The sequence below is a fragment of the Podarcis muralis genome, chromosome 1 (assembly GCF_964188315.1).
Source record: "Podarcis muralis chromosome 1, rPodMur119.hap1.1, whole genome shotgun sequence".
In the NCBI taxonomy this organism is placed as follows: domain Eukaryota; kingdom Metazoa; phylum Chordata; class Lepidosauria; order Squamata; family Lacertidae; genus Podarcis; species Podarcis muralis.
Window position 1 is genome coordinate 55,953,522 of NC_135655.1, and position 121,896 is coordinate 56,075,417.

The 121,896-nt window shown below is 43.6% G+C and overlaps 2 protein-coding genes and 1 long non-coding RNA gene across 11 annotated transcripts; 1 reads left to right on the top strand and 2 right to left on the bottom strand.

The window, feature by feature from the left end:
- Positions 1 to 10,696: 10,696 nt before the first annotated feature.
- On the bottom strand, positions 10,697 to 88,337 carry PRR5L (proline rich 5 like). Of its 9 annotated transcripts, XM_028727837.2 has the most exons (10): positions 68,788 to 68,808; positions 64,508 to 64,593; positions 58,021 to 58,292; positions 55,382 to 55,462; positions 50,704 to 50,752; positions 40,858 to 40,915; positions 36,315 to 36,406; positions 30,927 to 31,067; positions 28,929 to 29,055; positions 10,697 to 13,211 (listed from the first exon to the last, which is right to left on the bottom strand). In XM_028727837.2, exons 3-10 carry the CDS (start codon positions 58,188 to 58,190, stop codon positions 12,829 to 12,831), a joined length of 1,101 nt encoding a protein of 366 aa, XP_028583670.2. In that variant the 5' UTR covers positions 58,191 to 58,292; positions 64,508 to 64,593; positions 68,788 to 68,808; the 3' UTR covers positions 10,697 to 12,828. The 9 variants fall into 9 exon arrangements, with proteins under 9 accessions (XP_028583670.2, XP_077785203.1, XP_077785199.1 ...); XM_077929077.1 differs by lacking the exons at positions 64,508 to 64,593; positions 68,788 to 68,808 and adding an exon at positions 88,208 to 88,337; XM_077929073.1 differs by lacking the exons at positions 64,508 to 64,593; positions 68,788 to 68,808 and adding an exon at positions 82,146 to 82,259.
- A 9,626-nt stretch (positions 88,338 to 97,963) lies between these two features.
- Positions 97,964 to 109,127, bottom strand: LOC114596368 (uncharacterized). The gene is made up of 4 exons (XR_003706512.2): positions 108,219 to 109,127; positions 102,303 to 102,569; positions 98,671 to 98,773; positions 97,964 to 98,143 (listed from the first exon to the last, which is right to left on the bottom strand). It is a non-coding gene; the product is annotated as an uncharacterized LOC114596368 (long non-coding RNA).
- Positions 109,128 to 109,204: 77 nt separating this feature from the next.
- COMMD9 (COMM domain containing 9) lies at positions 109,205 to 119,556 on the top strand. Its single transcript, XM_028727875.2, has 6 exons — positions 109,205 to 109,310; positions 110,819 to 110,944; positions 111,482 to 111,621; positions 112,360 to 112,394; positions 117,496 to 117,599; positions 118,623 to 119,556. The coding sequence occupies exons 1-6, from the start codon at positions 109,245 to 109,247 to the stop codon at positions 118,761 to 118,763; spliced, it is 612 nt and encodes a 203-aa protein (XP_028583708.2). The 5' UTR covers positions 109,205 to 109,244; the 3' UTR covers positions 118,764 to 119,556.
- Positions 119,557 to 121,896: the final 2,340 nt, after the last annotated feature.

Sequence of the window (121,896 nt, forward strand, 5' to 3'; positions counted from 1 at the left end):
TTGTGCGCAATGGTAGTTTTACAAAAGGAGGAGGAGGCATGGACGTGAAAGTGAAAATGAGTGCAAAGCAGTGGTGCAAAATACAACAGGGAAGGGGCTTCAGAAGTGGGGCTGGGAAGGTAAAAAGTGAACTTAGTTGTTGCTTGAGATAGGAAGGAGAAGCTCGAGGGGGTTAATGTGTAGGGAGTTGGCATGAAAAGCAAGCAGGAGTGCAGCCCTATTAATAATATTATAAATGTGCAATGTCCCTTATCTTCCTCTCTTACTTATCTTCCATATCCAAGTTCTACCAGAGAGAAATTTCTATTGATTAGTAATGCTTTTCCCCTTACCTTTACAATTTATTCTTATGTTAAACTTTGCCAATTATTTACAGTGTTTTTCAAGGGAAGTGCCACAAGATGGCATTATCGGCTTATAGAATTGCTGTTTCTCTGTCTACTCCATTCTTGAGGCACCTTAAAAAACAGTGTGTGTGTGTGTGTGTGTGTGTGTGTGTGTGTGTGTGTGTGAGAGAGAGAGAGAGAGAGAGAGAGAGAGAGAGAGAGAGGTGTCTTCAATAAATATCCTCTGGATGGCTTACAAGCAAAATATTATTTAAAATGATATATAATAATTAAAATCAACAGCATTAGGACTAAACTATTGTTCCTGAAAGATGTCAAGGATCTGTTTCTGGGAGACCACAGAGGTACAGAGCAGACTGCAACTGCTTTTCAAAAATGACTTAATGGAGAACATACCTGCTAAGTCTTTCAGATCTGAAAAAGGCATGGATGGTACCTATGATTTGTGTCTAGAATTTAGTTTGTCATCGGCATTCTCAGATTGCCCCTAGGGCTTTCAAGAAAGCCGTTTGGATGGTGGAGCCCAGTATAACTTGTTCCTGAAATGTCAGAAAGTAATAGTATACTACATTACTCACAAAAGCTACAGCTTCTAAGCAAACTCCAAGGTCAATATCAGAGTGGTTATCAGAAGCACTATAATGTATTTCAGTGGCTAAGCCTCAAGGTTATGAAGGCATAGGTGACAATTGTTTGTGGAAAGGATAAATGCACTCTTACTTGTACAGTATTCAACTAATTTTTACTCAGGGTGGACCCATTGAAATGAATGCATATGACCAAGTTAGGTCCATTAATTTCAATGCACCTACTCTTGAGTAAAACATGGTTGACTACCACATATAGAAAACATAGAGGGCTTCATATAATTTTTCTGAACTGAAGACAGTATCTTAAAAATAACCCTTTTAAATCTGTTTGTGGGAGGGGGTGGTTATTGGTTTGTTTTTGTTCTTGCTTTTATTATATATTTAGTGTTGTTTATCTTGTATTTTTATGTTGTGAACCGTCCTGAGATCTGTGGATGAAGGGCGGCATACAAATTTAATAAATGAAAATAAATACAAAAGCAGTTCTTGTGCTAGATTCAGATTACAGAACTTGGTTTATCTGATAAAATGAAAGGTGTGTCTCTGAGATAATCAAGGCATTATCAACGGGAAAACTGTCTGTGCAGCCATGGGACTTTCCAACTTCTTCAAAATACTGAATAGAATTAACCATGGAGACAAAATTGCCACCATTTAAAATAAAACAGGAACTCCTTGTTCAGGAAACTCCTATGTAGCACCATAACTGAAGCTACAATTATGGTTTTACAAAGTGATTATTGCTGTCTGAACATTTTTCTGTTTGAACATTAACCTTCTCTTCCCCCTTCGGAATCTCATGCTAGCAAGTAATTGCTGCTATTGACTGGAGTTACTTGGGTTCAGAAATATCAATACAGTTGTCTCAAGGAAGTGCTTGGAAAGAATAACTCTTCCTCTTTGCTTTTTTCTTAACAAGAGACACCTGAGTTTTCCATCTTTTCTGTACTTTATGTCCTCCAGTTCACTCCTAATGTTTGTTCCTGATTTATTGCCTTCGATTGAAGCATCGCACTCTCTCATTCTCGCAGGTTTTATTGCAGACAATCTCCAGTAAAAGCAGAACAGGAACAGTGCTGTGGATAGGGGGGCTGATTCTACAATATTACTACACAGAGCATGCAGAAAAAATTCTGTGGTTTCCTAGACTGTCCAAAAACACAGTGATGGCTGGTAGACATTGCACCTGATGGGGTGATTAATTAGTGGTGTTATGAAGGGGGAGTTCTTGGAACAGGGCAAGGGGGGGTCACATTGCTATCCACTGAGGTGACACTAACAAGGAAAGAGCAACAGCAACAAATAAAAGGAATAATGACTAACATGGATATAGCGACATACTTTTAGAAGGGCTTGAACAGGTTTATGACTCCTCCAACTTCAGCTTTTAAAATGCTCATTTGCTGATCCTCCTCAAGAGCAACATTAGCTGTTATGGTAGAATAATGCATTACATCAGCAAGGAGAAGTTATTATTATTATTAATTGAATTTATATACTACCCTATACCCGGTGGTCTGAAGGTGGTTTACAGAATAAAATCACAAAATGCCTAATAGAAATAACACCAACAACCCAATAGCCCCCCCCCCCCAAAAAAAATAAAAAATAAAGGGGCATAGTATGTGAATCAGATCAACCAAAGGCCTGGTTGAAAAGCAGTGTTTTTGCCTGGCGGCTAAAGGTGTATAATGAAGGTGCCAGGCAAACTTTCCTGGGGAGAGCATTCCACAGATAAGGAGCCACTACAGAGAAGGCCCGTTCTCGCGTTGCCACCTTTCGAGGAGGAGGCACATAAGGAAGGGCCTCAGAATATGAACTCAGGGTCCAGGTAGGTCCATATGGAAAGAAGCGGTCCTTGGGGTATTGCGGTCCTAAGGCTTTATAGGTCAAAAACAGCACTTTGAATTGGGCCTGGAAACTACCATATTTTCCCATGCATAAGACTAGGTTTTCTTACCAAAAAAATAGGTTTAAACTTGGGGCTTGTCTTATACACAGGTAGTGCTGAGGGGTGTTTTCTTAATTTGGAGTCCCCAAAAATAGGGGGCATCTTATACATGGGGAGCGTCTTATACACAGAAAAATACGGTAATTGGTAGCCAGTGCAGTTGGACCAGGATCGGTGTAATATTCTCAAAGCGTCTTGCTCCGGTGAGCAACCTGGCCGCTGAATTCTGCACCAGCTGAAGTTTCTGAACCGTCTTCAGAGGCAGCCCTATGTATAGCGCATTGCAGTAATCTAACCTAAAGTTCCCAACCACTGGGTTTTATTAATAAACGCAGGACAGCAAGAGTGGGAGATGAAAATAAAATTTTGCTTTGGTGAGCTACTGGTTGTAATCCAAAAGGGATCAGAATCAGACTGAGAATATAATACATTTAAATCAAAACACAGAAATGATGAAAATATACAAACTCTGCAATAACTGAAATATAAGAGTCAAAAGAATATATGAATAAAATATGAGAGAGTGGGTTACTAAGTCCTAAATCACATCCTTCTAAAAATTGGAATGGTGAAGTTTGAGCCTCTCAAACAAATAAGCAGAAGATAATATCAAAATTAAATTAATTTTTGGGGGGGAAATAAAACCCCATAAAACCTGCATCTATTCAAAACTATTCATGAACCAAGCATCCAGATCCAAAAAGGAAGCTCAGAGTAAATGGCAAACAGAAGCTACAACCACAGACCAGCATGCTGGCACTGAGCAAAGTAACTGTGTTTGAATCCCATCTCCCAAGTGTAAGCTGATCTCTCTTTTTTTCCTCGTAGCCACTACAGATACGACTTTGCACACTGACTTCAGTTGCAGCTTCCAATACCCCTAGGATGTGAGGAGGAAAACTTTTACCATGTAATGTAAGGTCTGGGCACATACAGATCAAGGTTGTGCAGCTGTTAGGATGGGAACATTCATTTCACCGGTGTCTCTGCCACATATTTCCTGCGTAAACATATAAAAGTTAAAGCTGAAGTTCCTGTCTTTTAAATAAAGCTACAAGTATCAGGGGAATAGTAACTGTAAATCTTAGGCAGGAAAACTCCAAGCTGCCTGTTTGGAAAGCCTTGTTTCCCTAGCTACTTTGCAAGAATTTATAGTCAACGGATCATAAGAGAAGTCAAAGTTGGCTTCTTCCAGTTAATTTCCTTGGGTGTCTAACATTACACCATTCTCTCCATGTGGGCTGCTGTTGTTTTCTCTCTTAAAATTGATTCTTACATGCTGGCAGTATGCTAGCTCCTGGTTTCCATTAGAAACTATCCGTGCAAAAGATTAATTGATCGGTTTTTAAATAATGGATATGAGATCCTGGAGGCATGAGAAGTTTTCTCTTCCTTCAAATTGCGATATGTTTGCTTTGCCCAAAATGGTACCTGTACTGCTGCCACTGAAAGGACCCTCCCTTTGGTCCATCTAAGCATATATTGGGGGGTGTTGGAGCATGCAGAAGGACAATAATCATAATAGGAGGACAGGTTTGTACAGGACTAAGTGGTCCTTCAGATACCCTAGTCCTAAACCCTGGAAGTCAGGGCTGTACAGAGAATCAGGTGCTTCCTATACCTAACCTTCATTGTAGTATAGGTTGTAGCATTATAAACCAGTTTAGTTTACTAGTACTCTTAAAATAATAATAAATGCAATAAAGCTTGCCTATACCAGTTAAAGCAGCCTTTCTCAACTTTGGGTCCCTAGATCTCACTGGACTACAATTCCCATCATCCCTGCTAGGTAGGAATGATGGGAGTTGTAGTCCAACAACAACTGAGACCAGAGGTTGAGAAAGGCTGAGTTAAAGAATAATAAACCAATCTCTGCTAATTATACTTGGCACTTGATTGTCTCCATATACATTATGAATGAAGCGTAAGTTACAGTGTAGCTTTTGCAACTGGAACTTGGGTTTCTGTTAGAGCAAATGTGGTCCAACAGCTACTTGAGCTGCATTATAAGCCAGATATTTGTAACAGAATTTGTAAGGTCAGAAATAGTTCTCAACTGCTTTGTTTTTCTGCTTCTTCAATAGCAAGCTCCTGAGTCATAGTCCCTATTCCATTGGAAAAAAAGTAAACACATTCAGCAAGTTCCTCTTGAGGTTCAAAATGAAGTCTGCTTCCTTCTAGATGCAGTGCTGTGGACTTGTGCTGACTAATTTAATCTCAAATGTAAGCTTCCTATTTTCCCTTAACTGAAAAGCAATACTCCAATATTTCATCCTGCCTGACTGCTGCTGTGAATTTAGCAGACTAAAGCCTAAAAGTAGAGGCTCTTTTTGGTTATTTGGTAATAACCGGTTACTTTCCAATTCAAAGTCATTGTTTGGCAATATATACTGTCTATATTGTGTACCAAGTTTACCTTTACCTTACCAAATATAGAGTGGTGCATGAGGTTTTGTCCACTCCAATCCATCCATCCAATTGCACTAAAAGATAGCATGTGCAGAAGAATTATTCGAATAGCTCAAATCTGTGGGTATAAGATCAGATCAAGGAACATAGCCTGCTATATAGCCCCAAATTACTGTTTCTCTTGCCAAAGCTGTCCTTAAATGTTGTTGACTCCTTTCACTTCAGTTGTAGAAGAGGAGGAAGAAAAGTTATTTGATGTTAAAGAGGAACTTTGTTCATAAAAGATTTGGTACTTCCCCTGACTCATATGCCAAACACAGTTTCCCACATACAAAGGGAAACAGTTTGCAAATGACATGCCCCCAGTGGGTTGGATCCACCGCCTGCAGAATAAGGTCTTTCCCACAGTGGTGTAACTGACTGTCTCTCTCTCTCTCTCTCTCTCTCTCTCTCTCTCTTCACAAGTAGAGAATTTTACCTCTCAGAGAGAAACAGGGATTGCCTAACAAATTGGATCCTCCTAATTGAGGGTCCACATTGCACATGGGCCCAAGGTGCCCCCCACCACTATCCTGGGGGGTGGGATTGAGCCCAGCCCATGCGATGGCCCCATGATCACACCATTGGCCAATCAGAGATTGGTGGTGTGGTTGTGGAGGCATATAAAAGGCGGCAACACATTTCTGGGAATTCACCTGGCTTTGTGACGCCGAAGAACCACCCGCCCTGTATTTTAGATGTCTGCTTTGGCCTTGCTCTGGACTTCGGTTGGCCGCCTGTTTTGGAACAGGGGCTGGGTAGGAATTTTTTTCCATTTGGCAAATTGGCACTGGCCATTTGGTTTTCTCCTACCCCCTTAGCAATCGTCACAACTTTTGTAAGGTTTGGCAGTTAGGCATTGGCTTATTGTGATATGGGGGAGGGGAGGTGCAGCCATCACCTGCCCCTCCAGGTACAAGGGTATTCCATTAGAGGAATCTGTGGGTCTGGATCTTGTCCAAAGTCCACTTGAGGGGCTAGGGCCATGCCAGGACTCAGCGGGAACCCCGGGGTGAGCTTCAGTTGGTTGCCATCTAAGAAGCGCCCTCGTTTGGTTGTTTACCCTTCCAGACTTCCTGCAAGGTGGGTAGGAGTCAGATATAGTTATTGCCAATGCCTAAGCCAATACCACTCACACTGCTGTAATCAATAAAGTTGTGGCCTAAACTTTTGCCCATTAACCTTAAACTAAAATTCTGTGTCAGTGTGTATTTATTTATCCTTGAGGGTGCACCAGGGTCTTGACGCGCAACTCTCAGTGCCCTTAACTGCATCTCCCAGAATTCTTCAGAGGGAATAATGGCTGTTTAAAATGGTATCCTAGTGCTTTCAACATATGGTGTGAATGTAGCTTAAGATTGCAACCACTGCCCATGCCCCAGTCTCCAAAAATTGAACCTATATGCATACTACATAGAAGTGGTGTGTGTGTGTGAGAGAGAGAGAGAGAGAGAGAGAGAGAGAGAGAGAGAGCTTTCACCCCCCAGCTTCCATTTGTTCAATTCTACACGGATGAACATATAAACAGGGCTAAAAGTTAAAATGTTAGGGAAACAACGGAGACGGCATATTATTAGACCTTCTGTTAAATCAGCTGTGGGGAACTGTTGGTCCTCCAGATGTTTCTGAGCCACCACTCACGTTATCCTTGGCCATTGCTCATGCTTGTTGGGTCCAATGGGAATTGTAGTTCAGTAACATCTGAAGGACCAAATGTTCAACACACCTATGTTAAATATTCCAAGGCAAACAGCTTGAAGAACACATCTGATCCCTTGCTGTTGTGAGAGTAGAGCAAATCTTCATCAGTGCCTCAGCTCAAACTTCACTCTTATTTGCTCTGATAAAGGGCATGCATCTAGTGCTATTTTTCTAGAAAAAGAGGTACCATGTAAAGCCTCAGTCGTTCTCTTAGAATGGCAATGGCACCCACCTGAGAGGTGCCAGAACTGAGTTCCGGTGAGTTCCAGCTGAGGATTAAAGCCCTGGGCATGACGATATTTTAGTAGTAGTCAGCATATTACTAGACACTTTGTTTAAACTGAGTTTATCAATAGACATGAAGCTAGGTCCTTACTGTAACGCTAGGGGGCAGTGTTACTCTATTAAATCTAGAGCAGCTGTGCCTGCAAATTTGCAGCAGTTTTGGGTGATGCTGATCTGGCAGCTTGAAAGAAAGGTTTTTTAAATATATATATATATGTATGTTCAGTAAGTTAACTGCAACCCTGTTTAACTAAACGTGCTCTCGCTGAAAACCATGAAATTCCCCCCTGCAGCACTTGGCAAAGAGGTGGTAAGTAGTTAGAATTTTAATGTTTTCCTTTCGCATTAAGACTGTATGTTTTAACTTAATGGTAGATAGTAAATAGAAAGCTAGCTAGTGAGGAGATATGTAAGCATTACAGCCCGAGATCTTTAAACACACTCTGAGAGCGCTGCAGGAAATCCTTCAGTAACACCACCTCTTCACCTTGTTAACAGTCACTTAAACTAGAGCAGATGGTGGTTTGTTTGTACATCTACATATATATGAAAAGAAGTGGTTAAAACCTAGCAGCATGGGAACAGAAATGGCACAGAAGTTGTGAAGGCAGCAGCTGCCTGATGCAACCCAGATTCTGCTCCTAGCACATCTGAGGCAAGGACTTGGCAGCAAGCCTCAGTCCCCTTCAGAGTAAGCAAGCCCCTCTCATCTTCCAATGTATGTATCTCAATTTGAGATGGGAAAATAATGCAAAGCGGGTTCTGAACTTTGCTACTGGAGAAAATCTAGTGTGGCGAAGTCCTCTGGTTCTCAAGTATTTCGTTCCCTTTTACCACCACCACTCCCCCAGCTGGCTTTAAAGCAAGGGCTGGAAACTTACAGCCTGGGTGCTAGGTCCACCCCAGGGCCTTGACCCCTTTGCTGAATTCTATCCTTTCCCCTTGAAAAGTTGTGAAGATGGAGATCAAGCCATACTGGGGACTGCCAGGCAGCTGAAGAGTGTGCATGGGGAACAAGGGGGCTGGAGTCTGACTCTGGAGAGGGTAGCAGTGGTTTGTGGGAAGCTGTACCAGCCAGGAGGCAAGAATGAGAGGCAGGGGAAACTTCAGAGTGGAGCACAGGATGGGTAAGGAGAAGAGGAGAAAGAGGCAGGTCAGACAAGTGAAGGACTGTGTCCCTCTCCTCCAACACTGTCTCCCAGAACCAGGAGGGAATTGAAAAGGGATGCACATAGAAACTTTCCACACAGGCACAGGAGCTTCAGCAGGAGTTTGCCTGGACCTATGTCAACTATTTGGATGATCACAGCTTATTTGACATTTAACTTTTGGTTCCTTGCAATGGGCTTGGTCTTCTGAGTCTCTGTTCAGAGGATCAAACAGTGTGATCATCTACTAAGAAGCTTGCATTGGCCCAGTTTTAGAGATGCCTTGAAGCAAATCTAGGGATGTTCTGGCCCAGCACACAGTGAAGATATCCCACAGGTAGTCTCTATTGTTAGCCAATTATGCAAGTGGTTTGCTGTTCTGGAAATTTCAACAACACCATCCCAAAGTGCAAAAAAAAGCAGGGTGGGGGTGATTGGCATGGCATACCATCCAACATTTCTCCAATGAAAATAGGGACATCCTAAGGAAAAGTGAGACATTCTAGGATCAAATCAGAAACTGGGATAGCTTCTGTAAACCCAGGACTGACCCTGGGAAATAGGGACACTGAGAGGGTCTGGTATGAACAGGCGTAAGATATTTTAATGCTGAACTGAGATGAGCAAGCTAATGAAATCTTCTATAACAATGTACCAGATGTCTCTGTGTTACAAAAACACAGACTAACAGTATCTTATATAAATTTAGAATTTGGATGCAAGCAACGAGTATAAAACAATGTGATTCCTTTTTCCCCCTTTCGCCCCCAAAGAAAACTCCATAAAATTTTCACAAGCCCTCTGTCTGTAAGATCAAGGTGATTCGTTTATTAGGGGTGTCCAAATCTGATTTCTCTTTCTTTATTCAGACCAGGGTGAATGAAAACCCAAAGGAGGGAGGCAGCAGCTCCTTTTCAAATGATGACTCCACATGCTTCCCCCTGCTGCGAGGCACCTGCTGCTAGCAATGACAGAGCATTATTAGGGAGGGATTTATGAGCTGTGCCCAGATTAAAAATTAATATAGAAACTGGCCTCATTCAATTTTGGGAGGCGGCATTTGTTTTCAAGAAAATAATTCATACTGCTCAGGAGGGAGAGAGGGGAATTTTCACTAAAAAGAACGGCATGCAGTGGGAGGCCCCCTTTATAGAAATCTCTTGGAGCTCCATGGCAGTGTCTTGAGAAAATACTGACCATGGATTAAGCTGAAGCCATAGGGGCTGCCACAAGTGGACAGGCAAGTGGGTGTCCTGGTTATTGCTACATGGGTCTAAAGGACAGTTGCAAATATGGTTGACAGTATTCCAGGTGTGATTCCAATGCACCTTCTGCTTGCTGTGTTGTTGCTGGGCACCTGTCTTGCTGGGAATGTCTCTAGGGGTGAAGTCAAACTGCTCTGTTAGCAGCACCAAAGTGACCTCCCCAGGGTTCAAGCCTGGGCAGTGCATATGGAGGTCCTGGGCTGCCCAGATGACAAGACCTTGCTGATGTGATGCTTTATAGCAGGCCAGTCTGTTTGTCTGGTCAGCCCAATACTGTCTACTGGTTGCAGCTCTCCAGAGGGAGTCTTTCCCATCGTCAACTACATACCTGATCTTTTAACTAGAGATGCTAGGGATTGAAGCTCAGTGTTCTCAGCATGCAAAACATGTGCCCTGCTACTGATCTGTGCCACATTTTCCTGGAAGGCAGCAAAGATTTTCGTTCTGGAAGAAGGTAGATGCAAGGTTTTAGCAGAGGAAAAACTGTGGCTATGTGTGGTCCCACAACAGATCCACTAATATGTTTGTAATTATACATTAGGCTTGCTCTTGGTAAACACAAAACTTGCTGAGAAGATGGTGCATGAAGTTTGGCTCTGCTAGACTATTGCTTAGTCAGCCTTTCAGCTGACTTCCTTCACTGCCATGTTTACTGTACTTTGAGGCTTAATAGACCCACAAGCACACACCCTTGATTGGGAGAATTGGTGGTTGGATGGAAGAAGAAAGAAATGAATGTCTGTGGGAACTATACCTATGAGCAACAGAGAAAGAATGTACACTTGTGTGCACACATGGAGATAGGAAGGCCAAGTGGATGTAATATAACGGGGATTTCAGCAAATTAAGGCAAGCAGAAGACAATGCAGTGGATAGGCATGAGAAAACACAGACATCTCTGCAGTAGGCTTCATTAAAGCTGTTTCTTGTGAATATGTAAAAATAAGGCAGGCAACAAAGATTCCAATTAAATAAAAGGATTTCTATTTGAGGACTCAACACCAGTTCCTACCACATTTCCAAACATTAACTTTTTCCTTCTTTGTGAGCTTCCATTAGATATTCAGAGTAAAGCTCTCTTACCAAGTTAATCCTTGCCATGGACTTGAGTGGTAACCATCACTGTGGCTTGGCACAATTCCACAGGGGCAAGCATACTTGGGAAATTATACATGCCTTTTAACATATACATTCAAATCAAAACCAGAAATGGACACATAGTGGAAGAATAAAGGAGAAATGTTATCCTTCATTCCAAATTAGTTACTTGGAACATTTTATAGAGTGAAGGCTGTAAGCCTATACACTTGCAGTTGAGAATCAGACTTTAAGACTAGGATTTACCTAGCTTTTGTTTATATCTCATTGGGAGCCCTTATTAGGGCCTGGCCACCCACAACCCCATTCATTTTATTAAGCTGACCCTTTTACAGCTTAAAAGTTAGTTCATCATTGTGGATCTCTGAAGCCAAATAATCCAAGAGGCATTGTCTCTTGTCTGCACCTATTGGTCTAATGTGACCATCCCTGGCCCTGCTCCTTAATTTTATCAAGACTGAATTTAATTCCTTGGGTTGCATTCTACTTCCATAAAGAGGTAACTGTTGCAGAACAACTTTCACACACGATTATGATGCTTGATTATTATTATTTTTAAGTAAAAATCTGGCTATTTCAGTTGCTAACAGGTTCTTGGAATCACCCTCATGGGGAGAAGGAGAACCTGAGGAACATCACCCCTACCCACCCCCATGATAACTTGGATTACCAAAGGTATTTGGTAACAGAACTGTGTTGTGACTGAAGCATCAGGTTTCTAGAAACTGGAACCCTGGACTCCAGAAAGACACCACTACACAGCTTCCAGAAAGCAAGTCTGTCCTAGTACTGAGCTTTGTGTCAGATGTATGAACATAAGTATAGAAGGCATTACACATTCTCCATACCAGTCAACAAATGACCCTGTTTTACAAGAGGAGGAGTGTTGCCCCCAAATGAGGTTAGATCCCCATCAGCCTAAAGTTTCCCATATGTAATGGAATCCCATTGATTAGTAAGAAAGCTGGGTTTCTTTCATTCTTGGTGTTCATGGAAACAATGGGAAGGGTGGACAGTTCTCAGTTCTACATGTTAATACATGCATAGCACCATTGCCACTCCATAGTGGTCCCACTTAAAGTAACCAACATAACTAAATTACCGTAGATTCATTAATTTCAGCGGGTCTCCTCTGAGTAAAACTTAGTTAAATACCACCCACAAGTTCCTTAGCATGAGATCCTTTAAAACGGCCTCTTCTCCAATTGTGTCTCCTGGAATCTAAAAATTTAGAGAGTCTTTCCCAGCCTAGTTCCTTCCAGATGTCACTGGACTCCAACTCCCATCACCAGACCATTGACTATGCTGGCTGGAGCTGATGGGAATTGGAGTCCAACAACTGGAAGGAATTAGACTGTGGAAGTTGAGCTTAGATTTTTCTTTGGAATATACTTAAGGGATCCCTGAGAAGAGCAATGCTGAAAAGAAAACCTAAAAATCCTCAACATTCAGAAATGGCTTGTGCAACCTGGTCACCAGCTTTTGCTGCAGAATGAGGCAATGTTCGTTCAGTATATTATAGAGTTCTAACTCTGGAAATTGGGTGCAGTTTCACCCATCCTGATGGTTCAAGACTTGAACCAGCATGCTTCATAGCTGGCCTCCTGCATGTGCCATAGAGTGCCGCTAGGGGAAAGTGTGTGCCTAATATTATTGATCATTCTCCCCTGATTTCATAGGACACCACACATAAGATGCGACAAAAGAGTGAAAGACCAACTCAGGAGGAAAAAAGGTCTGAAAAATCCAGAGAAAAGGGAAGGGATGTTGGAATGCTTGAATGTAGCAGCTTTGTACCTTGAAAACAATATATATAAGCCACATAAAATTAGAACCTGGCCTGGAAAATATTATTTCCAAAAAGTCTTCTAATATTAAGATAGGACATGGCATGTTGATCTCAGTTCTGGAGTTTGACTCCTCCACTGTTCTCAGCAAATGACAAAACAATGTTTTGCCTAACACACTTGGTCCTTCGTCCCTCCAAATGGCATTTCAGCAGACAGATGTGCAGTTCAGTTCTGTGGGTTCTTTCATGGATGCTGTCCCCAGCCCTTCCGGTCCATCTACTATCGTGGGCTCACTGGAACATTGCCTGTGGTTTAAGCTGGGCTGCAGGAGGAGGCATGTGTCGCCACTGTCTGGTTCCTCCACCACCATCCCAGAGTGCATAATGGAAGCCATGGCCAACAGCTGGATATCAGAGTGAGCGTTGGCAACAGTGTGGCGACGGATGTTCCCACACTTCTCCAGATATGCCTCGCCCTCCTGCTCAGTCAGAGGCGTCAAGGCAGTCTCGCTGACTTGTCGGTCTGCCACAGCGTGAGAAGAGAAGCTCAGCCCATTGGGTTTGGCACGAGGTCTATGATACCTTCTCTCTGGAAAATAAGAAGGAAGGCATGCAGATTAATTGTGGACTGCATACAAATCCAAGAGCAACCGACAGTGCAATTTTTCAGAAAACTTCCCTAGTTTTCTTCCAATGTGGGCCGTGACATATCTTTGACAAAGGAATGTAAGAAAGTGCATCATTCTGCCTAGGCAGGAATAGTCATGTATGGACATGTGAATGTATATATACACCAAGAGAGAGAATAAAAAAAACTATTTAATCCTTCCTTCAATATTGTTATCCAGCAGAGGAATGGGGAAGGGATTATGATTGTTGTTGTTTTATGTACATATATAATTATTTCTCCAGCATTGGTAATTTGTTTACAAACATTTGCATCAAGTGACTCCAGAGGTTGTATTTATTTGCATAACATTAGTTTCTAATCTTTCACCAAATTAATTGGGTTGAATTTCGCAACAGGGAAGCAGGGTTTTTTTTTTTATTCCTGTATTTTCTAACCATGCAATCCTATCTTTGCATTTACAAGAATCTGAAAAATGACAGCCTTCATCTGCACTGCTGTTTGTGCCTTGGGTTCAGGATCACATCCACACACCCACCCATATGCAGCATCCCTGTTTTCAGACATTCATACCAAATGTGCAAATGTCAGGAATGGAGATAGAAAGCATGGTCCCAGTTCCCCCTACGTGTGGCGAATAAGGACCATGATCTGTGAATAAGGAGCACGGCAGTAAAAGTAGCTTATTTCATTGGGACTCCAATTCTCTTCTAGTTGTAGGCCTGCCTTCCCTGTCAACAACAAAACTGCTATTCCAAGAGCCCCAGTGTTGTATTCAACTTTGAGTCAAAGTAGACTTACTGAAATTGATAGATCTAAGTTAGCTGTGACCACTAATTTCAATGGATTAACATTAGTTGACTGCAACCCTATAAGGACTGCTTCTTTACCCACCTGCTATGAAATGCTGCCATGAAATGGAGGGGAAGGGAGATTAATAACAAGGTACAGATAACGGTGATCAGCCAAATGATTCACGAAAGCATGGTAAGATGCTTGTGAGATGGGCTAGAAGGATGAAAGTGTCCTCTTGGAAGGAATCCAGTCTGAGACCTTATGTGCAAGATGTCTTTTTTGTTTATCCACTGGCCTACTAGGGGATGACCGATAGTTGGCTGGTCACACTACACAGGTGAGCACTGCCAACAATCACAACCGAAAGGTGTCAGCTAGGGAGAAACTGAGGGCTGCAGCCAACACTCCTCCCTTTATTCCCCAAAACTGTTCCATAGAGTTAGGGAAACCCTCATAACAGATTAGGGGGCACACAAGGAGAGGAAGTCCATTACAACACACACACACACACACACACACACACACACACACACACACTTAGAGAAGAGGTATCTGGTTAAGGCTTTGTTTGTATATCTCTTGAAATGTTACGCCAACCCTTGGGTGTATTAGAGTGATATATTGCACAATGTTTTTAAAGCCACATAATCCACCTTCGCTTTGAATGTTAACACTGCAAAATAAGCAAACAGCCTCTAAGCTTAAAACGACCAGCATTAGTAGCCCTAGGGATTTACATAAAGCTAGTATAAATTTACTCAATTCAGTAATCTTCATTGCATCAACTTCATGCGTATGGCTAAGTTATCTAATGAAGCCTCGAGGGACTAAGTCCTCTCGGGACCAGGTCAAGCATTTGCTCTCTCCTCCGCTCCCTTGCCAGATTCAATCTGCAGAAGATGGCAAAAGTTGCCATAAAGCTAAGATGGAAAACACTGGTTTTTTGGATGCCAGCATTTTTAATGCTGGAATTTGCAATGCTTATAAAAGAACATTATTATTGTTGTTGTTGTTGTTGTTGTTGTTGTTGTTGTTGTTGTTGATTATAATGGCAAGAGGTTGAATCCGGAGCTGCCATACTACAAAGAGAGGAGCCTTTTATTTTTGCTGATTTCCCCTTCATCTCCCCACAACTGTTCCAGAGCAGATCTTCAGGGGGTACAGGGAGAAAAGGGGAATCAGCAAAAGAAAGAAAGAAAGAAAGAAAGAAAGAAAGAAAGAAAGAAAGAAAGAAAGAAAGAAAGAAAGAAAGAAAGAAAGAAAGAAAGTCACCTCTTCCCTTCTTCCTTCAGTGTTCTATAAGCAGAGTAACACTGACAGGAACTCTGGCTCCAAGCCAAAATAATTATTGCAAAATTTTATTACTGCAATAAGTTGCAATAAATAGTTGAAGAATATAAAGCTCTTTATATTAAAGTCTTCTGGCACATTCCCAGCAAGCATGAATGGGAGGCAATCAGCACACAGAGAGAAAATCACAGCCAACTATTCTTCATGCTGTGCCACAGACACTTCAGAAATTGTTCTCTGGAGAAAAACAAAAGTGAACTTGATTTGTACAAGACACCACATTTTAAGGACAGGCAGACCTGGAGTTTGAGGACTTCAGATAGTATCCTTAAATGATAAAATTATCATGGATCTTTAATATTTTTGTTCAATGTTATTTGTACCAAAATTAAGCTTTCTGAAGCTCAGTTCAATTCCAATATGCCATTATTCTCTCAACTATCACCCTAATTTCAAATATAAAAGGTTGTTAAAGAGTATTGAATAAACTAGCCTGCATTCCCCTTCCACCACCACCCCCCAAAAAATCTTCCAAATTACCATCTCTAAATTTTGATAGCAAGTATTTGATTGACAACAATAAACATGGTTTATGAAGCTAAAAACAAGGATTGGGACCAAGTACTCCTCCCTCATCTGTCCCCTTGCATGCTGCCTTCACTTGTCTGTTGCATCCAAACTGGGAAACTCTACCTTAATGTCAGTTAAACCAATAAGCCAGGATCAGAGCCTGACTTATTCTCTTTTATCAGCAGCAACTGAACCACAATATATGCCTTGGTGTTACTTCCTAGCTTCATAAACCATAGCTGAAAAAAATGGGGAAGTTTGTCCCAGCCAGACCAGTATCTGCATGGCAAAGTGCACCTACGCATTTAGTAATATCCATACTAACTTAATGCACATGGGAAACATTTCCTTCAATCCATTTCCTGGTGGTTATTTGAAAAATTGAAATTAAAGTTTAGTTTCTGAAATTTGAACATGAAAACATGTCAAATTAGGACTTCAAAGTCTGAATTGTACTATTTAAAGAGAGGTCAGATTTCCTAAAAATACCATTTCAACTTGTAGCGCTAAGAACACAAATAAGAAGAGTCTTGCTGCATCCAACCAAAACACCTTTCTAGTCCAGCATCCTTTCTGCCAACCTAGTTGCTCAGATGCCTATGGGAAGACCACAAGCAGGGCATGAGCATAATAGCACTCTCCCACTAGTATCCCCAAGAACTGGTATTCAGAGGCATACTACTCACCTGGCAGGCTGCAGGACAGGGGGGAAAGAAAGGTGTGCAGGGCCACTCAGTCAACACAGCTGAGAGAGCAGCAAGTTTTGACACCTGCTCTGTTGGAGCCCTTCCACTGCAGCTGGTCATTAGGAAAATTTGTAACTAAGATCTTCACCTACCTACCTCCCAATCCGTTTTCCTTTTGTGTTGTGTCTTTTTCATAGATTATAAGCCTGAGAATATGGGCTGGCCTTTTGAGCGATCTGAGACTTTGTTGGCTGACGATGGGAGAGACTTCATCAGGCAAGGCCTCCTTCCACCTGCCTTGCTCCACCCTCTAGTCTCTGCTTCTCAATTTGTATTGTATTATTTTATGTACTGTGGCTTGCCATTGTTTTATTGATTATAGTTTAGAAATTATTTATTATAACTGTTGAGTGGATTTCGGCTTAACTTTTATATGTTGATATTATTATTTTATACAATTCTAATGATTGTTGAATGTTACTTTTTTGATGTAGGTTGCTTATTTTATAGCTTTGTTTTATTACCACATTTTTGTATTGCATTAGATTGTTATAAGATGTACATTTTTTGTTTCTTCAGCTTGTAAACCGCCTTGAGTATTGTAAGATAGAAATACGGTATACAAATTAAAAATGATGATGATGATGATGAATTAAAAATATTTAAATAAAGTATTGTCTCCCGTACTGGAGGTAATATAGCCATGAAGGGTGTATTCTTCATGCAGTCATTACCTTTTATTCCCCATGAATTTGTCTAAATTATCTTAAGTAAGTGCTCTCATGGTTGTGCAATGTTTTCTTTCCCTGTAACCAATGACTACCTGTGCAAAACATTACATCAGCTGGGTTTTGCACTAAAATAGACTCCCAGCCACAGTTCTTTCCAGCAAAATTCTTATTGATTCTTTTCATTGTTAACGTAATGTGTTTCACATACACAGTTTGATGAAGTAATAAGCTGCACGAAGATCAACACAGATTACATGGCACAGTATCTAATAGTAATGTGGCAGAAGAATGCATAGCTTTTGAATAGGACTACTCACATGTTTAGGTAGGGCAAAACCCAGCATGCCTTGCTCAGACTTTCACCCATGTCGTAGGCCTCATTCTCCTTCCTCTCAACTGCAGCACCCCTAAATCTGCTGAGGATGGTCCCCCAACCACCAAAAGTAGATACTGGAGTTACATGGGAGGAGAGGAAGGGGAAGTCCTGCTGTGCAAGCAGAAGTCCTTTCCACTCATGCATGGACACCATTGGATTGAAGCCTAAGTCTTTCAGGGAACTCATGAACAAGTTGTTCCCCTATCATCTCTTAACTTTATTACATACAACTTTTAATATACAGGCGGCCAAGCTTGTTACTTTTAACCCTCCCTGGCTCCTTCCCTGTGGAACGCCATCCCTTCAGATGTCAAGGAGATCAATAACTACATATCTTTTGGAATACATCTGAAGGCAGCCCTGTATTGGGAAGTTTTTAATGTTTGATGTTTTCCTATGTTTTATATATGCTGTTAGCTGCCCAGAGTGGCTAGGGAAACTCAGCCAGATGGGCGGGGTATAAATAATAAAGTTGTTGTTAACCCTTAAAAGCTCTAACACAGCTCCTGGGTGTCTCATGGGAGGGTCATTTGAAAGGCAGTACCTCATCTTTGAAATTCTCTACCTACACACTGATGAAGTCTCTTCATTAAATGGACTCTCCTTCCTTGGCGGTTTTTAAGCAGAGGTTGGGTGGCCATCTGCCACGGATGTTTTAGTTGAGATTCCTGCATTGCAGGGGGTTCAACTTGATGACCCTCTGGACCCCTTCCAACTCTACTATTCTATGATTTTATGAAATGATATTTAACAGCTGGAATAAAGCTATCCTATTTTAACAAGACTATGAAATTACTGTTCAGTCCTTTTTACCGTTTTACAGCGCAATCCTAACTAAAACTATTCAGAAGTAAGTCCTACTAAATTCAATGGGGCTTACTCCCTGATAAGTGCGGCTAGGATCGCAGCCTTAGTACGGAATTCAACATCCCACTGTGGTGAATGTCCCATCCGTGCGACTTGAAATGCAGCAAGGGGATGTGAACTTGCTGAGTTTTAAGCTGCTACTGTGTACACAGCCTTCACTTTCTCAGTGCTTCCAACTGTATTTCCCACTGGGCGGAGGACAGAAAGCAGAGAGACTCCAGCCTCCCTCCCTGTTCTGGGCTGGCAGCAGGAGAAAAGGCAGGTGTTAAGTACTGGCCAGAGCTGTGACTACTGGATAAGGGGATTCGGGAGCTCATGGCAGAGCATGGGGGTGGTAGCAACTACTGTATTTTTCTGTCTATAAGACACCCCCATGTATAAGATGCCCCCTATTTTGGGGGACTCAGATTTAAGAAAATGTGGGGAGATGTATCCATGTATAAGACACCCCCTAATTTTTGACATTATTTTTAAGGGAAAAGACCTAGTCTTATACACTGAAAAATACGGTACTTTGAGTTTTTTCCCTGCTGTCATTTGTAATTGCTGGTCCCAATTCAAACTGAACCTGGCAGAACTTGGCCTTTTCTCCATGAAGGGTTATGAAGTGAGACACTAGCAATACTTTGCTTTCCAGCATCAATAACTGATGCTGTGGAATCATAAGAAGTCTACTGCACTTTGGCTTTGCACACACACACAAAAAGGTTAGAGCATTCACTCCCACGCAGAGGCTCTCCCGCTGGTACAGTAAAAGCTGCGCACAGCGAGGCTGATAGCCGCATTGTCTGGAATGCAGTCTATCTTTCTGAGCAGCAAAGGGAAGATATTCCTCCAGTTGTCACTGTGTCGTGCATCTCTTTCCCCTCCCAGCCTTTCAGCTGGAAATGAATATCTGCTTCATTGTCCGCACTAAGAAATCGTTCTAGGGTGCCACTGGAGCAGCAGATTTCTGCATTGCATCATGGCAAAGGCCGCATTTCAGCAATTACTTATCACCAGCTGAAATAATGGGGCAGAGGGCCGGGGTGGAAACATGACGGCAAAAAGCAACTGCCTGGAGATATGAGCAAAGTACGCCTCTGCCATGCTAAACTAGCAACCTGCCCTGCTGATGCCAAAGCATGAATGTATTCCTAGCAAGTGGATTGGAGCCAAGAGAGCTGCCAGAATTCAACACACACACACACACACACACACACACACAGACAGACACACACACACACTGGGACATAACTAGTCCAGGGAATGCCCTACTGATGGTAAAAAAATTCAAAATCAGTGAGGCACAGATGGGGAACCTGTAGCCTTCCAGATGTTGCTGTACAGGAACAAAGGAAGCTGCCTGGTACTGAATCAGACCATTGGGACCATCTACACAGACTGACAGTGCCCCTCCAAGATTTCAGATCTGTATCTCTCCCAGCTTTAGCTGGAGATACCATTGATTGAACCTGGAACAGCAGGTGCTCCACCACTGAGCTTCAACTCCCATCGTGTCTGACCATTGGCCATGCTGGCTGGGGCTGCTGGATACTGGAGGGCAACAACATCTGGAGGGCACCAGAGGTTCCCCACCATTGCTATGGAGTGTTGAACAACTGGGAAAGACAGGTCCCCCCCCCCCTGCAATACAGTAGAAGCATAATAAAAAATTCCTTCCAGTCGCACCTTAGAGACCAACTAAGTTTGTTATTGGTATGAGCTTTCGTGTGCATGCACACTTCTTCAGATACACTGAAACAAAAGTCACCAGACCCTTATATATAGTGAGAGGGTGGGGAGGGGTATTACTCAGAAGGGTGGTGGGAATGGGTGATTGGCTGATAGCTGTGGTAAACCTGCTGACGACTGTTAATGACAGTAGAAGCATGTTATGTCTCATGAAAGCAGGCGAAAGCAAAGGAGATTTTTTTATTCCAAAGCAGCCATGTGGGTATGTTTGGTATGTACTTCTGATCCAGACTGGGAGCCCATGCTGGTTTTTCTTAGAAATCCTCTCCCCATTGCACTTTCTCTTCAAAGGTACAGTTTGTTATAATCACCTTCAGGAACAAATAGCAACTATGAAGGGAAGGAGGAGTGATTTTCAACAGACGCAGACCTGGGCCTAGATCGCATCCCTGCACAGCAGTTTCTCCTTCAAAATAAAAGTCGTCCTGAGCACACTTTTCTAAAATGGTGAATAATCTAATGCACAGTTTGACTCTTAGCACTACAGAGCATTTGGACCCTCTGCAGACTAGCTCATGGAATCAAGCAATTTGTTGCTGTGGAACTTGTTGCAGTTGCTATTTATTAATTGCCTTCCACATAGATACCTCAAGGTAATGTAAAAAGAAAACAAAAAAACAAAATGAAATGAATTGAAAACAGTTAAACACACAAAATACCAACAGAATTTGTCGTGGGTGATTTAGCTGAGATTCCTGCACTGCAGGAATTCTATGACTGTGAATTTTAAGAAACAAAAAAACAGTATGTACACCCATGGCAGAAACCTATTTATCCAGCTGGCGAAGCTTGTCTGAACAAAAATGTATTCAGTTGCTTCTAGAAATTGCAGATAGTTTCTTGACAGGAATGGCTGCTTCAAAGAACACGGGCGGCCACACTGATAGCCCAGCTCAGTTACTATGAGGCAGACTTCCAATATCTTTGGAAACTTACAGGAGAAGCTTTCTTGCAGTCCACAGTGACCTAGGACTCAGCTACATTAAGAAACAGTGATTTGAACATGCTAGAAACACACGTTTCCTGCACCAGAGAGCAGGAAATTTTAAAACACGATTTTCCATACAGATTTTTTTTTCTTTTGTTATAATGATCTAATTTCTGACTTATTTACAGGGTTCTTCCCCTCCTGTGTCTAGATCCACACTTAATCTCTCTAGTACGCTGGTCCTGATCTATATAAGGCCTTATATGTTAATACTAAAACGTTGAACTTGGCCTAGCAAGGTACTATATGCTGGTGGCAGTTTGGCCTCACAAACATCCTAGCCTTCACATTATGCACAAGTTGCAGCCTCCAGACAAGCCTCAAGGTTAGCATCACATAGAATGTGTTGCAGTAATACATCCTTAAAGTTACCCATGCATGGACCACTGTGGTAAAGCCAAAATACAGGAAGCTTATGAAAAAACATGGTTGGAGAAACTCTATGGACTTTGATGGAGAAGCTTCCAGCTTACAAAACTCAGGTCTCTCCATGCTGTTCAAGTTTTCTAGGCCAAAGCTCATTTAAATTTCTGGATTCGTCTTTTTCAAATCAGATGAGATGACGAGGCATCCGAATAGATGCTTTCTGCTAGCCAGCATATGATTCCACTTTTCAAAATTAGATTTTGCAATGGTTTCCTCCTGTATCTCATTTTTGGGCGGTCTCAACTCATTGCCTCCAACAGTGCCTTCCAACTTAGAGCAACAGCGATAAAAAGCAGCTGAAAGTGTATCTTGAAGGTGATGCATTCCAAAATCCAATAATGGCGAAATGGAAGCAACTGAGCGAGCAAAAAAGCAAAACACTGCAGGCTTTGTTCCACAGCCCTGTACTAGTACGACAAGCCACTCATAATCTTCTTCTGCTACGGCCAGACAACTCAGCAAATTGCTGCAGGCTGACTAAAGCAACAAGGAGAGAGAGATCAACAGGTTCAGCTAAGCAGATAAGGGATGCGACTAAAAATAGAAAGCAGGGTAGAACTTGGAACCACAGTTTTGGCAGATGGGAGAATTAGCATGGAGTCATGCTAAGACCAGTAACTTCCTGTTTGGCTAGTGCCAGAATTAGTACACTAACTTTATCTGAGTTAGTTGCTTATGCTATTGCATAGGACTAATGTCACCTGAGGGACGCAGGTGGCGCTGTGGGTAAAAGCCTCAGCGCCTAGGGCTTGCCGATCGAAAGGTCGGCAGTTCGAATCCCCGCGGCGGGGTGCGCTCCCGTTGCTCGGTCGCAGCGCCTGCCAACCTAGCAGTTTGAAAGCACCCCCGGGTGCAAGTAGATAAATAGGGACCGCTTACTAGCGGGAAGGTAAACGGCGTTTCCGTGTGCGGCTCTGGCTCGCCAGAGCAGCGATGTCACGCTGGCCACGTGACCCGGAAGTGTCTCCAGACAGCGCTGGCCCCCGGCCTCTTGAGTGAGATGGGTGCACAACCCTAGAGTCTGCCAAGACTTGCCCGTACGGGCAGGGGTACCTTTACCTTTTAATGTCACCTGAGGAACATCCAGTTCCCAGGCCCAGCTCAGGATATTTTGCAGCCTGAGGCAAATGATAAGATGGTGTCTACACAGCTTTCACAACCAGAAACCAACTGGAATGCCAGTCGCACCTTCCTTACAATAGCATTCTTCCCTGTACCTCAGGCAGTAGGTCAGATTTGAGAGGGGGGACAGGACAGGCCCCTCTTAGATGAGGAGGAACTCAGAAGGAACAGGCAGGAACTGTTGCTGCACCCTAGCCATCTGCCTCTTGAGGTGGTTGCCTCATTTTGCCTATTGCCAGGCTGAGGGACCCCTGGTCCCTCAGATGGTGTTGGGACTCCAACTCCCATGGCCAACAACATTTGGAGGGCCACAGGTTTCTTCTTAGGCCACTTAGATACAAAGTATGAAGGAAACTACACGTCCACATCAGGCACCATGAGAAACAGACAGCAGACAACCAGTATGTAATACAATGCAGCGGTGCTTCTGCACAGTAGGCTAAGATGCAAATGAGTTTCTGAGAGAATTAAGTTAAAGCCGAGGTTAGTAAGATGGTGCTGCAAGCAAAAGGCCTACAAACTAGAAGAATGAAGCAGAGGTGGAAAACAATATGAGGGGAGGAAGCTGATTCAGCTTTTTTGTTTCCACTTTCAGCTGCCACCTCATTTCCACAAATCACTTCTCACTGAAGTAATCATCTCACACACAAGCCCACGAATCCAGGCAAGATCACAGGAAGAGCGGTGGAAGCATCAAACATTATATAACCAAGATAAAAAAAGCAAAAAGAGGCTGTAAAAGTGAGAAAATGAAAATACTTTGTGCAAAGAAGAGATCATGAATAACTCACTCATAAAACAGTTGAAAAACCATAAAAGGGAATGGGAGACAGAAAAGCTTTTGAGTGGAAGGAAGGGGAAATTAAGAAAATATCCACTCATCGTAAAAGTTGGAAGCCAGCAATCATGCAGGGAAAGGAAAGCGGGTGGGGAGCAAAATGAATTTGGTGTTGGAGCTGGGGAACAGACTAAGAAATGCTACCCCTACTCAGAGTCGACCCACTGAAGTTAATGGGCCTGGCTAACTAACATGGGTTCATAAATTTCCCTGGGTCTCCTCTGGATAGCACTTAGTTGAATACCATCCTCTCTTGCCAAAAGCTTAACAAAAAGTCAGCTCTGAATATGCTCAACCAAAGAGGAACAAGAAGAGATTTCCAGAGTCCAGACATAGAACACTACCCAAGATTTCCACAGCGTGACCCTTTAAGAGGGGTTGGCACAAATTTAGTGAAAAAACCTTGGTCTTCAGCACCAGTTTCCTTTGTTCCTCCAAGCATTTAGGCTCATGCAAATGCAGTTTATTTGACAGCCGCTGTCTCAGTCAGAACAGCCTGAGCGTCGGGGATTGAAGTGTTCAGAAATTTATACAACACCACCAGTTTTCTGAGACTTTCATTCAAAATGCAATGGGTTATTCTGCACTCACAAAAAAGTGGAGTGGAATTCCCCCCCCCCCTTCATAACGGCCAATAGGTGGAGATATTGCTTAACTCTGCTGTCTGGGATGCTGAAGTCAATGGCTTTGAGGGCCTAATGATGTCTCTCAGGAGTCCCTCCAGCATCCCCTGGGAAAAGAAACACGGGGAGGTGTCATCCTCATACTCAATTGTTAGCAGGGAGTTAAGGAAATACTGGAAACAATGAAGTCACATCACACATTGCTTTGAGGAAACTGTTACCAGGGAGATGGGGGAGGAAGGAAGATGCTGGTCAGCGGAAATCATTTAAGTGTCTAATTAGTCTCTTAAAATGCCAGTGAAATTGGGAGTTGAGGCCTTTGTCTAGCTCTGTTGTCACTTTGTCTCTAGATTAAGCTCTTGCGGTCCCTTTTATTGCAGCATGGCAACATAAGGAAAGCAGTCCTCAACCCATCAGATCTTTTCCACCCACATACTTTAATTGCAATAGAAAAGCACAAAACTCATGCTGGCTCATTTAGCCTTATCATCATTATTATTAATTTTTAGTCACTTTTTTTCGCAAGAAGTGTCTCAAAGCAACGTACAGATTGATCATTGTGGGGGAGGGGAAGGAAGTATAATGCATTCACTGTGATCTAATGTTTGATTAGTTTCTTAGTGAACGAAGGCGTTTAGCATCATGGATTTGAAACGCTGTTCCTGTTGAAATCTGACAGGTGCTTATGATTCTGAAATGCCATTGCCTGCTGAAATTGTTCATTTCACCAAGTGTTGTTGAATTAATTTGATTCCATGTTAGACAGTTGCTCTGCATTTTATATGTTAAAATTTTAAGATGTTTTAAAAGTTTTATTGTACACCACCATGATGTTTATATGAATTGGTGGTTTATACATATTCTTATAAATAAATACTGTGGCCAATAGTGTTTGTTTTACAGCCCATTAAAATAAAAATTAGTAAGTCTTATATCCATTTATTATAGTATTCCTCAATCCTGGTTGAAACCTGATCCCAATCCCACAAACCTGACATGGGAAACAGGTGCTATGCATATTTACCCACATGCACAGTGAATAGCACACACGTAACTTCTAAACAGAAAGCAAATGTGATGGGTTTGAATCTACAGTCCTTTCAAGGCCACTGAGTTCATAAAACTGCTTTATGACACCAATCCCTTGTTTTATTGGCAGACAGAAAGATAGCAGAGAAGTTTCCCAAGAGTCACATGGCTAACTTTCAGGCAAAACAATTTCAGCACCGTGCAAGTCTGCATGCACTTTGTATCATTTTCCTTCTGGAGAAGGGTCATGATTTTATTACTTGTGAATAGCAAACTGTGCTGTGATTATGTTTGCACTGGGAGAAGTACATCTCGTTTCCTCAAGGCATGTATTTGTTGTGTAAAACCTAAGCAGCTGTAATCAGATATGGTCTTACCGCCCTCTTTCTTTTTTATAGAGTCAGGCAGCAAACTCCAGAAGGTGTGCGTTTCGTACAAAGAGACACTCTAGACCACAGCTTTCTGAACTTTTCATGTTGGTTACACACTTTTTAGACACAATCATTTTGTGACACAGTAATTCAGTTTTGCTAGCAAACCAGAGATTAAACTAGCCCCTTATAAGAGCATTTGCACAAGACACCAAGACATTGCAGCTCACACACCAACGTGTCATGACACACAGTTTGGAAAGCTCTCCTCTAGAGGGATCAGCCTATGTCTCTCAGGCCTGTTGTTCTTAACAAATATTTATTAAGGAAGAACCAAATGGTAACAATGATGAATCAAAGACTGTTTATTCAGAAGTAAGTCCATTTAAACCAAAGGCAGTCAACGTGATGCCTTCCTGATATTGTTGGACTATAGCTCTCATCAGTTCCCAAACAGTATAATCAATGATAAAGAATGATGGGAATTGTAGTTCAGCAAGTTCTGGAGAGCACCATGTTGGCTTTAAACTAAGTGGGCTTTCCTTTCAGATAAAAGACTGGACCATGCAGCTATATCCAGAGTGGAACTTCCACCCTAACCGATTTTGGCAAAACCCAGAAGTGGGAGAGGGTGGCTCAAGGAAGGAATATCAGTTGCCATGGGCAAAGGAGGATGCAACATAGCTCTAATTTGAACTAATAGGAATCAACATAGGAATCACACTCATGAGTCCTATACAAAAGTTGGATGCATTAGACTAATGACTGAATACTCAGGGCAATGCTATGTTCAAAAAGAGCCTCAGCTTCAGGATCTGTCCTTCCAGTGAGCACTATGGGCTGATTTCCTTAAGAATTGATAGGTTTCTTGCAGTCCAGGGGACTCTCAAGAGTCTTCTCCAGCACCATAATTTCAAAAGCATCAGTTCTTCGGCGATTAGCCTTCTTTATGGTCCAGCTCTCACTTCCATACATCACTGCTGGGAAAACCATAGCTTTAACTATACGGACCTTTATCAGCAAGGTGATGTCTCTGCTTTTTAAGATGCTGTCTAAGTTTGTTATTGCTTTTCTCCCAAGAAGCAGGCATCTTTTAATTTTGTGACTGCTGTCCCCATCTGCAGTGATCATGGAACCCAAGAAAGTTTAGTCAAAACTCTCCACTATGACCTGTCTGTCTTGGGTGGCCCCGCATGGCATAGCTCATAGCTTCTCTGTGTTATTCAAGCCCCTTTGCCATGACAAGGCAGTGTTCCATGAAGGAGAACCCCAAGAGTGGACAACTTTAAACGGTGATTAGATGAATTCATAGATGATAAGGTTACCAATGTCTACTGGTCATGATGGACTATATCATTACCTTCAGGATCAGATGCAGCATGCCTCTATATGCCAGGTTGCTGGGAAACAACAGCAGGAGAGTGCTGTTGTGTTTATGTTGCCCTTGTGGGCTTCCTGGTGTCATCAGGTTGGTCAAGATGCTCAACTAGATAGGCATTTGGGCCAGTCTACAAGCTCTTGTTCTCAGCATGCATAGGATGTCAAAGAAGCTTTGCCATGTGGGTTATATACAATCACCCATTCCAAGCTGCTCACACTTTGAGACCAACAGAGGCTCTGACTACATGCCCACCACTACCAATCGAGGTTGGTGGCTATTTTTGGATAGGCAACTGCATTGCATTATGCATATATAGAAGCCACCTTTAGAGGGTTTTGACTTTTAAAAGGGCAGCATTTATTTAAACAAACAAATAAAATGCCAGCTATTTATATACAGTGTGCTTAAGTTGCCTAAGAACTCTCCAAATCTATGATTCTTTTACATAGCAATCCTGATTTGCAACAGAGATGGGAAACCTGTGGCTTTCCAAGATGTTGCTGGACTACAACTCCCATCAGTCCCAGTCAGCATGGTCAATGGCCAGGGATAACAGGATCTGTAGGCCAGAAAAATCTGAAGGACTACCCAGATATGAAGAGTTGCAAGTTCCCAACCCCTGGTTTAAATGTAGGGCTGAAAAGACAAGCGAGGAAACAATGATTGTCAGAAGGAAGGGGAAATATGGATTAGAACTGGAGGAGTTGAGAGGCAAAGAGTCGTGTCCACTGAACTACACAACACACACTATATTACATCCAAAGACAAGGATGTGGCCCCACAGCTGCAGGAATCACAACATAAAGGGAACACATGTTTTTTGACAAGATACCAGTTTCAAACATTCCTTGTCCAGTGGTGGCCAGAACTGGGAAAGCCAGAAATTATAGAGATCAGGGGCAGCCCTCCAGATGCTATGGACTGCAACTCAGCCCCAGTCAGCATGGCCAATGGTCAGGGATGATGGCAACTATTGGGGGGGGGGGGACACACTGGCTAGCGGTGGTATTAGACAGTATTGTACTAGGGGGAGTGCTGATCTGACTTTATTGCCATTTCCTTGCCTACAACATAGCCCTGGGAGCTGGGAAGAGCAGCACAAAGTAGTTGTGATTCAATAACACAATTCCAATAGAGTTGACGTTGTCACACTAACAACCTGGTGATCAGGCAGAACATTGGCAACGGGTGTCTGATGATGCTGTGGAACAAAGGGCACGTGGATCCACAAAGAACTACAACAATGGGTGTTTGGCAAGTTCCCTTGCAGGATAGAGGAAGGGAAAGAAACTAAACTAGAAACCTGTATTATGAGGCAAGAAGCTTTTCAGCTACCATTTTTAAAAAATCAGATTTTAAGCACCTGCAGAACCAGGTTGTGAATACTGAACTCTCATTATCACTTTGTAAGACTCAGGAAGGAAAAAAAATGAAGGCTGTTTCCATACAAACTAATTATGTTTAAGGCTTCATTGATTGGTATCTACTCAGGGATGATTTAAGCTTTTATTCTCCCATCTCTGTCTTGCACAAAGCTGCATATTAATTAGACCATGCTGGCTGCTGACAGACAATAGTTGTTGTTTTCTTAAAGAGAGTTGCAAGTGGTATGTGAGAGGCAGCACTCTTGATGTACAGTTCTTTTGTCACACTGTGTTGTCTCTGGTCAAACGTGTTCTGCAACAATGCACAGGCAGTACTAACACGAGAACACACACTTTGGGTACCAATTTTCTTTTTGCACAGCCCTCAAGCAAACTATTGACCAACACAGATGCAGGTTACATTGGTTTAAGAAGGGATCTTGAGGGGAAAGAAATTCAAATGGCGTTGCAATGCAATGCATCTTACCCAGAGCACACGTACTACCAGGGAAGCAGTGTTCTTCGCACAAACCGAGGTATGGGGAGACCACGAGTTTAACAAGCTCCTCCAACTGCATGAAGGCCTTACTGGGACCTGTAGGTTCATGTACTCCCTGTGACAAAAAAGCATCCAACAGATATGCATATGAACATATATATTTCTTTCACAATACTTTCAGAAGAAATATAATTGTGCGCACAGGAAGAAGTTGTGGAAATGAAGAAAAAGGGAGCCTGTTACATAATTATTTCTCCTGCATGGAGCTTGCAACAAAATGCAGGTTGCTTTCAGCATTCCAGCCAACCCTCTTCGGGATACTATAAAGTTTCCATAAGTGGCTCAAAGAAGCCATTCGATTCCCCTCATATCCTGGTTTTCTGTTTCTCTATTCCAATGGACAGTCAGCTTTCTGCAGCTCCTGAATATGCTCAGTCATCATTCGGCTTGGGTATCGTTGTGAAGGAGGGTTAGGGTTAGAAATATTTGTAATTCTGCAAACCTCAGGGTTCCTCCAACATTGCAGTCACACCCCACTTGTTTCTCAGTGACCCCATTTTGGCTCCCATACTGTTAGCGCTCAGTTCACTGTTGGTGATGTCTGGCCACCTGATATATGTTACAATGCAGTACTGTTGAGGATTTGAAAAACTTAAGACAACCATTCAGAGCAGTTCAAAAATACTTAATGCTTTGCAGATGTACACACACCTCTTTCTATAACTCTGCAGATTCAGGCTACGGTAAGCTATCCGAGGTAAAAAGGACCCCCTGCTGAGAATGCCCAGGTCAACCGAACCTGGTACGCAAATGTAACTTAACAGAACACCCTAGAAGATGGATAGGATCCAGTGGGTCAGTGGGGTTGAATAGGACTTGCCCCAAGGGAAGACCTGTTCTGCTAAAATAAATAAATAAAAGCCCTCTAAAGCTGAACAAGTAGAGTGGTGCAAGCTTTTCAAGCAGCTGCACCAAAATGGATTTAAGTGCTTGCTACAGAGGCAACAAAATGGATGGTGTAAGCCTGGGAAATAAGAGAGTGAATAAATGTTGAACAATCCTCCTATGAAGTTAGAACAGGAACATGATTAAGCTATCCAGAGTAAAGAAAGTGAGAAAATGCAAAAAACAAACAATAAGAAATCCTATGGTACTTAATGAAAACAACTGTAAGGTTTGAGAGTAAAATCCTTCATCATCAGATGCATAAAAAGTACGAGAGATTGATTCCGCCCCCCCCCCCCCCCGCCCATGAGACAGGGAAATGAGGAGGAAGATAGTTGATAAAACAGATGGTATAGTCTTATTTGGTTCAGATGAAAGACAAAATCTGCTTATTGGTATCCCTTTACCAAATGGTTTTGTAGCTAGTAACTTACAGCACAATCTTAATTGTGTTTGCTTAAAGGTAGGTCCTAGGGACGTGGGTGGTGATGTGGGTTAAACCACAGAGCCTAGGACTTGCCAATCAGAAGGTCAGCGGTTTGAATCCCTGCAACGGGGTGAGCTCCCGTTGCTTGGTTCCTGGTCCTGCCAACCTAGCAGTTCGAAAGCACATCAAAGTGCAAGTAGATAAATAGGTACCACTCTGGCGGGAAGGTAAACGGCATTTCCATGTGCTGCTCTGGTTCGCCAGAAGCGGCTTAGTCATGCTGGCCACATGACCCGGAAGCTGTATGCCGGCTCCCTTGGCCAGTAAAGCGAGATGAGTGCTGCAACCCCAGAGTCGGCCATGACTGGACCTAATGGTCAGGGGTCCCTTTACCTTTACCTAAAGATAGGTCCTATTTAATTGAATGGGGCTTACTATCAGGTAAGTGGGGTTAGGACAGCAGCCTTAGTCTATGCCATTCATAGCAATTGCTCAATTGCACTTTTCTGCTCTGCACATGTTCTCCTCTTTCTTCATAGTATACAGAAACCTCTCCAGGCCAGCTACTCACTAGTCAAGGCACATATAATAAGAAGAAACACATTGCTCCCCACCTGTAAAATCAGCAGCATCTGGACAATGGAAGGTGGAAGCTTGGTTTGGACCCGAGGAAGAATCTCATCCAAATTCACTCTTAGTAAGACCAAATCTCGGAAGCCGAGCAACGCAATCTGGCGAATAGTCAATTCTTGGCCCTGTACACACATTCAGAAAACAGTGGGGGAATTAGTGGCTGTTGGTGCTGGGGTACATTTAACTCCATCCGACACCAATTTCAGAGCAGCTGTAAATAATGCCGGGGGTTAATTTTATGCTTTCACGTAAGAACTGGGGAATGAAGGGGGACAGAGAACATAATGCACCATATGACTGGTCACATGAAGTTATAAACCTAGCCACTACAGGCATGTGGATGGAGAGGTATTTACAGTGGCTGGTTAAAGAATCTGGGGAAAGGAAGACTTCCTACACAAGCAGGTAAATTATTCTACAAGTGGTAGCTTTCTTAGTGTTTGATTGTTTACTGGCATTTATGAATTGCTGGATATTTTAAAAATATCTAAATTTTGTGCAGTATAAAAACAAACAATAACATTAAAACAATGTTTAGTAGTGCACTAAAACAGTATAAAAACAATAAAATAGAAAATAAGGAGGTTCAAAGCAACTCCCAATGCTTCATTGCAGCGATGAATCTATCTCCCCCCCCCCCCCCCCCGCCACAACCCAGTTAAACTGTGCCCTATATTCTCCATGGGAATAGTTATATAGGTAATTGCTCCGCAACCACTGAAGCAAATCTCTGGCTGGAGGGAATCCACGTTTGTTAATCATCAATTCATAACGTGGTTAATGATGCAGCTAACATCTTCATCAAAATGCAAAATAGGAACAAAAGCCAATGGCTCCAAAGAAATGCTTTGCCCCCTTTGGGTATCAGAGCAGGTATTTATGGGCATACAAGATAAAGCTGTAGAAAGTATGAGATTTCTGCAGGGTCGCAGCATTAGCTTTGTAAGTGTAAACAAGCTAAATCAAGCACATAGTTTATCTTGCAAACTTAACCTGCTGTGAAAATGTACTTATTCACATATTAAATCAATGACAGGGATGGAAGTTTAAGTGTTACCTCTGCAAATCGGTGTCTTCAATCCATTGCTGAGATAACAGGAATGAAGGGATATGTGACCATTTGCAGAACAGAATGGGGAAGTCATAAGTGGTTTGCACAAACATGCACACACATCAATTATTACCTGCAATGCACCAATTGTCCAAGACCATTTCTACTGCTTCTGTGTTGGAAGTCTAGCTGGAAGTGGGACCTGGGGGATAATGTGTCTGAACAAAGGGGAACTTTCTAGGAAGGATCAGTGTTTGGAAAAGGATTAAGCCATCTCCCTAGAGCCTCTTTCCCTCATAGAGTCTATTTCCTCATATCATTCAGTGTTACAAACACTTGGCATTCTCTCTAGTCCATTTTCAGGAACCAACTTGGCGAAACAATTATTTCCAAGTAAACATTGTGAAGTTAGACTTGTGAAGAGCTTTGTAAGGCTTTCAAGTTGTGCCATGAACTATGTTTGCTTTAAAAGCACATATAACTCAGAATGGCCTTTAACACACATACACAATAATGGGGGGAAAGTCCAGAGACTTCAATTGTATTCCTTCCACCTCCCAAAAAAGTTCAGAGTTCAAAAAGCTTAACTCCGGACTTTACATGAATTTACAGAAACCAAGTTTAAAATTAATAATGAATTCTATTTTATAGATTACATAAATATTCTAATCTTGAACCAAATTTAATGTTTCGCTGGCCATGTTGTTTTAAGGAAATCAAAACCTTTATTGAATGATTTGTGGGAAAGGAGATTCTGATGAAAGATCTCATTTATAGCAAAGTGTTGGTGCAAAGGTTTTACAGGATTCTACACTATCATTCCTTTACGAAGGAAAGATGGGAGAGAGGGGAAGTGGTATGACATAACTTGAGAAAAATCACTATGAAGCTTTCACATATTTAAACTTTATATAAGTCAAGTAATTGACAAGTTGCTCCATAACTACATGGTATTACTAAGTGATAACAAAAAGGTATAAAAGGTAAAGGACCCCTGGACAGTTATGTCCAGTCAAAGGCGACTCTGGGGTTGCAGCACTCATCTTGCTTTCAGGCCGAGGGAGCCGGCATTTGTCCACAGACAGCTTTCTGGGTCAAGTGGCCAGCATTACTAAACTGATTCTGGCACAACAGAACACCGTGATGGAAGCCAGAGAGCACGGAAACGCCATTTACCTTCCTGCCGCAGCCGTGCCTATTTATCTACTTGTACTGGCGTGCTTTCGAACTGCTAGGTTGGCAGGAGCTGGGACAGAGCAATGGGAGCTCACACCATCAAGGGATTCAAACCGCCAACCTTCTGATTGGCAAGCCCAAGAGGCTCAGTGGTTTTAGACCACAGCACCACCTGTGTCCCTTTACCTAAGTGGTAATATTGTCAGGTGGATTCAGAGCTGGTTGGAAAATTATTTTCAGACGTGTTCTTATAAATGAATCCTCTTCAGACTGGAGGGATGTTTCAAGGGGGCTGATAGTATCTAGCTCCCACTTAAGGTGGTACCTCCCCCCCCCCCAACACTGGGGTTTCTGAAGAACCATATTGCTATGAATAGGAAGTAAGAACTGCCTTGTTAGGTGACACCATTCAGCTCTCAGACTTTCAAAAAGTTTGGCTTGGCAGACTCTGTAATAAAACATTTTTATGGTAGAACAGTGTTCTTCAACCTTGGGGTCCCCAGATGGTGCTGGAGTACAACTGCCAGCATCACCAGCCAGTGTAGCCAATGTTGAGGGATGGTGGGAGCTGATCAAGGGTCTGGAAACCAAGCCTTATAAAGAATGGTTGAGGGAGCTGGATATGTTTAGCCTGCTAAAGAGAAGACGGAGAGGAGATGTGATAGCCACCTTCAAATATCTAAAGGGCCATCCCATGGAAGATGGAGCAAGCTTGCGTCCTCCTGCTCTGGAGAGTAAGACTTGAACCAATGGCTTCACATTACAAGAAAGGGGATTCCAACTAAACATCAGGAAGAACTTTCTGACAATAAGAGCTGTTCAACAGTGGAACAGACTCCCTTGGAAGGTGATGGACTCCCCCTCCTAGGAGGTTTTTAAGCAGAGGCTGGATGGCCATCTGTCATGGATGCTTTAGTTGAGATTCCTGCATTACAGGGGGTTGGAGTAAATGACCCTTGAGGTCCCTTCCAACTCCACAGTTCTCTGATACTATGATTCTATGACATTCGGGGATCCAACTTTGGAAAAAACTGTCGTAGAATTTTTAAATTGATGCTTATTGTTTAAAACCACATTGTGACGTCTACCTTAAAAGCAGTATACCATTGGGTGAAATTGACTTCTCAGCTGATTTACACTCCAGTTCTGAATATACTACAAGGAAAGACATTTCACTTTTTTTTTTAAAAAAAAGTCTTATTTCCATTTAATATATTAAGGATCGGGGCATAAATCACTTTAAAAGCACCAAGAGAGAGACCATAGCCTTCTAAAACGGGCATTCTCACACATACCGTCTATCATCTGCGGCAAGTATGGGAAATAAAGAGGGATAGGAAAGGAGGAAGAGAGAGAATTAATACAGACATCATGGGAAGTTAGTATATACATAGCAAAAAGCAAGTATTTCCACTCTTCTAGACCTTTTGGAAATTGCCACGTTGGGGGCTGAGTAGGAGGCTTGTATCATGCCTCTAGTAGATATTTTGGAGCTGGAAGTTGGGGGTGGGGGGATAAGACAGCCAATACCAGATTGCCAATGGCAGACATAGAAGCATGTGACCTTCATAAGAATTTTATTCTGTGGGAAATTTATGCTGCCAGAAGCTTCTCATGCCCAGACAAGATTTCTTCTTTGGTTCACAAGGTAGCTGTCTCTCATTTAGGTGACTCAACTCCTTGGGGGTACCATAGGGTGTGTGTGTGTGTGGATATTATCTGTTAGGTCCCTCAAGTTCAAGAATAATGAATATAGCAGGGAATGACTGGGTATTCTCTGCCCTCTTATCTCAAAGTAGCTATTTTAAAATACCCATTTAAAAGTTACTCAGTAGTTAGGATTGTTAGGGTCTGTCAAACAAAGAATACATAGAATGGTTGGTCCTTTGCTGAAGCCAACTGAGTAAGAGGCCAACAAAAATTATGTTGTTCCCCTGCTCAAGGGGGAGGAGAATCCAGCCCACAAACAGCAGAAAAATTGAACTGCTAACTGTTGCAAAATGCACACCCTTTTAACTGTCTGGATGTGCCTTTTGGCAAATCAACCCATGGTTTGAAAATGAAGAGCCAGCCTTGGAAATGGCCACTCCCTTCTCTCCACAGCTACCCTTCTTACAAAATATATTTTGTGTGTGCAATTTGCAATGTCTTGATAGGAACTACAATGACAGGAAATGATATACAATGTATGCTATAAATTGGGGGGGGGGGGGAATCTACTATGTTTTTGTAATGGAGCCACTTGATCCACCAACAGGAGCCAGGTGGGAAAGTGTGAACAGGGGGGTACCCTCAAAATTCAAGAAGAGAGAATGTGTAAGTACATGCTCACCCTCAGAATTTGTTTTCAGTACCAGAACCTTCCCACAAAAATCCATTCCTGGTTACACACACACACACACACACACACACCCTCTTTTCCTTTTCAGCAATCTGGTTTTTTATGGGGGAAGGTGAGAGACCTTTCTATCTGTTAACCAATTGGGAGTCAGAAACACTTGTGAATAGAATAAAACTCACCGAGAGATCTACCAGTAGATTCAAATCTACTTTCTTCGCATCTGCTATAAAGGGATTGAAAGGGAAGCCAGAAAGGAAATTTACAAAGTGCAGAAATCTTGTCCTTTAAGGAAGCTCCAGAGAGGTTCATTCTTTTTGACCTCTTGGGTGTTTAGATGTCAATGGACCATTTGCCCCACAAGACAGCTCCACTCCATTAGCATATCAAGGTATATAAAGATGTCAAAGGATCTTCACAACTCATCTGCCCTCCTTTGCTTTTTGGAAGTTTCTTCTGCCTATGTTTTAGCAAGTATGCCCATGTAAGTGTGGTCAAAATACTCAGCAACGCACAGCTGAACTGACTAGAACTGGTGGAAACCAGTTCAAAACATGGGTTGAAGAAGTCTGTTTTAAGACACATTTGAAGTCACACAGAATTTGTATCCTATTAGAATACTAAGACCTCCCCTATATATCTTTAAGTTCGGCAGTACATCTGAAGAAATCCGTGGTTTATACCTGAAATCTATTTCTTTACAGTTTAAGTGTTGGGTGTCTCAACAGCTTTCGGAGAGGTAGTTTGTGGTAAGTTTGAACTGTATTCTCCTCCCTGCCAAGCTTATATTTTAACTAGACTTACCTGAACAGGGTAAAATATAGCCTGGAGTGTGGGAAGAGTCTCTGTGAAGAAGTGATCCCAGAGTTCAGATAGTATGTCAATGCGATTCTCTTCTAAGCAAACAGAGGGTGGGGTGGAGAAAAAGAACCTTGTTTTAGAACTTGGTCTCTGATATTCAGCTATACTCTACCCAAAGCAAGCCATCCAACTATTGACTAATTCTCTGTAAAGGCAGACAATTGTTGGCAACTGTAGCTCAGTTTATGTTTCCACCTCTTCCAAGATATTGTGTCCTCCATCATGGAGGGCACGTGTTGCGGTGAGATCAGGGCATGAATATTCGGGTGCTCCCCTAAATCCTACCAAGCCCTATGTTCTGTAACTGCAGAACTACTCAGTACCCATGGAATATAGTAAGCTATATCACCATTATAGTGGGTTGTATCTACTCAGGGTAGACGCGGGTGGTGCTGTGGGTTAAACCACAGAGCCTGGGACTTGCCGATCGGAAGGTTGGCGGTTCGAATCCCCACCACGAGGTGAGCTCCCGTTGCTTGGTCCCTGCTCCTGCCAACCTAGCAGTTTGAAAGCACGCTCCGGCGGGAAGGTAAACGGCATTTCCATGCGCTGCTCTGGTTCGCCAGAGGCGGCTTAGTCATGCTGGCCACATGACCCGGAAGCTGTACACTGGCTCCCTTGGCCAGTAAAGCGAGATGAGCGCCGCAACCCCAGAGTCGACCACGACTGGACCTAATGGTCAGGGGTCCCTTTACCTTTATATGCAAGCCAACATATTGGAGGAGGGGCAGTGAACAAAACAGATTTGTCAGTTAATATTCCAAAGTTGTTGGGTTGTACTTTTTAAAATCAAGGAGGTTTTTTACTCAGGGTAAAAACCATTGGTGTAAATCCAAATTTGCATTGAATGTTGATACTGAATGTTGATACTGGTACCCATCTGGACCTGATTTTGTTTTCCGTGGGATGTAAACATGAATGTGCATCTCCAACAAGGCATTCGACAAGGTGCCCCATGATATTCTTGTAAAGAAGCTGGTAAAATGCGGACTTGACTATGCTACCACTCAGTGGATTTGTAACTGGCTGACTGACCGAACCCAAAGGGTGCTCATCAATGGTTCCTCTTCATCCTGGAGAAGAGTGACTAGTGGGGTGCCACAGGGTTCTGTCTTGGGCCCGGTCTTATTCAACATCTTTATCAACGACTTGGATGATGGACTCAAGGGCATCCTGATCAAATTTGCAGATGACACCAAACTGGGAGGGGTGGCTAACACCCCAGAGGACAGGATCACACTTCAAAACGACCTTGACAGATTAGAGAACTGGGCCAAAACAAACAAGATGAACTTTAACAGGGAGAAATGTAAAGTATTGCACTTGGGCAAAAAAAATGAGAGGCACAAATACAAGATGGGGGACACCTGGCTTGAGAGCAGTACATGTGAAAAGGATCTAGGAGTCTTGGTTGACCACAAACTTGACATGAGCCAACAGTGTGACGCGGCAGCTAAAAAAGCCAATGCAAATCTGGGCTGCATCAATAGGAGTATAGCACCTAGATCAAGGGAAGTAATAGTGCCACTGTATTCTGCTCTGGTCAGACCTCACCTGGAGTACTGTGTCCAGTTCTGGGCACCACAGTTCAAGAGGGACACTGACAAACTGGAACGTGTCCAGAGGAGGGCAACCAAAATGGTCAAAGGCCTGGAAACGATGCCTTATGAGGAACGGCTAAGGGAGCTGGGCATGTTTAGCCTGGAGAAGAGGAGGTTAAGGGGTGATATGATAGCCATGTTCAAATATATAAAAGGATGTCATATAGAGGAGGGAGAAAGGTTGTTTTCTGCTGCTCCAGAGAAGCGGACACGGAGCAATGGATCCAAACTACAAGAAAGAAGATTCCACCTAAACATTAGGAAGAACTTCCTGACAGTAAGAGCTGTTCGACAGTGGAATTTGCTGCCAAGGAGTGTGGTGGAGTCTCCTTCTTTGGAGGTCTTTAAGCAGAGGCTTGACAACCATATGTCAGGAGTGCTCTGATGGTGTTTCCTGCTTGGCAGGGAGTTGGACTCGATGGCCCTTGTGGTCTATTCCAACTCTATGATTCTATGATACTATGAACTATTTTCTGATGTTGGTGCAGCAGCTTTCACAAAAATACTACTTTCAGCCACAACTCAAGTTGGCGCACAGCACAGATGCATATGTATGGAGATTCCCCTGCAGAAATGTGTCCTTCCCACTATTGTTATCCTATCAGCATGGTGTATTTCAAAGGGGCAGGGATGGCATCTTCATGTCACACAGAGCAAGCAAGATCAAATACCCCACCATCTGATTAACCAAGTAGCTCTCATCTTCACCACCGATGTCATAACTCCTGTGGTCACCAGGTTTTCAAACATTTTTCAGTTCACATGCCCAAGCCAAAGCAAAGGAGCATCTACGTGATCTTTGGTATAACCATGGAAAATAAGCATCGCTCATTTCCCCCTGCCAAAAAATAAGTTTCAGCAGCCACAAACTGGCACTATTTGCATTCCACATAAATGTGAGTGATTCAGAAACTCACCACCCAGAAGCTGCCAAAATGAGCTTTTCTTTCCAATCTGGAACTATTAGTTTTAAGCTGCTGGATGTTCTCAGAGGCCAGAGGGCAGTACAAGCAGATAGATGTATGTCCTGGCTTAACCTACATATGGACATGGTTTCCAAAGGGACTGTGTGACTTACACTGCAGACCTCAAACTGAGTGCTGTAGATCTGAATATTGCAATGTTACAGCCAAATTCCCACCTTATATAGCTCAGGCTCGCTTCCCAATAAGTGTGCTTAGAATTGCAGCCTGAGCAACCTATGGCCCACTGTTTTTCAACATAAAGTTTTACTACTTTCAAAATTAAACTTCAGGTTGTGAAATTTTTCCCATGGAGGAAGCCAGCATTCTCCAGGACTAGACCAGATGGAATTAAGTTTACAAGCTGAATTTTAGCAGCAAACAGCATATCAAACTCTGGAGCTGCTGTATCACACCCAATCTGCCTGCTGATTACTTGCTAGGAGAAGGTTCGGTCCACTAAAAAATAAAAATCAACAGAAGGAATCTCAGCATAAGAGCTGCAAAAGGTTATTTGAGGAGCTCCTTTCTTCCTTTACTTTTGCAGGTTTGGGAACAGTCAGATCCAAGTGATAAGAAACTAGACGAGAGAGCCATACATGATAAAGCAGGCCCATAATTGAATCTCGCTTGTTTACCTATGACAAGTCACAATTGCCTCCTGGTAACCAAAACTAGAAGGGAATAGTTTCTTATTTTTCTCTTTTTGGGACATCAGTGAGTGACATACATGTGTACAGGCAAGCTAATAAACATTTTTGTGGGCTAGTAAAAAATTCTGAGCTTATTGCATGTCTGTGAAAAAGCCATATCCCATGACCACTGGAAGCCTTCCCAGATCTTCCTGGTTTTGACAGTCACACACTGCCCATCTGAATCATAGGATATGAACAGAGAAATCCAGAATCCACAGCCTCCTGCTAGCAGCCCTTTGCAGAGCAGCAGGACCGCCATCACTTCCACAGTCCAGAAACTCACAGTAGTCACAGTGCAAAGGGGGAGAGAGCAGAATGATCTGGAATGATCACTGGCCCAATGACCAGGCACCAACAACATCATGTGAGCAGATGTTGGGCAGGCTCAGCCCCTCCCCACCCTCAGGATGCCCTTTTTAAGGATCTCTTCCTCAGCTTGCTCAACTGCCTGCACATTCAGTGGATGGAAGGAGGAAGCTGGTGCCAATGGAGAGATGCTTGCTTTACTGTGACAGAGGGAAGTCAGCTCAGCCGGAAAGCCTCTGCTTAACCCAAACACTCCCTGACAGCCTAGCACAAGGGATTGTTCTGTTAATTGTTCTGCTAAGATGTGAGAAATATCTTGCCACGGTACTGCCAGCTAGAAATCCAGAAGTCACAAGATTCACCTTACCACTACTTATCTATTTTATAGAATTTCTGTACTGCCCTTCATCCAAGGATCACAGGGTGGTTTACCATATAAAAACAGAAAATTACTCAACATAGTAACGAACAAAAACAATAACACACAAAGTTGAAAAGGTCCTTTTCTGTAGCAGCTAGAGTTCCTAAGCCACTTTCAGAGGCAGCCCCATGTACACCACATTGCAGTGATCTAACCTAGATGTTAGCAAGACAATAAGGACAAAGAGAAGTGGGTCCATGAACAAGTGCTATACGTAATAATTCCCACTTTGTAAGTGATTATTTGTATTAGCTTTTTTTCTTTTAGGAAAAGAAAAAGTTACTTCCTTTGTGCTCCAGTTAAATTTCTACTCTGTGCTATCATCAGGGCTCAGTTTCTTGCTTGTACAGAACAGGACCTTATAATATTTAGTCATGTGACTCACAGGTGTTGGTTTTTCCACAAAACCACCTAAGTGACCCAAGCCTGAGAAGATAACTCACAGGGCTTTTAGGGAAACCAGAGCCCTTTCCTGAAGTGCAGCAGCCCCTCTATACTTGCCTTCACAAAGTTTAACCTTCTCCTCCATGAACAGCAAGCCCTTCGAAAGGAGCTGGTTCTACCAAAAAGAGAAGAGAAACAGATTGAACATACATGTGATGATTTCAATTTTTAAGAAAGCTATTTATAGTGGATTCACCCAACCAGGCGGCAATATGCTTTCAACCCAGTACGCTCTCGGTCATCCAGTTCTGTATTAATGGCAAAGCACATACTTGCAGTAATACATATTTCATATAACTAAGCTGCCAAATGGTGTAGTAATTATCACTCAAAAACCACAGCCAGGAAATCTGCCCTTAGCCTATTCTTTCATACGATTATTCAGAAGCAGGGTCTGCATTACAGTTCAATTCAGTCATGCTTTATTTTTCAACTTGCCAACAAACCCATAAGTAGTACCATGATAGTTAAATTCAGTTAAACTGTGCATGCAATGCAACTGAGAAATCCATTCTGTGCATTTATCAAGTTCCTGAGAATAATGAATGAAAGGGCATGCTCTGCCTTCGATGTTAGCTTACTTGCAATTTAATCAACACACCACCACCAGAAATATGGAGTAGAGAATATCCCTTACATCAGTAGCACACCTTGCATACCTTGAAGGTCCCATACTATAACCGCATCTCTTGCTAAAGTCAACAGCCTCCACCAAATTCTGCAATTAGAAAACTAATACAATAGGCCAATCTCTTTGGAGCGGCAAGAGACAGTCTCAGGAAATTAACTGTTTGTTTAAAATTAAAAATAAAGCACATTGTTATGACTACGCAGCTAGTCTTCCACTATGTCAGGAATTGGGAGTACAATACAATTTTTACTCTGCATATGACATCTTCAGTGTATATGTAGTACTTTATGGAATAAGCTGCTGCATAAAATGAGCAACCTCAAGCTGGGTAGTGAAGAGAGGAAAGAAAAGCAAACATTAAAGGAGAACAAATATTTTTATCTCATGAATGTGGCAGAAATCCATTGCCTATCCTTTTGCCTTTCCTGATCATCCGACAATCAGCTTAACTTGGTGGCCCCCCCATCATCTACTGTTATGAGCTGGTAATAAAAACTTCCTTTTATCTACTTTCTAACTGAGTAAGTTAGCCAGTTGTTTAATTATCTGTATTTAACCCTTTGTTAAAGTTGGGAATGAAGACTAAAGCTTCAATGGACTGGTTTTCTCAAGTTTGGAAAAAAATAAAACAGACTCAAACAGGAGCAGAGCACATGCAAACCTGGCATGGTTTGCACATAACGCTAATCTAAACCATGGCTTAGGTCAGCACAACAATTGATGCTTTTGAATTATGGTGCTGGAGGAGACTCTTGAGAGTCCCATGGACTGCAAGAAGATCAAACGTATCCATTCTTAAGGAAATCAGCCCTGAGTGCTCACTGGAAGGACAGATCGTGAAGCTGAGGCTCCACTACTTTGGCCACCTCATGAGAAGAGAAGACTCCCTGGAGAAGACACTGATGTTGGGAAAGATGGAGGGCACAAGGAGAAGGGGACGACAGAGGACGAGATGGTTGGACAGTGTTCTCGAAGATACAAACATGAGTCTGACCAAACTGCGGGAGGCAGTGGAAGGCAGGAGTGCCTGGCGTGCTCTGGTCCATGGGGTCACGAAGAGTCGGACATGACTAAATGACTAAACAACAACAACAGCACAACACAGAACGACTGGGGAGGAGCAAAACAGACATATAATCTTCTCTAGAAGCCTGTCCATTTCCTCATTCACCCTAAGCAATTACTTTGCTTAGCACTGCATATAAACAAGGACACAGTGAGTAATGGATGTGACACCCTGCTTCTAAATTTACTGGCAGGCTTTTCTTTCTAACTTTCAGGTTCATACATAGTCTGTTGACATCCATCTGTCTCAGAAGACAATGGAGGACTGTACCTTTGGGGATGAAGTCAAACTCAAACCGCCTGGGCGTGTAGGTTCTGCAGTAGTGCAATGATCCCTCAAACAGGAATGGCCTCACTCCTTTGCTCTGAGTGTACATGCACCCATTCATTGTGGTTTCATGACTACTCATATATTCCAGTTATTAATGGGTAATCTATATGCAAGCAGGGACGTGGGTGGCGCTGTGGGTTAAACTACAGAGCCTAAGACTTGCCAATCAGAAGGTCAGCGGTTCGAATCCCCGCGACAGGGTGAGCTCCCGTTGCCCGGTCCCTGCTCCTGCCAACCTAGCAGTTTGAAAGCACGTCAAAGTGGAAGTAGATAAGTAGGTACCGCTCCGGTGGGAAGGTAAACGGCGTTTCCATGTGCTGCTCTGGTTCGCCAGAAGCGGCTTAGTCATGCTGGCCACATGACCCCGAAGCTGTACGCCGGCTCCCTCGGCCAATAAAGGGAGATGGGTGACGAAACCCCAGAGTCGGTCACGACTGGACCTAATGGTCAGGGGTCCCTTTACCTTTATATGCAAGCCAAGATATTGGGGGAGGGGCAGTGAACAAAACAGATTTGTCAGTTAATATTCCAAAGTTGTTGGGTTGTACTTTTTTAAAATCAAGGAGGAACAGTCACATCTGACTACGTAAACAACCACTTCCCTGTATTTTTACAAAAAGCCAAAGGAGAGGAATGGAGCCAGGAAAGTGAAAAAAATCATACAGACATTCTGAATGTTTAGCATTGGTGGGGAAGCAGATATTCTCATTTTGACAAATCATAAATTTGCTTGCAATGCCTTATTTTCAAAAGTGCTATATTTATTTTGTGGAACTAGAAAGATTATGCCACCCTAATTAAAGGATTTAGGATTAAAGTAAGACATTCCCAGAGACACTATACACTTAAAATAAATCTGGGTCTGTTTGTTTTTCTTGCTACATGGAGGTCTTTGTCTCCTTTTAATGGCAGGGCATTCCTTAGAACTAGGTGCTTATAATTAGTTAAGAAATTGCCAGCAACAAACAATGCTGTAATAGTTTTATTATTTAAAAAATATATATTCAGTTTTTTGACCTGCCGTTCCCCTCAAAGAAGCCCAGGGCAGCAAGAAAGAAGATATTGTTGTGTTTTCCAGAATAGGAAGACAAATACCCATTATTCATGCCATTTCACATGTCCTGTGGAAAAATGATTTGGCACCCCCAAAAGGTCTCAGGTACTCAATGTAATGGAAAGTTTCTTGAATGAAGATGCAAGGTTGAGGTGAAGCATCAAGAAAAGGCTCAGCTGGCAGAGACCCACTGACACTTTAAGCTAGGCCAAGGTGGATGATGGCAAAATTAGGCAAAACTCTCTCCAAATCTTTTCTTTAGAAATCAAGTTTCTGAGGGAACCTTGCCCACCACTCAGGTCACATCAGGAATGCTAATTTATTATGCTTTCCATTTCCTCGAGACTTCTTTCTCCATACACAGTGGCCATATATACACAACAGTCAGTGGTCTAGCTGAATAACATGTCCTGCTCTGAACTCAGAATGGTGGAAAATATGCTTTCATTCTACCACCTACATCTCCAAGGAAAATCCAGGACAGATTTAACTCAATATAGGAACATCTAACCTGCATGCATATGCAGTTATAGAAGGTCAGGAACACAGGTCCAATTAAGGCACAGGAAAGGCATATTGCACAATCTGTCAATCCTGCAGCCAATAAGAGTCCTCAACAATTAAGTAAAGATGTGTAGAAGTGGCACGTTTCAGCCTGCTGACCTAGAAGAAAGGATGGAAGGAAAAACAGATATGCCTCCTACAGCTGACAAGAGTCAACTAGCTCATTTGCCTTGCATTAGGAGGAAAATGATGAGGGGGTTGATCTTCTGTCATCTCAGCTACAATAGCCCATGAGTTTTGGGCTATCCTGCTTCTGAAATAGTCTACTCATGTAATGCTGCATACAAGCAACATTATATGCTACAGTCAATACCTACTGAATCTTGTCGGTGTTGTTTTTCTACCTAGTCCACAACACACTGCAACAACTGCAAGCTCTATGCTCCCGGAAATTGCTTTTGCATTCCAAAAATAAAAGCTCAATGCAGATTGGTTTTATATTACCCCCTAGCCCACCGAACAGTGCACCCATTTGAAAACTGATGAAGGCGGCTCCAACAATGTGGCATATCCTCACCTGACCAATGACATTGCAGATGGACATATACCAAGATTGCGGTTACCACTTCCTTCTTCCTTCATCCGGGGCAGGTATGGGGAGGAAAAGGTGTGAAAATTGGCTAATCTAATTAAGGAATGGGTTTTCAAACATATCAACTAACCACACTCATCCTTGTGGAGAGCAGGATCTGGAACCAAACCTTGATCAAAAGCAGCACACTGAGGAAAAGCATGAACAATTGTGTCTTGATAAAAAAAACAACTACCTTTTCTCACCACAAATGTGCAAATGTGTACATAGCCATAATCACCACTTGAAATTTCTGATCTTCCCCACAGCTCTGCAAACTTCCCTCCTGCAGGTTTGTGAAAGCACAGAAAATATCTGAGGCTCCATGTGGCAAGCGGGTGCACTCAAACATATCTCCCACATGAAACGGTTCCCATTCAATCTGATGCACTAATGCAGCAGTTTTGTAATCTACATTTGTAATTTTATTTTATTTTATTTTATTTAAAATATTTATTCAAGATTTTTTACATTTATCACCCAACATATATAATCCCATACCCAACAGTACAGTATACAAACACAAAAGAAATAACAATAACAAAACATACATAAAAGAAAAAAGAAAGTACATTTGTAATTTTAACTGACCCAGACTCAAAAGCATTTTAACTTTGATAGTGGAATGAGGTGTGCATATGGAACAAACCTCCGGCATTAAAGTGAATGGCAAAGTCTCACATTTGTCCCGCATGTACATCTTCTCTATGCACCTCGTTTCACCACTGAAGTGAATGAGGAAGAAGCTGTGGCTGTGTTGTGCACATATGGACACAGTTTATGCTTGCAGTTAAATACAAGGTCAGGAGAGAGATGTTTGTTTATTTATTTGGCAATTCACATCCTGCTTGTTAGGAGGAGAACAATTTACTGTTGGTATGATGACTCTAAAGATGCGCTAACTGAAGTGGATTTACATGATTTTCTATTCAATGTATGTTATCTTTACATTGTACATTGTCTTTGCGATTAACTGTATACATACATAGATTAATAAAAGTCTAACTGGTGATAAGAATGGCAAATAATATGCATGCTTGTGCTGTGATCTATTAGATTGGGGTTGAAGAATGTCAGACTCAAGGCAGAATGCAACCCTCCACACCTCTCTAGTTAATCCCTGGCACTCTGCCCCAACCACCCCCAGTCTTCCTAGGCCACACCCCTCAGCAGCCTAGCTCACACCATCTGAGTGCTTTTCCTGCTGACTGGAATGTGCCCTTTCTTCTAGAAAAATGGGGCTGGTACTCACCATGAAACTCTTAAAGCAAGCGTCACATTTTTAACCAGTTCTTTTGTTCTAGAAAACAAAAGGTGCCGGTACCGCATACCCTTGAGTACCTTTGGGGGTAAGCACTGCCTTTAACTTTGATAATGGCTTTTATGTGAGTGGATGGAGGTTAAAAAGGAGCATATGGAAAAACCAGTGTGCTGTACAAAAGGTAAAATTCACATTCATTGCTTCACTCACTTTTGCCAATGTCAAGTTTTAGATTTGTTGATTGGTCTCCTTTCAATTAATTCTCAAGAAACGACATTGCAAAAGAATTCAAGAGTATCTTCCTGGAGCTTTTCTACAAAGAAATTTTCTTCTTGAGCAATTAACCGAACTTTCAAAAGTACCAGAGATGACACATTTTTTCTACCCTCTTCTGCTGTCAATGTTCCTCAATCCTCATTCCTAAATGCTTAGACATTTAAAACACACACACACATTTCCCATAGTACAATAGCTCTTTCTGTTGTTATTTTTAAGAGTTACATCTGTTGCAGATCACGTGTTCCTGTAGAACAGTGTTTATGCTTTGTGTCAGTCTTGGTCAGGTGTGAGGAACCCTCCCATCAGCCCTAGCAGGCATGGTCAATAGCCAGGGATGATGGTAGTCCTATTTCAGCTTCCCCCTGACTTGATTCCCCCAAATATACACGTATTATTTGAGCATAAATCCATTCTCCAGCTTCTCCACTACCTCTGGAAGTCTGGTCTGAATAAGAGTTCAGTGCATATATGCAGCCTCCTACAGCATGCAATAATCTATTCTCCTGGACACTGATCCATCACTAGAAGAATACATCTAGAAGCATAGACAATTTTTATTAAGCACTCCCTCCTTCTAAGATCAGAGCAGGGATGATAGAGCACTCACACAAGGCAGATAGGAATAGTGTTTCAATCCGTCTGGCTCTCCATAGCTCATGCCTCAAGTGCTTTCTCCTGTCATCAAACATTGCATCCTGTAGACTTTCAGACCAACTCAATTCAGACACAATAGCAGTCCATGGCTTGCTGTTATGAGCACAAGCCAGGATTCTTCAACTATAGTAACCTGACTTGTGAGCCAACTGCAGTTTGACGCTAATGAAACAGAAAGCTTGCATTCTGATCCCCAGGAGTATGGAAGGAAGAGAGTGATGAATGCACACCCCAAGGTTTGTGTTGGTTTATACTTGTAACCACAAACCAGATATTGCCTGGGGTTCAGAGATAAACTATGGCAGAAAAGGGAATGTCAGGGTCCAGGTGCCTGATGTGCAGCGGCGTAGCGTGGGTTGTCAGCACCCGGGGCAAGGCAAGTAATTTGCGCCCCCTAACCCCTAACCTGCCGCAGCTGCCAGCTTCTTCTTGCTGCTGCCTGGGCTGGGGTATTTACGGTAAGGTAGCCACGGCGGCGGCGGCAGGTCCGTGTCAGGTGATCTGAGGCGAGTTGCCGCTGGTGCTGCCGCCCAAACGATGCCGCTTGCCCAGAGGAGGAGGAGGGCAGAGAGGCGAGGAAAATGCAACATGGCCCAGCAGCTGCAGCAGCAGCAGTGGCAGCGGGGCTGTGAGGAGGGGCTGCCTGGCGCGCCCTCCGTGGCCCTGATGCGCGGGAACTGCAGTGAGCGCTGAGAGCCGCTGCCAGCTCGTCGGTTCTGCGAGACATGGGGCTCTGCTACAGCCTGTGCCCGAGGCTCTTCGGCGACTCCGGAGGCGGCGAGCGCCCCCCCCCCAGATGTTGCGCCCGGTGCGGCCGGCCCCCCCTGCACCCCCCACGCTACGCCACTGCTGATGTGGCCCTTCAGACCTATATGGCCCTAACCAAGCCATCCACTGACCCTGCTCTGCCTCAGGTGCTTTTGCCTGACTGAAACTAGACCTTGAACTGTGATGCCTTTTGTTTGCCTAGAGGGATGTTTCAGTCCATCTGGCTCTCCATAAATGGAGAGTGGAGAGGAGTGGCCCATTGAAAACCTATTGACTTTTACATGGCTAGGATGTAGCCTACTGTACAAAGGTAAGGGTCACATCTATTACTGCATCATTTTTTGACTCTTGTCCTACCTACCATGGTCATGCAGCCCCCAAATGCTGCTAAAAATATAAATTAGGCCCTTGTGTTGAAAATAGTTCCCAACTTTAAACTTTGGTTATTCCGAGAGCTAAATGGGTTGAAATCCCACACAGTTAGAGATTATTATTATAATTTTACATTGGATCAATGCCCCATCTCCAATCCTGAACTGACAGGGGGGGGGAGCTTTTCAAAAGAGGCCAAGAGAAAATCCATGCTTTTAGGTGTTTTTTGAGATGCTGAGGGAAGTATTGAGATCACTATTCACTTCACAAAAGCTACTAGTCGCCGTTGGAAGAAAAACTTACGTATCTTCCCTCAGTTCCCATTTTCATTTCTAACACAGAAGCATGCCAGAACGAAACAGTCAACAGAAGTGCTTTTAACTCAAATCCTTTTCAATTAATCCACTAAAGCTTTCATTGATTAATCTACCATGATGAAGCTCGCTTGCCTTGAGGATTGCCATTGCAAATTTGTACTACAAAATGGCATGCAATAAAATATCTACAGGAAACGATCACATCCAGTTATTTTTATAGTGCTGGCACACATACAGGCAGTTTTGGCAAGTTCGGATTTTTTTATAGCTTTTCATTCCTCTCTTTTTGACCGGGAGAGAAATACGGCACAATGAAATCATGTTGCTATGAGAAGCCCTGTCTCAACGGAGCTACTGGTGACATTATGATGGCTGCAGGAAGCATGTGTGTTACCACTATGCAGCAAACATTTCAACATAGAATAGGCATGCTCAAGCATCTTTAGACATCCATATTGGGTTTCTGAGAAATCCACTTGGCCCAGATCTTCCTGATGCATGTACACGGCTGTTTTAAAAATGCATGTATTGCTCCCATGCATCACATTTTTACTGACGATGGCATTGGTGAAACCTCATTTCCTTCAACAATCGTAATAATGTGCAGCACAGTGTGCAACTGTGAAACCAGGAGCAACAGGCATCTCTTTGGATTCAATTACTTTACACTTGCAGAAAGGGCAACAGAACTCAGTGAAATTCTTTGCATGCTTACTGTGTTCAGTGCAGCTTATTCCCTAGTGTGTTTAAGACTGCATCGTAAAGTTTGTTACTCACATGATAAACCCATGGTTTGGAGAATCGGGAATGGGCACCAGGGAGACTAAGGTCTATGCACTCGCTTCTTTCCTTACCACAAACCAGGATGACCCACCAGGATCAAACCATAGTTTGGAAATTTGTTGCATCGAAACATTAACAGCTAACTATGATTTGCTGGTAGCCAGAAGCAGAAGCTTCTAATCTCCTCCTCTCCTACACACAAGAAGGGCCCATAAGCCTGTGGCTAGGAGCTGTTCATCCCTGAATCCCTAGACTGAACCAATGTGAACTGCAGGTGAAAGCCCCCAACTTGTGATTAAAGGTGATCCACCTGCTATAGTATCTCACTTTGACTAATGCATCATTTCCCCTCCAGTATGTGAATGATTGCTGCCGGGCAAGTTTCAGAATTTCTGGAAAGCCTTGTTAACATTTCCATTCACCATTTCAAAGCAAGACACAGAATGTGTGCTCACACAACGGAATACCAGGGATATGTGGGTTGACCACTTATCTCATTTCCATCCCACACATTAATGCTACCAATTTCTACTTGAATAGCATATCATCTCACCACTGCATAGCTCTTGCATAGGGGTAAGTGTTGTCATCATAGCACAGACCCACAACGAGCACCTCTAGAGCAGCACCTAGACCCACTTGACAAGAAGCACCAGGAATGGGGAATTAGGAACATCCCAAAGTAATTTCTTTTGTGGAATGGGCCATTTCCTTTGAGCTACCATTGTTGCTTTGATGCAACTGGTCTTTCTAAGTGTACTACACCCAGTGTGGATTAGCAGTGACTGGGATGGGTCACCAGCCAATTTAAACAAAGTTTTACTCCAGACACTGATTTTTAGTGCCAGGACTTCGCCCTGAAATACATAAAGAAAAGGGGGGAAATTGCTTGTGGATATTAAAATATTACAACCAGCCCTTCGTGAGGCCTCCTTGTTAGCTAATTAAATAAAAACTGTGACTCTGCCATTGTGTATCTCCTGGCAAACTGAAATAGAGTTGTCCACTCTTATTTCAGTGATTATTACCATGAAAGCAATGTTGTTCATACAAACTATGCAACCCTTTGTCCAAGATCCAAGATTTTGCTTGGAAGAGGCAAGAGTATGCAAAACCTACTCATGAAAATGAATCCATCCCATTTTCTTTACAGGACAGGAAAAGCCAAAGCAAGCATCATAAGAACAAGCCAAAAGATAAGACAAAAACAACTTTGGAAAGCTTTAACTGTCCACTTAAGAAACAGATGTTACCTGGAAATAGTCTGTGATGAAGGATCCAAGTTCACTCTTCAACAATCGCCTGAAAAGGAATGGATCACATGTTATAAAAAATGTTTTACAGGCAGATTTCCCAGAGCCCATTCAATAAAAATCAACTCTATAAAACACAGGTGTACCAATAAGGACTGCAAACCATCTTGAAGCATTCTTTTTGTTTTAAATTCTTTCCTGTTTCCCATGTGCCTCTGATATGGCCACTGACCAAAACCCAGAACAGTTTGTTGGGATATGAGTACTACGCAGCTGCAAACTAGCTCGATGTACACACCCACACACAGAGGGAGGAAGGGAAGACCTGCTGTCCTAAATCACTTTTCTCTTTATGGGTCACAGTGTTTTCTTTTGATGTACAGTGGTGCCCCGCAAGACGAATGCCTCGCAAGACGGAAAACTCGCTAGACGAAAGGGTTTTCCGTTTTATGAGCTGCTTCGCAAGACGAATTTCCCTATGGGCTTGCTTTGCAAGACGAAAACGTCTTGCAAGTTTGTTTCCTTTTTCTTAACACCATTAATACAGTTGCGACTTGACTTCGAGGAGCAACTCATAGAACGCAGTGTACATAGTAGCCTTTTTTGAGGTTTTTAAAGACTTTGGTGATTTTTGAAGCTTTTCCAAAACTTCTTTTGCAGCCATTTGGTAAGTTAAGCTTTTAAAACTTTTTTGAGGGGTTTTGGATTTTGGGTTGGGGTGTTTGGAATTCAAGGACTTGGTGTTGGGGAGGGGTTTGCAAGAATCTGGAAGCTTGTGTGTTTTTTTCCTGCATTTTTATGATTTTTTGTGACCATTGGGGCACTCTGCTGTGTTTTTTTTTAAAAAAATCTGGGTTTGAATTTCTGTGTGCTGGGTGGCTGGGGGAACAGTTGGGGAGGGGTTTGCAAGAATCTGGAAGCTTGTGTGGTTTTTTCTGCATTTTTATGGTTTTCTGTGACCATTGGGCCACTCTGCTGTTTTTTTAAAAAAATTCTGGATTTGAATTTCTGTGTGGTGGGTGGCTGGGGGAACAGTTGGGGAGGGGTTTGCAACAGTTGGGGAGGGGCTGGGGGAACAGTTGGGGAGGGGTTTGCAACAGTTGGGGAGGGGCTGGGGGAGCTTTTCAGGCGATGCTTCGAGGTGACTGATTGCACCACCATCACCCTGCGGGAATTCTGGAAGGACCACTTCAACATCGTCACCTGCTTGAAGATGATCACCAGGGCCTGGGACGGGATCAGCCAGAGAAATTTGAATTGCGCTTGGCGCAGCCTGTGGCCGGACTGTGTGGCACCAAGTGACTCTGATGCACCAGAGTCAACAGTGGTGCAGGACATTGTTGCCTTGGGGAGGACCATGGGCCTGGAGGTCACAGAGGAGGACATCAGCGAGCTGGTGGAGGAGCACGACCACGAGCTGACCACCCAGGAGCTGGTCGAACTGCAGGCAGAGGCTGCGCAGGAGCAGGCCTCGCTGGAAGAGGAGGAAGCAACTGAGGAACAGCTGTCCTCCAAAGAACTGAGGGACGTTTGCCTGAAGTGGAAGGATGTGCAGGCTTTTGCACAGCGGCACCACCCTGACAAGCACGTGGCACATGACCTTGTGAACACTTTTGATACGAGGGTCATGTCGCCTTTCAGGGAGGTGCTGAAAAGGCGGATGAAGCAGCAGACCATGGACAGGTTCTTCAGCAAGAAGCAAAGAGTGGAAGAGGAACCTTCTTCGAGTTGTCCCCCAGAGTCTTAGAAAATGTACTGTACACTTTGTTGATTTTTAAATGTTTTTCTGTCATGTTTAGAAACTTAAATTATTGTTCCTTCAATTTTTGAAATGCTCTTTACAGTATGTGTGACTTTAAAGAGCATTTAATAAACTCTTGTTGTACCAAATTTGGCTTTGTTTGGACCTTTTTTGACCATAGGAACGCATTAATTGATTTTCAATGCATTCCTATGGGAATTCGTGATTCGCAAGACGAAAAATTCGCTAGACGAAAAAACTCGCAGAACGAATCAATTTCGTCTTGCGAGGCACCACTGTAGTTGATCCACAAAAGAGATGCAAGGGTGTTTTGGTGCGATCTGTCAACCCTTTTCTCACTGGTCACTGGTCCTTGCTTTTTTTTAATCATCCTAATCACTGGGCAAACTAGTTTGCCAACAGAGTTCTTATCTGGGCATGTGAGATGAAGATGAAAAAAGGCCATTCTCTCCATCATATTATTGACTGACATCTTCCAGCCTTCTCTCCAACCCCACCACTCCAGTACACTTACTATTTGTGTTCTTGCTACAAGCCAACCTGCTTAATAAAATGCATGACCACCATTCCTAACTTCCAAAATATGGATATAATTTACCATTTGCAGACCACAAATAAATTTAAAAGTCACAGAATGTTATGAGAGGGGGAAAGCAGAAAGCAACCACATATTGTCCAAAGGAAACTGCAGTATCTACCAATTTTCCAATTTACTTTGTTATTCCTCTGCGTCCAACCAGTCCATGACATTGGGGAGCCTTTTCAATATAGTGTCTCTGCTGTTGAATAGCCTACCCAGAAAGGGTCTTTCAGCATCATCCAGATGGCCTTTTCAGTGCCAGGTAAATATATCTTTATTCACCCAGGTTTTTCAAGTGCATTTTAAATCCTGGCTGTAAATTATTTAATGCCATTTCTTCCCTTATGATTACTGTCATTTCTATATATTACTGTGATTTTATTTTTTGCAAGCCACCCAGAGAATATTTATTGAGGGGTGGCTATATAATTCTAATAAATGATGAAGATGAGGATAATAGTAATACTGTCAATCCATAAAGCAAGATCAATTGTACTACCTTTCCCCCCACAATTTAAAGGACAACCTATCTTTCTAAGGTTAAATTTGGAGAATGCATTAAGAAAACAGTTTGATGGGTGACAGGGGAGGGAGGAATCAGATTCTAGAGGCAACTTATAAAGTAATTTGTCAAAGCATGCAGAAGCAATCGTCTTACTCCGATGATATAAAAATCAGTGAACAGAATTTTAAGGAGCCTTCATTTTTAAATCAAACCTTGTGGGAGGAATTTCATGCCTTATAGATTTGTTTTCAAGTAGAATATTGAAAAAAAGAAGACGAGTACAAAAAGGCTTTTATACTGCCATGGAGAATGTTAAAACTGTTCCTACATAACTTTGCGTAACCTCAGCAGTTTCATCCCCAAAACAGTGGCACTCAAAACACTGATAACCTTTTGTCAAAACAGCTTGGCTTCCTCTGTGTTGACGACGTTCAAACTAAGTTCATAGAGGCGGGTGGGGAGAGGACATTGAAGGATGAGAAAAGACAAGGAGGTCATTCTTTATGGTTACTCAAGGTTAAGAGTAGTATTTTAAAAGCCATGATTGCTGGCACTGCAAAGAGAAAAACCCAAGTCTGGGAAATGAAACAAACTCTACCCAGTGCTCACTTTGTAGAGTCTTATTCTAGGAAATTAATCTTTTAGCATAATTGTCTGATGAGGGCTTTTGTTTAAATGAACTTAGCACGCAAGTAACTAGTCTGTCTTTCACACTGCAAGTATCCCAGCTTTCACCAGTGGACTGAGATACTCAGAAATTAATGAACAATGAAATATATGTCAAGATGTTGGAGGTCGGAGCCCCCATACAGCTGTTGCCCAGGTGCCATGCCTATAACACACACACACACACAATTCAGTGCCAAACCATTAATTTCACCTGTTAGAACCCAAACCGCAAGCATCCAGTGCCGCTAGAAGCCAACCATCAAAGCAGAAATCTGATTTCACCTTTTGAAATATACCTCCACGAATCACTGTGACTGAAGAATAGGCAGCAACCCAAGGTTCAAGATTATTTAATCAAACCACAAAAAAACCCGCGCTCACTCATTCCTGAAGCAGCAAGAGGAGGAGAAAAGAGCTCAATAACAACCATACCTTAAAAAATAATAGGTATGTGGAAATTCCCTAATTTTGGGGATCTCTGCTCTGGATCCTGCAAATATAACTATGCATAACAATATCTCTGACCGTGTACAGAGTAGTTGCTATTAGTCAACTAAAACATCTGCAATACTATCAGCTTCCTAGCTCCACAGAGAGTTCAATAATTTGGTGAGTGTGTGATTGGGGTACAGTGGAAATCAAAGCAGCCTATTAAGAGCCTGATGTCATCTATTGGCATATGGGTCTGATCCAGCACTCACTTTCCCCATGTAGAATCATTTTGTACATGATGAGCTTTATGCTTAGTGCCAGTAGAAGATGATGTGTTGGGGTGGGCAGTGCTCACCTAACCCCCAACAGCTGAGTCACTGGTGGTCATCAATAAGAAGAGGGAGACAGCCAATCCTGTGCTCCCAACACTATGTTTGCACCATGTCAACCTCCCCAGTGCCTCGCCTCTCTCGTTCCTGGTAAGCAGTAACTCAGCTGTCAGGAGAGAGCACCACCACTCCACCCGCTACTGCTTAGTGCATTTCTGTGTTGATATATAAGAAAAGCTTCAAGCAACAGTTACTGCATCGCTGCCAATAAAAATAAAAAAGGCAGGCTGTGAATCTCGTAAACCAACCAACTGCCATGGTCATATACACACAGGTCTCAGTTGCGCCACCTGTTCTGCATCAGGCAGGCAATTCCATACAACAGAGTCAGAGCAACATACCTTACATTTTCATTGAGGATGTAGAGTTCATTGTTTTGCAAGCCTCCCCCTTTGAACACATTGATCACTGCTGTTTGAACACTGCCAAATAGAAGCAAGACAGTTAGGGCAGCCATAAATAACTTGCATCAGTATGATTTACACGGAGCAATGAAACAGCAGTCAGGAGCCATGTAAATATATCAGTAAGCAGAGAAGTAGATTAATTGTCCTTAAATTGCTTCTGCTTTTTCCCCCCTCTCCCTGGAATCATCAGAGTTCTTTGCCAATGGCTGCCAATAAGTAACAGAGCAGAAAACACAGTTTATACACACCAAGGGACTAATACCCGCTCACTCACCAACAAGCAGAAGTTATTAGACCCACACTAAGCTACTGCTATTAAACTACTGCCACCTAACAAGAGCTCTGCTGGCCAAAGAACCTTCTAGTCCAGCATCCTCATGGTGACCAAAAAGATGCCTTTTGGAAGCCCACAAGCAGGACCACCAGAGTGCAAAAACACTCTTTCCACTTGTGTTTCCCTGCCTCTGACATAGCGGAGGTAGAGCATAGCCATCATGGCAAGTAGCCAGTGGCACAGGTCATTTTCAGTGCCATTTTTCATGACCGCTGCATCATCTTGTTCAGCAACAAAAACACACTAAAAAAAATGCCATCTTGTATTCCCATTTACTCTTGGAAATATGGGCGTAGAGATATAATGGATGGCTAGACATTTAAGAAAATTGACTGTGTTTCACAGGCTTGTACTAACTATAATAATAATATAATAATTTATTATTTATACCCTGCCCATCTGGCTGAGTTTCCCCAGCAACTCTGGGCGGCTCCCAATCAAGTGTTAAAAACAGTACAGCGTTAAATATTAAAAACTTCCCTGAACAGGGCTGCCTTCAGATGTCTTCTGAATGTCAGGTAGCTGTTTATCTCTTTGACATCTGATGGGAGGGCGTTCCACAGGGCGGGCGCCACTACCGAGAAGGCCCTCTGTCTGGTTCCCTGGAACCTCACTTCTCACAATGAGGGAACCGCCAGAAGGCCCTCGGCACTGGATCTCAGTGTCCGGGCTGAACGATGGGGGTGGAGACGCTCCTTCGGGTATACAGGACCGAGGCCGTTTAGGGCTTTAAAGGTCAGCACCAACACTTTGAATTGTGCTCAGAAACGTACTGGGAGCCAATGCAGATCTCTCAGAACCGGTGTTATGTGGTCCCGGCGGCCACTCCCAGTCACCAGGCGGGACTCCCCCAACAAGGGGGGAAAGGGATCAAGTACTGTAGATTTCCTACCTGTGTTACTAGGTGGTCCATCACAGCAAAGAACCAAGGACCCCTATTCCATCAAGGGTATTATCCAGGAAAGGTAGGGGAAAACAGACCAGCATAGTCAAGGGAACAAGAGTCTTCACTGAATTTGGAAATAGACTCAATTCAGCTGTGTGGGCATCTGCTTGTACAAAGTTACCCCTCTATCATGCGGAACAATGCTGTTAGCAAAGAAATTCCACAGCACAGTTTTGAGAGTAAAATGTGACTGGAGTCAGTCACTGCAGTTGGTGTATTCTACAGAAAACAGCAAGCATCAGATTAGGGATGGGCTTTTGGCTCCTGATCTAATGTCAGAAGCTGCAACATCAAACCTTGTCTGACATTATACAACGGAGCCTTGGGCTCTTGCATTCCTGCCAAGCTAGCGCTCAGATTCTTTTCCTAACTTCCAGTTTAAAACATACCACCGTCTTAACATTTAAATCAGCAAGCTATGGTTTGCACTCGCCCTGCAAACCAGAATTGAAAGCTATGGTTTGAGATTACATTTCTGAGCACAATTCAAAGTGTTGGTGCTGACCTTTAAAGCCCTAAACAGCCTCAGCCCAGCATACCTGAAGGAGCGTCTCCACCCCCATCATTCTGCCTGGACACTGAGGTCCAGTGCCGAGGGCCTTCTGGTGGTTCCTTCGCTGCAAGAAGCCAAGTTACAAGAAACCAAGTAGGGGGCCTTCTCGGTAGTGGCACCCGCCTGTGGAACGCCCTGCCACCAGATGTCAAAGAGAAAAACAAGCAGACTTTTAGAAGACATCTGAAGGTAGCCCTATTTAGGGAAGCTTTTAATGTTTAATAGACTATTGTATTTTGATATTCTGTTGGAAGCCGCCCAGAGTGGCTGGGGAAACCCAGAAAGATGGGCGGGGTATAAATAATAAAATATTGTTGTTGTTGTTGTTACAGATGCACCAAGAGGCAGGATAGATACATATGGTTTTGAATGCTTTTTACAATTTCTGTAAAAAACAAATATAAAATTATGCACTCTGAAAATATGTACCATACCTACCGGTGAAGACTCCCTAGTATGGATAGTTTCTACTGCTTACCATTGCTTAAAAGGTTGATTGGGGAAACAGAACTAGATGCCATCAAACACACAAAAATAGAGGCATTACACAAATTCATTCATCTAGTTTTAATGCACTTGCTACATTGAGGTGGGGGGGGGGGAATGCCTGTGTAGGCAAGTTGCTGATGCATGATGGAATATAATGGAGCCTCTCCCACATACTGTACACACATTTACTCAATTAAATTCAATTAAGCTATGCAAAGGCAGCTTTTCTGAGTGAAAAGCGTGCTGCTCACCTGTTCCAGGCAGAGTTGGAGCTAAGCTGCAGAGACTGCCGAGCTGCCAGGAACCGTGGCAAATCGGTCAGTACCGGGGAGCTCATGAAACGTGGCCGGGGCCTCCGGAATGAGCCCATCTTCTGGAACTGGAAAGCGAGAGCTGGGGCTATGGTGGAATCCTTGGTCATAAGTTCAGGTGGAAAGGATCCAGGAAGCGGCTTGTGGTGGGGGGCAATAGAAAATGCCAGAGATAATGCCTTTCCCCCCACCTTTCAAAAGCAAAATTCAACCTGTAGCAAGAAAAAAAAAGGAATGGGTGGAATGTTACAGAATGACACTCACTCCCAAAGCATCTCTTGGTAGCACAACGGGGACGGGGGGACCAGAGAGTCTGTATCAGCACTGCTGTGCTAGCTGCAGAGTTCATGAAGGGTCATGCTAAAAGAAATAATAAAACCCATTCTACGGGGAAATTTCAGTTTTATTGAGAGGTTTTGGTTTTAGACACTAATACTGAAGGATTCAGAGTACTCTAAAAAACAGAAACCCCCTCAGAAACTAAAGTTTGTAATGTACCATCAAAAAAATATTATATAAAAAAAAACAAATAGAAAAGGGATGGAGGATGGGGAATTCCAGACACAGAACTATATAATCTTTGGAGAAAGGCTGTAGCTGAGCTGCAGAGCATCTACTTTGCATTCAGAAGGTCCCAGGTTCAATCCCAGGCATCTCCACACAGGGCTAGGAGAGACGCCTGTTTGAAACCCTGGAGAACAGCTGCCAGTCCATGTAGACAATACTAAACGAGATGGGCAATGGTCTGATTCAGCATAAGGCAGTTTTCTTCTTTAAAAAAAGAAAAAAGGATTCATCGTACATTGCTTTCTGTTATGTACTGAGTTGAATAGGATCCAAAAGGCAGCAGTCTGATTGGTCCTAGAACAATAGGATCCAGAATGCAGCAGTCTGATTGGTCCACAGGAGCCACCCAATTCAGCTCCAGGTGGAAGTGAATCCGCAACCTGATTGGCCTACAGGTGAATCCTGGAATTAGCCAATCACGTGGGGCCCATTGTGTAAATAATGTATATAAAGCAGACATTCTGGGGGAATTTCCATTCCTCCTCACCACTATTAGCTGAATAAAGAGCATGAAATCCACTCTCGACTCCCAGTATATTTCAGTTTCACAAGAGATGTCTGCCCAGTTTCGAGAGAGATCTCTTCTCCTGACGCTGCAGTCCCTGGAATATAACCAAAGCTGTTTTGAGGGTCACACAATCCCCCAAAGAACCTTTGGGAGAGTAAAGAAGTCAAGAAGGAATTGAGAGACATTGGCTGCAGGAACAGCCACTCTCGTGCACAACCAACCTTTGAGTCCAACCCAGGCATGCTAAAAATTGTCTGCTTCTGATCAGCTTCTCTAGGCTGAGCATGTGAAAGGAGACGGGTCATCATTTCACATTTAAGTTATGTTTACAACAAGACTCTTAATCTCAAGGTCATGGGTTCGAGACCCATGTTGGGCAAAAGATTCCTGCATTGCATGGGGCTGGACTAGATGACTCTTGGGGGCTCTTCCAACTCTGTTTGCATGCAGAAGGTCCCAGGTTTAATTCCCAGTGACATTTCCAGGCAGGACTTGGAATGCCCTCTGAAACCCTGGAGAGGCTGCCAGTCAGAGATGGACCACTGCTCTGACTCAGTATACAGCAATTTCCTATGTTCCTAATTTTAGGAACATAATGCTGCCTTCTTCACTCCAGCCAGTGTTACTAAAGATGCACACCCTTTTACCATTTGTGGGTGCATGTGTAAAAATGCCATTGGATTGAAGCTCACACCAGATAAAAGCTAGCTGACAGGTGCTTGTTTGTGAGCATCCACAAAGTTCAGTCATGACGGCAATAATAAAAAAAGGTAAACCCTTTTTCAGACCACAGAGATGACACACCAGCCACTGAAATCCACTAGGTTTAGCTTATATTTAGCTTGGATACATTTGCAGAATACTTCAGATCCACTCTGAAGCACCTACCACAGACCAAGCCCCACAAAGCTGTGTTTCCCACACGCAAATGGCACCAGCATTTCCCCTTCACAGTATGGGGTTTCTCTCATCCCAAGTTCCCAGATTTCCTTCTGAATGCTGCTCTGTCTACCAAGGCAGCTCTTAGTCATTTGCTGGCCATGCCATTTCCACATGCCCTGCAATATATTATTATACTAGGGGTTGGAAATCCCGAATAGGGTTTTCGGGAATCTGCTGGGGATTCCAGCTATCAGAAATTTACAGTATATAAACAAAACACAGAGCAGTATGCATGTAACTGTTTGCTGCAAAAAGGGGGGAGGGGACAAAAGAAAAATAAATCAGCATTCTTTAAAATACACACACATTTTAGGATTTCCATCACTGCTCTTTTCAAATGTTCCCTCATTCGGCTTCCTGCAACCACAATGGCACTAATGAAAGCAGTGGAGCCTAAAGGCTGTTAGTCACAGAGGCAGCAACCTTGACCAGCTAGCTAGCCCATCACAGCAAGAGGAGGAAAAGGAGGAGGACACAGCTAAAGCAAAAGAACCAGAAGTATGTCAGGGGCTCAGGAGCAGAGGCACAGGAAAGGGAGGAAATAGAGAGCGAGGGGGAGGAATCCGAAGGAAATGTTAGCGATGACAGCGGTCCGAGGTCTCTGAGTCTTTCCAGCGAATCGGAAGATTCACAGAAAGGGGCTCCCATGGTCAGAGCAAGGGGGGTGCCTAGGGGGACACCCCAGGAAGAGGGGGCCAGGGGGGACTCGGAGAGCAGCAGTTGGAAATCAGGACCAGCTTCCCCACCAGAGCGCAGTAGGGGGGAGGAGTCCCAGGTATCGGGATCAGGAGGCTCACCGCCAGCGGGAGGAGAGGAGTCAGGATTGGCCACGCCTCCATCGGAGAGCGAGGAAACGGTCAAGAGGAAGGTTGAACGCTGGGCGCGCGCGCCAAGTTCAAATGTACAGGAGGGTGGCGCAGTTGGCAGCCCTGATAGGGAGCCAGGTCCCAAAGCCTGCCGAAAGGAGGGGGAGGAGTCAGGGGGGTCAGCGTCAGCGTCAGAAGAGTCCAAAAAGGAGGAGACCCCGGGGGGCAGAAGGACCCAGAGGAGAAAGGAGAGACGAAAGAGGTGGAGTAAGGTTAGAGTCTTAAGCTGGTGTACAGGGGGTGGAGACTCAGATGGAGCTTCGCCGGTCTAGCCTCTAAGACGTAGAGCTGGGCGCTGCGGATTAAAAATGGAAACTGTACTTCAATAAAGACTTTTGTACATTACTACCGGCTAGCGTTGGTCCTCTGTGAGCTGGGACCTGGAGCCAGCTCTGACAGTAATTAAATTGTAACAGACCAGCTTTCCAATCCATTCACTCATGTTGTCCAACCAGACACCAGAGATGATACAAAAACCATGGGATGAGGGTTTGCACAGTATTCTCTGTACAATTCAGTACATTCAAACCGCACAAGCTTTTGCACTGCCCACAAGGATTCAGTGGGTTGTGCAGCCAGTGCATGGAGGGGATGTGAACCCATGCAACCCCTTTTGCATGAGTACCCAGAGCAGAAGGGGAGAAAGAGAAGATGCTTCTCACAGGACTGCTTATGCCTTATGCAACTTTAAAAGGTACCAGTATTGTGCAGGAATAAATATCTGTGGTAGGTGTTGCCTAGCTTTCTTTGTTTGAATTCCTTCTTCTCCTTTCACCAGCACCCAATTTTGTGCTGACTCCAGTCTGATAAAAGGGGCTGGCCTGTGAGCAAATTAGGATCCTGCTGCAGTACAGAAGCCTGTAAGAAGGCCTCCAGACATGTTGCAACCGTACAATGCAAGGATGATCCTCACTGCAAGGGAAGCCATTTCTTAAGAATTCATCTAAGTCCTGAGGAACTAGGTGAGAGAGTGAAAGTTCTTCCTCACTACCACCCAACTATGAATAGCTCCACTTCCTGGGTTGGGTGTTTTGAAAAACATGCACAAATTTTCAGGTCCTGTTAGTGGTTTGACTACCTTTTTCATTATTATGCAAAAAGCATATTCATATATTATACGTTACTGGTTTATTTCTGGTTATCTTTCCACAAGGGCAGACATTGATGCCAAAATCCAGTATTGCCTGAGCTCAGCGAGTGCAGCTTTCTCCCAACTGAAGTGCAGACTGTTTGAGGATGGGGACATTCACAGGGAAACCAAAATGCTTGTTTACAAAGCTGTTGTACTACCAACCTTACTGTACACTTGTGAAACATGGACTACTTATAAATGTCAGCTCCTCAAAAGATTCCATCAACGGTGTCTCTGAAAAAATGTACATATCACATGAGAAGACAGGCAAACAAATGCCAGTGTAAAGGAAGAAGCAAAGATCACCGGTGTCGAAGCAATGATTCTTCAACATCAACTTCATCGGACTGGTCTGCTTGTTCAAATGCCTGATTATCGTCTTCCAAAGCAACTACTCTATTCCAAACTCCAAAAGAGGTTCAAAGACTCTCTCAAGGCAAGCCTTTAAAAATGTAGTATAAATATCAACAATTGGAGAACAGCCTTTACCAAAAGTGTCATGGACTTTGAAGACACTTGAACTCAGGACGAATGGGGAAAACGTGCTAAGAGGAAGGCATGTTTGGCAAACCCTCACCATGATCAACTCACACCCAGAAACCTAAGTCCCTACTGTGGAAGGACAGTGACTCTGTAAGTGACTGTGGAGGCCAATTCTGGATCCACATGTTCATGGAAGACAATCTTACTTGGCTACGAGTGATCGCCAAAGAAGAATGGGTTGATAGGTCTCTGTCGCTAAGGAGCTGACATACTATAATACTATTATGAGTTTGGGATGTTAAACTGTATGCCAGACCCCTCTAATCCCTGGATCCAGCAAGTGTTAAAAGCTACCCAAGCTTTCTAATTCCTGATATAGCCAAGCTAGCTTCCTGGTGAGGGGGTGGGGGATTACGGTGCTTGGTATGACATGACAAATGGGAGCCTCCCTTCCCTGAACAGACAAAGCTAGAATTGAGGGAGACAGTTGCTGTGATATGGGCCAGATGCAAAACAGCAAGCTGTGAGTAGACAGGGAGACAGAGCAATAGTATCTGTTTGAATCCAAGGCTGAGACTATGGGGGAAACAAGACTTTTGGGGGGTTGTTGATGCTGTGAACCCCTCCATCGTAGGCTCAGGTTGTATACTGTATATGTGGAAATAAACTATATATCTTAAAGACACCACAGTCTCCCACTGTGCCTCAATTCCAAAAGCAAACATGAACCTTGGTCAAAGCACCTGGAATCTCACACCACTCAGAGATTGGAGCAATGTGAAACAATACCTACTCATGAGCAAATGCAACAAGCTACCAAGCGCGCGTGCACACGCACACACACACACACACACACACACACACACACACAAGCTCCTTATAGCCATTTCTCCCAGATAGTGGTAAACAGTCTTCTGTTTAGGTTACATATATGAATAAAGCAAAACAGAAAATGTTATCTGCACTATTTCAAACAAGGAGCTTTGGGGAAAGGCAAGTTTTAGCATTATCTTTCCAAATTATGCTTCCCCTTCTCTTCCCCAGCAAAAAGCAGAGATGATAACTTTTTCATATTTTAGCTGTCCTTTCTTATTCCCTTTACCATGTTAAGACAAGTAACAACAGTTTATTCAGAAAGCAGTATAGGCAGGGACTGAGGCTTACTATAAAGATAGAAGACTTCTTGCCGTCCTTGGTAAGGTCCAAATAAACGAACATAAACATTGCCCATTCCTATATATGTTAACTTAGAAGAAAATCCTATCAGGTTTAATGCAGCTAGCTCGAAGGCAGGAATGCACAGGGGTGCTAATAAGATGAAAAAGACCTTTAAGATCCGTTGAGGTACCAAATCAAATTTCACAGAGCCTCATGAATTTTGCCACAGAGACTAGGAATTTCCCCGAGGCTGCTGCAGCAGGAAAATAAGAAATGCTACACATTTTTCTGTATCACATGAACAATTACTTTTAATCTTGATGTTGAACCTCTTTCTCCCTCCTCTCGTTAACAATTTACTGTACTCTTTTTGGTTCCTATGCTTCAGCATGCAGGCAGACGGTGCTAACTAATATTCAATATCACCTGCATTCATAGCAAAGAAACTGACTGTGTTTGATCTTTTGTGTTTGCTTGGAAGCCCAGAGGCAGCCAATTGCAAGAACATATTTAGCTCTAAAGCCACCATCTAAAGAGTCACTGGCTTCACCCATGCAGTATGTTTTGAAGTGTAGCCTCAAATGGCAAACCATTTTCCGAAATTGGAAAAGTTTCAAAAAACTTGTTGAAACGTAGGAACAGGCAATGCTATTAAAAGCAGGGAGCAAGGAAGAGGTCAAAAGTCCCATCAGGAATGCAGAAGCCCTTTGGGCATTCTCATAGATGGGCTCTGGGTTATACTTCTAATGGCTGCCCAGGGATATAAAATACCTGAACTTCCAAAGCATCCAATTCTCGTTCAGCTCTAACACACACAGGTTTCCTGAAACTGCTGACATTGAAGCAAGCAAACCATCCTGAAACACAGATGATGAATAACACTGTAGGAATGGTAAATCTATAACAGCCTTACAAATAATGGTTCAAATATGGCTGGCCAAGGAACAGTTCCAGAAGCATTTTTCCTCCACACCTAGCTTTAGTGGCTTCTGGACTTTGTCAGCTGGATATGTATTGAAACTTCATTAATTTTGTTATTTTTAACATTAAATAGATTCTGCTTCCTAGCCACCTGCAGGTGATTCTTACTTGCCCTGGGCAAGTGCCCGTTTACAAACCGGGGATAAATTAAAGTGTTTAGATTTCTATTTGTGGATTGCCATTCCACAAAAAAAGGCAAGTGCCTGAAATATTTTAGATATTTTGGAGGAGGTTTTCAAAAGTATCAGTCCAAGAAAGATCAATCAAACTCTCTGGGTTTTAAAAATATCATGAAGTTCCTTCCCACCCATTTATAACAGGCAACAGAGAAAGAATCGGCATGGAATCTATGCTGCTGCTCCTTCCTGCCCTTTCTAATAAAGTAAATCTTTAACTAGGTTTGTGATTAGTGAAATCCTTGATATGAGTTCCACTGATAAGGTCCCGACTCAAGACAACATGTTCATTTCCTAAACATATGAGTGTGTGTTTTGACTTTATTGTATCCAGCAGAAAGAAGCAACTTTAATATGTTCATTATTAGCATGTTCTATACAAAAGCATTTATGTGCACCCAAGTATACTTGGAACTTGTATATTTATAAAGCACATATATGCTCACTGATTTTCAGACACTGAAGACCTACTACCTATTTTGGAAGCTGTTTGGTTAACTGTTCTCTAAGTATTTGGACACCTCACATCTTTAGACCCAGCCAATATAGCCAACTATCGCCCAGTCTCAAATCTGCCATTCTGGGGCAAGGTGATTGAGCGGGTGGTTGCTGAACGACTCCAAGCACACCTGGAGGATGCTGACCATTTGAATCCCTTCCAATCGGGATTCAGGCCTCACCATGGGACTGAAACTGCCTTGGTCGCGCTGGTCGATGATCTCCAGCAGGCTAGGGACAAAGGTGAGAGCTGTTTCCTAGTTCTGCTGGATCTCTCAGCGGCCTTTGACACCATCGACCATAACATCCTTCTGGACCATCTAGAGGGGCTGGGAGCTGGGGGCACTGTTATACGGTGGTTCCACTCCTTTCTCCTGGGCCGTGTCCGAAAGTGGTGTTGGGGGATGAGTGTTCAGATCCCTGGGCTCTCACATGTGGGGTGCCTCAGGGTTTCGTCCTCTCCCCCATACTTTTTAATATCTATATGAAGCCGCTGGGAGAGATCATCAGGGGGTTTGGGCTGGGTGTTCATCAGTATGCAGATGATACCCAGCTCTACCTCTCCTTTAAATCAGAACCAGTGAAGGTGGTGAATGTCCTGTGTGAGTGCCTGGAGGCGGTTGGAGGATGGATGGTGGCTAACAGATTGAGGTTGAATCCTGACAAGACAGAAGTACTGTTTTAGGGGGACAGGGTGTGGGTGGGTGGGGGAGACTCCCTGGTCCTGAATGGGGTAACTATGCCCCTGACAGACCAGGTGCACAGCCTGGGAGTCATTTTTGACTCACAGCTGTCCATGGAGGCACAGGTTAATCCTGTGGACTGTCTGGCCAGAGTGGTGCATGCTCTGGTTATCTCCTGCTTGGACTACTGCAATGCGCTCTATGTGGGACTACCTTTGAAGGTGACCCAGAAACTGCAATAAATCCAGAATGCGGCAGCTAGACTGATGACTGGGAGTGGCACCGGGGCCACATAACATAGGTCCTGAGAGATCTGCATTGGCTCCCAGTATGTTTCCGAGCACAATTCAAAGTGTTGGTGCTGACCTTTAAAGCCCTAAATGGCCTCGGTCCTGTATACCTGAAGGAGCGTCTCCACCCCCATCGTTCAGCCCAGACACTGAGATCCAGCGCCGAGGGCCTTCTGACAGTTCCCTCTCTCCAAGAAGTGAGGTTACAGGGAACCAGACAGAGGGCCTTCTTGGTAGTGGCGCCTCCCATCAGATGTCAAGGAAATAAGCAGCTATCTTATTTTTAAAAGACATCCGAAGGCAGCCCTGTTTTGGGAAGTTTTCAATATTTAACGCTGTATTGTTTTTAACACTCGATTGGGAGCCGCCCAGAGTGGCTGGGGAAACTCAGCCAGATGAGCGGGGTATAAATTATTATTATTATTATTATTATTATTATTATTATTATTATTATTATTATTCTGGTGACTGCATTTTGAAACTGTTGCTAAACAATCTTTAAAAGTACAACCCACAGAGAATTTTGGCTATCCAGCCTGGATATTACCAGTGCACAAGTCACAAAGAGCAGATCTACTTTTCAAGACAAGCTTGCAGTTGCTGGTGCACTGGATTAAGCTGGAAAAGGGTACTCCTAACCGTAGGCATCACCTGGACAGACAATGGTTTTCAAACTATGCAATTGGCTCTTCAAGCGGCATAAAACCAAAGTAAGTTGGCCACTTCCACCTGAATCAGAAGCTAATAGCACCTCCCCTTTCTCTGAATTGACTGTGCTTATCCTCATCCAGACCAGAGTTACAAAACATTCCTGGTTAGAGATTGCACTGGGATGCAAACAAAAGGTGCTACGTGGGTCAATCTGAGTGGCAAACTGGGACACAAAGGACAGCTTGCCGCAAGGAGGTTCATGATGAAAAGTAGCCCTGAACTAGTAACCAGCACCAGAAACTGTGGCACCAAATCTCCTAAGGAAGTTGCTACATGAAGAACTTTATTTTGCTTTGTCCCAAACCTGTCACTAAGTTTCACTAGATGTTCTAGCATGTTGCCATAGCCCAAAATAAGTCAACGTCTGTTGCTGCACGATATTTTGAAATGGCATGTAAAATAAGAAACATGCAGCAACTCTAGGCAATCCACAAACGTGTCCACAAATTGCAACTTTTGAAGGACTATACACAGCTCTTTCTACTTCATATATGCATGCTATAAATAGGAAGGGTGATCTATATGTACCAGGGACACTGGAAATCTAAAAGTTATTTTAAATTTTAAGCTGGCTTGTTACATCCTTTGCTTAGTTTATATTCCAGACATGTCTTGGTAAGGCTGAAAAGCATTTCAGATATGTTTAAAATCTGGTTGTAGGGAGAAAAAGAAATGCTATTCTATTCTCACACGCAATCTGATTGAATCCTATTTTCTAGTGTTGTTGTATTACCACAGCTACGATATTCAAATAAACATTTGCCATTTGATTAGTAAGAATGCATCAGCCAGTGAATTTAAACATTGCTTCTATCTGAACACATTAACGTATTTCCTAATGAAAATATGATGGAATCTCATAAGGTGCATGGTATGTAAACATGAGCCTTATTAAAAACATGACTGGAAAATACATTTGGAGAAGCAACTGCATATGCAAGTCTAGAGAAATCTATTCTTCTAATTTTCTGCCAAGATGTCCTGATCTGCTTGTTCTGAATTTGCTTTTATAATTTTACATTTTATTTTTCCAATCTCTTCCAAAACTTGTTAGCACAAGTGAGCTGAGTGGAGCAGCAGTAGTACAAACTACAAGAATTAACAGTCCAGAGTTAAAGCATACATACCCTTAAGTAAATCCCCTTTTTTCAGTGGAGTTTGCTCTCTAGAAAGCACACTTAAGACAGCCAAAATAGTTATTGGATATTAAATTTACGATTATTATGAGATGATAATTAAAAACTCTGCGGTATTATTAGAACACTATCACTGTCTTCTCTAAAGCTGCACTGGTTCTCTTTGAAAAGTGTGTACTCTTCCATAAACTTCAAAAGACTGGTTTTGAAGTCATATGCAAAAACTGAATTCTTTTCTTAAAATGTAACATATTTACAATGGTTACAGCTGAATTGCTAACCCCACTTACCTGGGAGTAAGCCTCATTTAATTAAATGAGACTTATTTCTGAGAATGTGGTTATGACGGCAGCCTAAACTACTGCTTTATTTTTATTTTATTCTTAAAAAGAAAAGAAAAGTCAGGTGCAAGAAAGTTCTTGGTAATTTATCATTCCTGATAATGCTGCAGATTAGCTAAAGGGTTGAGCCATTCAAAAGAGATTCAGATTAAAAGCACACACAAAAATCCCATAAACCAAAACACTTTTTGTTCCTAACACACACTGATAAAACCTGCTAATGCTGGTCCCTTACCTTTGGGTCCTGCCAAAGAGCAAAACTTCTGCCTCTCAAGGAATCAGAACAAGAACTGTGGCAGCACACAAGAACTGCAAGCAAGACAGGACAGAAGTAGGACACCCCCTGTCCACAGCTCCTCCCCTCACTTGTCACTATAGGCAGAGTGCCAGCTGGCAGCCAAGAGGAGAAGAAGGTTAAGACTGGCTGGACTTCAAGACAAGAAGAATGCTGGCACAGCCAGCCAAGATAAGCTCTGCATTATGTGACCTGGATGAGACATAGTCAAACAACCAACAATAAGAATGTGAAAAGGCTCAGGTTAGAAGCGACAAGGGCCAGGATAGGTTGCAGATCAAAGTGTCATTGTTGGAAAAACAACAGCAGGATTTCTTAACAGTTGGAAAAATTCAACAGGTGAAGCATTCCCATGCTACAAATGGCTTCACCTGTTGAATGTCCTCTTGGGTACCTGTTAAAAGATGTGTGAGCTCTATTACTAAAACAAGACATGCCAGTCATAGGCAGAGCTCACTACCGCTGCTCTATCATGTACTTACTTGGGAGGAACTGTGTAGAAAATCCTTGACACTCTTTCTTTCTTTCTTTCTTTCTTTCTTTCTTTCTTTCTTTCTTTCTTTCTCTTTCTTTCTTTCTTTCTTTCTTTCTTTCTTTCTGACTAATACTGGGGAGCAAGTATTATCTGAGATCTTGGGCTTCTGATACAGCTTCATTCATTATTACTACTGCTAATATAGTGGTTTGTTTTGCTGCAGGTGGTTTATGTTTGTTTTATTGTGCTATGGGCAAGTGTGTTTTATTAATAGCAGTATGGGCTACGGTATTTTATTTGTTGCTTCATTATTTAATTATACGGATGTCATCTTGGCTGCTCATTTAGATCAGAAAAGCAGCACAAAAGAGCAAATGAATAGCCTCATAAAACCAATAGGAGCCACACCTCTGCGTCATCAGCAGTTATACAAAAGGCAATGATTAAAACATGATGCAACAATGCTTCGTTTGATACGGAAGAGGACCAGCATGACACAAAACAACAGCACTGAATCAAGCGAGCGTACATCAGTCCGTGGCAATAGCTAAATCTATTGCCTTCTCCATCTTAAAGCCTTCTCCATCAGACTGAACTAATTCTCACTGATCTCAACGGAATGATAAACTCAGCAAAACACACTGTCAGCCGTACACATAATTGGGCACTAGCATACAAAGGGCCCATCACATTTCATTGGCATCCACCAAGTTTTACTTTAAGTAGCTCGGCCCAAACTAAACCAAGATACAAATAGGAAGTTGATACAAAATGAAACCAGAGGGAAAGATTCTGCCACCTTCAGATAGTCTGATTTCAGTCCTGAGTACATTTACTGGAAAGTCAGTCCCATTTATTGCTGTAGAATCCCCTTCCAAGTAAACATGCTTAGGGTTCATACTCTTCCGTGTATTTTAAACATTCCCTAAAGACAATATTCATCAAAGTGAGAGGCAGGTGTCCATAGGGAGACACACAGAAAATTCCTGGGGGAGGCAGGAACTCTTGGCCAATGCCTCACTGTAACAGGCATCAAATGGACCATGATGTGAGTTAGTCATGATGCAAGACTAGAGCCCTGTGGCAGCAGCTTCCTGACACCTTCCCTTTCCTTCCCCATCCTCATTAGACAAAATTCGGGATTCTTGATCACAAGCCACATTTGTAATAGTAACACCTTCAGCTGTTTTGCCATTTGATCATTAACATTTATCCATTGCTTTTTACAAAACATCTCACAAAATATTAAAGCATAGAACCAAAATGGGGAAGAGCCACAGCTCAGTGGCAGAGAATCTGCTTTGCATGCAGCAAGTCCCAGGTTCAATCCTTGCCCAAAATTTTGGGACAGCCACTGCCAGCCAGGATGGGCAGTCCTGGGCTAAATGGGCCTGACTCCGTGTAAGGCAGTTTCCTATGTTTCTGTGTTTCTGTATTATTATTATTATTATTATTATTATTATTATTATTATTATTATTATTATCCAACACTTTTTAATAAATGTCTCGAAGTGACTTATTGAATACAGAATTTAGCCTTTAAAACCCAAAATAAAAGTGGTTTTAAACTCTTCATTTAAAAGATAAATGCTAAAACAACAACAGAAACACCTTTCTAATGGTTATTTAGATCACATCTAGATAAGGTGATCTAAAGGGACCCCTGACCATTAGGTCCAGTCGTGACTGACTCTGGGGTTGCACGCTCATCTCGCTCTATAGGCCAAGGGAGCCAGCGTTTGTCCGCAGACAGCTTCCAGGTCATGTGGCCAGCATGACCAAGCTGCTTCTGGCGAACCAGAGCAGCACACGGAAACGCCGTTTACCTTCCCACCGGAGCAGTACCTATTTATCTACTTACACTTTGACGTGCTTTCGAACTGCTAGGTTGGCAGGAGCAGGGACTGAACAACAGGAGCTCACCCCGTTGCGGGGATTCGAACCGCCAACCTTCTGATCAGCAAGCCCTAGGCTCTGTGGTTTAACCCACAGCGCCACCTGCATCCCCCCCATCTAGATGCACCACCACAATAAGCAGTATCAAGCACAAGAAGTCCTCAGGATCCTTCCCACAGGGCAGATGGCAGTAGATAACCCTCTAAGACAGTGTTCCTCAAACTTGGGTCTCCAGCTGTTGTTGGACGACAAATCCATAGCTAGTAGGTCCAGGGGTGAGGGGTAATGGGAGTTGTAGTCGCAACAGTTGTAGTCTCAATCCAAGTTTGAGAAACACTACTCTAAGAAGAAGTCATATTATTCACTCACCTGCCCTTCTTGCTGTCCTAGGGTCCTTTCCACAAGACACTTGGTGGTAGCTGGCCTGTCGGGGTTGGGGAGGGAGGGCGATTCAGCCCAAACAAGCTGTTGTGACTTGATCTTTTCTTCTTGCTCTCAGCTGGCTCATCCCACTTAGTAAATGTAACTTCAAAAGGCACTGGGAGAGGGTAGCACTATATGCCATAAAACCACTCATGCCGACAGCATTTGTCAGAAGCATAGGAGCACAGCACACTGGAAGAGGAGTGAGCCATCTGGTAGAATGATTCTGCTGTCACAGTTGGATGTAGATATGAACTCCTCTGCATCTATATCCCTGCAGATCTGCATCTGTTAGTTAGCCTATCTATACACAGCAGCCTCCAGTATCAACTTGCACACATGGAAAGCAGATCTTCATGAGCACTGCATCAGAATCAGTGTGGGTTTGATGTGTAGAAATGCTCTTTTATGGGATTCTGTGGGAAGCAAGCCCCTAACGCCTGGCCATGCTGATTCTAGAATACTTCATCTTGGAGACTAGAAGTCTAAGATGTTGGGTGTTTCTTTGGTGCTATCACCTCTTTGCTGAAGGTGGCTGATCTGACCTCAATCTGGAAATTCCTGTCAGATATCTACTTTTTATTTTTATGTTATTTATTAAATTTCTATACTGCCCTTCATCCGAGGATCACAGGGCAGTTTACAATATAAAAACACAAAAATACATAATATAGTAACAAACAACAACAATACTGCCCCCACAGTTGAAAAGGCCATGGGTTGTTTAATTAGCCAAGGAGATGTTTTTAACTGGTGTCTAAAGATATGTAACAAACATAACTTCATTGAGCTAGAAGAAAAGCGAAACATTTTTATTTAAAGTCACCTGCAGATTCTTATCAAGTGCCGAGATTAACAAACTGCAAATCTCTGGTCACTCATTTGCTGCAATTCTTGGAGCCATGGGACCTTGTCAAATGGAGTAGGAACAAGAGAGAGAGAGAGAGAGAAGATAGCAAGAAATGTTTTGGATGGATGTTACCCCCTGGAGATGTCCCTGCAATATGGATGGTTGATATTAGAGATAGCCATGTGAATTTAGGGGGAAATGCAATATTCCAAGCACTTAGAAGCCTGTATTAAAGAATGGTTTTAACAAAGCCTTGACAGCTAGGAAACTCTGATATAGTCTTATCACTAAAATGTCCACTCAAAATTATTTAATATTAGATAAAGAGTTTAAACCTAGTCTAAAAGAAATGCAAATAAGAAAAGATATTTTCTATTTGGAGAGAGAAAAACACACACTATAGGGTCAACAAGAGAAATTATAGCCCAAGAAAGTAGCAGCAAAATTGTCCCCACAGCTAAAAATACAGAAACCTAACATGAATTTCTGTTTTATCATCCTGGTTTCACTTTGACTCTTTCAGCACTGAAACTAGTTTCAGGAGGCATGTAGAAAAACCAAAATGTTCATAAATTTACATGTTAACATATCTGATCCATGTCTACTTAGAAGCAAGCCCCACTAAATTCAACTGGACTTACTCCCAAGTAAGTCTACCTAGGATTGCAGCTGAATTATGAAATGAGCTGATTTGATACTGAGAATGGATTGTGATGGATAAATACATTTCTGGCCACTTAGGGGAAATCTAGTAAAAAGTTTTAAGAAGATACGGGGTGGCTGCTCAACTCATCACCACCTGGAAAGGTTTAGTAACAGAAGCCATTTATTGCAAAAACAACCACCTCTGGTAGAAGGTGGTTGTTTTTTAACAGTTCATCTGTTTTTCCTGTTAGAACATATAACATTGTGAATAGCACAACTTCTACTTAGGAGGGGTTTTTTAAACAAACAGTGAAATTAACAGCTCAGTTAGTTAGAGTGTGATGCTGATAATGTCAAGGTTGCAGGTTCGATCCCTGTATGGGACAAATTGCATATTTCTGCATTGCAGGGGATTGAACCAAATGATCCTTGTGGTCCCTTCCAACTCTACAATATGACTTCTATGATATCACTACCAACAGCAATAAGGAATTTATTCCTCTCAGCTCCATTATCACACAAAGCCATTCCAAACAAATATACCCCATTTGGAGGGACAGTGGGATACTATGATAAGCTTTTAAGTGTTAAGGTATCTTTATGGGCTGCACATGGCATCATGGTCAGAGCTGTAAGTTTGACCATCCAATTTCAAATGGCTCACAAAACGCATATCTTCTCAATTTTCAAGCAGGCCAGTCATCGGATCTGCCAATGATGAACGGGGCATGGGGGTGAGGGGTGGAGACAGCGTAATCTGTTCTTGTGCCTTTAACAGAACTTCCATCTGTCAAAATCGGCAGATAGCGCTTTTCACTGCATGGAATCTAGTGGCACACACACAAACACACCCTAATGTCTGCCGATCAAAACCCTCATTTAAAAGGCAGGGGAACAAGGATAGGATGAAAACCTGGCATGGAGCTGAGGAATACAGAAGTCTCGGCACACGAGCTCATTAGGCTGCTAGCTTACCGTCCCTGTTCCATTAACTGGGGTTCATCAAGTAAACAAGCAAAGCACTGGGCTGTACAGGTCACAGCCCTGTTCTCATCACCAAGTGCTAGACTTACCACCTAGAAATTTTCAGAGAAAATAGGTCTTGGGTGCCGCAATATTTCTCCTGCTGTTACAGCCATTTTTGGGTTTGATTTTTTTAAAAAAACAACAACAACCTGGTAAATAAGATTTCATTATGATCTGAAATGATATGGTGGCGTTCATCAAAGCAATACAGGAAACAGATTAGAAGACGTGTTCTCAGATGCTGGAGCACTGTTAAGATGAAAGAACAACAGCAAGAACTTCTAATTAAACTCTAGAAAACAGACATATCTGCCTCCTGAGGCACAAGGACTGTGTATCACAGGCATGGCATCAAGCTTCCCAACCTCTTCAGAACAGGAGTGGTTGAAAAACTCATTCTTTACAAATGCCAATACCAACTGACTTATCCTCACCACCTGACCTAATGTACAGCTCTGAATGCACTTAGAATCAAGGAATTGTAGCACCAGGGAGATTAGTCCAACACCCTGCAATGCAGGAATCTTTTGCCGAATGTGGGACTCAAACCCACAACCCTAAAGTTAAGAGTCTCGTGGCCTACAGAGAGAGAGAGAGAGAGAGAGAGAGAGAGTCGCTGGTACTTCCCAAAATGTTGTGACGCAGGTCTTAATCAGAAACGTTTCCAAATGTCTATTTTATGAAAGATGCATATTAAAATACAAATGTTCATGCTGATGTTTAAAAATGCAGATTAATACAGAGACTAGACAGAACAGACTTGTGAACACATGAAGAAACTGTCAGACTAAAAGACGATTGATCCAATGATCCCTGCTTCAGGACCAATCTCAAAATAGTTGGGAGCACATCTTCCCTTTGCTAGTAAATTCAACACTTTTCTAGCAGGTGACAGCAGGGGGAATACATAACTTTTAGCCGCAGCTGTTGGTACTAGGAAAAAGTTTACACAAGCTCAAAGACTCACTGCAGTGTAGCAAGAGCACATATCTTGTTGTACAGTATCCCGAAACCTAAGATTGTTTGACTGGTTTACTGGCCAGTTGGAAGTTTTGTAAACTGGCTGCAGTATTACGCACAGCTACCTGCGAATAAGCCCAACTGAACTCACTGTGGTTTACTCGCAAGTATACATGCATATGACTACACTGTTAGGCATGCTCAAGATCATTGTTTTCAGTGGCTAAGTCTGCATGAGATCAGGCTACTGATGCCAGTAACAGTCCCCTAGAGCCCTCCTTCGTATTAGTCAGCATAGGAAAGTGGATAAATACTTTCCCCAGCCCCATAATACTAAATTTAATTAGGTCACATTTCCTCTGTCTTGAAATGGCAGAAGCTATGTACAGCAGACTGCACAGAGCTAATGAGAAAATTATGCACAAAACATCTTGCACTACAGCGGCATCCTAGGCTCAGCTGACCAGCTTGTTAGTCACAATTCTGTCACTGTCAGAACCATTCTGAGGTAACTTTTAACTTCTTCTTGAACACAATGCCTATCCGGTCTCGATGTAGAATAGGCTCAGTCTTTCCAAACTCTTTGGAGAATCCTCAAAAGGATCTGGCAAGTTCAACGGAAACTAGAAAAGGCGTTTTCTGTCAACCTCTACCATCTTCAAATATCTGAAGGGTTGTCAGATGGAGAAAGTGTGTTTCCTGCTGCTCCAGGATGAATGGTATCAATGGAATAAGATCACAGGAAAGGAGATTCGGACTAAACATAAGGAAGAACTTTCTGACACACCTTCGTTGGAGGTTTTTAAACAGAGATTGAATGGTAATCGGTCAAAGATTACTTAGCTGTGATTCCTACAATGCATGCAGTTGGGCCAGATACTGCAACTCTTGGGGGTCGCTTCCCACTCTACAGTTCTACCACCCCCTGTCTTCACTTAGGCCTTCCCCCCCTTTTCCTAATTTTGCCTGGATAGAAAGGAATATGGAAACAAATAATGGCAGTGCTGGAACAGCCAGACCCAGTCACATACAAAATTTGGATCAGCTCATACAGTAATTGGCTCAGCTATTCCAGGCTAGGGTTAGTTTACTTCCGCACCAGCTTTTTATAAAGTTTGCCACAATCCCTACATTTTTACCTTCCCAAGCAAGACTAGGTCAGCCTAACTTCAGTATTTGAAACCATCCAATCACATTGTTTACACAGCTCTTTAAACTAGTTTTTATAGGTGACTGCAAGTCTTTAAAATGCAGTCAAATGTTCACAAATCAACAATACATTTGATAATTAAATACTACATTTCCAAGTAAAGATGCATGTTCTGGAACCTCAACAAATTTTGGTGACACAGTTGGGGGGAGTAGAAATAGGGTTGCCATATTCCCAAAAGTAAAAATCCAGACAAAGTTGTTGAGCTTTTGGGGGGGATTTTTAAAGCATTAAAAATTAGTAATAATCGCCCTACTATAGCAGCCCTAGCAGAAAGTAGATATGCCCACTGCCGTTCCTCACAGTTAATTTTAAGATGACAATCTATAAACAATGTGATTAAAACTCTGATTACTAAGAAATTGTGTGTTAAGTTGTTGATTGACAACATTTTTACATTCCCAAGCAGGACTAGGTCAGCCTGTGACATCAGAATCTTGAAGGAGCTGCCAAAATGTAGGGAACACAGATCTCGCTTCGTTGCCCCTGAAACGTTAAGCAACTAGTGTGCTGGAAATATTTGTTGCAAAGTGCTAGCTAAGTAACAAAATAGAAAAATGGGTCATCTCATGTGTAGTTCAACCAGATACGGTGCTTCATTCTACACAACTATTACTGAAAAAGTTAACGGTTTGGTAATATGCTGATTTGCAACGTCATAATCAATTGATTTAGTCACTCAATCATTTTTTTAAAATAATCTTCAATGTGGTGAATGTTTTAGTTGATTCATAGGACAATTTCATTCAACAGTTATATGGTAGGTTGACCTTTTTTGATTTGATAGCCTAGTTTGTCCAAATTACAAATCTCTCATCTGCTTGTTCAGTCCTCATCCTGACACCCATCAAGGGCACATTAGTAAGAGGGCTCAATCTACCAAGAACATCCCAAAATATATTGCCAAGGTCCTTCATCACCACATTGCTGGTGGATGTGGAACAAGGATAAGAAACTGGATCCAGCCAGTTGACCATGACATCAGTTGACCATGACATCAGTTGAAGCATTTCCCTTTGCCTGTGTGGTACGAAAGCAAACCACAAAGGCAAAGCATTGGCAGGTGCTGATTATCAGTTGACAGCAGAGATGGTATCTTTATCTGCCCTCACATCTGACATCTTACACAACATCAGGTATAGGGCACAGGAAAATGGCTTGGGGAAAATGGCTTTGTGGGTCAAAACAGGCTTTCTCAGCCTGATTATGCACTTTCCCAATACAGTGGTACCTCAGGTTACATACGCTTCAGGTTACAGACTCCACTAACCCAGATATAGTACCTCGGGTTAAGAACTTTGCTTCAGGATGAGAACAGAAATCATGCTCCAGCGATGTAGCAGCAGCAGGAGGCCCCATTAGCTAAAGTGGTGCTTCAGGTTAAGAACAGTTTCAGGTTAAGAACGCACCTCCGGAACGAATTAAGTACTTAACCTGAGGTACATCAGATTCTCACAATACACTGTACATCAGATTCTCACAATACACATCCACCAACAAACAACCACTGGGCGTGGAGGTGGGTGGTTTACACACCTTCCACCCAAAATGCAGTGCAACAGTTATACCAGAGAACCAAAAGGTGTGTCAAGTTTTCAGCTGGCCACTGTTGTTGTGCCTTTGAAATGCAACACCTTAGAAGGCAATTACGCCCAACTCTGCTCAGCAACCAAAGCCAATTTTCCTCCCTCCCACTCTTATTTTTGTCTTTGTATCAGAAAGGCACCCAGCCAATTTGGTTGCCAACAAATATTGCCACAGACATTTCTGGCATCACGGTCTTTCCAACGAGTGGCTCCTGTCCACATCTGTTAATTGTCTTACTTTAAATGTTGTGAGGATCCTATGCCCTTTTGAAATGTGTTTTTTGGGGAGTGGGGGTTATTAGGTTGTTGTTTTTATTTTGATTATGTATTTTGTGGTTTTGTATTTTGATTTTATTCTGTGAACTGCCCTGAGATCTTCAGGTATAGGGTGGTATATAAATTCAATAAATACCGGTAACAACAACAACAGCCACCAACAACTCCATGCAGCAAAAACCTCTGTTTTCTCATTCCTACACATCAAGCTGCTGTTAAAAGACAGATCAGGCTACTTCCACACACACACATACACACCGCTTGGTTGGCAGTCCTATTGTCTACTTCCACACACACACACACACACTTGTGTATGGTTGGCAGTTATATTGTCTAATGATGCCATCTGACAACTCTAGCCACTTCGGGGTTCTTTAAAGGTAAAGGGTAAAGGGACCCCTGACCATTAGGTCCAGTCGTGACCAACTCTGGGGTTGCGGCGCTCATCTCGCTTTATTGGCCGAGGGAGCCAGCGTACAGCTTCCGGGTCATGTGGCCAGCATGACTAAGCCGCTTCTGGCAAACCAGAGCAGCGCACGGAAACCACGTTTACCTTCCCGCCGGAGCAGTACCTATTTATCTACTTGCACTTCGTGCTTTCGAACTGCTAGGTGGGCAGGAGCAGGGACCGAACAATGAGAGCTCACCCCGCCGCAGGAATTCGAACTGCCGACCTTCTGATCGGCAAGTCCTAGGCTCTGTGGTTTAACCCACAGCACCACCTGCATCCCTTCGGGGTTCTTTACTTGCACCTAATTTGGTGTACCCATCTTTGATAGTCATTCCACCTGTTCCAACCTGCAAAAGCATATCAGGAGTTTTGAACCCATGTGTCCCCTTCTCCCAACTGACATAGCTATAAGTGATAACAGATAAAGAAATCTGGGTTTGCAGGCTGCACAGTTGGCTTTGATCAAGGTGCACAGAAGGTGACCCCCCCCCCAAAAAAACAGCACACACAAACACTTCCCAGAAGGCCAAGATGTGTCTCAGTTTTGCACAAAAACCTATAGCAAAGAGCACAAAGGGTTTCTACTTGGATTTATGCCAAAATGGTACAGCTCAACTCTCCACTGCCTTCCCCATTACATAACCTGTTGCTATTCATGTACACACAATGTAAGCCCTAGAGAGGTGCCGTGCCGGGGAATGTGACTCGCTACCGGCTGAACAAAATTGAAACCTTCCACACCACAAAATAGCAGAGCTGTCTATAAATACGACCCACACTTGTTGCTAACAAACAAAAAGCCATGGGAGAGAAGCTGAAACTTCAGCACAAGTTTAGTCATTTAGAGAGTTGCTCCGGGGCGCGGTGGGTAACCACTCTGTGTTGTGATACTCTTCCCCTTCTAAGCCTGTTGAAACTGTAACAGCCACAGAATCTGCATAAAAAAGATTTGCATGTCTTTCAGCCTCAAGCAAAGATGCAACTCTTACAAACGGTGGGGAGTTCTTAACAAGCAAAGGGAGAAATGAAAAGGACCAGGAGAAGATCCATCATTGATCGTACTTACTGCAAAAGGAGAAGAGGGTTCATTAAAAAATAAATAAATATAGATGTATATGGTTCTGCTAGGGCAGTGTTTCCCAACCGGTGTTCCGCGGCACACCAGTGTGCCGTGAGACCTTGCCTGGTGTGCCGTGGGAGGGAGGCGGGAGAGGCGGGGCGGCGGCGGCATCTCCTGCTGGATGCAAATCCAAACATGGCAGGCGCCTCCCTCGCTCCTTTGTAGGCGGACCATCGAGAGAGAAAGAAAAGGAGGCGAAAGAGCGAGAGAAGGCGCCTGCGCGGAAAGAGGAGCGAGCAGTGCGCCTGCGCGCCGCGGCGCCCGAGATTGCTTCTCCCCACCGCCCCTTGCTTCAAAAGAGGTCCGGGGACAGCGGGAAGCGCTTCGCGCTGCCCCCGGACCTCTTTTGAAGCAAGGGGCTGCGGGGAGATCGCTTCTCCCGGTGCTCCGAAGCGGGGCGGGGGGGGCGGGAACCTGCAGCGCGGAGCGCGGGGCGCCCTTCGGAGGACGCCCCGTTCTTCGCGCAGCTGTCCGCAAGCCTTGCGCGCCCAGGGGAACTCCCCCCCGCGTGCACGGCTTGCGGGCGGCAGCCAGCAGCGCGGAGCACGGGGCGCCCTCCGTAGGAGGCTGCGGAGGGTGGCGCGGAGCTGCCCGCGCTCCAGGGCTTCTTGCAGCTCCGCGCCACCCCCGGATCCCGGTGCGAAGCCGCGCGGGGCTGCGGAGGGTGGCACGGAGCTGCCTGCGCTCCAGGGCTTCTTGCAGCTCCGCGCCACCCCCTGGATCCCGGCGCGAAGCCGCGCGGGGCTGCGGAGGGTGGTGCGGAGCTGCCTGCGCTCCAGGGCTTCTTGCAGCTCCGCGCCACCCCCTGGATCCCGGCGCGAAGCCGCGCGGGGCTGCGGAGGGTGGTGCGGAGCTGCCTGCGCTCCAGGGCTTCTTGCAGCTCCGCGCCACCCCCCGGATCCCGGCGCGAAGCCGCGCGGGGCTGCGGAGGGTGGCGCGGAGCTACCTGGGCTCCAGGGCTTCCTGCAGCTCTGCACCACCCTCTGGATCCTGGCGCGAAGCTGCGCGGGGCTCCGGAGGGTGGTGCGAAGCTGCCTGCGCTCCAGGGCTTCTTGCAGCTCCGCGCCACCCCCCGGATCCCAGCGCGAAGCCACACGGGGCTCTGGAGGGTAGCGCAGAGCTGCCTGCATCCCGAAGCCTGGTGCGCGCTGAAGAGCGCCCCCGGGCTTCACGCACCTCTCCGCAAGCCTGGGGAGACCAGTGTGGCTCCCTAGGCTTGCGGATATCAGGCTGTTCTGGGGGCTGGGGTCGGGGGAAGCTTGGGCTTCCCTCGCGCCTGCCCCGTGCCTGGGGAGGGAGGGAAAAATTTTTTTTTCTTTGTTCTCCCCCCAAAAAATTAGGTGCGTCTTATGGGGCGGTGCGTCCTATGGGGCGAAAAATATGGTAGTCAATATAGGCACAGAGTTAAATTTTTTAACATTTTCTAATGGTGGTGTGCCTCGAGATTTTTTTCATGAAACAAGTGTGCCTTTGCCCAAAAAAGGTTGGGAAACACTGTGCTAGGGGATAAAACCCTCCAATTATCAGCCTCTCCCGAGCAGTGAGATCCCCCTCTAGGCGATTCATTAGTTAACAATAAAACGTTCCACTTTTCATTCACCAAATCACCAGCCAGCCCAGCGAATTCTCAGGCGATTGAGAAAAGAATTTCTTTCTTTTTTAATAAATAAAAGTGAAGGAGGGAGGGAGCCCGCCAGGCGCCTTTACTCACTGAAAAGTCTGCAGTCTGGGCGCAGCCGGTTATGCTCTCTAATTAAAGTCATTTAGCAAAAAAAAAGGGGGGGAGGGGGGAGAAAATTATCTCTCCGCGGTCCCCACCCACTCTGGGGTTTCGGGATTCAGTAGCTCCCTAGGGAAGAAGAAAAATAGAGACTGAGAACCGGAGGCGTGCTTGTCGGAGGCGAAGGCGGACACTTCTCGAAGACGCTTTGAATAAATAAACCCACCTACAAATTCCGCGTTGCCGCGTTTAAGGCTGGAATCTTAAGCCCACTTCGAAAGGGAGGAGGCGGGATTCCTTCCCAGCAAAGAGGGCATTACTTCCGTGTAAGGGACGGTGGGATCGGGATCTTGTGCACATTTACTCCAGAGTAATTCCCTCTTCCTTCCGAGGAAACCTGCCTTGGCTCGGAGCGCACAAAGGAGAAGCTGCCCCTGCGTTTTGTTTTGACGGCGAAGCCAACGTGCGCGTCGCTCCCGCCTCGCGCCACAAGAAGCTTCTACCTACAAAGGGATGGGTGGGGGAAGGGAGTCGCTCGCTCTCTCCTACCAGATCAGGCACTGCGGAACACATCGATCTCCTCTCCTTTTATTTTGGGGGCCAATAGCTGCCCGCGATCAGTGTACCCCAGCCGAAAGAGCGCGCGTGGAAAGCGGCTACCTTGCAATTATCTCCTCGCCAACAAGACGCGCGCTGACAACTTGATGGAGAATCAATCTGCAGCCGTTGCTGTGGAGACGCGGCGGCTCCGAGCTCTCAACGCCCCCCCCCCAAAAAAAACTCCTCCCAACTCCCTTTCAACTTCAGGGGAAGTTGCTGCCATCCCGTTTCTGTCCCATCCCCTTTACATTTCGGAACCCGCGGCGGGAGAGAGCGGAACTTCCCACTCGCCCCCCTTTAAATGGAACTCGAGCGCCACTTTTGGCGAACTGGGAAATAAGAAATGACTAATGGAGCTGTAATAGCTGGATGGGGGAAGGAAAAAACTTCCTTCTCCCCCACTCATTTTTCTTGCCAGGGCAAGGGTTGTGTTTTTTTCTTGCTCGCTGTGTTTGCTTTAACTCATCGGCCGGGAGCGATTCCCCTTGTTTCCAGAGCTTTAAAGCAGCCATAACACGGTTGGTGTTCGTGCTAGCCTATGCAGCGATCTACTCAGAAGTAAGACCCCATGAATTTGATGGGGCTGCCTTATACTCCCAGGTCAGTGGATGCAAGTGGACCAGCAGCGTTATTCCTGCTGCTGATTTCAGTGAGACTGTCAGAGCAAAGATGTGCGTGTTTACCTGGAAGGAAGAATGTGTTCCTTGAATTCCGCCCACGCTTAGGCTCCTTCCCACAGGTGTAGAGGAATGCAGTCTCAGGTAAAGAGTCAGGTATTCTAGAACATCCCGATGGTGCAACTATAGATCACTTCCAAGTATTGCTTATTATGTCTTAAATTTCCACACCACCCTTCATCACAGGGCGGTTTGCAATATAAAAACACAAAAAACATAGCATAACCAACATAACAGTAACACACACACACAGTTTAAGAGGCCATGGATTGTTCAATCAGCCAAAGGCCCAGGAGAAGGGGAATGATTTTGCCTGGTACTTAAATATATGTAGTGAAGGTGCCAGGCAAACCTCCCTGGGGAGAGCATTCCACAAGCAGGGAGCCACCACAGAAAAGGCATATTCTAGTGGTGGGTGGCGCTGTGGGTTAAACCACAGAGCCTAGGACTTGCTGATCAGAAGGTCAGCAATTTGAATCACCACCACAGAATGAGCTCCTGTTGCTTAGTCCCTGTCCCTGCCAACCTAGCAGTTCGAAAGCACGTCAAAGTGCAAGTAGATAAATAGGTACCGCTCTGGCGGGAAGGTAAACAGCGTATCCAAGCACTGCTCTGGTTCACCAGAAGCGGCTTAGTCATGCTGGCCACATGACCCAGAAGCTGTACGCCAGCTCCCTCGGCCAATAAAGTGAGATGAGCACCACAACCCCAGAGTTGGTCACGACTGGACCTAATGGTCAGGGGTCCCTTTACCTTTACCCAGTGGCATCCTCGCATTCAGGCTGTTACTCCCAAGTCAAACTGCAACCTTTAGAGATGAACCAAGCTTTTTTTTCTGCCCTAGCAAATGAAAATTTCTGCCTCCTTTGTGTTGTCCATTCACAGAGAAGCATATCAGTAGCAGATTAAACATTATTTTCTCATTTTCTTTTGCAGTGTCTGCCTCAATTTTACAGCAGCTGCTCGTCCTTTTACATGCTTGCTGCTGATGCTTGCCATTCTTGAAGAGGGCAAAAACTCAAAAGCAAACTTAAAAGCAACAAACACATGTGCTTCCAGCTGTGTGTGTGTTGTTTTTTAAACTTGGTTTCACATCAACAAGGCTCCAACAGAGATGGCTCCAGTGAAATGGAATTGAGCACATTTAAGGTTCCAGGATTCTGCACTTGCCTTTGCAGGTTGCAGATAGGCACCTGCTCTGTCAGAAACTGATTAGTGGCACCCGCTTTCCTTGGGTGCCCTGTCTTTGGGTTGGCCTGCAGTAGCTGGGCAGGAAAGCAAAAGCAAAGACAGAGATCTATTTGCTTTCTTTTGGGGCTGGACTGGGCAGGTGAAAATCTGCACTGTGGGGGGGGGTTAATTGAAGAAACATCATTTGATGAGATCTGGGTAATGGATGTAGAACAATATATTAAATGAGAGGCAGGTGAGTCAAGATCTGAATACATTTTAAAGGTCAGTTCTGTGATTTAAAGGGTTTTTGGTGAAATGGGTAATTTGCAAGAGTAAATACATGGGTTGAAGAATTGGTTTGGTGCTTTGAGGCTCATTACGCACCTCTGCCCAAAACTGTATTTTTGGTCTTAAGTAAGCAAGTTCCTCCCATCCCGTCCAGCATTCCATTTCTAACAGAGACATAGCTGTCAATGTTTCCCTTTTTTAAAGGGAAATTCCCTTATTTTGAATAGGATTCCTCGCAAGAAAAGGGAAAAGTTGACAGCTATGAACAGTGATCAGTCAAATGTTTCTCAGAAAACAACAGTATAGTATTCTCCAGTGATTTGTTCCCAGTACAGTGGTACCTCAGGTTACATACGCTTCAGGTTACAGACTCTGCTAACCCAGAAATAGTACCTCAGGTTAAGAACTTTGCTTCAGGATGAGAACAGAAATCATGCGGCAGCGACGCAGCAGCAGCAGGAGGAGGCCCCATCAGCTGAAGTGGTGCTTCAGGTTAAGAACAGTTTCAGGTTAAGAACGGACCTCCGGAACGAATTAATTACATAACCAGAGGTACCACTGTATCTGGTATTAAGAGAAAGAGATTAATACAGGTGTATGCACTCTAAACTCTGAGTGATATGAGATTCCAGGGGTTCCTGGCACTTGATCAGGGTTAGTGTTTCCTTTTGGAAATGAGGCACAGCAGAGACTGTGGTTTATTTATGATATATGGTATGATATATCACACACTCACACACAACCTGAGCCTGCAATGGAAGAGTTCACAGGAGAACAACCCCAAAAGGGTCTTTGTTCCCCCATGGCCACAGCCTTTGATTCAAACAGAAATCAACCACTGTTCTGCCTTTCCAGCCTGAAGCTTTCCTTCCAATTTTTAAAAACCCTAATCTGTCCTGATTGCCCAACGCCAGGAATACATACTCTAGATTCTCTCCCACAACTGGACAGAGAGCCTGGAGATAGAGAGAATCTCTATAGACCACAGCAACGCCCCCTCCCCAACCCTTGAGTCTGGCCTGATGCTGCACTGAGTACCCAGGTGGGCACAACTCCACCCCACTGTTCACCCACCCAGGTTTCAGTAATACATGCCAGATCAGCCAGATGAGGGAGATTTTATTCTGGACCAACCTGGCATTCAACAGCAGCAGTCGCAGACCCAAGGGCTGGCTGATATGACAACCACAGTTCCCCAGGTTGGATGAGGGGCTGGCACACTGCACAGTCACTAACTGCCTATGCCGTGTGCCACTTACCTGGCCTGCCCCTCCTCCCATGCCCTACGTCCCCCTATCCAGAACCATTGTAACTGGGTTTCCCCCACTCCTCTCCTCCCAGGCACACCCCACAAAATGCCATTACAACTCAGTTAAAGACAGTTAAAACACACACCCCCAAAATGGTTTTTAAGGATATAAAAAGCAATTTAAAAGAAGAAGCCCTCTCTGCTGGGCAGCAGCAGCAGTCCTTAGAAAACCTGTCAGGCCCCTCCCTAGGCCAGGTTGGTAGAGGCAGGAGCAGGGCCCTCTGGCTCTCAGCAGATCTGTGCAGGGATGCCCAGTTCTTTCATTCTGCTTCTTGCACTTGCTTCATGTTACCGTTCAAGGGTGACATAACAAAAGAAAATGGATCTAAAGAGGATGAATTGGGAAGGAGTTTAAAAGGGCAAAACATATCTGAAGCCGGAGCAGCACAGACTATTGTATATGTGTGTGCACTTCTTTATGTTGCAATCCTATCCACATTTATTTGGGTACAAACTCTCTGTGCATAAGACTGAGCTGTGGGTTTATAAATGAAGATTGCTCAGATTATCAGTTTGCACCCTCTCACTCAATCACATCTCTTGTTGCCCTTAGTTAGCAAAATATGCTGGTAGCTATGATTATTTCACTATGGAAATATCAGCAACAGAAACAGACACAGAAAAAAGGATATGGATTTCTGAGTATTAAGAGAGGATATTCTTTTGCATAATGTAATCCTGCAGGTCTTTGTTACAAACTGCAATAGACATCTAACCAAAATTCTCTTACCAGAGTACTAGGACTCAGCTATACAGCTGCAAATAAAATGTTTTAAGTGCAATATACAATGTGACACTAGATGGAGATGGTGAGACCTATGGCAAATTCAATGTATTTTTAAAAACGCCATTTCTTTTCTTTTTTTAAAAAAAAAACATTTTCAGAAGGGATTTATATGTGTGTAGATTGCACCCTAGTCACCCAAGTTATTGAAAACTTTCCAAGAGCTCAAGAACTAGGTACAACTGTCTGGACTCTGGAATCTTGCTCTCTTCCTTAGAACTAGTTCAAGAGCAGCTGCCACATATGTACTACCGTATTTTTCGCTCTATAAGACGCACCAGACCATAAGACGCACCTAGTTTTCGGAGGAGGGAAACAAGAAAAAATATATTCTGAATCTCAGAAGCCAGAACAACAAGAGGGATCGCTGTGCAGCGAAAGCAGCGATCCCTCTTGCTGTTCTGGCTTCTGGGATAGCTGCGCAGCCTGCATTCGCTCCAGAAGACGCACATACATTTCCCCTTACAGTTTAGGAGGGAAAAAGTGAGTCTTATAGAGCAAAAGATACAGTAACTGAGAAGTGGGTCATCACCCAACGTAGCTTGCCAAAAACTGCTGATGTAACCACATGCCCTCATGAAGTCATCATCAAAAGAAATTTTAAGCTGAACATTTGAAATACTTTTAGAATACAGTGGACGCTCTGGTTGCGAACATGATCTGTGCAGGAGGCCACAGCATTCGCAACCTGCAGCACCACGTCTGAACAGGTGTGGGTTGCGATTCGGCACTTCTGCGCATGCGCAAAGCACAGTTTCGTGTTTCTGTGCATGTGCGAGCGCCGAAACCCGGAAGTAACCAGTTCCGGTACTTCCAGGTTCGGCACGCTGTGCAACCCAAAAACGCATGACCTGAAGCGTCTGTAACCCGAGGTATGACTGTAGTTCTAGAATTTTACAGAGGATGAGATGAATGGGACACCCAGGGATGGCCTGTCTATTGGGCAAGGTTGAAGCCATTTGCTTTAGGCAGCAGAGCTTACTGCTTCTCCACACCACCCCCTCCGTTGTGCCACTGCCAGCCCCCCAGGGCTTTGCCTGCCCTGCCAACACAGCCCTGTATCCCAGCATTCACACTTCGCATCAACATTTACTGGGGGAAATGCTTGAAAGCAACTTCAGGGGTGGGTTTAATTCTAACACTTATGAAGATGAAATCATACAGTTACTATGTAAAGATCATACAGTCACAAAGAGAAACACATACAGCCTTAACTGCTCTTTATCCACTGGTACACATCTTGGCATTCAGCAAGTCTAAGCAGCTGGCCAGCAAGCCTTGACTCATTTTATAAGAAATAAAGTGTATCTTGGACACAATAGTACTTTTCTTTGTGGATGAGTGTCACCAGTGAATCACCAGAAATGAAACTCTTCTGATTAATACGTAAATATCAACCAGGAGAATTTGAATCACAGACTCCTTTATTAAGTCTTGTTCCTGACGCAGCTTCCCTTGCTCCTCTTTATGATTTACCTTGTATCATTTATTCTTCTCATTTGTACACAGGTCTGAACAGGATAGTTTGACCGTCATCAGATGCTGTGGTATATATGAGTGTAAAGTGTCTCAACTCGTTGATAATACAGAATTATTTGGAAACCATTGAAATTGTTACATTGAAAACCTGCAACTCCTCTGCCTCTTTTTTAATTCCTTTTATGAAAGGTTAAATGGAAGACAATGGCATTTGCTTTTCTTGTACATAGAAGCTTGAGCTGTGATGCCCCATGGAGCCACAATTCTAAGCGCTCTTAAAAACGACAGTTCCCATGATCCGTTGGTGTGTACGCAGCTTAAGAGCATTGCAGTAGCTTTTCAGGACATTGTTAACCAGAGTATTTAAAGGAGGTAACCCCTATAGGATGTCTTCTTTCCCCACTTGCTTTACCTTTGCTGAAAGATGGCTCATTCTTCCTGATGTTGACACTGTAGCTGCTCTTTCACATGTTGGCTTCCCCGTTTTTGTTTGTTTGTCCTCCTTTCCAAGAGTCCAAGTGCTGGTATAGGTTTCAGCCATCCATGCTGAATTCTAGGAACAACTGAACTGCTGCCTTTCCTGTTAATTGTCAAAACACCCACACCTTCCTTACGATAATATTGTTTGTTTTTCTCCTTCTTCCTCGAGTGGTGAAAAGTTCAGGGCAGCCTATGCAGGGTCAAAGGGAACAGAGTGCCAATGTCTTCAAAAACACTTTTGTAAGAATCTGTTGAATCTCTATTTGCAGGAGTGTCAATCTTACAGGCTCAAAGCACAATCAGTGCAAGGCCCAGATCCAACAATCTCTGATCTCCCAACACTCTGTAATATGGTAGTTGGTGGTTACTGGACTTGGCAGGGCTGCTAGAGAGTATGGCTGGTGGGGTCACAAAAGTGTGGCCAAGTTCTGATTTTCTCTCCCTTGTGAAGACAACATAGACACTGAAGCATTGCAACTGAGCAAAGACTTGGTACCTAACTAAACTGATATTCTGCATGTATACACTAGGAAAGGTAGGCAAGTTTGGAGACTGTGTCCCTTTCAAAATTTATCTGCTTCAGTAGCTTGATTGTTCCCATTCCCTTAACAGCCTATAACACTTGCTTCTGCAAGCTTCATATAAAATTTAGCAGATTGGAGCCTCAATTTTGAATTTTCTGCCACTCTTGCATAACATAATTTTGGTGGCTGCTCTCTGGTTTTGTTCTTTTTTTACAAGGTGCTCCCCAGAAGTGCTTCACTCTGAACTTAGCTTCCTGGACTAAGTCACTGTTACTCCACAACTCTGAGTTCCCATGAGAAAATGATGCCCTTTCACTATTCATGACAGGACTATCCTACCCTTTACAACACAAAGAACACTCACCTACAGCAATTATGCACATAACAAGTGAATAGTTCCTTTGAACTCCAAGGTTTTATTCACTCCATAAAGAGAATTGGCCTGCCAGTCCCAAGCCTACCTAAGTCGCTTGGCCTTTCATAATGGTCTTGCATTCGCCAGATGAACTTTATTTCAAGATTGCCCTGTTTAAGGGAGTGCCTCTCACAATGCCAGCTCTGTGTGAAATTCTGGGTTTGTTTGCTTTATAACAGAATATTATAGACTATCAAAATCCAATGCAGGATGAGTACTATAGGTCCAAAGGCATCCCTAGGGGTTAGTGAAGTTGGCCCCCACTAAGGGCGCAGACCCACTCCCACATGATTTTAAGTTATTACAGTTTTATATAATTATTCTGCAGTATCAGAAGCTGACTCTATAGATCAGGGGTCAGCAAACTTTTTCAGCAGGGGGCCGGTCCACTGTCCCTCAGACCTTGTTGGGGGCCGGACTATATTTTGGGTGGGGGAAAATAATGAACAAATTCCTATGCCCCACAAATAACCCAGAGATGCATTTTAAATAAAAGGACACATTCTACTCATGTAAAAACACACTGATTCCTGGACCGTCCGCAGGCCAGATTTAGAAGGCGATTGGGCTGCATCTGGGCCCCAGGCCTTAGTTTGCCTACCCATGCTGTAGATCCTCCTGCACTACTGATATCTGGGTCTTTATTTGTGTAATATATTTTGTAAAACTTCTAAAAAAGGGATTTTTGTAGACATTGCTTTGCTGAAGAACTACACTGCAAAATTTGGAAATGTGCAAAATTCAAAGGGTGGTGATGTTTCAGTTCATGTATTATTTCAGAAAGTGTGAATGAGGTCAGTTCCCCTTTTAAGGCAAACCAAACTGAATCTCTCACGCATCCCTAATGCAGACCCAGCACCAGCACCTGGCATGGCCAGGAGCCCAGGAGCCTCACAGGGGCTGACAACTGTTCCCACAGCAAACTCTCCTGGACCGTTTTAACATTTACTAGGGTGGAAAAAAGTGAAGTGCTGGCTGACGAGGCCCACCACCTTGACTTTCCTAGAATGCCTGCAATGTCCTCCAGCCCCTGGGGCAACTGAGATTTGCAGACCATCTTGAATGGGGCAGGCCCTGGCACAGGGGGCCACAAGTTCCATGAGCAGGTTTATGGTAGAGCTGTGTGCCTGAATATCTTAGGTCCAAATTCAACACTGGGACATGTTGGGTCCATGCGTAATCCGAATGCTTTCCTTGTGGGTGAATGTTCTTTATTTATTGTTGCACAAAGAAATCAAATGTCGCAATATTTCACATTCTGCTAGCAATGGCACAGAAAGCCAATGTGCCAGATAAACTTAGGAAGATAAGAAAGTGCATAGCTAGAGTGCATATATTATCATCACAATGAGATGCCATTGTTTATGGAACAAACAAAATCTAATATGCAAGCAGATGGTCGGTCCGGATAGGTAAATAAGAAAGGCTAGGGCTTAAAGCTGAGAATGAACAATAGCCCCGGAAGAAAGCATGCCACCCCCTTTGACCAGACTTCCATCCAGGAAGCGCAGGCCGTACTATAGTCATCCTGTATCCTGTTCTCTGTCTAAGGGCATAGATTCGGTTCCAGTTAATCATACTAGCCCTGCTTTCCTGCATAGAGACGCTGCAGATTCTAAGCAGAATTACAATGGGAAATGTTTCTCTGGGATTCGTCTGCACAGTCTGAAAAATGAAGGGGAACTCAGAAATGAACGTTTGGGGTGCAGAGCAAAATGAGCATGCAAAGCTGCCTTAAACTGAATCAGACCATTGATTCAACTAGCCCCCTTCTGTCTAAACTGGCAACAACTCTCTAGGGTCTCAAACAGATAGTCTTCCCTGTGAGATGCTGAGAACTGAAGCTGGTATCTTCAGGATGCAAAACACGTCCTCTGCCCACTGAGCTAAATCCCTTCCCTGTATGTGGCTCTTTTTTCCCCTTTTTGCTTCCTACTTCACTTGTCTCATGCATCAGGAAAATGGAGCAGACTAGAGCCTTTTGTGGAGAACAGAGTTGCCAGAATTAATGTGGATCACCAGAGCTCCCGTGCCTTTGACAATTTGTGTGCGGAAAGGAATTTGACGGACTGAGACTTCTTTTAACAATGTAGTACCGTGATGGGAGAAGCGACATGACTGCAAATGAGGAATTATGTGACATTTTGCATTGATTTTACTAGGCAAACAAAGGTAGAAAATGCCCATTATTATTAAAGCATTCATTGATTTAGAAACACCTTGCTTGAAATACCATTATCCACTTGATCCATTATTCTAGATCGATTAGGTCAGTTACTTATTTATTTATCTGCTTCAGATAATAGAAGTCTCTAAGTGGTTTACATACAAACAATAAAAATGCAACAACATTCAATAAAATTTCCTAATAATAAGATAAACATGATATAAAAACTGAGTGGTGCACAAAACAAAAATAAAATTGAATTAAGAGTAAATTTCTGGGACTTTACAAAGGTGTTGGAATCTTGGCAGAACTACAGTTCCCAAGGTTAATTTGAGAGTGCCGTATCTCCAGCGTGAGGAAACACTTTCCAGTGCTTTCCAACATGGGCAACCCATTGGCATTTCAGTGGTTACATGCCAATGGTGGTTGGGGATTCTTCCCTGTGCATAGCAAGCCACAGTCTCCAGCCACAGAAACACTGGAGGTTTCAACACTTATATCTCTCCACCCAGGCAAATGGCAATACTACAGTCCATAGACATATTCCAGGCAGGTCAAAGGAGGGCCAGGGAGGGATGTGGCTAAAGCTTGTGTGACACATTTTTATAGCCATTTCCTGTAAGTTTATAGATGAGTTTACAGGCATTTGTGAAATCTGGCACTACTGTAGGTATGTGGTGTGGGCAGCTAATTTCATGTTTAGCTTCATGCGTGCCGTGTGGGTGGGAGGACACCCCCTGGCCCCATGTGTCACATAGGCCTAACTTGCACACATACCCGTTTAAAGTTATTCTGCATTACACTAATGAGTTTACATTCTTTCCTTCACAGCAACATTGGCATCATGTAGTAGAAAAAATATACAATCAGAGGGTTCTGAGAGGAAGGAAAAGGACCAGCTATATATGGTCACCTTCATTTGTAGGAAGTTGAGAAACACCATAACTGTTTTCACATTTCCTAGCGGGAAGAAAGAGAGGGGAAATGACTGTGGGTCGTGCTTTCCTGAGCTAAACTAAGCAACGTAGGATGCAGGTCTGTTAAGAGCTGTGCTCCCTGAAATGCCCACATCAGCAAAAAAGGTGAGTGTGTTTGTGTGCAAATATTCCTCCATGAAAAGGTGGTGTGTTTTTCCAACACAGCGCTTCCTCTGCATGCACCGTTAACCTCCTGCTTTTCTCAACGAACATCATCCAATCAGTAGACAAAAAAGGATAGCGCTTAAACGGCTTGCTCGCAAAGCTGCAGGTTCACTTAACAACACAGAGGGAACTTCAGGCCTGCCTGTGGCCCTCCAAGCTTCTTTGTCTTCTTTAACATCCATGCCGACACGACCTTACAAGGGGCTGCTCGGGACTTCGTGGAAAGCATGGCCTCCATGGGGCTGTCCCTGAATAAGTTTGGCCCAACTCATAGTCATGGACATGCCTTAGACCTGGTGTTCACCTCTAGTGACGTGGGTGATCTGACACTAAGTAAAAGCGAAACGAAAGAAGTGCCATGGTCAGATCACTTCCTGGTGCAAGTGGACTTCTCTGCGACCCATCCCCTCTGCAGGGAGGTGGGACCAATTCGGATGGTCCGCCCCCGCCACTTAATGGATCCAAATGGTTTCCAGAGAGTGGTAGGGGATGCTTTATCCCATGTTGATGGCCTTTCAGCTGATTCCCTGGTGGCCCGCTGGAATGCAGAGTTAACCAGGGCTATCGACTGTCTGGCTCCGAAGCGCCCTCTCTGATTGCATGGAGCCCGGACAGCCCCGTGGTTTTCTTCGGAGCTGAGGGCAATGAAACAATCGCTGAGACGGCTAGAGCGTTGGTGGCAGAAAACTCACTCCGAATCTGACCGGACACAGGTTAGAGCTCAACGTCGAGCCTACCAAGTGGCGATAGCGACGGCGAAGAAGACTTTCTTCACAGCCTCTATTGCATCTGCAGAAAATAGTAGCAGGAGACTCTTTCCGGTGGTTCGCAATTTAACGGAACCACCTTTACCACCGGGGCCTTGTAAAGACCCCAAGATCTCCTGCAACGATTTTGCAAAGTTTTTTGCAGATAAAATCACTCATATTCGGAAGAAGCTAGACACCACCATGGGAGCAGAGCTGGGGCGGGAGAGTGCTGGAGCTCTGTCTGGTCAAGTTGCATGGAATCAATTTCAATCCGTTACCCCCGAGGATGTGGACAGGCTGCTTGGACGCGTGAAACCAACCACCTTGATCCTTGATCCTTGCCCATCCTGGCTAATAAAAGCAAGCCGGGAAGGGCTGGGCGATGGGCTCTGCAGGGTGGTGAATGCTTCCCTCTGTGAGGGAACATTCCCAGATCCGCTGAAAGAGGCGGTCGTTAAACCGCTTCTTAAAAAACCATCTTTAGACCCGGCCAGTATGGCCAACTATCGCCCAGTCTCAAATCTTCCATTCTTGGGCAAGGTGATTGAGCGCGTGGTTGCTGAACAACTCCAGGCACGCCTGGAGGATGCAGACCATTTGGATCCCTTCCAATCGGGATTCAGGCCTCACCATGGGACTGAAACTGCCTTGGTCGCGCTGGTTGATGATCTCCGGCGAGCTAGGGACAAAGGTGAGAGTTGTTTCCTAGTTCTGCTGGATCTCTCAGCGGCCTTTGATACAATCGACCATAACATCCTTCTGGACCGTCTAGAGGGGCTGGGAGCTGGGGGCACTGTCATACAGTGGTTTCGCTCCTTCCTCCTGGGCCGTGTTCAGAAAGTGGTGGTGGGGGATGAGTGTTCAGACCCCTGGGCTCTCACTTGTGGGGTGCCTCAGGGTTCTGTCCTCTCCCCCATGCTTTTTAACATCTATATGAAGCCGCTGGGAGAGATCATCAGGGGGTTTGGACTGGGTGTCCATCAATATGTAGATGATACCCAGCTCTACCTCTCTTTTAAATCAGAACCAGTGAAGGCAGTGAAGGTCCTGTGTGAGTGCCTGGAGGCGGTTGGAGGATGGATGGCGGCTAATGGATTAAAGTTGAATCCTGACAAGACAGAAGTACTGTTTTTGGGAGACAGGGGGCGGGCTCGTGTGGAGGACTCCCTGGTCCTGAATAGGGTAACTGTGCCCCTGAAGGACCAGGTGCACAGCCTGGGAGTCATTTTAGACTCACAGCTGTTCATGGAGGCACAGGTCAATTCTGTATCCAGGGCAGCTGTCTACCAACTCCACCTGGTACGCAGGCTGACACCCTACCTGCCCGCGGACTGTCTCGCCAGAGTGGTGCATGCTCTAGTTATCTCCCGCTTGGACTACTGCAATGCGCTCTATGTGGGGCTACCTTTGAAGGTGACTCAGAAACTACAACTAATCCAGAATGCGGCAGCTAGACTGGTGACTGGGGGCGGCCGCCGAGACCACATAACACCGGTCTTGAAAGACCTACATTGGCTCCCAGTACGTTTCCGAGCACAATTCAAAGTGCTGGTGTTGACCTTTAAAGCCCTAAACGGCCTTGGCCCAGTATACCTGAAGGAGCGTCTCCACCCCCATCGTTCTGCCCGGACGCTGAGGTCCAGCACCGAGGGCCTTCTGGCTGTTCCCTCATTGTGAGAAGCAAAGCTACAGGGAACCAGGCAGAGGGCCTTCTCGGTAGTGGCGCCCGCCCTGTGGAACGCCCTCCCATCAGATGTCAAAGCGATAAATAACTACCTGACATTCAGAAGACATCTTAAGGCAGCCCTGTTCAGGGAAGTTTTTAATCTGTGATATTTTACTGTATCTTTGGTTTCTATGGAAGCCGCTGAGAGTGGCTAGGGAAACCCAGCCAGATGGGCGGGGTACAAATAAATTATTATTATTATTATTATTATTATTATTATTATTATTATTATTATCTGGCCCTCGGGGCTCTCTCTAGGCCACACCCCTTTCTGCCCCTGCTCTGTGCCCTCAAGTGATTTTGCCTGGCTGAATGTGTCCTTCAACTGTGCTAATTTCTCTTGCTTGCTTGCTTGGATGGAGAGATGGAGGGGGGCATGTAGGAACCTCTGGCTTTTGTGGGGCTGGAATGTAGCCCACTGCACAAGAGCCTCATCCATTGCCTCTGGCCCTTTCTAGCCCTGGCATGCAGCTCCTGAAAGGATATCCATATGGAATGCAGCCATCAGGCTGATAAAAGACTGTGGCCACCTTCACACCATGCCATCCTCCACTTTAAACAGTCATGAATCCCCCCCCCCCCAATAATGATTGTTTGTTAAGGGTGCAGAGAGTTGCTAGGCAATGCCAATTCCCTTCCCAGAGCTGTTTAACAATCAATCCCTTTTCACAGGGAACTCTGGGAATCGTAGCTCAGTGAGATTAAGAGGGGTTTCCTAACAACTCTCAGCACCCTTGACAAACTACATATCCCAGAATTCTTTGGGGGGAAGCCATGACCACCTGAAGTGGTATCATAGTGCTTTTAATGTATGGTGTGAATGTAGCCTATGAGCACCGTCCCATTTACTACGCATCCAGTGCACTACCATTGCTGGCTTGGGAAGCAGTGTACACACGACATTAGTCACAATCTATACCTATTTTGTATTGATCCTGTCGCTTCTTATGAAATACTGCATGTTGCCAAAAACCAGCTGAATTGAGAAAAAGAATGGCCAGCCTGCATTGTAAGCCAGTAATGTGCACACAGTCAGATATTCCTCAGCCCTGACTTAACACACGAAAACAATGCATTTATATTGTCTTTCAGTTTGTCAGAGGGAAATACTTCTTGCAATGGCCCAGAGGGTATGTAAAATAAACAGGAAACCTTCACTATAATGTAGATGGCATGCCAGAAATACGTTCTCTTATCAAAGCAATGGGATCCTAAGTGGGAAGCGGTACTTAACCAGACAGCAAGGAAACCATTTATGCACCTGATTGTGCCTTAAGATCTCCCTCAGTCCAGGCCCTGGCACTGCATGACAAGATTCTCTTTGTTGAATGGTGTTTTAAATTAAAGTTCAGAGTATAATACCCTCATTGTGACAACGAGGGATGAAATCAGCTTCTTTGCTCAGTGTACCAGCCAGAGAAAAACAAGAGCGCAACATCCCAGGGAGAGTCCTTGGCGCAGCTCAAACTGAGGAACATTCCCAAAGTTCTAGTCTTACATGTGGATTTCCAAGCAGAAAAAAAGGATGGTAAGGTGAGAGTTGAGGTCTCTGTACAAAAGAACTGCACCTCCGCACTGCTTAACCAGGGCGGTTAGTTCTTCTGACACCGACTTGCTTTATGCGCTTGGGCAAGTCATTGAAAATAATGTGTTCTTGACTATCTCAGATAACAATGGTTATCTGTTCGTTCCACTGATCTTAACTGGCTAGGTTTTACATGTTTTAATATATGGTACTCGTAGATCTGCTCAGGCCCCTTGAGATGTGGCCAGCTAAAAATCTAAATAAATGACTTCATAAATAAGGGGGTGGTTAGGCATCTTAGCCTCCCCCAGATCCAAGTGGAACCTTACACAAAAATGATGGGGAGGGAATTCTTGTTCTGATCACCCCTCTTTGTCTTCTCAACTTAATTTATTTATCATTAAATTTGGATACTGCCCTTCATTGGAAGATCTCAGGGCAGTTCGCAGCACAAAAACACAACAATACAAAATACATAATAAAAACAAGAACAGAACAAACCAGTAACCCCCCTCCCACTTCTTTTCCCCATCTTCCTTCCACCACAATTTGCAAGTTCCCTTTACCTCGTCTGCCAGAAGATGATGCAGAATTCAGAACTGGCAGGCCCAGTGTTTCACAGCACATTAAAGAATCACTGCAGCAGGATTTATGGTGCTATTTCAGGGAATATATGGAATGGGCCAAGATTTGGCAACTGTGACTGGATCCCATGATGCTTCCCCAACTGGGCAAGCAATGAGAGGGAGTACATAGAGGCAGCTGTGATGACACTTCGCTGTTTCTGAGTTGGTGCAGCATAGTGGCAGTTGCTGGTCTCAGTCAAGAGTGGCACAGCTACAAAATCTGCCAGAGGGGTAATGGTCAAGCATTTGCCATTCAGACACTTGCTTGAAGACAGCTCTGACTCATCCCCCAAAGAGCAGAGGAGTGACAGATTGACAGATGGCTCTGCCACGCAAACATCTCCTCCTGATGTCTCTAGCACATCTCTTCCGTTCTATGCCTCTCTGTGAGTTTCAGGCCCCAGACAGCTGCTGCTGTTAATTATGATAACATTCCTGATCCAGGGATGGGAATTAGAATAATGAATTGGTACATAGTGGTAACTGTTTTGCTTTCTGGAGAAAATGCCTGTATTAATTTTTGCTAAGCAAGCTTCATTTACCAGGTAATAGACTGTGGTTCAGATGAAATTTTTACCCAAATATATGGCCTTTTAAAAGAGAGGGAATTGTTTCATCTGGTGTTATATTTTGTACGTATCTGTTTGGTCAGAGGCCAGAAGAGTTTTGGAACACTGATTTCATCTGTTTGCTTCTTAATTTTTAAACTAAGCCTTATACCGGATCAGCACAGTTTGAATGTCAGGAGCTGGAGTCAGGTGAAGGTCTGCAATAAAAAAAACACTGGTCTCTGTGAAGTTAACTCTTTATTCACAAAAATCAAAACAATGCAAACCTAGTGATCCCAGAACTCTTCCCAGTAGTTCTTGCCCCATTGAGGCAGCTGCAAGGACTTCCTGGGTCCATTCCCCTCCAGGGTTTTTTCCAAGCAGATGGTAGATTGTGCCTGCATTCAACCAATCTCTCCTCTGTCCTTTTCATTTCTCTTTGTGTTCTAGGTCTAGGAGACCAAGGGAGAGGAAAGCTGGTCTCAGCAGGATGGGGAGACTGCCTCTTTGGGCCCCTCTCCTCTCCAGCCTCCTTTTCTGCATCTGAGCCTGGCCTGCTCTCTGCCCCAGCCTCTTCCTGCTCACTAAACCCTGTTACCCCTCTTTTGCTTCTGACACCTCTTCCTTCCAGTCTGCTCTCTCCTCTTCCTCTGCCCATTCAATGTTGTCCCACCACCAGTCCCCTGGCTCTGACCTTCTTCCCCTGGGGTTTCCCTTGGGGGTTTCCCAGCTGGTGCCTCTACATCCAGCCAATCCATGACATTGACCCATGCCAGGGGCTGCTAACTTTCAGGGGGCATTTGAAAACTTGACATGCCCTGCAACTCATACCATGGCCTGTTCTCTTGGCAGTAACAGAATGCTTCTTTCAAGCTTAATTTCAGGGAGGGAAGTGGTTCTGTGGGCACATGTGTGCCTGTGGGCAGCATGTTGGTGACCCCTGATATATGCAGTGCAGGCTGCGAGCTCTCACCTTTGAAGAATTCTTCTTTATGCCTCTTGTGCCTATTCACTGTCCGGAGCCGTAAGCCAATTCTGAGATGCTTGGTGCCTGAGGTAGAAAATCCAAATGGCACCTACCAGAAGTAAAAATATCATAGTCAATTAAATAACTAACAGTGTGCTGCTCTTTAATGGTTCACAATATCTGCCATCTGGAGCAGCTGCCTAATGGTGTGGCAGAGCCTCAAGCACAGGCTAAATTCATTATTTTCAAAACGGAAAAAGAATTAAGCAGCTGATGTTTACGGGATACCGTTCCCTCCAGCTCCATATCAACATTTTCACAAGTTGCATTCATTTCCACGTCTAGCTGTTTGTTTCCAACGTTGATCAGAATGAGCAATGGCATTCAATTCTCTTTAACAGGAAGGGAACAAGATGACAGCAGTGGGTAAGTCCCATGGGTGGGCAAACCAGTGACACCTCGTGGCAAAGACTGGAAGCGATGAAGTTAACAAATCAAGAGGTTTGGTAAGTCACAAGGAGAGGAATGCTTTCAAAAGACAAACGTAATGAGAATGGAATTTTAAATGCTGTGTTTCATTCACATAGCCTAATTCCCGACTCTAGTACAGCTTTGTTTCTGTTTCCATGTACTGATTATTATATTTGTTTCTGATTTGTGCATGTAGCCAGAAGCCTAAAACATGCAAATTATGGTAGCAGAATTATTATTAAATAAATGTAATTATACCTTTCCCCCACCCTCTTAATTTACATAATATATATTGGTTAGAGAAAACAGACCCTCTGATTATGTTTAAATTGCCTGGATGCAAAACCTTGTTCTTGTTGCTTTTACTGTTTTTTAAAAAGTTTATACAAGCACACAGTGAGTAATGTGGTGGAATAACTTTTGAAATTATATTACCTCCGAAAAAATATTTTACATTTCCGCCTGCCCTTTCTCAAGGGGCTCAGAGCAACACACACATTTCTCAGCTCAATTCCATTTTATATTCACAGCGAGAAAGGGTAAACAGAGAGATTATAAAGGACCCAAGAGCGCCAAGCAAACTTCATGGCTATATGAAGCTCTGAAACACAGATTAGGATCAGGACACCTAAATGGCTGTCTTTGGTTGCCTGCCTGCTCTTTAAGATGCACAAAAACAGGACTGGGGAACCTTTGGCCCTCCAAATGTTGCTAAACTACAATTCCCATCAGCCCTAGCATCGTCAGGGGTGATGGGTGTTGTCATTCATCAGCATCTGGAGGGCCAAAGGTTCCCTACACCTGTACTAAAGAGACTCTCCTCACAATCCTGCTGGTATCCAAGGTAATTTTGGCAGGGATACAGCAGTGAGCCTTCTCTGTGGCAACACCTAGGGGGTTGGACCATCTTACTCAGTGGTTGCTTCAAGACAACCTGTTTATTGAGCATTGCTCCTGATTTCTTTGCACACAAGTTACAGGAAGGTTAGGCTATTTATTGAGCGTACGTTCCAATTTATGGGGATGTTGGACAATGCTGTGTCTTACCATTGTCCTCCCACACTTTCCAGTGTGTTTCCCCATCACTTTCCCAATCACAAAGTGTCTGGCTTTGCGGGGAAATGGCTATATTGCACAAAAATCACTCAACTGTCATTGTGCAACCTGAGTTTGCTGGTAGGTGGTTGATTCCCACCCCTAAATAGCCAGCCTGTGGTGGTTGTCTTGCTTCCTCTCTGATGGTTTTCTGTCGCCAGATGAGGACCTTCCTCTTTTGGTATTTCTGATATTTTTTTATAGAACTAGCCCAGGTTGTGCTCATCTGCTGTGCCATCTTTTAGCATTTAAATTCTTGTTGAGATGTTTGCAATTGTTTTCAAAATTGGTTTCAAGTCACCCTAAGTGATGGTGGCGGTGTTTCTCTTGCTTAAATGGAAGGGCGGGATGGAAATACGTTAAATCAATAAATAATTAAAATGAAGGATACGGATTTGAACCCAGGTATCTCCAATTCTCCTTATCCCCTGCACTGCTTCCTAATTCCAACCATGTGTTTGGAATGACGGTGAGTCACAGTATAAGAAATATAAATGAACAGGTCTTGTGGCACCTTAAAGATTTTACAAATTCTGTTATGGCTATTTTTTGAACTAGAGCTCACTTCATTGAATGCTAATCTGCATGGGCTCAAGGTAATCTATAGCCATGTCACTTTCTGAGGTTTTATTCCTTTCCCTAGTGCTGTCTTCCTCTGAAATCTGTTCTGAAGACATTTGTAGTACTGACAGCTGAAGTTTTGGAGTGCTCTTTCTGCATTGCTGGGATCGTAAGTGATTTTGAGGAAAGTGAGCTACTGTCACACGTACCATGGCCGTGACACTGACATTACCGGTAGTTAAGTAAAAAAAGGGGGGGGGGTATGTTGGGAACAGTTCAGAAACTTGGCTCAGGGACTGGTTTACATCTCCCCTTCTTCTTTCCATTCTATTGTTTCCACCAGGAGTAATTAAAAAACAAAAAAAGCAACTGCAAAATGGACTGAGGGTCAGAAGAATGCACCTCCAACGTCACTTCTGTTGCAGCAGCCACACAGCCTAGCAGGGCATTAGATGAGCGGTTAAAACACCTTCAGCTGTGCCCCACAGTGGCGTAGCGTGGGTTGTCAGCACCCGGGGCAAGGCAAGTAATTTGCGCCCCCTAACCCGTGGATTTGCGCCCCCTAACCTGTGGCTTTGCCCTAACCCCAGATGTTGCGCCCGGTGCGGACGGCCCCCCCTGCACCCCCCACGCTACGCCACTGGTGCCCCATCACCCTTAACCTTCAAATTGCACTCTTAAACCTTTTTTTCAAAGCAAGCATCCATCACATTCTTTTCCTTCACGTTGTTCACTTTTGTTGTTTCTGTTTTCCACGGGAGGAAGTTTAAAAATTGCCTCAGTTTCAAGTCGATTTTTGCCTTCCTCCTTCTCAGAGCTTGGCTCAGTTCCCTAATTTGCCAATTGCAAAGGGCTGCAATAACAACAACAACAAATGTTCCAAGGCAAACAGAAACCTGCTTTCATTCACCTTTTATTAAACTGAAGTGTTTCCATTGATCAGAGACCGCTACACCAATTTTCCCCAACTCAGGCTCAATTGGGTGCTTAATCGACCTGACGGTGTCTTACCCTTCTATAAAGAATCATGATATTACAAGGGTTCTGGGTATTAATTAAAGTTTCTAAAGGAGTTGGCCAGTTGGATTAAACAAGAGTAGAGAAGATATGTATCAAAAAGCAAGTAAAACGGTTAATTTCATTAAAGCAACAACAGGGAGCCAGTGTTAGGTAGCGGTAGAGAAATCGGATGTGAACTGGGGAGACCTGGTTTGTGTTGGCACCCACCACATTTTTATGTATATGAGTATCAGCACCTTATTTTTACCCCCAGCCCCCCCCAAAAGGAGTGCACACATGCAATGAGCACACAAGCATGTAGTAGGAATGCCATCACAGCTCACAACTTGGGCACTAGAGATAAGGAGGTTGTCAGATTCTTCCACCCAACTGGGACCCCTGATTCACCAGGCACATGTTTATTTATGTATATTCCACTTTTAAGTTGGCGTATAAATAAAATAAAATTAAATAAATGAATAAAATCACAATAAAAGGATATTGAAACAAACCAAGTCATCAGGATTCTGAAGCCATTTTCTGCCATCTCTCTCTGTCTCTCTCCTGGGATCTTTCCCTCAGTGGTGATAAGATGACCCTTTTCCCCAGACCACTGAATGCATGCAGGCTGCAACAGAGTGCAAGGAAGAGCACAATCAACAGGAGCATCAGTGTCAATGTGTGGTTGGCAGGGGCTTTCTGCATCACACTTTCGTTGAACGTGTGGGAGGCTTTGTTTGAATGCTTTGTGTCTCAGCCTAGTCTGCTTCACAGGGTTTCTGAGAGCATAAAAAGAGGAGAAAGTGCTATTAAACATGTAAAATGACCTTTGGAAGGTTCCTGTTTTCAGTTTCCTCAAATGAGTGGGGCATTCCTAGGAGCAGCTCTGGCTTTGAATTATGTTATCAGTGGTGATGTTTTACAACCACAATTAGACACTTTATAAACCAGCACCAATATGGTGCTCCCAATCAGCTTAAATCCTTACAGGAATAGTTTGTGCTGCATGTTGGTACCAGAGAGGTTGGACGGTTGTCTCAAGTCCTTTAGGGGACAAAATAATATCAAGAGTTGTCTTGACTTTCCTTTAGGTGATCTGGTAGCTTAGATGTATCACAGTCAAGCAAAGGAAATTCCTTCCAGCTGCTTCTACATGATATTTGTCTTTGTCTGAAACCAAGAGGTGCATGTCCATATTGAGAGCACTTTTCTCTTTTCTTTCACTTGTCTGACACAAACTATTATCATATTTAAAGTGAAAGTGAGCTACAAAAACTTTCATCAAGGCTTTTCATCTGGAAGCCACTGGAAATGACCATCATTGCCATCTCTCTTCTAAATTTTCCAAATGTTAATCAGTTGAAGGACAGAGAAACCTTACATTTCATGGACAGTACAAATAAAATTTCAGTATCATCCTCACCTACAAAGTGCAGATGGGTTTATCTTTCCTTTCAATGATGCCTAGTTATATGGAGCCTGTTAGAATGATCAGTTCAGTTGAAACTTCCTCACATGAGGTAATAAACTCATAATCAACCATTAGCTTCTTTCACTAAATTTATCATGCACAAAAACAGGCCAATAATGTGAAGATGGGTGAGTGGACCATGCTCAAATATGGTGATTTGCCCACTGCAAGTTCACTGCATTTGCTACCCAACCCATGGACATGTTTAGTTAGAAATAAACCCACTGAGAATGATGAGATTCCCTTCTTTGTAAAATGATAATGCTGCCTTTTCATCTTTGCTTTGTGAAATTGTCCCCCAAGGACCCATACTTAGATTTGGGACTGATATTGTGCCATGGGCAGGTTCACTGGATACTGGATTGCTGAAAACAAATGTAAATTGCCTTTTCATCTCTGGACATCTTGTGTTTTGGAAAGCCACAAGAACATGGCTGGTCCTAAACTGAAAGGTACTATTGCAGAGAATTTAACACAGTTGAGGAAAGCCAGTCCTTGTACTAGATGAGAGCCATTAACTTTTAGAGTATCTCTTCTTCATGATGACGTTAAGTGGATCAGATCCCTATTGCACAAAAATAAAGGTCTTGAAGTCCTGCCAAATTTTGGCATCTGGTAGCTCTTATGGAATGTTACATCTGCTCACAATAACAGTGTACGGGAATTGAGTGCTCCTAGAACCACAGGTTCCATTGTCACCATTTGAAACAACAAAGGCCACTCTTCTTTCAGCCTCCTCTGAGGAAAGCAATTTTTTAAAATGGTTGGCCTAATATGGGGTGACCAAAGAACCACCTTGGTTCTGATATTATTATATGCCAGATATTACATCTACTCTCAATTTTCATCATCTAGCTGGGGATCTGTGAAAGTAGCATTGGAACCACTTGTGAGAACACAAACATTCCTCCCCAAACCAATCATGATCCAGAAATGTGTTGTCCTGCCTTTGGCAATCCTGACCTCACCAGTGTGTGCCTCGTTGAGATAAGCAAAGCTAAGATTGAACATAAAAGTGACTGTACTGCTGTAAGGTGGTCACCAATTAAAAGCTGCCCTTTGTAGGGGCCAACAAAAACACCAACCCATTGACACCCTAGACAGCTGTGTGGAGGCAGGATAGTTGCTCTTCCTGTGTTGCTGTGCCGCAAATAGTAGTCCTCATTCAATAGCCCCAAAGCAACCAAAATGCAGTCCCATGAACCTTTCAAATAGATGTTGACTTACACCACCCTTTTCGCCAGTGTAAGTTCAGCTGGGTTGCCGGATCGCGTGACTGAGCTGAACAAAGTTAAGACCCAGCATATGTCTCCCATGCCCAGTCCTACCGCTGCCACTTTCCCATAATGCCCATTTTCGGGGTTTATGCAGCCTAAAATCCATTTTAACTATCTACCCAAATCTTTAGCTACAAATTTCCAGTAATAATTATTTTTAAAGGATGGTGCATGAGAGGTTGGTTTATACAGTCCATTAGGAAGTTCTCCTATGCAAGCAACATTGGAATGCATGGAGACTATGCAAAACCACAAGTGCTCTTCACTTTGGTGGGGACTTCCCTGTAGGTTGTGCCCCATAGGGCAAAACCATCAGCTATCTTTCATGATATCCAAAATCTGCCATCTCAGGAAGCTGCTGCCTTGCTGTCCCTTATAGGAGGGTCGAGCTGCCTCTAAATCCCACCCACAAAGGAAGGGAGATAATATCCGAAAGATGGGTGAGAGCCTTCAGAGTGAGAGCATGCAATTAGATAATAGCCCAAGGACTGAGTGATCTGATCAAGATAAAAGGTAATGCATTTCCTATGAATGGACATCGGGCAATGAGCTGCAGTAATCACTGCAAAGAGAATACAGTTCAAAGAGATGAATGGAGTGAGAGTGGGGAACCGGAGGGAGCCCAAGACCTTGAAAAAGACGTCAGCCAGCTTTTGCAATCAATAAGCAAGCATCCCCGGGAATGACACAACCAATGAGTCCAAATGATGCACATCATACTATGATACTAAATACAAAAATATTATTCTCCGCAACAGGCATTCTAGCCATGCTGCTAACTAGTCCTATTTGTATGACCCTTGAGTTTGGAAATATTTGTGGTGGCTAGTTTAGTACTAATAAGCAACACCGATGCCTTAGGGGAAACACTGAAAATAGCAATAGTAGCACATTAAAAGTGATAATGGTGACAGCAAAACATCCTTGTTGAACAAGCCAAGTATCTGAGTGTGGAAGCAGTCTCAGTCAATGTCCTTAAAAGTTATTCAGGAGAGTATGTGTGTATGAGTGTATGAGTTGTATGTGTGTGTGTGTGTGGCTTTTTTCCACTGGAACTCACCAGGACTCAGTTCCAGCACTTATCAGGTGGGCACCATTGCTGTTATAAGAGAACAAGGAATGTGTTCATGGTGAATTCCGGCACCTCTTTTTCTAGAAAAATAGCAGGGTGGTGTGGGGTATAATGCAGCTGAGACAAGATCAACCACATAATAAAAGTGTCCAGCACTGCCGCCAGAATTTTCGCTTTTTTAACCAAAGTACCTGTTTAAGCAGAGTTGAGAAGAGCATTTGCTAGATGTGCAGATAATTACAGACACAATGAGAGGTATTCAACATCCTCTGAGTAAACCTATTGAAATTAATGGACATGGCTAACTTAAGTGCTTTAATTTCAACGGCTCGGCTCGGCTCTGAGTAGGATTTAGGTTGATTGAATGCAGCCCAATATTACACAACACACTTTTATGCTGTTTGGTTAACTCTAAATCTATTTAAAAGAAATAGATTGCTATATATAAAGCCAGTTCTCCTGGCATCCACCAAGCCCACAGCTGCCAAAACTATGGTTAGCTCTTGTCTGTGTGCAAATTCACTTCAAAACTGCTTAATCCTTTTAACAGGAGAAGTGTCAGGGTTGCTATCATATACCTCCACCCCCCACAAACAAAATAATTTTGAACTCTGATAACAGAGCAACTATTAAAAGTACACCACACAGGACAATCAAGGAATTTAACCAGGGTTATTCCAGACAGAACAATTCAGAGTCAGGAAATAACCCACAACTTCAGACTGTGCAAATCAATATTACATATGCCCAAGGTATAGAAAGATGCACTCTGCACGTGCACTTTTGATTGAGAAATCAAGGAGCCTGCACATCCAGAAATCTGTTAACCAACTACATAGCAATTCTATGTGCGAAAAGCTGCATAGAAAATGTCTGCGCTTTTTCTTTCACATTGCAGATAATGCTTTCTACTACACAGTCTCCTTAAAGTCTCTTTAATGTTTCAAAGGAATCCATATAAGTGGTCCCTCCTCACAGCTGATCAATCTTAATTAATTTCAAGAGGCCGCAGATGGTAAAATGATACTCTCAAACAGCTCCCTCAGGAATCTCTCTTCCTACTGCTCATTAAAAAAAAACAACCAGAAGAGAAATTATACTTTCTTTGGCATTTCTTCTACTCTTGTAACTGATCTAGAGAAAGTTGAAATTGAACCCAGGACTTCTGCAAACAGGAGCCCATCCCTTAGGAAAGTCCTGCATTTCCAATGCAGTGCAAACAACTTTTGTGTGTTTGGTTACATGCAATCTTTGATTTATTTCAGGAGAAAAATGCAAATGAAACCTGTGTTGCCAGCAGTTTGAAAGATATGCAGAAATAAAGAAGCCTTTGGAATATGTAATATATAAGGCACTGTGGGTGGGATAGAGATGAATTAAATAGGGCAGAAGAAGAAGATCTTGCTCACAGAAATGGGATCTGAACTTTTCTTGCATGGGAAGATTTACTCACTAGCCTCTAGGACCTAGAACAGTAGCTTTCAGATATCCCACTCTAGGGTACCTTTTGCAGGATACATCTGGCACATGGCAGAGGTTTCTGGGGACTGTTTTAAGGCACATGCCTAGTTCACATGGGGCACAGCTGGATTCCATTGTTGCTCTGTTTGAACAGCACTAGCCTATAAAAGTCTAATCTGAGCCAACAGGGGCTTGATCACATAGGAAGATGAACATACGGTGCTGCCTTATACTGGCAGTCCATTGGTTCATTTAGCTTGGTACTGTCAACACTGGCAGAAGATCTCCAGGGTTTCTGCACAGGGCATTTCCCAGTCCCAGCTGGAGGTGCCTGCCTAAGCGTGGGCTCCTCCCTGATCTTCAATATGGGTGGAGGACAGGCGGTAATTTAAGGTATACAGAGAATGTGCTCAGGAAGCATTTATTATGAATCTTTGTTCTAACTTCCCTTGGAATGTCTGAAGACAGCACAATGCCCAATGTAGCTAAGGGAGGGCAAGCAGGTTCTGCTTCTGATGTCACATGTCAATAAGGACTCAGACATCCAGCTACTGGAACAGGAATACTAGAAACTGCCTTATACAATGTAGGATCATCCTTGGTCTATCATCTAGGTCCGTATTGTCCACATTAACCAGCTCCTGTTCTAGTTTTCCAGCACTACCTTGAGATGCCAGGGGTTGAACTTGGGACCTTCTGCATGCAAAGCAGGTATTCTACCACTGAGCTAAGGCCCCTTCCCTTGTTCAGAAAGCCCTTTGCAATCAAAACAGAATTCACAGCTCAAATGGCACCCCTCTCCCACTCATGTGAAGCCATTCTAGGAAAACTGTCCTAAACCCATGAGCACTTACTTGGGAGTGAGAGCTGCAGATTGAAAAAGTAGGCTGTGACAGCAGAATTATGGACTAAAACATTGGGGGTGGGGGTTAAATGTCCCCCTATTTATACCATATGCTGTATTGTATAAGTGTTGATTTATTGACTATATTGCAGCCATGAGGGCACAGGCAAAATATTACTGGCATGCTACTTGTTTTTTAAACCCACAACAAATTAGAAAACAAATTATTGGGTTGCCTCCAGACAACCTGTTTACTGAGGGTTCATCCCAATTTGTTTCCGCTGAAGTTATACGATTTCTAACCTGGATAGTTCAGTTGGTTAAAGCATGATGCTGATAATGCCAAGGTTGCAGGTTTGATTCCCCGTATGGGACAGCTGCATATTCCTGCCTTGCAGGGGGTTGGACTAGATGATCCTAAGGGTGCCTTCCAACTCTAGGATTCTATTATCTATGGTTGTTACCTCATCCTTTCTAGTGCATTTCTACTACAAAAAGTCACTTTGTTCTTTATGTGCCTTTGCTGAACAAGAGCACAGAATCTGACTTCAATTGTGCAAGCCCGTTCTGTCAGGATGCCGCTGAATCCCTCCCATAAAGTAATGGCAGCCTGGAGCTCAAATGAGGGCCCACCTAAAAGAAAGTTAGTAGCTATGGGCATGTTATCATTTTCTAGTGCCTGAGAAGGATTGCAACATTGAAGAAGAGTGCATATTTTGCATGCAAAAGATTCAGTCCTTAGCATCTCCAGATGTGGTTTCCTTGCTTTGGAATCTGGAAGAGAAATCATGCCAAGCCAATACTGAACTTGATGAATCGGTGATATGACACCGCAGAAGCATCCTCCTTTGTTTCTATGAGAGAAATTAACTCCACATTTTTCCTTCTTTAATAGTCCCTTTGTTTTCTGGAGATACGCTGTCTCCACATAAATACGCGCGCGCGCTCGCGTCTTTCGTTTTCTCCTCGGTCAAGGTTTCAAATCAAACTGGTTTGATTTGCATCTTGCGAAGCAGGCATCTATTGGTGCAACCCGAATTTTAACAATCAGACTAAGTATCTCGCCATTTATCAGCCCTGTAAAATTGACGCAGGGTCACACAGCTTCTGTTGCGCAGGTTAAGGAAAAACGAACCAGCTGCGCCAGGGAAACGGGCCTCACGACTTCCGTTGCCAAACAGATACTTTCCCCATAGCAGCCTAACAAGCTTCCTCCTCCGTCAGGCTTACCTAGGGACTACAGCTCCCACAATGCAAAGCAGCCTAAACAAGCTGCCACGTGACTACAATCCCCCTCTCTTCTTCCGATGTTGGGTGGCATCAGGTCACATGAGAGAAGGAAGTATGGCTGCAGTGGGCGAGGAGGATTTCGCGGCGCTTCAGATCTTGCTGAAAGTAGGTGCATATTTCTTTATTTGCGGGCAGTTGTTGTTTACTGCAAGATCTCTCAGCTCTGATAATTTTTAATGATGTATAAAGCACGTTGTGGGGGTGAAAGGGTGATATTGAAAATCAGTTATTTATATCATTCGACCGCGATGGCACTGCTAACGTCCAAAGTGCTGCACATTTTTTAATGTATCTTTACCCTGGCAGTTATGTCGGACAGGGACGGTGGCTAAAAAGGGATTGTCGAAAGTCCTTCAAATGATTGAAGAAGACCCAGCGAAAGAAGAACGGATACAAAAATGAGAAATCAAGATAACAAACTTTTTATAAAAGAATTTATTAAATATTTACAAATAAACTGTGAACAGATAAGAACATTGGCAGGATTACTATAATAATTTGCAGTTTTATAAGAGTATACATGAATAAAGGAGTAAGTTAATTTGGAATATGCAGAACATGTAAAAAATAAATTTAAGGAACCCCAGAAAGAGGGGGAAGTAAGTCAAGTTTCAAAACGTTAAAATGATTACAAAATTCTTGAAATGTATAAAATTGAAAATTATAAATAAAAAAGAAAAGAAAGCTCTTCAAATGAGGTCATGGTGGAGCCAGAATTGGAGCTCTGATCAGATTGAAGTTCGCTGAAGTCACTGTTATTTCCTCCCCTCTTTCAAAGAATCCGTTTGTAGCAGAATCGTGTTTTCAATGGGTTCATTCTTCCGTTTGAAAATCAACCAGGATGCATGCCTAGAAACATTGTGTCACATTTTATAGACTACATGAGTGGGATTTTTCATTGATGGTGATATCCTTTGGATTGTTTAGGGCTGTCCAATGACCCTGAATGTTGGAAATTTAACCTTTTCCTTCATGCTCCCACAAAATGTAGTAACAGCCATCAACTTTGACGGCTTTAAAAGAAGATTACAGAAATTCATGGAAGAGAGCCATCCGAGCCAGTAGCTGTTGATAGTCCTACATTCTGCCACCCTTGTCAGAGGCAGTATGCCAATGTATGCCAGTTGCTTGGAGTAACAAGTGAGGACAGTGCTTCTGCACTCTGGTCCTGCTTGAAGGTTGGCCGCTGTGGGAACAGGCCTTTGACCTGATCCAGCAGGGCTCTTTTTACAGTCACAATCCTGTGTTCACAATTGCGTTCATTAAGTCCCATTGCATTGCACCTCCAGACTTTATGAAAGCGCAGTTTATAAATACTTATAAAATAAGGTTGCACAGCTAAAGCGCTAGTTATCAGTGAGCCATGCCTGAAAAGGAGATTAGAATAGATAACTGTAACGACATGACATCTATGGCCTTTCCAATTTCCCCACCACCACCCTCAGTTTATGATATTAAGAGGTATTATAACCTCTGTAGATGGGATCCAGTTCTGCTTACATGGTTAATGGCAGCTGATGAGAGCTAGTTTTCTTTAGTTTGTGCAAAGATAAATTTGAGCTGCACCATATCCTATGTTTTGAAAAAGCTCACTGTTCATTTCTCTTTGCCAGGCTTCATCAAAGGATGTAGTTCGGCAGTTATGCCAGGAGTGCTTTTCTAGCTCTGCAGGTGGTTCTGACAAACTGATCGAGAACACGTGTTCCAGTCTCTCGGTTACGCCAAATGAAGCAAGTCAGGTAAGATTTAGGCTGTAACCCTGTGCATGATTATCTGGGAGTAAGTCCCACTGAATAGACATGTGTTGCACTATTAAGTCAAGTTGGCTTTTTTGACAGATCCTGATGTTTTATCGCTTTATTATTAATAATAATATTCTGTTGGTAGCCGCCCAGAGTGGCTGGGGGAACCCAGCCAGATCGGCGGGGTATAAATCTATTATTATTATTATTATTATCATCATCATCATCATCATCATCCTGAGGAGGGAGGGGCTGGTTAGGTGTAAAGACTGAGCAGCAAGAGCTCAGAACAGGAAGAAGAGAGCCTCTAGCTCAGGGGACAAGGAGAGATCAGGGTTCAGGATTAAAGGGCAGAGGCCAAATGGTGAACTGGACTGATGGGAATCAGGCAGCAGAGTGCATATATATGATATAGTGTGTTGGTGCTGGGTTGAAAGAGAGAGAGAGAGAGAGAGAGAGAGAGAGAGAGAGAGAGAGAGATTGCCACGTTTTGTTGACATTGTAGCTGAAAGATCTGTCTGGTTCCTCTTGCAGCTGATCCGATCTTTGCACAATCTTACAAGACACACAGTCTATCATGGCCTGACGTCACCAGAAGAAATTCTCGCCCTCTTTCCAGAAGGATTTCACCAGAATCTTAAAAACCTCTTGACCAAGATAATCCTGGAAAATGTGTAAGTGTCATTGAACTGTTTTCCATAGAATTAGACCACTGATCTATATAGCTCAGCATTGTCTCCACTGGCAAACAGGGTTTCGGGGAGGAGTCTTTCTCAGCCATGCCTGGATATACCTGGGATCACACCTGGGACTTTCAACATGCAAAAGATGTGCTGTGACACTGAGCTGCAGCCCTTCCCATTAGGTTTGTGGTGTTGGACTAAAAAAAACCCCAAAGGCAGTGGATTGGTAGGTTAGTCAGGCTTCACACTATTATCCAGTTGTCCCTACTTTCTAGCTGGTCATTGGGTGTGTGGTAACACCAGATTCCCAATTAAATGGCCACCATGTGTTAGGATTAAAGGCAGGCAGGGATGACCTGTCCCTCTCAATAGGAAGTGACTTTTGCACTCCCTGAATGGTGGAATAAGGCTGGAGCCATAGCCCCACGTACCTGGGAGTTCGCCCCATTGGAATTCTATAGGACTTACTTCTGAATAGACGTGGATCTGATTGCACTCTAAATTAGATCAAATGCCCTCCATAGAGTCCACTGCATATTGGAATTTGTCAAAATTTTGGTTTATTAAAACTGGTGGGGCTGAAACCTCTTGTGCTCCTTCAGACTTGATGACTGCAAAATGGTACTTCATGTGGCAAAATAGCTTCCCTGAATCCACCTTCAGTCCCTGCTGCTACTCTGTGTTTCAAAGACAAATGGTGCATATTTGCGTTTTCTCTGCTCTTTTCAGCTCTTCCTGGAGAAATGAAGCACAAGCCAGTCAAAGTAAGTAATGGGCTTTGTGGAGGAGCAGTTCCCATTTCTGAAATGGTTATCCTTACATTGATGGAGGGTATTTATTAGGTTGTCTTGCATTGGGAATGGACTGGATGAGAGGCACCAAACTGAAGCTCAATCCAGATAAGACTGAGGCAATGTTAGTGGGCAGTTCCCTAGACTGAATGGATGGGAGGCTGCCTGCTCATAATAGGGTTACACTCCCTAGGAAGGAGCGGGTATGTAGCTTGGGGGTACTTGTGGATCCTTTCCTGTGGATTGAGGCTCAGGTGGCCTCAGTCATGTGGAGTGCCTTCCATTAGCTTCCATTAGCCAGCATGGTGTAGTGGTTAAGAGTGGTCGTCTCGTAATCTGGTGAACCGGGTTCGTGTCTCCGCTCCTCCACATGCAGCTGCTGGGTGACCTTAGGCTAGTCACACTTCTCTGAAGTCTCTCAACCCCACTCACCTCACAGAGTGTTTGTTGTTGGGGAGGAAGGGAAAGGAGAATGTTAGCCGCTTTGAGACTCCTTCGGGTAGTGATAAAGCGGGATATCAAATCCAAACTCTTCTTCTTCTGGTGGCCCAGCTGTGCCCCTATCTGGGATAGCCTAACTTCTCTTGTCTATGCTCTGGTAACCTCTAGGTTAGATTACTTCAACACTGTATGCTGAGGGTTGCCTCTGAAGATGGTTCAGAACTCGGCAGCCAGGTTGCTCACTGGGGCAATATTCTTTGGGCATATTATACCGACCCTGGCCCGACTTTACTGGCTGCCAATTAGCTTCCAGGCCAAAAGTGCTAGTTGTGACCTCTAAAGCCTTAAGCAGCTTGGGACTGCAGTACCTCAAGGACCATCTCCCCCACCCTCAAATGAACCAACCCAGACCCTGGAGTCATAATCTGAGGCCCTTCTTCATATGCCTTTTCTGCGAGAAATCCGGAGGGTGGCAACACAAGAATGGATCTTTTCTTTGGTGGCTCCCCATTTGTGTAATGCTCTCCCTAGGGAGACTCACCTGGCACCCTCATTACGTATCTTTAGGTGCTGGGCAAAAATGTTTTTCTATAACCAGGCCTTTGGCTGATTAGGACATTTAAATGTGTTTGCCGTAGGGGGATTATTGGTTTGTTTTTGTTTTGTATTATATGTTTTCATGTTGTGAACTGCCCTGTGATCTTTGGATGAAGGGTAATAATAATAATAATAATAATAATAATAATAATAATAATATAACCATCATCACCACACTTACATAGTGTCAGTAGTGGCAGCTCCTTTCCTCGTATGTTCTTTGTATGAAACCATCTTTTTTAGCTCTGCTACTTATCTAACTTTTGACCAGCAACATTCTATATGGAATGTTTGTGCTGTATGAACGAGTTACAAGGATCTACATTCTATTCATTAGTAAAAGGTGTGGAATGAAACCTCAGCAACTAAACTGTGCCACCAGTGTGCATGTTATGAGAGGATTGGCCCCTGTCCCATAAAGCTTACAATTTAAAAATCAACATAGGAAACAGAGGAAGTGGAAGAAAGAGTAAACAGGAAAGCAAAATGTGATTGCTTATTTGTTTGTTCAGTTAAGTGCTCACTTACCAGCAGAGTTATTAGTAGGGCGTGGGAATCTTGGTCTTGGTTCACCATATAATGTAGCAGCCTTGTTAGCAATTATCCAGTACAAAGTTTATCCTTTGGCTGTGGAAGGAATTAATTTTTGAGCATCCTCTCTATGTTGCCTCTGGCTCTTCCAGCTCGCACATATGGTGTCTTTGTGATGTTGGACGAGAGGACTGGTATCTCATTCTGGCAGGGGAAAAACAAATGGTAGCTTATGCCAATACAAGGTTGACTTCTTTTCAAACACCGTTTTAGATAAATTCCTCTCCCCACCTTGTCCTACAGCTGTGTTGGCTTTCTTTGTTTTTGCACAAGATGGGGGGGGGGGGAGAGGGAGAGAGAAGTGGACTATTGTAGTTGATGCTTTTTCGTGGCAAGGAATCTATTATTTCAACAGGATACCAGCTAGGTTGGCTGTCGCATCATTGGAGAAAGGAGTAAAAGGTGTGCAGAGAACCTGAACAAACTTATTTTAGTCTGTTCTCACACAATAGATAAGAGAAGCATAGAAAACTGCATTACACCGATTCCAGTTACATACCAAGAACTAACTTAGTTGGTCTTTAAGGTGCTACTGGAAGGAATTTTGTTTTGCATTACACCGAGTAAGACCATTGGTCAACTTAGCTCAGCTTTGTCAACACTAATGGGCAGTGGCGTTTCAGACAGGAGACATTTCTAGACCTACCTGGAGATGATGGGGATTGAACGAGAGACCTTCTGTATGTACAGCAGTTGTTCCACCACTGAACTGCTTTATGCATTGTATGGAGAAAAAAGATAGAAAAGGGGTTTTTTTTTCCTTCTCTGTGTATTGTGCTGCTGGAACTTTGGGTCATTCAATGAAACTGATCAGACAGGAGAGTCTGAATAAACAAGAGAAAATGCTTCTTTATATCACAGATACACAATACTCCTTGTTAATGAGCCCCAGCTTGACTTTTTAAGGAGTTAAGACAGATTTATGAAGCTTAAGTCTATTAGCAGCTACCAGTTTTGCTGGCAATATGTAATCATAGCTCTTTCCAACTCTACAATCTTATGGTTCTCTGGAACAGAAGCTTTCTGTTCTCTTCCCATTTTGGTTCCAACTGACATTCTCAGCAAGAGATTTCAGCAAGTGTTACTGAGCAGCAAAAGAAATGTGAATACAATAAAATAAAGATGGAAACCCTAAATGTAGTGATATTAGGATTTGGTGGTGGTTGTTTAATAAAGGCCATGTTAAAAATCCTTAGCTGGTTTTCAGCTGTGGCGTTGAATTAAAAAGCAGCTATTCAAATAACTTGCTAGATAAATTGAGCAAGCCTCAATTCCAAGTATGCTTGTTTGGAAGCAAGTCTCATTGAGTTCAACGAGAGTTAGCTCCCTAATAAGTTTGTTTAGGATTGCAATCTTTAGAATATTTGGGATTTCTTGCTTCCTAAACATTTGCACGATTGCTGCTTTCTGCAGCTCTGTTAGAAATAAGGTCAAGGTTTTGTTCCAGGAGTCATCAATCAAGTAGAAGTGTCTCTGGGGCACACAGGGGCTGATATCCCATGCAGTATAAGGGCATCCTTTTGTTAGCAGGCACCAGATTTGCAGTCATGTTCTTTCCATTGGTTGGTTTTCAGAGCCTGATTTATTTGTGGCTGCTGAGTGCCTACCCACAGTGCCTCTCAAACTAGAAGCTTGTCAGAGCGAAGGGGGATGATGGAAAGAGATGTTTAAAAAATGCACGAAGGTAACTCCTAGTCAGTTCGGCCAGATTGGTTGGAGGACTGAGGCAAAATCCTGTATACACTTATTTGGGAGTAAACCCTGCTGAATGTAGTGGGACTTAGTAAATAGTTTTTAAAAAATGAGACCACTGTCATAATTGTGCTCATTCCGTCAATTTTTCAAATGTTCGCCGACATTCTTTTAATTCTGTTCTATTCAAGTGCAGAATTAAGGTTAAGGATACAGAATTTGGCACCCTGTAAACTGATTTTTTAAAATTAAAAGCAACAACAAAATTTCTGGCTTTTACAGATATGAAAATGGGCTTGAAATGTATGTCATTTTTTTAAAAAAATATTTCATTGAGTCATCAGAATATTTTACAATACAGCAAAACAAAGGATCAAGGGGCAACTTGCCATTATAGATCCATGATGCATGGTTAACTATTACTTCAGACCATAAAAAGGTTCGATCAAGAAAATGGGAGTATTTTCATAGAATCAGAGAGGACTAATAGTAGTGAGTATGCACATGTAATCAGTGCTAAATTTACATTGCATGGATAACCTTGGGACTGGATTTCTTAATCATGTTGTGTTGGAGCTCTCAAACATGCACTTCAGTATTACCTGGAAATGAGATTTAAATAAACTTTATTTAACAATGTAAAAAAAATCTAAAAACAGCCTTAGTGGTTAAGAAATCTACGTATGACTTTTAAGCGTTGCTGAAACAGAGAATGATTACCCCATTGCTCTATGGCAGGCAACAGGGGCCTCCTCCATCTTTTCTGGTGCTCCTTCCCTTCCTTTTCCAGTAACAACATACAGGCAACCACATGGCAATCTTGGGGACACCTTGCCTAGTCTGAATTCTCTTCACAGCTCTGGGGGCTAAAGTGGAGAGTTCATGCTCTGTTGTTGTTGTTGCTGCTGCTGCTGCTGCTGCTGCTGCTGTTGCTGTTGTCATTTTAACAGGCTGAGCCAGACCCTCCTTGTCTCTGCTTGAAGAGAAGCCTTGTATGACCTTTAGCGTTCTCAAGGGAAATGGGGCTCTTTTTAGCCAGCTTGATTCTTATTTATGGCTTGTCTATCTTGGCAGGATCAAGAGCCAATATATTCTTTTCAAAGCCAGAACATACACAGCAAACAATGCTGGAAACATATTTTAAATCCTCCCAATGCCAGCATGAAACAAGGTCTTGGGTGGAGGTCACCCACATCACCTGCCACCTGATTAGGAAGAGGCCAAAGCCGACTGACAGAGCACAGACTTTTTTCACCTCTGAGACCATTATTTATCATAATTATCCGGCTTTTCAAAAATTTAACACTTCTTGAGATGCTATGCATGGAAAAGGTCCCCAGCATCTTCAAGATAGGCCTGGGAGAGGTCCCTGCCTGAAACTCTGGGGAGCCACTATGAGTCCGCCTTGCCAAACTGGGCTTGACAAAACCAATGGTCTGACTTGGTCCTGTGATCCTTTGAGCCATATCCGCCTGGGGTGTTCTGACTCTGAACTCTGGTCCCCCTCGACATGCATAAGCTCTACTGATGAGCCGCACTTCTTCCCAACCTTACATGAGGATGAAGTTTTATATAAAAGCTACAGTTTTACCATTAGCATGTGAAACCTTCCAGGGTTTTTTTAATAATTTGCTCACAGAGTTATCCCCTGAATAGCTCTGAAATGACCCCTTGGAGTGCGGTCCATGTGTTCAGTATCCTGATAATTACAATTCAAAGGTCTGTGTGTTCATTCATTCCATTTTAATTCCAGTTTCCCTGCCCCGGCTTGTGGATCTGGACTGGAGGGTAGATATCAAGACCTCCTCGGACAGTATCAGCAGAATGGCTGTCCCTACCTGCTTGCTGCAGCTGAAGGTATTGTTTCTTGAGAGCCATTCATGACCCACCATGCTCGACACAGTCCCACCTATCAGCAGTTTACCAGAGGCTGAGAAATTATCTTAGCTTTACATCTTGTCTGGGATTGTGAAGCCACTGAAAAGCCACAGCACAATCAGAGGAGAGTTGCAAATTGTGAGCATCTGTGATGACACATGATTGCCTGTGACTGTTTTTTCACCCGTGGCCTCTAGACAGTTTCCCACAGCTTCTGAAGCTCTACTTGTACAATGGCTTACTCACACTATTAACAGGTCACACTATATCACCAAGACTTTAGTGTAAAGTCCCATTTATTTCAGTGGTGAAAATCCCATAAACTAGGTTGGATCCACACTAAGTGGGCTAGATCCATACTAAGTGTAGCTAAGTGTGGCTCCAGCCCACTGTCTTGATAGAGTCTTAATTGATGGAGTGGTGATTGTTCAGTGATGGGGACTTTGCATCTACTGCAAAGCAGAAGTGCCAGCTTTTTGTGCATACCTTGTTTTATGCAAGAACAGCAAACCTGCATTCAGACATAGCTGGAAGGTATGTTGAGTCAGCTAACCCAGAAGAGGGAAAGCATCGGGTTGGTCTCTGGTTAGGACTTCTGTGACTCCTTTTTTTTGAAAGGTGACTAGATAAACTGGAATTCAAGAAAGCAGATGTAGCCAAGCCCTGCAGATGCTGTAGGAATCCAGCTCCCATTAGCCCTTGCCAGCAGAGCCTAGTGGTCAGGTCTGGTGGGAGTTGTAGTCCAAGAATATTGGAGAGGACATCTTGTTGAATAGCCCTTCTTTAGAATTTATGGCTTGCCCACTGAACCATCCTTCCTGGCTGGGTTTGGTAGAAGCTGCACATTGGAGAAGGCATTTTGTGTTCCTTAAGGATAGGGAAATATCCCTATTCTCTGTCAGTAGAAATATTAATCTGCCAGAAGAGAAGGAGGGCTGGGATTAAACCAAGAAGGTGGTTTTGATGGTGATTTCAAGCTCTGGGATCTTTTTTCTTTTTCAGATTCAGGAAGATGCTGCCTTGTGCGGGAATGACTTCACAACCTCAGCATTGACAGTAGAGTTGAATAAGCAAACATTGGACACTATGTTAGATGGCCTGGGAAGGATACGGGACCAGCTTTCTGCCGTTGCAAATAAATAAAGCCTTCTGGCTAAAGGATTCCAACAGCTTTTCGCATGTGGAAGATAACTCTCCTGTCTTGCCAACCTGGCTGTGACATTTTACCAACAGCCAATCTTTGGGTTTCTCTTCCTCCTCATAACCAAACATCATTCTTATTTTTTTACTTTTCAATGAAATGGCATGGGGTTTTTTCCCTTCAGAAGCAAAGACTTCAACACTTTCTTGCTCCAATGCCTGACATAAGCTCATAATGACAATCAGAACCTCCTCTTGTACATATTCCTAGAGAGGCTCATAACTCAGCTTGTAGCAGGAGCGAAGAGCAGCCAATGAAGAGGACTGTGTCTTCTGCCTCTGAAATGGGGGACTAAGAAGCATGAACATGGCTAATAGGCTGGCTTGCAGCCTCAGCGCACTCTTGAAAGGTGTTTGCTGAGAAGTGTGGGATGTTGGTCTTTTCCTCCTCACTGAGGCACAGCTTTAGAAACAACGTCCAGGCTGCAGTGCGTTCTCTTGCGCGGCAGAAATACCTTGTGTGTGAACTTTTCAGTTCCAAGTTTAAACTGCTGGAATGAATTCAGTAGCAAGTAGCACCAATGATGATGGAGGAAAGAAAGTTTTGTCGCTTCATATTGGCATTAACAGGAGGCTCTGATAGATTTGGATGTACTGAGAAAGGTTGCTAATGGCAACTGGTTCCTGTAGCAACAAAGTCACTGCACACATTTATGAATTATTAAGCGTTTCATTTAAAATACAACGATTGTGCTATATGGATTTATGTTTGCTTTAAATAAAACAAACAAACAAACCAGGGCCTTTTCCTTGTTTTTCTTCTGGTGATTAAGTTTAGCATTTTCTTTTGGTACTTTGAAGTGTGCTGTTGTGGATTTCTTATTCTTCTTTCTTCTTTCCCTTTCAACCCATGGGTTACATCTTTAAAGTTCATGATATACCGAGATCTCCTTTTCTTTCTTCTGTAAGCTGTGTTTAACTGACCCTTTAACCACCCCTTTACTGCTACATGAACAGCATTGAACTAGGTAATCATAGAGTTGTAGAACATAAAAACCTCCAAGGAAGGAGAGTCCACCACCTCCTGAGGGAGGAGTCTATTCTATTGCAGCTTTTGCTGATTGCTTTTTGCCCAACTCAAAGGTGTCCTCTCATCTTTCTTGCTTGATGTGACAGAGAATGGAAAGGGCTGTGTGCACACACATCTGCACATGCATGTAGACAACTGGCTTTTGAATGGCTGGAATGTAGCTTACTGCTTTTATCCTGTATTTTTATCTTGTGAGCTGCCCTGAACTCTTTGGATGAAGGGCAGTATATAAATTTAATAAATAAACAATAATTTAAAAGGAAGAGCCACAACTATTGCTCCACCCACTTTTGTCTCTGGCCCCACCCACTGTTGGAGCTTGGCCCCCAGAAAGTTACTCATGAGGAAATGTGGCGCTTGTGCCAAAAAATGTTTCTGCACCCTTGGCCTAAAAGCAAGCAGGTGTCTTGTCTCCACTCCTTTAAACAAAGACATGAAGTTTTGTTTCCTTCACCTGAAATACATTCATTCATTTTTTTTATTTTGGCATTCAGTATGTTAATTCTACGCTATTAATTACACAGTTTTCCCTGCATCCTTCCCTCTTTGTGGACAGTTTTGTACATAAAATGGCTGGCTGATTTATTTTCTGCAAAGCCTTGTGTGGCTGGAATTGCTCGAGCGTTATTGAATAGCTGTCGCCCACTCAATGTAACTTGATTAAGGTTTAATAATTCAGCTGCCGATGGGCTCGCTGCTTTCCAGCAGCCACAGTGCAGATACCCACCGTCAGGCTGGCAGGCTCGGCTCCTTCCCAAGCAGGGCTCTCTCTCTCCGCTTCCCATGCTATCTGTATCCTACGGCAATTTTTGAGGCGGTTAATCGCACTAATACGTTGTGTTTATATGGCATCCATTCAACAACTATTAAGCCCGCCGTACAAATGGGGGAAGCCGAACTGCAGGAGCTGCGAAGTGCTTTATCAGAGCCTCTGTTAGTGTAAATCAGCGGCAGCATCACAGAGGCAGAATTGGGAAGCGCAGATCAGAAATGTTACGTGCCTTGGAGGGCTACAGTTGCTGGGTTCCACAGGTAGGGAGAGGGTTGTTGCACTTGGGTGCCGTTTGTGAACTTTACACGGTTGGCCACTGAGAACAGGATGCTGGACTAGGTGGGCCTTGGGCCAGATGCAGCAGGACTCTTCATATGTACAGCGCCAGCCTAACCCAAGAGACATGCACTCAGGAAGGGAGCTCTGCACTCTTCCTTGGCATGCCCATGGCAGTTTGCTCCAGGGTATAGTTTTCTGCCAAGGACCTGCCAACAGGTGTTCCAGTAAGGAGAAGAGAGCATCTGTAAGGGGCTTCTGTCTCTTCCCAGTCCCTCTTAGTGTCTTTTGTTCCTCTGCTGATACCCCATGGATAGCCCTCCTTTTGTTTGATAGCTCTGCACTCCTATTTATGTAGACTCCTTTTCTTTCTTTTGTTCCTTTTTTCCCCCTATTCTTATTTACTTTTACAAAAATAATCTCAATAAAATAAAACAATAAATAAGCAAGCAAGCATGGGAAAAAGTGACCCCATTAATATTTATTTATTTTTTGGACAAGTAATAATTATAAATAAATAAGAATAAAAATGTGCACCCTACCACCGAGACCATTCCATTGTAACTATCCAATCTCCCAAAATTTCAACACCTCTTGTGATGGTTTGACCCCTTTCCATTTTAACAGTATAAATTCTGCAAATGCCTTCCATATCTCCCAAAAATCATTTCTGCATATTCCCCATCTTACCTTAATGGCACATGTTAATTTATCATTAATAGCTATATCCCACACCTCTTTATACCATTCTTCCATTCAATATTCTGCTTGCATCTTCCACTTTCTAGCTATAATGATTCGTGCAGCTGTCAATAAATTTGTGAGCAAGTCCTTCATAGCCTGCGAACCTTCCACCCCATCACAAATTGATAATAATGCTGTCTCCGGACTAGACTCCTTTTCAGGGGAACTCCATAGTGTGTTCAGAGTGCTCTGTGATGTGTTCCTGTGCAGCACCTCACAAACGAGATCATAGTGATGCCATGCTTGCATATAGT

Bases quoted from the DNA above. Each gene is read 5' to 3' on its own strand.
- COMMD9 (XM_028727875.2), top strand. From the start codon at position 109,245: ATGAGAGAAGGAAGTATGGCTGCAGTGGGCGAGGAGGATTTCGCGGCG. The intron at 110,945-111,481 runs GTAAGATTTAGG...TTCCTCTTGCAG, and splicing joins CGCCAAATGAAGCAAGTCAG to CTGATCCGATCTTTGCACAA. The intron at 111,622-112,359 runs GTAAGTGTCATT...TGCTCTTTTCAG, and splicing joins AAGATAATCCTGGAAAATGT to CTCTTCCTGGAGAAATGAAG.
- PRR5L (XM_077929077.1), bottom strand. From the start codon at position 58,190: ATGACCAAGGATTCCACCATAGCCCCAGCTCTCGCTTTCCAGTTCCAG. The intron at 50,753-55,381 runs GTATGTTGCTCT...ATTCCTTTTCAG, and splicing joins ATCCTCAATGAAAATGTAAG to GCGATTGTTGAAGAGTGAAC. The intron at 13,212-28,928 runs GTAAGATGCATT...CTTATTTTCCAG, and splicing joins TGGTAGTACGTGTGCTCTGG to AGAGAAGGTATCATAGACCT.